The sequence below is a fragment of the Hypanus sabinus genome, chromosome 25 (assembly GCF_030144855.1).
Source record: "Hypanus sabinus isolate sHypSab1 chromosome 25, sHypSab1.hap1, whole genome shotgun sequence".
Lineage (NCBI taxonomy): Eukaryota > Metazoa > Chordata > Chondrichthyes > Myliobatiformes > Dasyatidae > Hypanus > Hypanus sabinus.
The window spans coordinates 12643660-12778817 of NC_082730.1; the positions used below are offsets into that span (position 1 = coordinate 12643660).

The following is a 135158-nucleotide window of genomic DNA, read 5'->3' on the forward strand; positions in this document are numbered from 1 at the left end:
GAGAAGAGGGGTGGTGGGGATCTCCGATGATGGACAGCGTTTCACGTAGACTTGCTCAGTGGATGGGAGGGCTTTACTCATGATGCACTGAGTCGATCCAATACTTTTTGTAGGATTTTCCTTTCAAGGGCCATTGGTGTTTCCATATCAGGCTGTGATGCAACCAGTCATAATACTGTCCACTACACATTTATAGAAGGCTGTCAGTTTAAATATCTGCATATTCCTAAGTTGCTGCAGTGGTTTCTTCACAATCGCTCTTCGATGTTGGGCCCAGGGCAGGTCCTCTGAAATAGTAGCACCTCGGAATTTAAAATTGCCTCCCTTCCCTATCTCTGATCCTCCATGGACTGGCTCATGGACCTCTAGTTTCCCTCTCCTGAACTCTATAATCCGTTCCTTGGTCATGTTGACATTGAGTGAGAGGTTGCTGTTATGACACCACTCACCACTCTCCCTCTTGTATACTGATTCATCACCACCTTTGATTCAGCCCATGACAATGGCGTCAGCAGCAAACTTGAATATGGCATTCGAGCTGTGCTCCCAGATTGCACTATTTAATTTTTTTAATATATTATTGTAATTTATAGTACAGTACTGTGTGAAAGTCCTAGGGGGGTGTGTGTGTGTGTGTGTAGAGTGCCTAAGACTTTTGCACACTACTAAAGTAATTTTATGTAGTGCACTACACTGCTTCTGCAAAAACAACAAACGAATTTCATGACGTATGTGAGTGATGATAAACCTGATTCTGTTATCGGTCTCCATTGCGGACTGAGAGTGGGAAGGGGGCAGGCAGATAGGAATCATGGTTGGGAAAAGGGAAAGGGAGAGGGGAAGGAATGGAAAGCACGAGAAGGATATTCTGTAACGATCAATAAATCAGTTGTTTGAAATCAATTGACCTTGCCTGGAGCGTGTCTGCACCCGCGCTACCACTACTGCCCCTGACTCTCCTTCTCTGCCACCTGTCCCACACCTCGCCCATGGTGCTCCACTTTTGCCATTCCCAGCATCACTCGCTCACACCAGATTTACAAACTCACCCTCTGCTCCATGCTAACATACACAGTACTGTGCAACAGTCTTAAGCACCCTAGCTATAAATATACAGTTGGACCTCCGTATCCGTGGGTTCCGCATCCATGGATTCAACCAACCACGGATTGGGATTTAAAAAAACCCAGAAGTTCTTTCTCCAGCACTCGTTGTTTGAACCTTGTACACCTCGCATCTCGTTCGGTCGCTACTTGTGTTGTGATCGAGAGGAAGGAGTTTAAAGCTAGTAAGGGATGGCTGGCTAGCTATGTAAGGCACTGCAGCCTCAAGAACTTAAAGATCACGGGAGAATCTGCATCGGCTGACGCCAAGGCAGCATCAGCGTTCCCAGAAGAGCTACGATGGTCGCGTCTGTACTGAACATGTACAGAGTTTTTTTTTTCTTGTCGTTATTCCCTGAACAATACAGTGTAACAATTATGGGACTTGAGCACCCACGGATCTTGGGGTCCCGGAACCAAACCCTCGCGGATATGGAGGGCCGACTGTATACCTACGCCTTTTGTACAGTGCTCTATATTTTATGTATTGCTCTATACTGCTGCCGCAAAATAACAAATTTCATGATTTATGTCTGTGATAATAAACTTGATTCTGATTCTGGTATGAGATGAGAGCAGGCAAATGGTAAGTGGCCATGATCGAACAGAACAACTGAGCAGGTTCGCAGGGCTGAGTGGCCTACTGCTGTTCCCATCTCTCAAGTTTCCTTGAAATTCGAGGAATGCTTCCCACAGGAGTTGCCCCTGCTGTTCTACAGGATACGCAGCTCCAAGGTCGCAGATATACAAGTCCCACTTGTTAAGTGCTCTCTGCAAAGCTGAGTGCGATTAAGTTACTGAACGAGCAACCAGAGTTCTGAAGCAATAATCCATCGAGGAATACGAGTTCAAATCCCACCATGGCTGCTGGGGAATCCAAAACCTCAAAAATCAATTTAAAAAAACCTCGAAGTGAAATTTGTCATCAATGTTAAGTAGATGTTACTGTATACTACCTTGAGATTCGTTTTCTTGCAAGTATTTACAGGAAAATACTTGATAGTACTTGATAATACTTGATAGAAATACTTGATAGTGTAGTGAACTATGTGCCTGTCTGGACACGCCCCCTGCTGACTGCTCCTGTGGCTCCTCCCACAGGCCCCTGTATAAAGGCGATCTGAGGCCTGACACTCGGCCTCAGTCTCCAGGACATAGTATGATGGACACTCACTCCTGGTTCCTTCTTCCAGTCAATAAAAGCCGATATCTCGCCTTACGTCTCAGAGTGAGTTATTAATGGTGCATCAGATAGTATTTACAGGAGTTTGTGAAATGTGTGCAGGATAGTTTTTTGCAACAATACATAGAAGTACCGACTAGAGATGGGGCAGTGTTGGATCTCCTGTTAGGGAATGCGATAGGTCAGCTGACAGATGTATGCGTTGGGGAGCACTTCGGGTCCAGTGATCACAATAGCATTAGCTTCAATATAATTATGGAGAAGGACAGGACAGGACCTAGAGTTGAGATTTTTGATTGGAGAAAGGCTAACTTTGAGGAGATGCGAAGGGATTTAGAGAGAGTGGATTGGGTCAAGTTGTTCTATGGGAAGGATGTAATAGAGAAATGGAGGTCATTTAAGGGTGAAATTATGAGGGTACAGAATCTTTATGTTCCTGTTAGGTTGAAAGGAAAGGTTAAAGGTTTGAAAGCACCATGGTTTTCAAGGGATATTAGAAATTTGGTTCGGAAAAAGAGGGATGTCTACAATAGATATAGGCAGCATGGAGTAAAGGAATTGCTCGAGGAATATAAAGAATGTAAAAGGAATCTTAAGAAAGAGATTAGAAAAGCTAAACGAAGATACGAGGTTGGTTTGGCAAATAAGGTGAAAGTAAATCCAAAAAGTTTCTACAGTTATATTAAAAGCAAGAGGATAGTGAGGGATAAAATTGGCCCCTTAGAGAATCAGAGTGGTCAGCTATGTGTGGAGCTGAGGGAGATGGGAGAGATTTTGAACGATTTCTTCTCTTCGGTATTCACTAAGGAGAAGGATATTGAATTGTCTAAGGTGTGGGAAACAAGTAAGGAAGTTATGGAACCTATGACAATTAAAGAGGTGGAAGTACTGGTGCTTTTAAGAAATTTAAAAGTGGATAAATCTCCGGATCCTGACAGGATATTCCCCAGGACCTTGAGGGAAGTTTGTGTAGAAATAGCAGGAGCTCTGACGGAGATCTTTAAGATGTCATTAGAAACGGGGATTGTGCCGGAGGATTGGCGTATTGCTCATGTGGCTCCATTATTTAAAAAGGGTTCTAGAAGTAAGCCTAGCAATTATAGACCTGTCAGTTTGACATCAGTGGTGGGTAAATTAATGGAAAGTATTCTTAGAGATAGTATTAATAATTATCTGGATAGACAGGATCTGATTAGGAGTAGCCAGCATGGATTTGTGCGTGGAAGGTCATGTTTGACAAATTTTTTGAATTTTTTGAAGAAGTTACGAGGAATGTTGACCAGGGTAAAGCAGTGGATGTAGTCTATATGGACTTAAGCAAAGCCTTTGACAAAGTTCCACATGGAAGGTTAGTTAGGAAGGTTAAGTTGTTAGGTATTAATGCTGGAGTAATAAAATGGATTCAACAGTGGCTAGATGGGAGATGCCAGAGAGTAGTGGCGAATAATTGTTTATTGGGATGGAGGCCGGTGACGAGCGGGGTGCCTCAGGGATCTGTTTTGGGCCCAATGTTGTTTGTAATATACATAATGATCTGGATGATGGGGTGGTAAATTGGATTAGTAAGTATGCCGATGATACTAAGGTAGGAGGTGTTGTGGATAATGAGGTGGATTTTCAAAGCTTGCAGGGAGATTTATGCTGTTTAGAAGAATGGGCTGAACGTTGGCAGATGGAGTTTAATGCTGAGAAGTGTGAGGTTCTACATTTTGGCAGGAATAATCCAAATAGAACATACAGGGTAAATGGTAGGGCATTGAGGAATGCAGAGGAACAGAGAGATCTAGGAATAACAGTGCATAGTTCCCTGAAGGTGGAGTCTCATGTAGATAGGGGTGAAGAGGGCTTTTGGAACACTGGCCTTTATAAATCAAAGCATTGAGTACAGAAGTTGGAATGCAATGTTAAAATTGTACAAAGCATTGGTAAGGCCAAATTTAGAATATTGTGTGCAGTTCTGGTCACTGAATTATAGGAAAGATATCAATAAATTAGAGAGAGTGCAGAGACGACTTACTAGGATGTTACCTGGGTTTCAGCACTTAAGTTACAGAGCAAGGTTGAACAAGTTAGGTCTCTCTTCATTGGAGCGTAGAAGGTTGAGGGGGGATTTGATCGAGGTATTTAAAATTTTGAGAGGGATAGATAGAGTTGACGTGAATAGGTTGTTTCCATTGAGAGTAGGGGAGATTCAAACGAGAGGACATGATTTGAGAGTTAGGGGGCAGAAGTTTAAGGGAAACTCGAGGGGGTATTTCTTTACTCAGAGAGTGATAGCTGTGTGGAATGAGCTTCCTGTAGAAGTAGTAGAGGCCAGTTCAGTTGTGTCATTTAAGGTAAAATTGGATAGGTATATGGACAGGAAAGGAGTGGAGGGTTATGGGCTGAGTGCGGGTAGGAGGGACTAGGTGAGATTAAGAGTTCAGCACGGACTAGGAGGGCCGAGATGGCCTGTTTCCGTGCTGTGATTGTTATATGTTATATGGTTAAAATAGAGAAATACAATGGAATTTATGAAAAACTGTGCATAAGCAAAAACTAACAAACAACCAATGTGCAAAGGAAGACAAACTGTGCAAATGAATAAAAATAATACTGAGAACACAAGCATCATACAGTCGTTGAGAGTAAGTCTAGGTCACAGAATCAGTTTGGAGTTGTGGTGAATGAAGTTATCCACGCCATTTCAGGAGTCTAATGGTTGTGGAGTAATAACTGTTGCAGAACCTCATGATATGGGACCTTCTGCCCAATGGCAGTAGTGAGAAGAGAGCACGGCCTGGATGGTGGGAGTCTTAGATGATGTGACATAGAAGTTAGTGAATGGATGTGGAATTGGAGATACGCTCAGTAATGGTAACTATGAAACTTCTGGTTCTTGCAAAACCTGATCTGACTGACTTATGTCCAGCAGGGAAGGGTACTTCTCACCCCAGTCCAGTCGAGTTTATTGTTGTGTGCATGAGCATGGTGAGGTACAGGTACAATGAAATTCTTGCCTGTAGCAGTGTCACAGGCATGTGTGTTCAGACAATTCACAGAGCTCACATTCTACATCAATTACACAAGGCAGTGAAGGAAAACTTCAAAGTTCATAGTTCAAAGTAAATCAAAGTACATATATAGCTCTGAGATTAATTTTCTTGTGGGCATGCTCAATATGTCCAATAACTATAATAGAACCAATGAAAGACCACACCAACAGGGCAGACAACTGATGTGCAAAAGGCAACGAACTGTGTAAATACAAAAGAGAAAATAATAATAAATAATTGTTGAGAACATGAGATCAAGAGTCTTTGAAAGTGAGTCTATGGGTTGTGGGAACAGATCAGCGATGGGCGAGTGAAGATGAGTGAAGTTTTCCCCCCTGCTTCAAGAGCCTCATGGTTGAGGGATATTAACTGTTCCTGTACCTGGTGGTTTGTGTCCTGAGGCTCCTGAACTTTCTTCCTGATGCCAACAGCAAGAAGACAGGATATTACTGCAGAAACAAAAACACAATCAGAAGCGAATCTGTGTTGGTGTAAGAGGTAGCTGTAGAGTTTTGTTGCTGAGGTGGGGTTAGGACCAGAAAAATAGAAAACTTACAGCACAATACAGGCCCATCTTGTGCAGATTGGTTCAAGAACCTGATGGTCGTAGAAAAGTAGCTGTTCCTGAACTTTCAAATTCACTAATGTGCTTGATTCTCAACTTCAGGGTAATTTGGGATTGGTGACAAATGCTGGCAGCAATGTCGACTTACTATGACTGAGTGAAAAAGATACACAAAGGATTCAGGGACCTTATTGATTCCTGTAAGTCTCATTGAACAGCAGGGATTGTCAGGTGATCTCTTTCAGAGATGGTGCAACATTTAAAATTGTTGCATATTTGTTTATAATTATGTACCTCTTGAATTTGGGGGCTGCCCCCCCAGAACATCCTCAGAATGTGGTGGTCGTTGATGCAGAACAATGCATTTCACTGTACGTTTCAATATTTCCATGTGCATGTGACAAATAAAACTATTCTAATCTTTAATCATTAACGTCGCAACCATTGAGCACATCTACATGAAACATTGCCATAGAAAAACAGCATCAATCACCAAAGATCTTCACCACCCAGGCCATTCTCTTTTCTTGCTGCTGCCATCAGGTAGAAGGTACAGGAGCCTCAGGACTCACACCACCAGGTTCAAGAGCAGTTACTACCTGTCAACCATCAGGTTCTTGAACAAGAGGGGATAGCTACTCTCATTTAAGGACTCCATTGTATTGTTAATCCATGCTCGTTATTTAATGCTTGATGCGCCATCAATAGCTCTCTGAGATGTGAGGCGAGATATAGGCTTTTATTGACTGGAAGAAAGAACAAGCAGCAATTGAGAAAAATGCTACATCTTGGAGACTGAGGGCAGGGCTCAGGCCCCAATCGACTTTATACCGGGAGCCACAGGTGCAGTCAGTGGGGGGGGGGGGGGGGCGTGTCCAGACAGGTATATGTAGTTCACCACAACGCTATTTATTTTATCTGTGCTTGCCCAGTTTGTTTACAGCTAACCGTTCCTGATGTTTACAGTTTGCATTTACTATTCTATAGATTTGCTAAGTTCGGCCTGTAGGAAAAGAGTCTCAGAGTTGTATGTGGTGACATGTATGTGAAGAAGAAGAAGAAGAAGAAGAAAGCCCTTAACTCCCAGTGGAGTCACCAGGATGCCGTCGTGACGGCACTTTTTTTTAGCAGGCTTTCTTGTTTTTACAAGGCCGAGTTGCTAGCTCGACGGGCAACCCAGCATGCAAGGGAGCCAGGTGGATTTGAACTTGGCAGCCTTTGCTCCGAAGTCTGGTGCTGATGCCACTACGCCACCAGCCGGCAGGTGACACATATTTACTCTGATAATAAATTTTACTTTGAACTTTGAGCTAGAAGGCCCTTGCACTGATGAAGGAAAGTCTTACAGAGAACTCTTTCACATCAATTTCAGATGCAGCCAACTATGGTGAAGGACAGAATACTTACGTGTATTTTATAAAAAGGAAAACACTACAAGAAGCATCTGCAGGAAATTGTCCTAGTGGAAAACCCTCCTCAGAGATGGAACATTAAGTAATCAAACCTGTTTTAAGTTACAGGGAGGACTGAAGAGGGACTGATCGGACAAAGAGTAAGGAAGGAGTTAAATTTGATGCTAAAACGTGTAGCGCAAAATAGAAGTTTGTAAGACTAAATGGTGTCAGCTGGAATGTGGGAATGGCCTGCTTTCCCCATTACTGACCAATGTTTTGTTTCTATTTTGAATGCATATCGTTAAGATTAGATACTGGTGAAGAATATTTTCCTCTGTACACACCTGCTGTCTCTGTTTCTAAGTTATGTGTGTGTCCAGAACAAAGTAGCAGACAGGAAAAATCATCGCAGATTCTACCCACCCTACAGAATGCCTCTTCCAGAAGTTCTCTTTTAAAAAGCACTTTAGGCCTCCTGAAACAAAAAACTTCACACCACCTTAAAAGTTTTTTCCCTTCAGGCAGTTAATCTGATCAACCATCTACTTAGCCCCTCTATCGATTACCCAGTCACTCCACTGCACTGCAGACACTCTAAACCACATTTTACATTGTTTAAATTGTAAATACATGCATATTTATGCATATTTTATTCCATATTCATACTTATATTTTATATGTTATAATATTAATTATTTATATAATTGTATTTTAATATAATTATTTATTATTTATAATTGCTTAATGTGGGTTTTGCATGTTGTGCCCTGACCGTCACACCACAGCAAATTTCTAGTACTTGTAAGTGTATATGGTGAATAAATCTGATCCTTGATCTTTATCTCCAGATTCCAGCATCAACAGTATTTTACTCTATGTCTCCATGTAATCTCAGTGAGACTTCCTTATATTCAAAAATTCTCTTGCCATTAAGGCTAACATCCTATTGCCAACTAATATCAGTATGTTAAGTTACAGTGCTCTGTGAACACCCAGGACATTTAGAAAACTGACACTTGTCAGAGTCCAGATAACTGTTGCTGGGATTGAACCTGAACTCTGAATAATGCCTGGGGAGAAGATGACAGTGTGGGAACTTTCCAGTACTTTGTAACTGTGCCTTATGTTCTTTTGTGCTAAGCTGCGATGTCCGACAATGAACACTGCATTTTGGAGTTTCGACCTAGAATTCTGCACTGCGCATATCTTTGGAACTGAATCCACGTAACTTGGAGATGGGGCTCTCGCAACTGTTCCATGCAGTCGACCTATGCAACGTACGGGACAACAAGGAGATAACGCAACAGGGGATGGTCTCTCCTAGATTTCTTATCAACTGATACGTTTGTACATTTGTCTGTGATTACTCAAAGTCAAACCGGATTTACTGTCATATGCACAAGAGCACGGAAGGAGGGAAAGGCGATTTGATAGCAGTGAACAAGATGATGGGGATAGATAGATAGAGGGGATATCCAGAAAATTTTCCCCATGGTTGAAATGGCAAAATCAGCGGTATAATTTTAAGGTGATTGGAGGAAAGTATTGAGGGGGGGGGGGGTGCCAGAGTTAAGTCTTTTACTCAGCGAGTGGTGGGTGCGTGGAATGTGCGTCCAGGGGTTGTAGGGGCATTTAAAAAACTTTTAGATAGGCACATGGTTGATAGAAAAATGGAGAGTTATGTGGGAGGGAAGGGTTAGCTGATCTCAGAGCAGGTTAAAAGGATAGCACGGCAATGTGGGCCAAAGGAGCTGCACTGTGCAATGAAAAACGTACTTGCACCAACATCGCAGACACATAACGTCAGATAAGTAGCTGTTCCTGAACCTGGTGATGTGCCTCACCTCCTTCCCTTTCTCTCACGGTCCACTCTCCACTCCTATCAGATTCCTTCCTCTTCAGCCCTTTACATCTTCCACCTACCACCTCCCAGCTTCTCGTCTCCCTTGCCCACCCACCCACCAACCCCCTCACCTGGTTTCACCTGTCACCCGCCAGCTTGTACTCCTTCCCGTCCCTCCACCCCCGACCTTCTTCCTCTGACTCCCCCCACCCCCCCCCCCCACCCTGCTTCCTTGCCAATGCTGATGAAGGCGCTCGGCCCAAAATGCTGACTTCTTTTCCACTCCATAAATGCTGCCTGACCTGCTGAGCTCCTCCAGTACTTTGTGTGTGCTGCTTGGGCCTCTATACCTCCTGCCCGACGGCAACTGCAAAAATCCAGTATGGCCCGGATGGTGGGGCTGGCCGATGACAGGCCTTGCCTTCTTAAGACAGCGCGCCCTGCAAATACTTCCAATGGCAGGGCGGGCTGTGCCCGTGATGTGCGAGGCTGAGTTCGCTCCTCTCTGTAGCTGCTTACGTCCTTGCAAATTTGTGAAGCTTCTGAAGCTGATGGGAATCTAATTCTGGGAAAGCTGAAATGGCATCTTGCAAGTTCTGGGCCAGAGCCCAGGAGTGATCAGCATCCCTTGTAAACTGCCATCATGAACTGCTGCTTTCCCCCCAGCCCTGGAGGTTCAAACACCACTGTGCGCTATTTCCTGGTCTGCGGCACCAATCGGTCACTCTGTTCATTGAATGTTCTGTAACGAACTGCACTCCCCGTCGGTAGTACTCCTCCTGGATATGTACCAAAGCTGTCAGCAGAAATGTGGATTGTGCTGAGGAATGGTGTGCTTATTTAACAGGGTGGGGTTGAATGCAGGGTGGAGGAGTGAGAGAAGGAGGAAACACATTCTAATTACTGAGGGAAGGGGTACTTGCTTGGCTAAGAATGCACGGTGGAAAACATTCCCTCCTAGTGTGTGTCTGTGTTGTTTGAATATTTAAACAAAGTGAAGGGCTGAAGCATGCCTAAAATCTGCAAATATGCTTGTATGAAAAATTAGTATTTATTATAATATATATTTGTAAAATTATGTATGTGTACGTGTGTATATAACCACTGCTTTAAATATACCATATATATATATTTAATGCAGAGATGAATAGATTTTAGATTAGTAAAGACGTGAAAGGCTACAGGAGAAGGCAGGACAATTTGATTGCGAGGGTTAATAAATCAGCAATGATAGAATGGTAGAACAGACTCGATGGGTCAAATGGCCTAATTCAGCTTCTATGTTTTCGGGTCTTAAATCCCTTTGCTGCTATGTAGTATACTTTACTGCAGTCGGGGGTTGGTCCTGTGTAATGATGTGAAATGATTCAATGCATTGCCTGCATTTTGAGCCTCTACATCATCGATTGAAAATAAATAGATGCCAAGTTAACAAACGCTGTATTCTCCCAAAAAATCCCGTTCTATCTTTTTATTTTAACCTCAAGTGTCAGCGCATCAAAAGGCAAAGTGCTTGTGCGCACAGGACGGATTAACAGTGAAATCTATTGGCCACCAAGTTTACACACCAAAAAAATATTGATTGTGTTAAAGGTGTTTTATTTAATATTCTCTTTGGATTTTGTATGTGTCAGCAGTACTTTAGGCAGGCTCCAAAAATAAAGAGAGCCCCGACAGACATTGGACTGAAAATCTAGAAGCTCGGTTATTTTTAGTCCATCAATTCCTTACCCACGTGTCGGTTTAAGTTGATTAGAATGTTCCACCAGGCTCCTCTCCACTGGACCTGGCTGGTTGTTCTGCTCGGCCTTCTCGCTGGGATAGCCTGCCCAGCTCCAATAGCAACGAAAGCAAGAGGGAGCTTGGAAGGGAGATGGGAGACTCTCCTTTCCAGATCCTTGCATCCGATCTCTGGGAGGAAATTAGACCTCGGCTGGGACAGGGACTATTTCACAGGAATCAAGAGAGTGAGGAGGCTTTATTGCAATGTTGGCATCGGGTTTCATCTTCAAATCACGACAGATGGACAAATTAGTGGAGCACACCCTGAAAACCAGTACAGTAGGTTGTCAGCAGCTTTTCTTGGTTTTATTCCAGTTTCTGTTTGTATCTTTCATAGACGGGCACTTACTCAGGCAAGAGATTCACTCTGTGGTGCTTAAATGTACAGGTACCTTATGCAAGATTTAAGGAAGCAATATCTCTCTTTATTGACCTTAGAAAATCAATAGGAATTTATCCTGGCCTCATCCTAAATGAATCCCACAATCTTTCAACAAGAAGTAATTTCTCTAAAAGGCTGCCCAGAATGTTATTAAATGTGTTAAATTCCGTTGAATAGAATAGTCAATTACTGCAGCACAATTGCTTCCTTATTTAAAAACATGACTTGAATGCAACTGGCCTTATGGAATTTGTAATGTTTTGCACTGTGATTGTGAATGTGTTTAAGCTCCTGACTCATCCGCACCAGCATTGAGATCTTATGTGTTTATGTTAAATGGTGTAATATAAACATTTACTTAACAATTACCTGATGTTGCAAAGCGGGCAGGAGAGAGGTCTGTGGGACCAAGATACTGGTTAACTCGTATTTTTTAAAATACAAAAAGATTTCAATTGCCAAACACACCACAAATGGTTAAAAACATGTTGCGGACAAAGCGGATACTGCAAAACTGAGAGTAAAGAATGCCAGTTTGTCTTTGTGTTTCAAGATAGAGGTGTTCTGGCATTCACTATGAATAATTCTGCACCTGTCATTTTTGAATCATTGATAATGATGGTTTAATTAAAGGAGACTGAGTATATTTGGACAGGAGTGGACTTTCAAATAAGGATTACTGCATCTTGGCTGAAGTACAAGATCAGCTGATGCTAGAAGTAATCCGGGGCAGTGGTCAATGCATTTCCCTTGTATTTCAAGCCCTGTTTTATTTTAGACCAGACTCTCCCACCTTCACGTCTCCACCCACCAATGCCAAGCCTCCACCCTTTAAAATGCTTGGTCAAAAATAGACCGCATGTGCTACAGCATGACTGTAAGCAAAGTTACAAGTAGCTTCCTTCACCACCGAATTATGTGTGCATGTATATACTGTCAGCTTTGAGGAGTAGATTGTCTGCAAAAGTCTACTTTAGTTTGCAATGCATGCAGACCCTCTGGAGTTTCATATTTTAGCTACTTTTTACAGCAAAATAATTTTTCGGAATCAGAAGCAAGTTTATTATCGCTGACATGATGTCGTGGAATTTGTTGTTTTGCAACAGCAGTACAGTGCAATAGATGAAAAAAAATTGCTGTATTTTACAATAAGAAATAAGTAACGCAAAAAGAGAGAAAAACGCTTGGTAGCCCCAGGAATGACCCTCTCGCTTCTGTTGTTTGTGTATGCAGTCCTGATCTTGCGGAACAAATATTCCTTCAGTAAACGTGCAGATGGTAAAACATGCAGGAAACAATTTGCGGTGATTACTTAACTTCTAACATCCTTTCCAGTTAAAAGTTGAAACTGAATGCCTGACACGTGTTTATTTACAATCTCAGTTGAGAACATTAAGGGATGCAAATGAAAATTAAAGTCATAGAGTCGCCAACTAACACAGCACGGAAATAGGACCCTCAGCCCAACTCATTCGCGCTCCCATCAAGCAAGGCCAGGAATCCTACAATCAATCTGTGGGGCATGTTGCTCAGGGTCTTGGACTATATAATTTTTTTTTTGCATGACCATTTTCCTTTGCCCGCTATTTTGTACGTGCTGTGTACATTTGGCACCTTGGCCCCAGCGGAATGCTGTTTCAGTCGGCTGTATTCATGTATGTTTGAACAATAATTAAACATGAATTTAATTTAACTACATTTGGCCCATATCCTCCTAATCCCTTCCTATGCATGTACCTACCCAAATGTCTTTAAGAATATCAAGAGGTAAGTATTGGGCTGTGGTTATGTTACTGAAGAATTACAATTCTATAGCGCCTTTCACATCCCTTGCAGAACATCCTGTTTTTATTTATTTATTTTTACTTAGAGATACAAAGCTCTCTCAGTCCTTCGAACCGCACCACCTAGCAACCTCTGACAAATCTGATTTAACCCAAACCTAATCATGGGACAATTTACGGTGACAACCTACCCAGCATATCCTTGGATTGGGGAAGGAAACTGGAGGATCTGGAAAAATCCTACTCATTCCATGGGGAGGACATTGAGAGGACGCCGGGCTGTAGTCGCATCATGCTAACGGCAACGCCACTGTGGCGCCCCTCAGCTTACAGCCAATGAGGAGTGGCCACTGTTGCAACATAGGAAGCAAAAGGAAACACTGTAGCAACACGCACGCATTGGCCACTTTATTAGGTACCTCCTATATGTAATAAAGTGACCGCAATGTACATTCATGGTCTTCTGCTGCTGTAGCCCATCCACTTCAAGGTTCAATGTACTGTGCATTTTTGGATGCTCCTCTCCACTTTTGTAACATGTGGTTATTTGAGTTACTAATACTTTCCTGTCAGCTTGAACCAGTGTGGCCATTCTCCTCTGTCCTCTATCATCAACAAGGCCCTCACTTAGTGTTTACTTTTTAATTTATTGCACCATTCTCGGTAAACTACAAAGACTGAGTTATGTGAAATTCCCAGGAGATCAGCAGTTTCTGAGATACTCAAACCACCCCATCTGGCACCAACAATCATTCCACGGTCACATTCCTTCCTCATTCTGATGTTTAGTCTGAGCAACAACTGAACATCTTGACCATGTCTGCATACTTCTATGCACTGAGTTGCTGCCACATGATTGGCTGATTAGATATTTGCATTAACGAGCAGGTGTATTAGCTGTCCCTAATAAAGTGGCCACTGAATGTAGGAAACTAAAGGAATCACTGTTGCTACATTGGAAACAACAACTGATTAACAAACAGCAAGTTCTCACAAACAACAGAGTGTTGAAGGGCAGGTGGAGTATCTTTGAGTAGTGTTTATTGATAATTGGTCATTGACTTATCATCACATGTCTTAGAGTGAGAAGCTTTGTTTTGTATGTCATATTTGTAGATCATTTCATCACATCAGTACATTGGGGTAAAACAACGGAAAGCAGTAACTGAATGCAGAATAAATTTACAGAAAATGTGCAATGCAGACGTATGCAAGGCCACAAAAAGGCTGCCCAGCATAATCCCCGCTGACTTGATTTGATGCAAAAGGCGTATTTCACTATACGTTTCAATGTGTCTATGATGAATAAAGCCAATCTTATCTTTAAAAACCCGAGGGACAACTTGTTCAACCAGAGTGCGGTCAATATGTGGAATGAGCTGCCTGAGGAACTGCTTGAGGTCAGTACATTAACAACATTCAGGAACAGTTATTACCATTCAACCATCAGGCACCTGAACCAGCGCAGATCACTTCACTCACCTCAACACTGAACAGACTCCACAAATGGTTCCAAAATTTATGGACTCACTTTTAGGGACTCTACAACTCTTGTTCTCAATATTATTTATTTACCATTTATTATTATTAGTCTTTTTGTATTTGTAGTTTGACTTCTTTTGCACATTGGTTGTCAGTATTTGCATATAGCTTTTCATGTATTCTATTGTATTTCTTTGCTCTACTGTAAATGCCTGCAAGTAAATAGTATAAATACTTTGATAATTTATTACTGACTTTGAACTTTCAACATTTAAAAGGCAGCCACATGTATGGACAAGTTTTTGAAGATATGGGCTAAAAGTGAGCAAATGAGATTAATGGATTGGAATCATGGTTGGGCAAATATGATAGGGTTGAATTGCCTGTACTCTGTGCTTCATGTCTCTATGACTTTAAATATTGGTCAGTGCTTTGGAAATATCTCTATTGTCCTGTTTCAAAATAGATTTGTCTTTTATATCCTCTTCAGGGAACAGACTGTGCCTTGCTCTGAGCTCTCACTCATGACTAAAGTTCGCCAAACACGTAGTGCTCCCTCAGAATTAAAATATTAGCCTAGAATATCCTTCGGTGCTGCTCTATCAGGAGGGGTTTCAGTAGCTAAGGAACAGGAGGGCCCCCATGAGACTTAAGAGCAGAATTAGGCCATTCAGCCCACTCCACCATTCTATCATGGCTGATTTATCATCCCTCTCAAACTCCATTCTCCTCCCTTCTCTCCATAACCTTTGATGCCCTTTCTAATCAGGAACCTATGCACTACCACTTTAAATATACCCAATGACTTGGCTTCCACAGATTCAATACTCTCTGGCTAAAGTAATTCCTCCTCACCTCTGTTCCAAAGAGTTGTTATTCAATTCCAAGGCTGTGCCCTTTATCCCTAGACCCTTCCACTATGGGAAACATCCTCTCCACATCAACTCTGTCTGGGCATTTCAATATTCAATAGGTTTAGACAATTAGACTGAAAAACATCTTGTTCCTGAAGCTTGTTGTGCAAATGAATAAAGCTACACCCTGGCTTGCCGATGGTCTTTGAGGGTTATGCATTCTAGACATCATTTATTGCATGTAAATATGGGATTTTTTTTAAATTAAGCTGTTCCACATGCATAGTAAATATCTATTTTGATTGGATTGCAGAGGCACCGTAATCTCATTGTCTTGAGTAATGACAATGAAATTCTCATCTACTCTATTATTTCCAATGAGATCAGCTATCATTCTTCAAAACTCCAGTGAGTACAGGCCCTGGGCCTTCAAATGTTCCTCATACCTTAACCGTTTCATTCCCAGGATCATCTTCGTGAACTTCCTCTGGACCCCTTCCAATGCTAACACATCTTTTCTTAGATAAGAGGCCCAAAACTGCTGACCCAACTCAGCCTTGTTGACCCAGTAATCCGCACCTCTGGGTTGTTGCACCAGAGGACTAGATCAATAAGACAGAGAATATGAGTTCAAATCACTGTAAGCCAGTTTCAGCAGGTGGGGTTCATTAAAACATCAGGAAATAGCGTGTTGGCTTTCATCAACAATGGGATTGTGTTCAAGAGCCATGAGGTAATGTTACAACTATATAAGACCTTAGTTAGACCCCACTTGGCGTACTGTGTTCAGTTCAGGTCATCTCACTACAGGAAGGATATGGATACTATAGAGAGAGTGCAGAGGAGATTTACAAGGATGTTGCCTGGATTGGAGAACATGCCTTAAGAGAATAGGTTGAGTGAACTTGGTCTTTTCTCCTTGGAGTGATGGAGGATAAGAGGTGCCCTGATAGAGGTGTATAAGATGATGAGAGGCATTGATCGTGCGGATAGTCAGAGGCTTTTTCCCAGGGCTGAAATGGCTAATGTGAGGGGGCATAGTCTTAAGGTGCTTAGAAGAAGCTATAAGGGGGAATGTCAGGGGTAAGTTTTCACACAGAGAGTGGTGGGTGCATGGAATGCACTGCCTGCGAAGGTGGTAGAATTGGATACAACAGGGCATTTTAAGCGACTCTTAGATAGGTATATGGAGCTTAGAAAAATAGAGGGTTATGCTGCAGGGAAATTCTAGGCAGTTTCCAAAGTAGGTTACATGTGGGCAATGTGCTGCAGATTTCTGTTTCAGTGTTTCTGTGAAATAAAGAGCTGATATTGGTAAGTACGACCCTGAATAAAATGGGTTCCCCCAAAGCCTTTTAAGGGTGGAAAAGTGCACTGTCTATCCAGACTGGCCTACACGTGACTCCATTCTAAAACCAACATAGGAAACTCTCATCTCTCCTTTGAAGGAGTTCAGCACACTATTCAGATGAACGGGAAAAAGGAGTGGTACTAGCAAAGCTGTTACCTTACATTTCCTTTGACCTAGGCTCAGTCTCAAACCCTGATATATAGGCACATACATACATATATATATAGATTCTAGGGTGCCAAACACTTTTGCACATTACTGTATTTGTCAATGTGGAGCAGAGAGTGAGTTTGTAAATCTGTAAGGAGCAAAGGATGTTGGGGATGACAGAGTGCAGCGCTGTGGGAGGGGTGCAGGACAGGTGGCAGAGAAGTGCCATGGGTTGGGGGTGGCACGAGTGCAGCCAGCCCTGAGACACCAGGCAACGTCATCTGATTCCAAACAATGGTTTACTGATCATTACGGAATGTCTCTCTGGCTCTTCCCGCTCCCCTTTTCCTAACCATGATTCCCCCTTCTTTGCCCCTTCCCAATCTCAGTCCACAATAGAGACCCAGATCAGAATCAGGTTTATCATCACTTACATATGTCATGAAATTTGGGGGGTTTTCTGCAGCAGCAGTACAGTACAATGCATACAATTACTACAGTACTGAGCAAAAGTCTTAGGCACCCTAGCTATATATAAGTGCCTAAGACACTTTGACAGTACTGTATATGTCACCATATACTACCCTGAGATTCATTTTCTTGCAGGCATTCACAGTAGAATAAAGGAATACAATAGTATAGATTTTCTGTTCTCTATAGAACAGAATGGTCAACATGGAGAAGGGTTTCCTCCCATATCCCAAAGGATTGCTCGGAGAATTGGTTACCGTAAATGGCTCTTTAATGTAGCTGAATGGCAAAAGAATTGAAGGGGAGTTGATGGGCTTACGTGAGGGAGAGAATGGATTTGATGATTCTCAGCATGAATGTGGTGGGCTGAATGGCCTCTTTTGCTATTAGAGTAAATAAGGAAGCCAGGGAGTAAACACAGTAAAACTTCTCAGCATAGATAAGGCTGAAAGGCAAACGGTGATGTCCAAGATCCGAGACAGAGTTGTTTCTATGAGGCAGCACAGAGCATTTGACTTTCTCTTGCAGATTTGTACCTGAACTTGTGAAAATTCATTACAGTGAATGAATGAACAATTATTAGTGACCACTACCTGGACTAGAGTTGGCTTTCGTAATCCAGTTCAGGAGCCTAATGGTTGTAAATTAATAATTGTTCCTGAATCCAGTAGTGTGGGACCTAAGGCTCCTGTACTTCTTACTATCACCATTGGGCAGGAGGCACAAGAGCTTTAGGCCCTACACCACCAGGATCAGGAACAGTTATTACCCTACAACCATCGAGATCCTGAACCAGCGTGGATAACTTCACTCACCTCAACGCTGAATGGATTCCTCAACCTACAGACTCATTGTCAAGGATTCTACAAATCATATTCTCAGTGATATTTATTTTTAATATTTGCATATTTTTTCTTCTTTTACACATTGTCAGTCTTTGTTTATATACAGATTTTCAGAAATTCTATTGCCTTTAAATGCCTGCGTGAAAATGTATCTTAAGGTAGTACATGTTAACATATACTTTACATAAATTTACTTTGACTTTGAAGGAAGCTCCTCTAATTGAGCTGAAGAGAAAAGGGAAACTCTGGGTTTATTTCACTGGTGTTGAATATACTTCAGTGGAAATATTCGTGCCCCAACCAGTCACCCTGTTCAAATCTCTCTCTCTCTCTACAGATCCATGTACTGCAGCTGCCACAACTCTCATTGCTACTCTCCATGCGCCTCTCAAATCCGTTCTTCACATCGTAGATTCACAGAGCATTACAGCGCAGAAATAGACACTTTGGCCCATCTGGTCTGTGCTGAAGTATCATTCTGCCTATTTCCATCGACCTGTACCTGGGCCATAGTCATCCATACCCCTTCCATCCATGTAGCTATCCAAACATTTCTTAAATGATATAGAGTCATAGGCACACAATGCCTTTGTAATTGTTAAGGGGCTGTACCACTAATGTATTTGTTGCTTTGATGGTTTAGCATTATATTACAGGCATGATGCCTGGCAGCACCTTCTGTTCTTTGATTCCAGTATGTTTCAGGCTAATTGGAATAATGGATAATTGTACCTTTGCGTAGGTTTTAACTAATGTCTATACTTTATATATCTCATTAAAACACTTGGGACACTGAAGTTGTAGGTTTATTCAAGCCTTGTGACTAAGTATGTGACTCTGTAGATGTGGTCACCTGCCTTGTAGCTAGCGTGTTTTGATAATATGATTAAGGAACCCAAGTTGATTGAATTTGTGGTGGTGAGTTTTATGACGCACTCTTAAGGTCAAGAACTTCAACTGGGGTAATTTCAGAATCAGAATCGGGTTTAGATTAAGTCCTGATGGTGGGTCTCACCCTGAAATGTCAACTCTTTATTCCCCTCCATGGATGCTGCCTGCCTTACTGAGTCCCTCCAGCATTTTGTGTGTGTTGCTTCAGTATCATAATCACTGATATATGTTGTGAAATTAAGTCATTTTGTAGCATCTCATAATTTGATGGAAGGAATTCTGTACCTCCAGTGAATGATAATCTACAACTGCTAGTTGGATAATAGTTTTTGGAGTAGCACACACAAAGTGCTGGAGGAACTCAGCAGGCCAGGCAGAATCTATGGAAACGAATACTGTCAACGTTTCAGGATGAGACCCTTCATCTGGAATGAAGAAAAAATGATGAGGAATCAGAGTAAGAAGGTGGGTGAGGGGAGGAAGAAGCACAAGGTGATGGGTAAAACTGGAAGCGGGGCTGTTGGTGAAGTAAAGTGTTAGGAAGTTTATTGGTGAAAGAGATACAGGGCTGGAGAGGGGGGAAGCTGACAGGAGAGGGCAGAAGGCAATGGAAGAAAGAAAAGGGGGAGGAGAAACAGAGGGTAGTGATGGACAGGGAAGGAGATAAGGTGAGAGAGAGAAATGGGAATGGGGAATGGTGAAGGAGGAGGCATTACCAGAAGTTCGAGGAATTGAACCTGATGGCATGAATTAACCTCCAAGCTGATGAAATGAACATTGATTTCTTGAACTTTTGGTAATGCCCCCCCGACTTATCTCAACACTGAACTACTCCAGAACCAATAGACTCGCTGTCAAGAACTCTACAACTCATGCTCTCAGTAATATTTATTTTTATTACTTGCACAGTTTTCTTTCTTTTACACATTAATTGTTTGTCAGACTTCTTTTATTTATTGACATACAGCGCAGAATAGGCCCTTCCAGTCCTTTGAGCTTCGCCAACCAGCAATCCTCTGATTCAATCCCAGCCGAATCGCGTAACGATTTACAATGACCAATTAACCTACCAATCGGTATGTCTTTGGACTGTGGGAAGAAACCGGAGCACCCAGAAGAAACCCAAGCGGTCACATGAGAACATACAGACTCCTTACAGATATTGGCAGGAACTGAACATGGGTCACCTGACTGTAAAGAGTTGAATTAAACACTATGCAACAGTGCCATGCCAAATTATTTATGTATAATTTTTCATAAATTCTATTGCCTGCAAGAAAAAGAATCTCAATGGTTACATATATGTTCTTTGATTATGACCGTTCTCGGTACCAACGATGGTATTTAGAGTAAGGGTGATAGCTAATCGGATATTCCCTGTTCCAAACTACCATCCAAACACAGAGTTATAAGTAAAGCAGAGATTGGTAGGTTCTTGATATGTCAGGGCATCAAAGGTTATGAGGAAGAGTCAGGCAAATAGAGTTGAAAGGGATTATTACTCTGCATGATGGAATGTTGGAGCAGACTTGATGGGCTGAATGGCCTAATTCTGCTCCCTCGTCTTATGTCCTCTAATGAATAAATGTGGCATTATTGTTTTGGAGACTCTGTGAGTTGCCAAATCCTTACACAGATAATACTTTGCTATAGCAATTTATTCGTTAAAGTACAAATCTTACAGGAATATTGTTTTCATCACTGGTGTTTAATTCAGAGTTTCCTAGGCAAAGTTGTTGAAACAACCAAAGATACAAGGTAAAGACGGCCCTATTAATCCATTCTGACTATTGCCTCAACCATATGTCTATCTTAAGTTCCTGTGGGATAAACAGACTGAATGAATCACCTTCTCATTCAAAGTACATGATTGCAGGAAAGATGAGATTGATTTTAAAATCCACTGGATTAAAAATTGGATAGGTTACTTCAGCAACTCCCGTTACATTATTCTCAAGGTAAGTAACTTTCTTTTTGCTTCTCTCTTTCTCCCCCACAAATTAATTCCATCTCGCACATTTATTTAACTGTATTACTTAATGATTTCCTGCTTGCTTTTTCAATCTGCCTTCATGGTCCCAGTCTGATGGATTAATTTCTGCAATTCTCTGTTTTAAAAAATCATAGACATAGAAACATAGAAATCTACAGCACATTACAGGCCCTTCGGCCCACAATGTTGCGCTGACCATGTAACCTACTCTAGAAACTGCCTAGAATTTCCCTACGGCATAGTCTTCTATTTTTCTAAGCTCCAGGTACCTATCGAAGAGTCATTTAAAAGACCCTATTGTATCCGCCTCTACCACCATCACTGGCAGTGCACTCCACACACCCACCCACCACCACTTAAGTCAGAATATTGGACACAGAACAGCAGAGGAGCAGACTATTCAGTCCATCATGCCTGCACTGACCGTACTAAACTGCCACCTGCCTACACATGGTCTGTATACACCTGCCCCATTCCCTGCCTGTTTATGTGTTTGTCTAAATGTTGCTTCCTCTATCTGATCTAGAAGCACATTCCAGGCACCTTACCACACTGTGTAAAAGCAGCACACATCGTATTTCTCCTTTAATCCTGCCCCTCTCACTTTAAACCTGTTCCCTTTAGTATTTAATCATTTCCACCCTAGGAAACCACTCAGACTATCTAACCTGTCTACAACTCTCATAACTTTATATGCTTTTATACGGTCGCCCCTCAAGCTCCAATGCTCCAAGTTTAATCAACCTCTCCTTCTAGCTAATTCTCTCCACTCCAGACAACATCTCAGTGAACCTCACCTGTATTCTCTCCAAACCCTCCACATCCTTCCTGTAATGCGGCCACCAGAACTGAACGCAATATCGAGGCAGCCTAACCAAAGTTTTATACACCTCATACTCATTGCCCTGACTGATGGAGGCAAGAGTTCCATACACCTTTACCACTTCAAAAGTTGGAAGTGGGTTTATTATTAAAGTACCTATATGTCATATGAACGCACAACAGAACTGCATAAATCTGACTGTCACAGAGTTGGATACGATGGACAAACAGTCACCTATATGTCACATATACTACCTCGAGATTCATTATCTTGTGGGCATTCATAGTAGATACAAAGAAATACAATAAAATCAATGGAAAACTACACATAAAGACCGACAAACTGTGCAAATACAAAAAAATACTAAGCACAAGTTGTAGAGTCCTTGAAAGTGAGTGTTTAGGTTGTGGAACCAGTTCAGAGTTAAGGGAGATGAAATTATCCACGATGATTCAAGAGCCTGATGGATCAGAGGGGTAATAACTGTTCCTGAACCTGGGGTGGTATGGGACCTAAGGCTCCTGTACCTCCAACCCATGGCAGCAAGGAGAAGGGAATATGGCCTGGATGGTGGGGGTCCTTGACGGTGGATGCTGTTCTTTTTTGTGGCAGCTGTCCTTGTAGATGTGCTCAATGGTAGGGAGAACTGTACCGCCTCTTTGAGGGAACTATGCATTCATATCCCAAGATAACCTTTGCATATCAATTCTTCTAGGAGTGCTGCCATTTACTGTATACTTCCTTTTGACCTCCCAAATGCAACACCTCACAGTTGCCCAGATTAAAATGCAATTTCTCGATGCCAGTGTACAACTGATCTAAATCCTACTGAATCTTTGACTATCCAGCTCTGCCCATGTTGGTGCAACAAAGCTGGGTATCTTCTTTGTGGCAGGCTTTGTGGTTAGTAAGCTACTGGGGGCCTTTTACTTTATGAAGGAACTTCATTAGAACGGTCACAGAGTAGTTGTAATTGTTTTTAGACATCCAAAAAGCAAAAGCCAAGAATATGAGATAGGCACAGTAAATCCAATGAGAAATTCAGGAGAAACGTCTTCACTCAGAGATGGTGTGAATGGGAATCTGTTAGAATGTGGAGCAAAACACCAATGTTGTGAAAGGGACAAGTAGATTATGGAGGATGTAGTGTAGTGGTGCACACAATCACTTTACGGTGACAGCTGTAGAGATTGGGGTTCAATTCTCTCTGCTGTCTATCAGGAGCCTGTATGTTCTCCCCATGACCAAGTGGATTTCCTACGAGTACTCCCAATTTCCCCCCACATTCCAAAGACATACAGGTTAGTGTTAGTGAGCTACGGGCATGCTAAGTTTTGCACCAAAAATGTGGTGATGCCTGCGGGCTGCCTAGCCCAACCTGCACTGATTTGATTTGACACAAATGGCACATTTCACTCCATGTCTAGACCTTTACGTGACAAATAAAGCTCACCTTTGTCTTTGAGAGAAGTTGGGGTGATGTGAATCAAAAACATGGAGCTGGCTACATGACCCTGTGAGATTGGTCCATCATTCAATTCACCAGAATCAGGTTCAATATCACCAACGTATGTCGGGGATTTTGTTAACCTCACAGCAGCAATACATAATGATGGAGAAAGAACTGTGAGTTACTTTATATAAAACAGTTAAATTAAATAAGTAGTGCAAAAATAAATATAAAAACAATGATAAAAAAATAAAATAAATCGTCTACCTTATCCACGTTCTTGTCCCTGGCTCAGTCACAGTGCATCGCAAGAAGCCATCTCTCTCTTTCCTTCATTACTCTCGATGATTGGACTTTCACAGCTGCAGGAGAGGATTCAAAAATCCGGCAATGTGCAGGCAAGCAGAATTTCTCCCCATCCCCATATTTCCTTCCAACACGATAAGAGACAGACGTGTCCTATGGAGTCTATCCCATGGGGTGGCATCTGTAAGATTGGGGTTCAATTCCCACTACTGTCTGTAAGGAGTTTGTACATTCTCCCCGTATCTGCATGGCTTTACTCCAGGTGCTCCAGTTTCCTCCCGCATTCCAAAGATGTGCAGGTTATGGGCATGATATGTTGGTGGCGACATTTCAAAGCTGTGCCCAGTACACCCTTAATGCAAAATGATGCACTTCTCTGTTTATTTTTAATATACATGTGACAAATAAAGCTAATCTTTATCTCTGGAGGTTCCCTATCATGCCTTCTCCCATGGCAGTATTAAACGGTTCAATCTGTGCTCTGGTGAGCATAAAGACCATCGAAGTTTCCGTTTGTGTACTCCCGGTGGGGAACGTTTGGAGCAGCAAGACATGGAAGGAAGCAGATCCTGTGGTGAGATAAGGAGTGAATCCGGGCCTGGGAAAAATGGGGGTCTTTTATCCCTGCTCTTGGGGACTGCAGACATCAAGGTTTTATCCCCTTTGAATACCAGCATCAGAATCAGGTTTAGCATCACTCTCGTATGCCATGAGATGTGCTGTTTTGGGGTAGCAGTACACTGTAATACATACAAAATGAAATATAAAAAATAAATTATAAAAACGAGTGAGGTCGTGTTCATGGACATTTCAGAAATCTGATAGCAGTGGAGAAGAAGCCGTTCCTAAAATGTTAAGTGTGCATCTTCAGGTCCTATACCTCTCCCTGATGGAAGTAATGAGAAGAGGGCACGTTCCTGGTGGTCCTTAATGATGGATACTGCCTTCTTGATGCATCATGATTTGAAAGATAAACTTGATGGTGGGCAGGCTAGTGCCCACGATGGAGCTGGCTGAGTCTTCAACCCTCGGCAGATGTTCTCGATGCCTGTTTGATTGAGTTTTAGTTGATGCTTGTTCCAAGTTAGATGGATAGGAGAAACAGTACTGATGTGTGTTCCTGAATCCAACCTGGCTGGATAACCCCTTTAGTTACAGGGAGCCATGGAAACTCTGAAAACGTTGGGATGCTCTGGTAGAAAGTACACAAAATAAGCAAAATTAAATAAAGCTATACTCCTCACGTCAGACCTTTCTGTGGGGCTTCTACAATTCTCTTGGACAGATCCAACTCCTTCCAGCAAGGGTTCCTGACCTGGGGTCCACGGACCCCTCGGTTAATGATAGGGGTCCATGGCATAAAAAAAGATTGGTAACGCCTGCTTTACAGGAAGCAGTCTATGGTGTTGTCAGCCATGCATGAGGGAGGCATGTGATTTATAATGTAAACTGCTGGGACTTTCACTCAAGGAGTTACAGGAAAAAGTTGAATAGGTTAGAACTTTATTCCCTGGAGAGCAGGAGAATGAGGGAAGATTTATAGACAATAGACAATAGGTGCAGAAGTAGACCATTCGGCCCTTTGAGCCTGCACCGCCATTTTGAGATCATGGCTGATCAATTACTATCAATACCCTGTTCCTGCCTTGTCCCCATATCCCTTGATTCTCCTATCCATAAGATACCTATCTAACTCCTTCTTGAAAGCATCCAGAGAATTGGCCTCCACTGCCTTCTGAGGCAGTGCATTCCAGCCCACAACTCTCTGGGAGAAGAAGTTTTTCCTTAACTCTGTCCTAAATGACCTACCCCTTATTCTCAAACCATGCCCTCTGGTACTGGACTCTCCCAGCATCTGGAACATATTTCCTGCCTCTATCTTGTCCAATCCCTTAATAATCTTATATGTTTCAATCAGATCCCCTCTCAATCTCCTTAATTCCAACGTGTACAAGCCCAGTCTCTCTAACCTTTCTGCGTAAGACAGTCCAGACATCCCAGAAATTAACCTCGTGAATCTACGCTGCACTTCCTCTACAGCCAGGATGTCCTTCCTTAACCCTGGAGACCAAAACTGTACACAATACTCCAGGTGTGGTCTCACCAGGACCCTGTACAATTGCAAGAGGATTTCCTTGCTCTTGTACTCAATTCCCTTTGTAATAAAGGCCAACATTCCACTTGATAGGGGTACACAAAATTATGAGGGGTATTGATAGGGTAAATGAAAGCACTGAGATTGGGTGAGACTAGAACTAAAGTTCACGAGTGAAGGGTGAAAGGCGAAATGTTTAAGGGGAACATGACGGGGAACTTCTTCATTCAGACGTTAGCGAGAGTTTGGAATGAACTACCAGCGGAAATGGTGGATGTGGGTTTGATTTCAGTATTTAGGAGAAGTTTGCATCCAACTAGAATATTTCTCTGGGTTCCCCTGTTCACAGTATCAAACAAGTTGCCTGCAGTAACGCACACAAAGTGCTTGAGGAACTCAGTGGGCAGACAGCAACTATGGAGGGAAATGAAATGTCGACGTTCCAGGCCAAGAGCCTTCATCGGCACTCCTGTTTTAAGTCCCATTGAAGGGTCTCTGCCCAAGATGTCAACTATTCATTTCCCTCCATGGAATCTGCCCGACATTCTGAGTTCCTCCAGCATTTTGTGTGTGGTGCTCGAGATTTCCAGTGTCTGCCAGATCTCTTGTGTTTATAATGACCTCCAGTGATGTGATTTAGCCGTAATCAGTTAATGAATGAGGTAAAATTACTTAGTCTAAATGAGCCTGTCTCTTGGCTAATTCCCTGGTCTGGAGGTCATTCCTGATGTCTGTTTTCTGTAGGTGTTTTTAATTTTAATTTTATTTGTAGGATGAAATGCAGTCATAGCGTCATAGAACACCACAGCACAGAAACTGGCCCTTCAGCCCACCTAATCCATGCTGAACCATTATTCTGCCTAGCCCCCGTTGACCTGTATCTGGACCATTGTCTTCTATACCCTTCCAATCCACGTGCTTATGCAAAATTGTCTTAAATGGTGAAATCAGCCATGCATCCGTGACTTCCATTGGCATCTTGTTCCACGCTCGCACCAACCTCTGGGCGAAGAAGTTCCTCCTTGGGTTCCCATTAAGTACACTTAGTGACCACTTCATTAGGTTTTTTTTTGCTCAGGTAATGCAAATATCTAATCAGCCAATCACTTGACAGCAACTCAATACACAAAAGCATGCAGATGTGGTCAACAGGTTCATTTGTTGTTCATACCAAACATTAGAACGGGGACAAAATATGATATAAGTGACTTTGACTGTGGAATGATTGTTGGTGCCAGAAGGGGTGGTTTGAGTATCTCAGAAACTGCTAATCTCCTGGGATTTTCACACAGAAGAGTCTCCAGTTTACAGAGAATGGTGCAATAAACAAAAAAAAAGTCCAGTGAGTGGCAGTTCTAAGGGCAAAAACACCTTGTTAATGAGAGAGGTCGGAGGAGAATGGCCAGACTGGTTCAACCTGACAGGAAGATGATAGTAACTCAAATAACCATGCGTTACAACAGGAGAGCATCTGTGAATGCACAACACATCGAACCTTGAAGTGGATAGTGTTATGTTTTGCATCGTCAAAACCTTAAACTAATTCAAAGGAAGACACGGGAGTCTGGGAGGGCAGGTCCAACTTCATGTTTACTTTAACTAAGGCGGGCATGTATTACGCGGTAGCCTCATGACATATGCTATTCATGTATTTATACATATAACTCGTAATGAATTATTTAAACAAACAAGAATAGTTAATCAGCCAATATATATACAAGATTACTCAAATATTATTTAAACATTAAATACACAACAGATGGGCTACAGCAGTCGAAGATCATAATTGTACACTCATTAAGTAATGTGGCCACTTAGTGTGTTTTACCTTTCACTCTTAACCTATGACCTCTAATCCTATGTTATCTAACTGTTATCTAAATAGCAATGTAATATTTCAGCAATGGTTTATTGATCAGAAAGCATCTTTAAAATAGTAATTTCAAAAACAAAGTATACATCTGTTGCTTCTAAAGAGTCTCAGCCCAAAATGTGGACTCTATTACTTCATTCTTTTTCAATCTTTTTATTATTATTAATAATATGAACAAAATACAATTGATATATTGATAAAGGGATTACAAACATACAAATACCCATTGCACATGAAAGAATACATAAGCAATGATTACAGTATAAATGAGTTTTCCCAAAACATGAACCATACAGTATATGTATGAACAAGGTAAATCTAGGTATTTCATAATATATAATATAAAAAAAAACAGAAAAAAGAAAAAAGAATCTTATGCAAAAATAACTAAACTACTAATCTAATAGCTAATAAAGAAAAAAAAGCAAAAAAAAGGAAAAAAAAGAAGGAAAAACTGGAAAAAGGAAAAAAAGGGCTGTTTATAATATCTCACAAGAATACATAATCATCAGCGTCATCAACTCCGATCCTCACAACATAAATAAGATTAAAGCTGGAAAATCAAATAGGCATGGAACAGGGTCATATTACATCATATGAATAAATGGTCTCCATATCTTTTCAAATTTAATAGAAGTATCAAATGCACGACTCTATTACTTCAGACGCTGCCTGACCAGCTGAGTTCCTTCAGCATATTGTGTGTGTTACTCTGGATTTCCAACATCTGCAGAATCTCTCATGTTTACTCGTATTGCACATGATGTTGCAACAAATTATTACCCAGTCTGGCGATCCTTTCCTCGAACACTGTCTGAGCTACTTCTGCTGATGATCAGTAGAGCTCTGATTAGTGAAAGTTGACAACACTGAAAGACTTGTAACAGAAGCTAGCAGTTTTGCAACATAATATACCAGGGCTCAGGGATTAGTGATTGTGCGGTGTGAATCACCTCAATGTGTGACACAGTGCTTTGATCTTAGTTAAAGTTTTGTCAACTTTCTCTCTGCTTCTATTTGAATAATACTAATTCCACCAAAAGTACAGTAGATCTCTACTTATGTCAGAGTTTGCATTATTTTATAATGTAGTATTTCTAATACCACTCCAAGTGACCATATCAGTTCAAAGTTCAAAAGCTCAAAGTTAATTTATTATCACCATATAGTATAAGATTCATTATCTTGCAGGCATTCATAGTTGAACACCCAAGTTAGGCAGTCTTTCATTGATTCTATTATGGTTATTATTCTATAGATTTATTGAGTATGCCCACAGGAAAATGAATCTCACGGTTGTACGTGGTGACATATATGTACTTTGATAATAAATTTACTTTGAACTTCGAACAAAAACACGATAGAATCAATGAAAAACTATCACAAAGACAGACAAACAACCAATGAGCTAAAGAAGACAAAAGGCATAATAGATAAACAAATAGGTAGATAAATAATACTGAAAATATGAGTCGTAGAGTCTTTGGAAGAGAGTTCATAGGTTGTGAAGCTGAGGAGAAAAGCTTTTGAATATTTTTTGAACGTGCCTTGTTCACCACTCCGTGGGTGGCTTTTGTTTCTGTTTACCGCATTCTGTTTCCATCTGGAAGACTGATGTTTCTGCTGAGCCTTCGTCAACCTTGGAATACAAAATGGCAAACGGATTTCACTAAAATAATGAAGTTTATTTCAGTAAAATAAACAGATCAGTCAGCAGGAAATCTGTGTTATGGGAAAGTTACAATGGGATGTAAATTTTAACTTCTTCTTGAGTAATGATCAATTACAGCCACGCATAACCCTCATGCTGGAGTTACCAGGGTCAGCAACCCTAGCAACTATGGAGCAATTGACCAGCATGAATAAGTGGGAGGTGTGGCAGTAGTTAGTTCTGCAGGTATTGTGAGGGCAATACTTGTCCATATATGGAGACTAAATCCTGACTGATGGAATTGTGCAAGTGAGCATAGGGCACACTCACTAAATCCTGTCTGATGGAATTGTGAGACTGAGCATAGGGCAAACTCACTATTTCAATCTTATGGCTTGAAACCATGTACAACTCAGTGCATCAATAGTTAGTCTTGAATTCAGGGTCCAGAGGAGATTTAGGACTTTTACAGATGAGGAGAATGGGCAAAGAAGCGACAGACGGACCACAGTATAGGGAAGTGTATGGTCATGCACTTTGCAAGATGGAATAAAAGTGTGGACTATTAACTAAATGGGGGCTGAATTCAGAAATCAAAGGTACATAGTTTCCTAAAGGTTAATTTGCAGGATGTGTCCGCGCAATGTTAACATCCAATAGGTCTAGAATATATAAGAGCAAGGATGTCATTCTAAGGTTTTATAAGGCGTAGGTCAGACCTCATTTGGAGTATTGTGAGCAGTTTTGGGCCCCTTATCTAAGAGGAATGTCTGGTATTGGAGAGAGCCCAGTGGATGTTTACTAGAATTATCCTAAGAATGAAAGAGTTAATGTATGAGGAGGGTGTTGTGTGTTTGGGCCTGTACTCGCTGGAGTTCAGAGGAATGGGGGCAGTGAGGGGTCATCTCACTAAAGCCTAACAAATATTGAAAGGCCTAGATAGAGTGGACGTAGAGAGCAGTTGCCAATAATGGGTGAATCTAGGGCCAGAGGGCACAGCCTCAGAACAGAAGGAGAGCCCTCTAGAGTAGAGATGAGTTGGAATTTCTTTGGCTAGATGATGGCAAATCAGTGGAATTCACTGCCACAAATGGCTGTGCAGGCCAAGTCATTGTGCATAGGGGGAGGATGAATACAGGGCCCTGCAGAGGACTTTGTCAAATGGTGCAAGTTGTATCATCTACAGCTCAACATCTGTAAGACAAAGGAGATGGTGATGGACTGCAGAAAGACTAAGCCTGCACAGCTTCATGTTACTGTTGATGGTGAGGACATAGATGTGGTGAGGACCTACAAGTACCAGGAGGTGCATCTAGATGACAGGTTTGAGTGGAGCACCAACACACAGCCTGCATACAGGAAGGGCCAGAGTCACCTCTACTTCCTGAGGAGACTGAGGTCCTTTGGAGTATGCAAGCCTTTCCTTCACACGTTCTACCAGTCTGTTGCTGCCAGTACAATCTTACGTGTGGTGGTGCATCAACACGAGCGATGTCAACAGGCTCAATAAACTGATTAGAAAGACTGGCTCTATTATAGGAGTCAATATGGACACACTGGAGGCTGTGGTAGAACAAAGGACCCTATGGAAAATCCTGGCAATGCTGGACAACATTTCTCAACCTCTGCATGCCACCTTGGCTGAACAGAGGAGCAATTTTAGTAATAGACTAAGACAACCGCACTGCTCCAAAGAGCGCTACATGAGGTCATTCTTACCCTCGCCCGGTGGGCTCTATAATGGTCAACCTACAGCTGGGAAAGTGATGAACCCCTCCTGTCAGACTATTCAAAGTAACTTATTTTTTCAATCTTTCTTATTTCTCTTCTATTATTTGTATATTTGTATATCTGTGCACTTGTAAAGTTACTGTGACACTGCAATTTCCTTTGGGATCAATGAAGTATCTATCTATCTATATTCAAATTGGAAGTTGATAGGTTCTTGATCAGCAAGCATGCTAAGGTTGCAGGGAGAAGGCAGAAGAATGAGGTTGAAAGAGAAAATAAATCAGCCACGATGGAATGGTGGAGCAGACTAGATGGTCCAAATGGCCTCATTCTGGCCCTATATCCCATGGTGCTATGGTCCTGCTGCCTTGATATTCCAGTAATCAGGGTTTGATCCTGACCTCTGATGCTGACTTTGTGGAGTTTGCATGTTCTCCCTGTGACCTCTTGTGTTTGTGAACCACTAGGTTTGCTTTCTTGTGAACTCCAGGTAGAAGGTTCTAGAAGTGATATGCCTCTGAGAGACTAAGGAATTTATCTTCAAAATGACATTTATATTGGCAAGAATAATTATTGAATGTTAAAAGCCCTTGAGGGAGTGGATGTGGAGAGGATGTCTCCTATGGTGGGAGAGTTTAAGACCAGAGGACACAGCCTCAGAATAGAGGGTCATCCTTTTAGAATGGAGATGTGGAGGAATTTCTTTAGCCAGAGAGTGGGGAATCTGTGGAGGGAAGTCTTTATGTATATTTATAGCAGAGGTTGACAGATTCTGGATTGAAGGGTATGAAGGGATACGGGGAGAAGGCTGGAGATTGGGGCTGAGAGGGAAAATGGATCAGCCATGATGAAATGGTGGAGCAGATTCAGTGGGCCAAATGGCTTAATTCTGCTCCTATCTCTTATGGTCTAATGACATTTATGATTCTTATTTCTTTTCCCTTTAGGTCTTTTAATGATTTCTACAGTAGAGTTGGGAGTGGTCAGTTTGTATGGTATAAAGACCCATGCCTTCATTGCAATGAATAACAAAGGTCGACTGTATGCAGCGGTGAGTAAAATCAACTATGTCCATCCTCTTCTCTTTTCTGGTTTTCTAGCACAGTATCGGGCCTTTCCAGCTCAGCAAATTGAGTCCTTAGATCCGAATCCCCAGAACCGCCTGGAGTGGGCCCGAGCCTCGGTCTCAGTTCCTTATATTGGTGAATGGTCAAGCACTCAGTTCACCATTTTACTAGAAGGCTGACAGCAGTGGTGTAATACACCCCCAATATGACACCAAGATGAGTGAGAGGGCGGCGCGGTGGCGTAACGGTTAGCGCAGCGCTTTACAGCACCAGTGACCACCCATCAGCATTCAATTCCCGCCGCTGTACGTTCTCCCCACGACCGCCTGGGTTTCCTGCAGGTGCTTCAGTTTCCTCCCACATTCCAGAAAGAAATGTGCAATTAAGGTCAGTGAGACGTGGGCTATGTTGGCGCCGGAAGTGAGGCGACACTTGCAGGCTGCCCCCAGCGTAACTCCTGGATTGTATTGGTTGTTAACGCAAAAGGAAGCACTTCGCTGTACGTTTCAACGTACAGTACTTGGCAACAGTTTATATAGATACGAACTGCACCATATTGCTGCCGCAAAGTAAAAGCAAATTTCCAAATTTCATGATGTATGTGATGAGGATAAACCTGATTCTGAAATGGGTCTCTATTATAGACTGAGAGTGGGGAAAAGGGGAAGGGAGAGGGGAAGGAACGGGAAGCACCAGAGAGACATTCTGTAATAATCAATAAACCAATCGTTTTGAATCAAATGGCCTTGCCTGGCTTCTCAGGGCTGGGTGTCTCTGCTCCCACGACACACCACTGCACCCCCACTGTTCCTGGCACTCTTTCTCAGCCATCAATCCCACATCCCTCCCGCAGCGCTCCACCCTCGCCATTCCCAACGTCATTTGCTCTCTGCTCCACATTGACAAATACAGTACTGTTTGAAAGTCTTAAGTATCCTAGCTATATATATATATATATATATATATATATATATATGAGTCTAAAACTTTTACACAGTACTGCCCAAGGGACTAATAAAACTAAATTTGATCATTATCATTATGTGTCAGACCTTTAAGGTACATTGCAGTCCTTTCCTTTCTATATTTTTCCTAATTGTATAAATGTGAGCTATCAGAATCAAAATCAGAATCAGGTTTATTATCACTGACATATGTCGTGACATTTCTTGTTTAATGGTGGCAGTACAGTGCAACACAAATAAAAATGCTAGAAGTTACAATAAGAAATATAAAAAAATAAATAAGTAGTGCAAAGAGTGAGGTAGTGTTCATGGGCTGATGGACCATTCAGAAATCTGATGGTGGTGAGGAAAAAGCTGTTCTTAAAACATCGAGAAGTGCTCTTCTGGCTCCTGTACCTCCTCCCTGATGATCATAATGAGAAGAGGCTAAGTCCTTAAAGATGGATGTGACCCTTTTGAAGCATCAGCCTTTGAAGGTATCCTTGATGCTGGAGAGACTAATGCCCACGATGGGGCTGGCTCAGTTTACGGTCCTCTGCTGCTTTTCCCAATCCTGCGGAGTGGCCTCTCCATACCAGATGGAGATGCAACCAGCTAGAAAGGTCTTTGTGCTACATCTGTAGAAAATTTGTTAGAGTCTTCGGTGACACAGCAAAGTTCCTAATGAAATATTGTATAGTCACCAACAAAGTCTGACAGCAGCAGTATAACATTCCCCCGTATCACACTAAAATGTCACGCAGATTTGACAGTATGGGTGAGTCTGATAGCTGGATGTGTGTCAGTACTTTCCTTTGCATGAACTCCTTTTCTTTCTGAACTTTTCATAATTCTTCAAAAGGGTGTCATCCGTCATGAAGGACAAACCCTCTCTCATTGCTACCATCAGGGAGGAGGTATAGGAACCTGAAGCCACACACTCAGTGTTTTAGGAACAGCCTTTTCCCACCGCCATCAGATTTCTGAATAGACAATGCATCCACGAACACTACCTCACTATTTTTGTTTGGCTCTCTTTTTGTGCTTCTTATTTAATTCAAAATTCAAAGTGTCACTCGTTATCTGCAGGCTGCCCTGAAGAAAATTGCACAAAATAGCAATAAAAAAGGTGTGACCAAAAACCAGAAACATAGCACATAAGACATAGAACAGTACAGCACAGTACAGGCCCTTCGGCCCACAATGTTGTGCTGACCCTTAAACCCTGCCCCCCCCCCTTATAACCCCCCACCTTAAATTCCTCCATATACCTGTCTAGTGGTCTCTTAAATTTCACTATCTGCCGCCACCACTGACTCCGGCAGTGCATTCCATGCACCAACCACTCTCTGAGTAAAAAAACCTTCCTCTAATAACTCCCTTGAACTTCCCACCCCTTACCTTAAAGCCATGTCCTCTTGTACTGAGCCGTGGTTCCCTGGGGAAGAGGTGCTGGCCATCCACTCTATTTATTCCTCTTAATATCTTGTACACCTCTATCATGTCTCCTCTCATCCTCCTTCTCTCCAAAGCGTAAAGCCCTAGCTCCCTTAATCTCTGATCATAATACATACTCTCTAAATCAAGCAGCATCTGGTAAATCTCCTCTGTACCCTTTCCAATGCTTCCACTTCCTATGAAACACATCATATCATTTTATATCTGCACACATATATATATATATATATATCTTATTGTAATTCATAGTTTTTAAATGTCTTGCACTGTTTTACTGCCACAAAAATAGCAAATTTCACAACATTTCACTGATTTTAACTGATATTAAACCTGATTCTCATTCTGATTCTTTATAGAACAGAAAGCTCAATAATATGGAGGTATCAATGGAAGTGTACCAATTCACAGGAATGGAGGGAGTTTGGATAGAAAAACTTGATAAGATATTTTATTACACCCTCTCAGAAATCCCATTATGATAGTAACCTCCCTGTTTTCTGGAGAAATTGTGGAAATCAAAATTCAAATCATTATCAGATTTTTTGGGACTGCCCTGTTATCAAAAACTATTGGAGGGGGATACACAATGCCCTACAAGACATCTTTAAATGTGAAATACCCTTAGAGAGTAAGACCATATATTTTGGACATATATCTCAAGAATGGTTGAAAAGAGATAAAAATATTTAATGAATATATTGTTGGTGGCTGGTAAAAAGACTCTTACTAGGAAATGGTTATCACAGGAGAGCCCAACTTTAAATACATGGATGGAAATTACAATGGACATTTACAAAATGGAGAAGATAACAGCATCTGTTAATCATAAACTGGAACAATTTGATTCATACTGGGAAAAATAGTTCAACTACATAATGCCTCATAGGCCTGATTTTATTCCCACAAATCAATGAATATGTTGTTAAAAAAGATCACTCCCTACTTGTACATAGTTCTTTCCTTTTGCTTGTTTTTTCTTTCTGCACTTTTCTATAAGTGTATACCTCAGATAAATACTTTGTGGAGATTTGTGATATATATGATATATATGTACAATGTCTGAAATACATTTTGTGGAAATGTTTGTTTGATGATGAACTTCAATAAAAAATAAATTACAAAAAAAAAAGAACTGGGAGCTAACAGCCACAGTGAGTGATACAATACAGTTAGTGGTGGGAAACTTTGTTCAGCAGTTAGTTCTAAGCTTGTATACAATCGCAACCACATCACTAAGAATGGTTTTGTAAGGAGGAACTGAAGCCTGTGATTAATCACACGAGCACTGCCTGTGAACAGTCATCAACTGACAAGCAACTTCTCTTTCAGGCGGACTTCAATAACGAGTGTGAATTCAAAGAAAGGCTCTTGCCTAATCGCTACAACGTGTATGAATCGAAGGCCTACCCGGGGATGTACATAGCACTGAGTAAGCACGGTAGAGCGAAAAGAGGAAGCAAGGTTTCGCCCACCTTGAGAGTTACACATTTTTTGCCGAGGCTGTAAAGAAACGAATACTTGAAATTTCGCAAGTCCTGAACTCCATGGAAATAGCATTGCAGAAGAGTATATATGTACAGGACATTTCTAGTTTAACATTAACTTATTAACTTATGTGGAAACGGCATTACGTGTAAATATGTTTTACTTTTTATAGTTACTTTGACATTAATGCTGCTTTAAAAAGGAAGTATGACCATGGGCAAGCATGAAGGTCATTTACCATAGAGGTCAGATTGTGCTCCCAGCCTGAGCTTTTACACCTTTATCCAGAAGAGGAGACATCAGTTACTATGTGGGCCTCATCAGACAGTTTCCTGCATTACAATGAGTTATGTAAGGAATGCATTGGTGGTGCATTGGGGAGGTGATTATTGCTGAACACCAAAGTGATACGTGACTTGCAACCAAGTCAGCAATAAATAAAATGGGTAGATTCTAACAGGAATGTCATTGTGGGTCCGTTGAGCCTTTACCCCTTGGGTTTGTTCTTGTTTATGACTCAGGACATCACATGGAACTGATAAAAAAAATTGGTCGGTCTGATTGTCCTTCGCTTCTTAGGAATATTGTGGGAAAAAATTTAGACAGGTAATGGACAGAAAGGTTTGGGGGTGGGGGGGGAAGGGTCAAATGCCAGCAAACGTGACCAGCTTGGATAGATTTCTTGTTTGCATGGATGAGTTGGGCTGAAGAGCTTGTATCTAACTCTGTGACTCCAATGAACAATGTACCCCTTGCTCTCCCTGGAATCCCTGGAGACGAGCAATAGATAGAACAAGCGGTTTTGTTCTGATGGTCTTAGTAGCTGGCGGACCACCAGTGACCATAAGTGAGGCAGAAATGTGAAGTCCTGCTTCAGCATACCGGAAGTAAGCTGGTAGAACCAGACACCAGTGAAGCAAACACAGCCCAAGGAGATAAAAAGAAGAGCAGCAACACACACACAGTGGATAAGAAATAGATGGTTTCCATATTGATGTTGGCTTTTTCCAGGCACAAGCACAAACTGTCCTCGATGGTAAGTGAGCTTATAGATTACTGATACCTTTAGTGGAGATTTAGGACATGGTTGCCCCTGGGATACTTAGTGTCCAAACAATGAACTGCTGCTACTGGTTATATAACAGATTTCCTCCAACGCCAGTCAAACGCCAGCCCTGATCTGAACAGCAGGAGGTGTTTGTGAATTATGGACCTTTTCATCATCTTTCTCCTTTCACTTTGCAGTAAGGGTGTGGAATGTGCCTCTCAGAGCAGACAGGTCTAAGAAACATTCAAAGATGGAAAGGGGAAATTATACTGAAGGCAACACACAAAATGCTGGAGGAACACAGCAGGTCAGGCAGTATCTTCTTTAGGTCTTCTTTAGGCCAAGATCTTCTTTAGGTCTCATTAGGGTCTCTTCAGCTCTAGCCCCTAAATACCATCTGTTTATTCATTTCCATAGAAGCAGCCTGGCCTGCTGAGTTCTGCCAGCATTAAGTGCACGTTGCTCTAGATTTTCAGCATCTGCAGAATCTCTTGTGTTTAAAATATATTGAATGATTAGAACAGGAGATGGTTATAAGACATTCTTGTGATTTAGTAATTCATTTTCAAGGTTTAATGAAGTTAAATATTGAATAATTTTTATACTATTATGCACATATATAAATATTGACTTTGATGTGATAGTGCTGATTGGACAGCTCCAGTGCTGGTTTACTGGGATTGGCTGCCTTGAATTGAAACCAGTAAACTGATATAAATATGTAAAAGGTATCAGCATCTTAAGTAGACAACTGTGCCTGCAATAGGGTGGATTATGGAGGCATGGTCTTGCACCCTGAGTGTACAATCGTGCCTACAATAGAGTGTGCTATAGAGGGGTGGTCTTGCATCCTAAATGGAGAACTGTGCCTGCAATAGGGTGGATTATGGAGGGGAGGTCTCAGATCCTAAACAGACAACTGTGCCAACAATTGGGTGGATTATGGAGGAGAGGTCTTGTATCCTAACTAGATAACCGTGCTTGCAGTTGGGTGGATTATGGAAGGGAAGTCTTACATCTAAATAGACAACTGTGCCTACAACAGGGTGGATTATCAAGGAGAGGTCTTTAAAGATTTATCCGCAAATAGATACATGATTTTAGTATTAAGATATTGTGGGGCATTGAACCAATTGATTATAAACACACCAAATGTATTTGCTTTTGGTGAGTAATTTAAGGGGGCATTTTTACCTGAGGGTTATTGTGATCTAGAAAGACAGTGGAAACAGATTCCATAAAAACTTCTGGTAATATATTGGATATGTGCTTGAAAATGGGGAATTTCCAAGGCAGTGGAGAAATAACAATGTGATTTTTCAAATTAGAAGATTCTTCTAAGGAGTGGGAACAGTTTTAATTAGTCAAATTCCTCAGCAAAACACTGGAGGAACTCAACAGGTCAGGCAGCATTTATTAGAGGAATGCTTCAGGCCAAGACACTTCACCCCGAGGACCTTCCTAATGAAGGGTCTAGACCTGAAACATTGCCTGTTTGTTCCCCTCCGAAGATGCTGCCTGACCCGCAGAGTTCCTCCGGCATTTTCTGTGTGTTGCTCCGGATTTCCAGCATCTGCAGAATCTCTTGTGTTTAGGTCAAGTGCCTCCTTCTAAGTGATTTTAATATTTACTCTGTTGTTTCTGCTGAGGTCATACACAGTGATATAAAAGAATACATGAATGACATTACTCTTCATAGTGGGCAAATAGCTTTCCTAATAAAACATATCTGCTGCAACTTCTTAAAGCAATTTAAAAGCCTTAACCATGCTTTAGCAATGGACCTCTGGAAATGTTCCTTAACTAGTAACTAACTATAACATAAATGTTTGAGAATATGCTTAGATCATTGTTGTATCATGGTGTTTGAAAATGAACCGCTACTCAGCAGTTCAAATTTTATTCCAAATAAAACCGAACTGTTAACGGACTATTTGAAGGCTTGAATCCTGCGATTGTACCGTAAACCTGCTGACTGAACTTTGATAGGAAAAAGACTGGAGCAATCTGTCATGCCTTAAAAAAATGCCAGACCTGCAACTTAGCATTGCTGCAGCATATTTTTGTGTAAATTTGATATCACGTTCTTTTGAGAGTCGCTGTGCGTAAGTTAATAAATAAGGGTTGATATTTATTAGTATGGTATTACTATGTATTACTTAAATACTAATCTTGTTTGAACATCGTATAATAGTTATTCCTTTTATTTTGGGATTTAATGCAGTTTTGCCAAAAAAAAATATACTGAGCAAAACCCATACAAAATTTACTGCTTTGAAATGTAAACATTTCAACAAACGTTCAGTGGCCACTTTATTAGGTACAGGAGTGGAGCCTGGTGTTATCTTCTGCTGCTGAAGTCTGTCCACTTCAATGTTCAAAGTTCTCCTCTGACTTATATCATGAACAAGGCATTAAGGCCCAGAGAACAGCCACTCACTGGATGTTTTTTTTTGTTTTCGCACCATTCTCTGTAAACTCTAGAGACTGTTGTGCGTGAAAATCTCAGGAGATCAGTAGTTTCTGAGATACTCAAACCACCCTGTCTGGCATGGTCAAAGTCACTTAGATCATATTTCTTCCCCATTCTGGTGTCTAGTCTGAACTACAACTGAACCTCTTGACCATGCCTGCATGCTTTTATGCATCAAGTTGCTGCCACATGATTGGCTGAATAGATAGTTGTATTAAGCAGCAGGTGTATAAATGTACCTAATAAAGTGGCCACTGTGTGTTTGTAACCTCTGTACTGTATTCAATATCTATTGCTTGTAAATGTATATCCCTTTGAAATGGTGCTTCTGTTTTTAAGTATAATTCTTTTAAACCTTTCATATGTCTCTGCTGCTTTTACAGCTACCCTTGGAATTTAATGCTGGTGCTGGATTTAATAATTTGGGGAGGTTGCTGAGAGAACAGGGTTTGCGGGCAACAGCGATGTTCCACTTTTCTGGAGTTAAAGGTTTTCATTTCTCATGTACAGTGATCCGACACAATCCAGTATTACGGACAATGGTTGTCACCGGGAATGAGTCCAAGGCAGAAATTGCTGGGATTAATCCGTGGAATCTAAATGTTCCCTGAGATTCCAAGTAAACATGTTCGGAAGAGTTTACTATTAATGGCCAATCCCTTCAATTAGATGACTGCCATGTTCATTCCAATTCAGTTATTAATATGTTATTGATTTATACTGTTTACTTGATAAAGCACTTTTGTTCATTTTGTGTGGACTGTGGTTAAGCTGTCGATGGTTATTGGAACAGACACTCTCTCTGAGAAACAGTCAGCAATTACTTGAAATATTTGAATTTATTTAGTGCCTTTTCATGTCCTACTCCCTCAAGAGTTTTATCGCAAATAAGTACCTCTGGACTTAAAAATACATAGGATGATTCCTATAGTGGGGGAGTCTAGGACCAGAGGGCACAGCCTCAGGTACAAGGACGTCCATTTAGAACGGAAATGAGGAGGAATTTCTTTCAGCCAAAGAATCGTGAATCTGTGGAATTCATTGCCACAGGTGACTATGGAGGCCACGTCTCTACGTGTATTTAAAGCGGAAGTTGGTAGGTACATGATTAGTCAGGGTGTCCAAAGTTATGGGGGAAAGGTAGGAGAATTCAGTTGTGAGGGATAATAACTCAGGCATGATGGAACGGCAAGGCAGGCTCAAAGAGCCAAGTGACCTAATTCTGCTCCTCTGTCTTATAGAGAGCAGAAATTCTGCACCCATACCGTCACACTGTCAGCAAGGAGGCAGCCTTCAGAAGTACATGGTTGAAGGAACAAATATTAGCCAAGATAACTGGAGACTTGTCCCTTTTCTCATGGTAGCACCAAGGGATCTCAGCTGGGATCTCAGTTTAACATGCTTTCTGGAAGATGGCAAAGGCTGAAAATTCTGTAGTTGGACACAGTATATGAAGACTCATGATAACCCATGGTGTCATGGCCAAATATAACCTGCAAAGGTTACAATTTCAGGTGAATGATTGACTTATAAATGAACTGATCTTTTTAGATATGTGATTAATTTGTCCAGGACTATGTACCTTGTAGCTAAAGAATAATATTAGCTGTATTTAACAGACCTTTAGATGGATTTTGTGTTTTTTTGTGTTGTGAAAAGTGATCCATTTTAATTTGGAAACATATCACCATTTCTTCATTGCCACTGGGTCAAAGTCCCTTGTTAGCTGTCCCAGACTGTGGAATATATAGTAGTGGTAATGGAATCACTCAAGTCGAGGATGATGATCTCCTAAGAGGTTGTCTATTTATGGATGGATGTACAGGTCAATCTGGGATCCACATATTTTGATGCAGTTTGGCAGGAGTAAGTGGTATCTGTGGTTAGAGGTTGGGTCCTTTGATTGTTCGGTCTCCTTACACAACTGCCACTTGTTCTCTGTGGCACAGTGGAGGTTGCTGTCATGTAGCACAGCTTCCTGCTGAGCAGATTTCCTGCAGGTGTATCTATTGAGTGTGAAGTCTTCCCAGTCTTTAGGCATAATATTAAATTTCATTAGGCAGATTTTGATGTTATGCCTGAAGTGTTTGCAATATCCACCATCAAGAATGAAGCTCGTCACTTCCATCGCAAAGAGATTGGCAGCCTTGCCAAAGTTGGCGAAGCCTCACTTGGAGTATTGTGAACAATTCTGGGCTCCTTATCTTAGAAAATTGTCCCCCATGGTGGCGCAATAATATCAGCGCCGGCTTCCGGAACGAAGGTTCCTGAGTTTGAATCCAAGTCGGGTTGAGCGCTGAGCTAGCAACTCGGCCTCGTAAAAACAAAAAGAGCTCGCTACGGAAACACCGTCACCCGATAACTCCACTGCCGAGTTAAGGGCTATTCTCCTTCTTCTTCTATCTTAGAAAGGATGCCCTGACATTGGAGAGGGTTCAATGGAGGTTCACAAAAATGATTCCACGGATGAATGGCTTGTCATGTGAAGAGAGGTTGATGGGTCTGGGCCTGGACTCACTAGAATTCAGAAGAATGAGGAGTGACCTAATTGAAACTTATTGAAGAGCCATAGAGTGGATATGGAGAGAATGTTTCCTGTGATGGGAAACAGCTTCAGAATAGAGGGGCATCCTTTTAGAACAGAGGTGAAGAGGAATTTCTTCAGCCAGAGAGTGGTGAACTTTTGAAATGAGTTACCACAGACAGCTGTGAAGGCCAAGCCTTTACGTATGTTTAATACAGAGGTTGATAGATTCTTGATTGGGCAGGGAATGAAGGGATACGGGACGAAAGCAGGAGATTGGGGCTGAGAGGAAAAATGGATCAGCCATGATGAAATGGTGGAACAGACTCGATGGGCCAAATGGCCTAATACTGCTCCTGTATCTTAAGATCTTGTGATCTTATGGTCTTATAATGTTAGGTAAAGCAAACCAGAAAGTGGTAGAAAGTTAAGAAGACCAAAGGCAAGAAAGAGGGCAGATGGTACAAAGAATTTGAGTAATGTCAGTGGGTAGGTAGATGAACAAGAGGGATTATGTAGAAGCAGAATTCCAACAAAATAATGAAGAGTCATAAACTATGACTTAGTCATTATAAAGTTATAAAGCAGCAGAATATTTTAATGCAATTTATTTGAGGGCTTTGTTTCAATGCATGAACATTATTTTGTAGGATGCCATAGTGGTGATTCTGATGTACAAAATTCTAAGGAAGTGTTCTTGTGGAGAATCAGAGCAGGTGGTTTGAAAGATGAATGGTAACAAGAGGAAATTTGGCTCCCATACTGACTTGGTAAGGAAGTTGTCAAAGGACATCCGGGAGAACTTGTCTGTTGGTGAGATGGTGTCAGCTAAGGCAAACAGGGAGTAATGAAGTCGAACTCCAGGTCTCTTGCTTAGTTGGAGTAACGTTAACAAGGTTTTCAGTCCCATCCCTGATTGATTGCAGAATTTGTATTTGTTTACATATCAGACTAAGAATGAGTAATGGTAAAACATAGACAAAAAAAAATCTCTGGTGTTTCATAAAGAAGTGAATGATGTGGAAATAAACCCAACTAAAAAATCAATAGCTTTTTCTGAGGACAGAGAGGGAGAAAGTATTGTAGAGGAGAGAAGAAGACGAATGGAGTGATGATCTCATAAGGTTGGTTTCATCTACAATGATGATGTATTTTAGCGTAATGCATATTTCAGATGTTCAGAAGAATAAGCACCAAGCTATTTTATCTTATTTGCAGCAGCAGACAGGATAGTCTTCAGGGATGAAGGGAACATCATAATCAGAGAGCTGTTGGAGCAATTTAACTTTAATTTACTTTAACTTTTAGTTAACTTTCATTTAATTTGATGGTAGGATGAAGTGGCAAGGATAAATCATCTGCCTCGGTACATTACAAATTGAGTCCCTAGTGGTTATTCCACTGCAGCGAAAGGGTTGGTAATAGGTTTCTGCAGATGCCTCTGTATCTGTATGTCAAAGCAAATGGCCCCCATCCCTACACGCCTAGAAAAGAACATGAGTAAACTTTGTTTTGATATATAAGCATCTCCCTTCAGAATGGAGATGAGGAGGAATTTCTTTAGTCAGAGGGATTTGAATCTGTGAAAGTTGTTACCACATATAGCTATGGAGGCTAAGTAATTGGATATATTAAAGAGGAGGTTAATAGATTCTTGATTAGTAAGGGTATCACAGGTTACAGGGTGAAGGCAGGAGAATGTGGTTGAGAGGGATAATAAATCAGCCATGATGGAATGGTGGATCTGACTCAGTGGGCTGAATGGCCTAATTCTGCTCTTATGTCTATGGTCAAAAATGGGATTTAAAACTGGTGGTATTTCAATCTCCCTAGTGCTGCAGGCAATTCCATCCAGAAATATGTCTAAAAAATGTATGGCTGTAATCAACAAAAGAACACATTTCTTTTAAAGTTGAAATCTACATTGAAATTGGCATTCATAGATCAAAGTTCTGGCATATTTTTCCTTCATAAATTACAGGATATGGGATGTTATGTTGAAGTTGTATAAGACATTGGTGAGGCCTAATTTGGAGTATTGTGTCCAGTTCTGGTCACCTACCTACAGGAAAGATATAAATAAGATTGAAAGAGTTCAGAGAAAATTTAGATGAATGTTGCCAGGACTTGTGGGCCTGAGTTATAGGGAAAGGTTGAATAGATTAGGACTTTATTCCCTGGAATATGGGAGAATGAAGGAAGATTTGATAGAGGAGTACAAAATTATGAGGGCATGGATAGGGTAAATGCAAGCAGGCTTTTTTCCACTGAGGTTGGGCGAGACTGGAACTAGATGTCATGTGCTAAGGGTGAAAGGTCAAATTTTTAAGGGGGAACTTCTTCATTCAAAGGGTGGTGAGAGTCTGGAACAAACTGCCAGCAAAAGTGGTAGATGCTGGTTCGATCTCGACATTTAAGAGAAATTTGGATAGGTACATGGATGGGAGGAGGAATGGAAGGCTATGGTCTGGGTGCAGGTCGATGGGAGTAGGCAGATTAATAGTTTGTCGCCAGACTAAATGGGTTGAGGAATCTGTTTCTGTGCTGTAGTACTCTATGATTCTACACTGGGATCACTTAATCGCTCATCTTTGTTACTTTGCTATAATGAAATGCTTCATTGTGAAGTGTCTGTGCTGATGACTATCTTATATTATCGCATGCAGTTCAAGTACGACGCAGGCAACTTAGAATGAAGAATTTCATTGTTTTGTGAATACCTCTTTAACGAGAAGAACTCCAAGCTGGCTGAGAAGATATTGCTGCTTCTGTCCCATTTCAGATGTGGGCTAAATTTGCAGATTCTCTTATAATGCCAGGTACCTCAGCAACTGCATGAAGGACTGTCAAACTGTTCTGTAAATTGTACTTGATGCAACAGACTATGTAGAAACCTCTAGACTTTATTTTCTATTGCACTTTTGTGTATGTGCCATGCACAAGATCATTTAATCCTATATATGAAGTTATTTATTAAAAATATTTTATCAGAAAGTGAAATATGTTTCACGTGTCTATTTTATTTACTTAGAGGTATAGCACAGAACAGGCCCTTCCAGCCCAGTAAACCGTGACACCCAGCAATCCCCTGACTTAATTCTAGCCTAATCACAGGACAATCTATAATGACCAATTAACCTACCAACTGGTACATCTCTGGACTGTGGGAGGAAACTGGAGCACCAGGAGGAAACCCACGCAGTCATGGGGAGAAAGTACAAACTCTTACAGTGGGAAATGAACTTTGAACTCTGATGCCCTGAACTTGAATAGTGTTGAACTAATGGCTCTGCTACTTCTAGATACGTGGATTATGACCAAAGGAAAGATGGCTGGGGTCACTTCACACTTCAGAGCAAGGGTATTTAATAGGTGCATAAAAAAAAAACTTATAGAAATTAGCAAAAATACTTAAAAGAAAACTGCCAATATTTATAAAATGATATCTACCAGTAAACACAATAATAGCTCCATACTATTTTGTTCAGTATGAACTCCTGGCAGCCCCAATCTACCTTTTCTACTGAGAGCCAAGAGCCCCGTTTTATTAGGTACCAGTGCATACCATCTTTAATTACCCACAAAGTTAATTTAAGACTTCACATGAATTAGATTATGATGCACCCCACAATGTACGTTTGTAGTTACAATCATATTACAAAATAAAAAGTATCTGCCTTAAATACAGTATACAACAACAAATACACATTTGCACATCCCCATTGCTAAAGAAATTGGATACTCTGCCATGTGTGGCGGGTAAGGCAACCATAAACCCATCCCGAGTGCATCAACTTGGTTTCAGAAACATTATGAGAATAAACCGGGGAAGACATTGAGGTGCGTACACTCAGCGTGACAAGCAGAATGACAAGTGTGTGTGCGTGCGTGTGCTTACGCACGCGTGTGCACATTTACTAGGTGCTGTCTGTCCCAGCTACTGTATTACCCACATTTGTTTTTCTGATAGCCTTGCATTGTCTTTCATGTTAGTAGCTACACCCAGTAGGTTTGGTACATGATAAACCTACTAAACCCCTGCGTTGCAGAGGCATACGGATCAGGAAAATCCCAGAGTCAGATCGTCACCCGTACATAACCATTTTGATATTTATTTACAACACTTTAACCACACAGACTGTAGGTTACCATTTATTGCCAATTGTTAATTGGCCTTGTATAGACTGGCTTATACCCTGGGCTATTTTGGACCAAGGATCGACCTTATTTAGAATTTTCTATTGTGTGTTGACATGCAAAAAAACCCAATAATATTCAACAATTCAAAAGAATAAAGAATTATATAAAAATGTTAGAGGTTAAAGGACTAGTATGGAATTAAATTTGCATAAATGCATATATACCAGCATGTACTTACAATGTAAGCAATATTGTAAAAAGTGGTTTAAAGTGTTCGCAGTGCTATGCTGTGATGAGAATAACTGATGGAGGAGGTGGAGTGGCTAACTAGAATAATGGATCAGATTAATTGCCTGGGGTAAAAACTTTTAAGTTGCCGTGGTTTTTTTTTTAAAAAATAGCTCTGTAGCACTTTCCAGAAGAGAGCTTTTGGAAAAGGCAGGGTTCTATAAATACAGTACGGTGCAAAAGTCTTAGGCACTGTGTATATAGCTAGGGTGCCTAAGACTTGTGCACAGTACTGTAGTAACTTTATGTATTGCACTGTACTGTAGTCTCAAAAAAAAAACAAATTTCATGACATATGTGAGTGATGAAAGACTTGATTCTGACATGGGACTCTGTTGTGGACTGAGAGTTGGAAGGGGGCAGGGAGATGGGAATCATTGTTGAGAAAAGGGAAAGGGAGTGGAAAGCACCAGAGAGACGTTCTGCATTGATCAATGAACCAATTGTTTGGAACTAAATGGCATTGCCCTCTGTCTCAGGGACTGGAAAGTCTGCTCCTGCAACTTGCCACGCCCCCCCCTACTATCCCTGGCATTCCTTCTCTACTGTCCATCCCACACCCCTCCCATGGCATCCCACACTTGCCACTCCCAATACCCTTTGCTCCTGGTAGATTTACAAATTTGCTCCCTGCCCCACATGGACAAATTCAGAACTGAGCAAGCTATTTACCCGAAGTGCTGGTTGGCTGTTTAATTAGGTGCGGCAGGTTAATCCAAGTGTCAGTGGGTGTGGCGAGAATCAAGGGGAAGTTGATAGGGGTATGTGAAAGTAAAGGTCACATGGAAATGATGTGATTGATGGGATTGCTCAGAGAACTGGTCTAGACTCAATGGGCTGAATGGTTTCATTCCATGTCAGAAGGAAATAGAAAATTCCAAAGGCCTTGGAAAATCAATCATCAATTGAATTCTCATCCACCACTCGAATACATAATTTTTAAGGAATATTGCAAAGGGCTTGTGCTCGTTAAATTAAAAATAGTGTAAAAACAGAGGAGAAAAATGAAGTAGTGTTCATGGGTTCAAGGTCCATTTAGAAATCGGAGGGGAGAGCGGACAAAGCTGCTCCTGAATCGCTGGGTGTGAGCCTTCGGGCTTCTGTAACTCCTACCCGATGGTACAAATACTGCACATGGATGTTAACAGGACTGGAGCTCAAACTCAAATGACTGAATGGCCAACTCGTTTCAGTTTCTAATCCGTGAATCTTTCATGTGAGCCGAAGAGTCTTCAGTGAACTTGTTTGTTTAAGCAGCAGTCAGAGTTCCATTATAGGATCTATCTGAGCCACACGGACGAGCCAACTTTTCACTTCCCCTGCTTCACACAACAAATACTGCTTCTTAACTGGTGGGGTGGGGGATCTGCAATAGGTACACTGCATGCATGGAATGTGCACGTGTAAAGAGGCACCACCTTTAGAGCAATTGATAGGCGAAGTATCTGTGGTGAACTACATATACCTGTCTGGACACGCCCCCCCTGCTGACTGCTCCTGTGGCTCCTCCCACAGACCCCTGTATAAAGGCGATTGAGGTCTGAGCCCGGCCTCTCAGTCTCCAGGATGTAGTATGGTGGTCAACCACTGCTTGTTTCTTCTTCCAGTCAATAAAAGCCGATATCTCGCCTTTACGTCTCAGAGAGAGTTATTGATGGTGCACCAGTATCCTCCATAAGTCCATAAGACATAGGAGCAGAATTAGGGCCTTCAGTCTGTTGCTCCTGCTCCACCATTCCACCATGGTTGATTTATTTTCCCTCTCAGTCCCATTCTCCTCTCATTAATCTTTGACGCTCCCAATAATCAAGAACCTATCAACCTCCACTTTAAATATACCCAATGTCTTGGCCTCCACAGCCGTCTGTGGCAATGAACTCCACAGATTTACCACACTCTGGATAAGGGTATTACTCCCCATCTCTGCCCTAAAGGGATGTCCTTCTATTCTGAACAAAACCATCAGATCCTAGACTCTCCTACTTTTGGAAACATCCTCCCCACATCCACTCCATCCGGGGCTTTCAATATTCAGTGGGTTTCAATGAAATCCACCCCCCCCCCCGGATTCTTCAAGACTCCAGTGAGTACAAGCCCTGAGCCTTCAAACACTCATCATAAGTAAAGTCTTTTATTCCTGAAAACATTTGTCGTGAACTCCTCTGGACCCTTGGGCTATGAACACACCTCCCCACTGCTGATTAGCTCTATCCAAACTTAAAGAACCAGCCTGTTTAGAAAAGTGACAAGAGATTTGATGATATTTGCTAATTTCTTCCACCTACTAATTCCACTTTAAAGGTCCTATCATTATGTGTCCTACTAAAATGCTCCTTAGAAACTTGAAAGGTAAAATAAAACTCTTATTACAAACTATTTTTTTACAAGGATACACAACAATAAAAGATTCCTCTCCAGGTGACTCTAGTATCTTAATTGACGATTTTGTAATTTTCTGTTAGAGCTTTCAATATTTCAAATTTTACTGATTTTACTGTTTTCGATGGTTGACACCCCCCACCCCCAGCTCCCTAGATAATTTTAACATTCTTAGTAATAGAGATTTATCATTCTCTGAGAGCATCACAGAATGTTAAACTGAAACATTGTGCCTCAGGGTCATTCATTGGAATTGGAATTGAAACAGTACGTTATTGTTGCATGTACTGAGATACTGTGAGTTGCTCACCAACTACACCAGTGGTTCCCAAAGTGGGCAATATCGCCCCCTTGGGGGCAGTAGGAGTTTCGAAGGGGGTGATAAAGATAAAGGGGGCAGGGGTGTGCTCGACAGCAAGGAGGGCACTTGAGTGATTACAGGCTTAATTTAAGAAATTTATTACTTATTTTAAGCATTTGAACTTCAGTGCCTCATAATTGATGACATTGATCTCTTGCTAACCCACCCTTCTCCTAGACTTTGCTCGAAGCAACATTATAGTTGCTGAAAAGCAATGTGACTCTTCTGTAGTTGTCATATCATGAGAAATCTGAAATGAAGACATCGTGTTATTTCCAGGCCCGTGCATTATTGCCATTCACTACGGTAGTGAATTATACTCAAATCACACAGAGGCACAATTGCTGTCAATTAGAATCTAGAATTGAATGGAGTAAAGTTCAGAGCCTGTCCTTTCGAATAGTCTGGACTGCATTCATCCAGCCTATGGCCCAACTGAGATAATGTCCCCTCACTTTATGTACCTTCAGGCAGAATGTCAGGTTTTGCCTGAGATATGATAACGTTCCCCGTTATTGATCACAGCATTTAAGATTGGACTTAAACAATAGGTGATTGATTGTGGTCATTAATCCATAATGAAAACTGCAGAAGCATGCCAAATGAATAAAAGTGTAGACAGTATAGAGTGCAGAATCTGAAATATGGATTTATATGAGCACCAAGCAACCAACAGCAGCCAATATGACTTAGGTGAGATTTGTTTTACATCTGAGGCAATTAAACCATTCAGGCTGCTAAAACATTTGAAGGGAATACACCCTGATAAAGCAAATAAAAAACTTGGCTTATTTTCAGTCACTTTCAGCAATGGAGAACACTTCAAAACATGCTTGCCAGCACTTCGCAAAAAAACACTGATGGTTTATGTGCTTTGCTCAGTGTTAAACCTGGGAAGGCCTGTGCAACTGGAGAATAATTGATTCTGCTAGCAATAAGGGAGGTTCTGAGGACAGTTTTGCATAAGTCACCAGATCAACTAATTAAGGTGATACAGCTCAGCCTCAACTCTATTCAAAGACGAATAGATGTCTGAGAATGTGGAGGACATACTTGGGTGAGCAGTTGGATGAGTCAACTTTGCCAAGCAATGAATCTTTGCCTCTTGGTTATGTTCACTTCATAAAAGCGGAATGCATGGATTAAGAGTTGTTATTTGCAAGGGGGCTGGAAACAGAAATGAAGGTGGGGGGGGGTCAATATTTCAGGTTGTTGATCAATTTTTCAAAACGGAGGGCCTCCTACTCACCAACATTCTTGTTTGTGCAACAGATGAGGTCCTGTCAATGATAGGTCCATGGGGTTACCACTTTCTGGAAAAATGCTGTACTTAATATACACCATTCATTGCATAATTCACGGACAACCTTGTGTTCAAAACAACCTTAGTTATCGGCTGCAATAATCATTAAATACTGTTATCACAGCGGTAAATAAAATCAAGCCCCAAGCTCTCAATTCTTGACTATTTCGAGAGCGTTGTACTGAGAATGATGAATAGTTTGAATGCTTCCACGAGGAAATCTGTGGATGCTGGAAATTCAGGCAACACACACAAAATGCGGGTGGAAAGCAGCAGGCCAGGCAGCATAAACGTTGACTGTACCTCTCCCTGTAGATGCTGCCTGGCCTGCTGCGTTCCACCAGCATTTTGTGTGTGTAGTTTGAATGCTTGCTGTTGCTCTCAAAAGGAAATCACCCGAGGTATGTTTAGGTGCTTTTTGAAATTGATAGAATTATACAACATTGAAATTTGTCTGCTTACAGACAGCCACACAGAAAAAAACCTGAAAGAACCCAATAAAAAAAAGACCAAAACCCAACGTGCACAGAAAGAGAAAAATACACAAATTATGCAAACAACAGAAGTGAGTAACAGCATTTGCAACCAAATTGAGTCCTGTTATTAATAATGCTTTTAGTTGAATTTCGTGCCTTTCGAACTACCAGTAAGCCATCACTCATCTTCAGTAGTGCCATCTTAAACCAAAAGTTGAACAGTCTGTGTTCAAAGCCATTTGATTTTTGGGTCAGGTAGACAATGGATTCAGATGTTTCCAAGTCAAGAACCATGAGCAAGCACTAATTTACAACCTGAAACATCGATTGTTTATTCCCTTCCATAGATGCTGCCTGACCTGCTGAGTTCCTCCAGCACTTTGCGTTGTGTATGCTTCCTTTACAGGACATCAGAGATTTCATCCTCCTTCAAAGAGTGGGATATTCCTCCCTCCACCTTTGGTGCTGCCCTCATCCACATCTACTCCATTTCCTGAGCATCTGTGCACACCCCACCTTCCCACCTCCGTAACAGGGATAGAGTTCCTCTTGCCTTTACGTACCATCCCATGAGCCTCCACATCCAACCCATCATGCTCTGCTACATCCACCATCTCCAAAGGGATCCTACCACCAAACGCACATGTGTGTTGCTCAAGATTTCCAGCACCTGCTGAGTCTCTGCATCTCTAATTCACAACCGCATAGTGAGAACAAAATTATCAAATGGACCCCATTATATAAGACCATAAGATATAGGAGCAGAATGAAACCATTTGACCCATCGAGCTTGCTCTGCCATTTCATCACGGCTGATCCATTATTCCTCTCAGCCTTAATCTCCTGCCTTTCCCCCAGATCTCTTCATGCCCTGGTCAATCAAGAATATATCAATCTCTGCCTTAAATATACCTACAGACTTGGCTTCCACAGCTGCCTGTAGTAATGAGTTCCACTGATTTACTTCTCTTTGGCTAAAGAAATTTCTCTTCACCATTAGAAAAAGACACCCCTCTATTATGAGCCTATGTCCTCTGGTCTTAAAGACCCATCATAGGAAAAATCTTCTCTACATCCACTCTATCAAGGCCTTTCACCATCTGACAGGTTTCAATTAGGTCAGCCCCCAATCATTTGAATTCCAGCGAATACAGGCCCAGAGCCATCAAACGCTCTTCATATGACAAGCCATTTAATTCTGGAATCATTTTTGTGAGCCTCCTTTGAACCTTCTCCAGTTTCAGCACATGCTTTCTATGATGAGGGGCCCAAAACTGCTCACAATACTCCAAGTGAGGCCTCACCAGTGCTTTATAAAATCACATTACATCCTTGTGTTTACACTCTAGTCCTCTTGAAAAGAATGCTAACATTGCATTTGCCTTCCTCACCACAGACTCAACCTGCAAATTAAATATATTTGATATGGATCTTTAATGATTGATCAACAGAAATATTCAACCTTAATGTTTCTCCCACCACAATAATTAATGATGCCCTTTTCCTTTTAAATATAAGTTCGTACATTACCCAATGACTACACTTCACATAACATGTTATTGACTGTAAAGTATTTCTGGGTACAGTTCCTCCTAACCTTAGGAACAACTGACTTATGTGTATCTCGTACATATGATGGAGAATTTGTGACACCAATGGGCAGGACGTGTTAGCTGCAGTGGGTCCGCAGGGACCTTCTGCCTTGTGAGAGCTCAGTTCATGGGCACATTTCCAACTTGCAAACTCTTTGGGTTACAAACAGCTCTCGGGAACGGAACGCTGCCATAACCTGTGGAGGACTTGTATTATACAATTGGTAACAGTTGGCAAAAAGGTGTAAGTCGTCCTCTTAAAGTAGTTCAGCACAGGATAGTCAGAGTCACAGAGCTCTACAACAGAGAAACAGGCCCTTTGGCCCATCTAGACCATGACGAACCATTAATCTGCCTAGACATCAACCTGCACCTGGATCATAGCCTTCCATCCATTGCTTTCACTGGCAGCTCATTCCACCCTCTCACCAGCCTCTGAGAGAAGAAGTTCCCTTAATCTATGTCCTCTAGTTCTAGTCTCACCCAGCTTCAATGGAAAAAGCCTGGTTACATTTATCCTCTCTATATCTCACATAATGTTGTACAGCTCTATCAAATCTCACCTTATATGCTCCAGGGAATAGCCTTTTCACCCTTTCCCAAGAGAGTAGAGCCCTCAGCTCTACTGCACATGTGTGGCTGAGCACAGCCTCAAAGCCAGATGCAATTGTATCAACAGCACAGCTGTCGCTAGACGTGTCGCAGGTGCCCTCGAGTCAGCTTACCGTAGTGCGATGTGTTACCTGGGTGAGTGGTGCCGCAGCAACAACCACTCACTCAACATCAGTAAATCTGAAGAGCTGCTTGTTGACTCGAGGAAGGGGAGGAGGGTGAACATAGACCAGTCCACACTGGAGAGTTGGTGGTGGACCCTATACCTCAAGTCACCAAGACCTGGTAAAATCCTTGTTATTTTTCTCCATGCTCTTTTAATCTTATTGACATCTTTCCTATAGGTAGGTGACCTGTTATGGACGTGGGAATGTTTTATTAAATTTCAGAAGTTCATTGTGTAGGCGAGGTCCAGCCCCACTGTTATGTAGTGCGAATCTGCTTAAACTGTGCCTTTACAACATGTTAAAGTCCAGACTGAAGAAGGCAGCCACTTCATCAACGCCAGCCTCTCTTTGTACACACAAACCACCCCCGTGACCTTTCTGAATGAATTTCCAAATGCTCTATGAGTAAGCGAACGAGACAACTTCAGCTAAATGGTGAATAACTTTCATCTTAGAAAAATTGGGTTGGACTGAAACTCAAAGTTGGGTTTGCATCACCATAGAACCATAAGGCAAAGGAGCAGAATTAGGCCATTCAGCCCTTCAAGTCTGCTCCACCATTCCTTCATGGCTGATTTATTATCCTCTCTTAATCCCACTCTCCTGCCTTCTCCCCATAACCTTTGATGCCCTTACTAATTAAGAACATACCAACCTCCACTTCAAATATACCCAAAGACTTGGCCTCCACAACCATCTGTGGCAATGAATTCCACAGATTCACTACCCTCTGGCTAAAGAAATTCCTCTTCATATCTGTTCTAAAGAGACTTTCTGCTATTCTGAGGCTATGCCCTCTGGTCTTAGACTCCCCCACTATAGGAAACATCCTCTCCATGTCCACTACACCCCACTGTCCCTGGTTAAACTGCGTTAATGATTGAAAGAATGTCTGGAACTCTGTGAGATATTCTGTTTATTCTATTAGTAGAAGCAAAAGCGTTTCTTTAAATGGATTCTGGAAGAACACATGGTGTTGCTGTTAAATATTATTTTACATATGCAAGTTATCTGATTTAATTTTCATATGTAAGCAAGACACTTTTCAAAGGGCAAGAAGAACCGGTAATTTTAATCTCAGTTTTAAATTTAAACGTTTTGCATTTCAGCTTTCATGAATCTCGTGGTGAATAAACAGAGGCCACCTTTGTGTAGACGTGTGAGTGTGAGTGTGTGTGAGTGCGTGTGTGTGAGTGTGTGTGCGCACGCGTACTTGTGAGTGTGTGTGTGTGTGTGTGTGTGTGTGTGTGTGTATGTGTGTGTGTGTGTGTGTGTGTGTGTGTGTATGTGTGTGTGTATGTGTGTGTGTGTGTGTGTGTGAGAGTGTGTGTGTGTGTGTGTGTGTGTGTGTGTGTGTGTGTATGTGTGTGTGTGTGTGTGTGTGTGTGTGAGAGTGTGTGTGTGTGAGTGTGTGTGTGTGTGTGTGTGTGAGTGTGTGTGTGTGTGTGTGTGTGTGTGTGTGTGTGTGTGTGTGTGTGTGTGTGTGTGTGTGTGTGTGAGTGAGAGTGTGTGTGTGTGTGTATTTATATATATGCATAACATTCCAAGCTTGTGGACACTCATAGCCAATAATATAACATGGGGACATTACTTGCAAAATTCCAGGACAACTACATAATTCACTTATTCTAGAAGCATTACGCTATTTTATTCGTCGACCTTTAGCTAACAAATAGGCACGGCACTGAGATTCTAATCACAGGGGCCTAGTGACAGATATTTTCAAAACGAGAGTTTAGTCAGTAAAATATCGATAGAGCTCGCAATTTCACTTGGAGGTCAGTGAGCGTGTGGAACGAGCTGCCAGCATAAATAGTGGATGTGGATTCGATTTCAACATTTAAGAGATTTTTGGATAAGTAAATGGATGGGAGTGATATGCTTCAGGTGCAGGTTAACGACACTAGGCAAAATAATAGTTCAGCATGGACTAGATGGGCCAAAAGGCCTCTTTCTCTGCTATAGTGCTTTGTGACTATGAGTCTATGAACTTACTGAAAGTAGGTTTGATATGAAATAATGACGGGGCTCTACAACAACACTTAGGGGTCTTTTTAAATTTGCTGTCTACATTTGCCTGTGTTTACTACCCCTGGTGAGGAGCCGGGGGAGAGTTTTCTTTCTGCAACTATTACTTTTCTGCACGGTGTTCTAGAGGACTCCCAGACCTTAACTAGCAGAAGACCTAGTCAGCATGGTGTCTGGCTGGTAAGGTAAATTGTACATGGCGACATACCAGCAGATCGCAGAACCCTCAGGGACCCTCCCATCCATCCCACAATCTCTTTGACCTCCTACCATCAGGCAGAAGGTACCACAGTACCTGAACAAGGACTGTTAGGCTGGGTAACAGCTTTTTCTGCCAGACTGTGATACTTCTGAACACCCTGCCACCACCCAGTACACGGTATTTATGACAGCGCCAGTAGCATTATACTGGTGTATATTTAACTATATGTTGTATCTGCACTTTATGTCAACTTGTACATCTATAGAATATGTGTTACCTGCTAATATTGTTGTATAAATGTTATTTTATGTGCTGTATGTGATATATATATATATATATATAGAATGTTTGCACCTTGGACCCAGAGGAACATTGTTTCCTTTAGATGTATACACGTGTCTAGTTGAATGACAAGAGATATGACCTTGAACTTGAAGTAGTCATGATCACAAAGCACTGTGTCAACACACTTGCCAAGTTACTGCAACCCATCCTACAGATAAAGCATATGGCCTAGACATTGAGCCCAAATGCTGGGACATCGGTCTTCAATAATGATCACAATTCTCATAAAACGAGGAAATAAACTCGGGTGGTGTTGAGTACATTGTGAAACAGAAGAATCAAACCTTGCATGTCGGAGAATGAGAGGAGACCTTGTTGAGGTGTAAAAAATCGTGAGGGACACAGACGGAATCAATGGGCACAGTCTTTTTCTCAGAATTAGGCATCAGGAACCGTAGTGAGAGGTTTAGTAGTTACCTCAGAGGCTTTGTTCTACACCCAGAGGATGGTCTATGGAACAGTATATGGAACAAACCACGAGAGAGGGTGAGGTATAGCCAGAGTGTCTAAGGCTTTTGCACAGTACTGTATTTGTCAACATGGAGTGGAGAGCGAGTTTGTAAATCTGGTGGGAGCAAAGGATGTTGGGAATGGTGAGGGTGGAGTGCTGTGGGAGGGGTGTGGGTCAGGTGGTAGAGAAGGAGTGCAGGGACGGCACGAGTACAGACACAGTCAGCCCTGAGACACCAGGCAAGGTCACCTGATTCCAAACTATTGATCATTACAGAATGTCTCTCAGGTGCTTCCCACTCCCTCCCCCCCTCCCCTTTCCCCAACAATGATTCCCCTCTCCCTGCCCCCTTCCCACTCTCAGTCCACAACAGAGACCCATTTCAGAATCAGGTTTATCATCACTCACATATGTCATGGTTTCTTTTTTTTTTGTGGCAGCAGTACAGTCCAATACACAAAATTATTACAGAACTGTGCAAAAGTCTTAGACACCCTAGCGATATATATATATGTGCCCAAAGCTTTTGCGGAGTACTCCACGTTAACAACATGTACTTGTACAGGAAGATAGATAGGAAAGGTTTAGAGGGATATGGGTCAAACATAGGTAAATGGGGCTTGCTTAGATGGGAACCTTGGTTGAATTAGACCAAGAGGCCTGTTTCAAGGCTGTATGACTCCATCACAGTCTCAGTTAGATCCACTTAAGATATGACGACTTTGTTCCTGATTTTTTTTTAAGATGATATTTGATCAGTAATGTTAGGACTATTAACTCAAGTTTGTGATGTACAATGAGGGATTTTCAACCCATTAATTATAGGCTTATAGGAAACAGCATAATGTATGCTCCTAATAGGAGAAATTCTCAGCTGGAACTTCAGCTCAAAATACAATGATTGTGTTGTTCACTTTGGGGCTGCAGATTTAATTTCACCCTAAGAATTTTAAGTGGATCAACACAATAGCTCAGTTTATAATGCACTTATAATGTGTTGTAGGTATTATTTACAATATAATTATGGAACAACATTTGTCACAGGGTAAATATCAGGGAAAGTGACCATAAACTCAAAGAGTTGGACTTTAAGGGATAAGTTAAGGAAGGAGAGGGAGGCAGCGGTGCTTGTGGAAAACATTCCAGAGCGTAGGATCTTGGCAGCTGAAAACACAGCTGTCAACAGAACTGGGATCCTAGACCAGAGATATGGGAGTGGAGATATCTTGGAGATACGGTAGGTTACAGAGAAAGAAGGACATGGCTATGGAAGGGTTTTAAAGGAATGATAATTTTAATGTACTTCAGAGAATGCTATAATAACTCCAGTTTCCTCCCACAGGCTGAGGACGTGCCGGTTGGTAGGTTAATTGATCATTATAGATTGCCCTGTGATTAGGTTGGGGTGAAACAGGTCTGTTGCTGGGAAGTTGGGCTGGAAGGGCCTGTTTCACACCATGTAAATGATGCACCATCAATAACTCTCCAAGACGGGAGGCGAACGATAGGCTTTTATTAGCTGCAAGAGACCACCACACAACATCCTGAAGACTGAGGGAGGAGCAGTGCCTCCAATCGCCTTTATACCGGGGTCTGTGGAAGGAGCCACAGGAGCAGTCAGCAGAGGGGCGTGTCCAGATAGGTATATGTAGTTCACCACAGTAAATAAATAAATAAATCTAAGATGATTGGAGAAAAAGATAGGAGTTTGTCGGAAGTAAGTTTTTTCCACAGAGAGTGGTGGGTGGGTGTGTGGTAAAGGCAGTGTTGGCCAGAAAGAATGACAATCTTCAAATCAGTGAATTCAAATGAATCAAGGACAGTGGAAGCAGTCTTTGCTCTTGCCATGTGCTTGAGGGATGGAGGCTGCCATTTTGTGAAGACACTCGATTCTCCATTTTGTGAGCTTGACATGCTGGACTTGATTAGTGTTTTAAAGAAGGCACAAAGACCTTCAGGTAATCTGCTGGACTGGAGGTAATTCCCAAATAAGGAGTTATTTATGAGGTGTTCTTTGGTTGGCTATAACGTGCAGGATTGGGAATGCCTGAGGCGATTCGAGCTCATTGCCAACTGAGAACAAAGAGCCATAAGTCAGCAACTGTCCCTTGATGGGAAGAGGACAATAGATGGATGCTGCTTTGGAGTCACAAATCACAATGAGTTTAACATCACTGATATGTCATGAAAACTCAAGTTCAAGTTTATTGTCATCTGACTGTGCATATATGCAACCAAATGAAACAATGTTCCTTCAGGCCATGGTGTACCCAAATCATATGGCACACTGAGCACATAAAACTAAATATTGGTACAAGTTATTAAAATATAATTCCAAGTGCATGTAGTGCACAACACAGGGAAACAGTAAACAGCTTGCTGTTCTAGTGACCAGAGCTCAGTGGTGGCAGGGTATTTATTAGTCTCACAGCTTGAGGGAAGAAGCTGTTACCCACTCTGGGAGCCCTAGTTCTGATGCTTCTCTACCTCCTTCCGGATGGTAGTGGGTCAAAGAGATTATGGGATGGGTGGTAGGGCCTACACAATGTTCCCGGTAAATGTCACAGATAAGGGGGGATATAAGGGGGGACAGAGACAACGGTGATCCTCTTGGTGGCTTTTACTGTCCTCCAGGGTCTTGGCAGTCCGATGCCTTGTAGTTTTCGTACCACACAGTGATGCACCCAGACAGCACACTCGCAATGGTGCTCCTGTAGAAAACTGGTGTTTTGTGACTGAAGTACAGAGCAATACATTAAAAAAAATCTATAATTTACTAGAAGAAATATATGTTTTAAAAACTAAATCAAATATTTAAAATAACCTCAATGCTAAAGCTCTCATAGTATCAGTATCTGTCAGGGGAAAAGAAAACCTGTTCAAGGATTTGGATTAAATTAGTTCCATCTAATGTTTCACCTTTGTTAAAAACAAATGCATAAAATATAGATTTTTCTCACATCCCTTCCTTCTATTCAATGGAGTCTCTGTGTAGTAGAAGCCATTCTACTGGGAATTTCATTAATTTATTAATCATCCTCAATTTCATGGGACTCAGTTAGGAGTTTGAGGAGATTTGATATGTCACCAAAGGCTGTGGCAAGTTTTTGCAGATGGACCCTGGAGAGCATTCTGACTGGCTGCATCACCGTCTGGTATTGGAGCACCAATGCACAGGATCAGAAATAGCTGCAGAAGGGTCGTAGCCTCAGCCAGCTCAACCTTAGGCACAACAGTCTCCACCATCGAGGAATCTTCAAAAGGCGATGATACAATCAGACAGCGTCCATCATTGAAGACCCTCACCAGCCAGGACATGCCCTCTTCTCAGTACCACAGTCATGGAAGAGATACGGGAGCCTGATGACCCATACCCAACAATTTAGGCACAGTTTCTTCTCCTCCATGATCAGATTTCTAAATGGTCCATCTACACAACCTCAATATCTTGCTCTCTTTCTGCACTACTTATTCTTTATATTCCTTATTGTCACTCATTGGGTGGCAGCGTGGAGATACATCTCTACCAAAGGAGGAGTAAGACGCTGCTCCTCTCCACTAGCCTGCAGCTCACCCTTGGGCAAGGTGTAGCACCTGCTTAGCACCCCCCTTCCCCAGATCAGGGTCACGTGAAACCATGAGACCAGGTGGTGGATGGTCATGTGAGCACATGACCATGAGCACTTGGATGGCTCAGGGACAGGAATGGTTACAGAAAGGACAGGGAGGGAGGCAAAAGAGGTGGGGGCATGGCACAATTGATCAGAGATAGTGTCACGGCTGCAGAAAAGGTGGATGCCATGGAGGGATTGTCTACAAAGTCTCTGTGGGTGGAGGTTAGGAACAGGATGGGGTCAACAACTTTATTGGGTGTTTTTTATAGGCCTCCCAATAGTAACAGGGATATCGAGGAGCAGACAGGGAAACAGATCCTGGAAAGGTGCAATAATGACAGAGTTGTGATGGGAGATTTTAATTTCCCAAATATAGATTGGCATCTCCCTAGAGCAAGGGCTTTAGATGGGGTGGAGTTTGTTAGGAGTGTTCAGAAAGGTTTCTTGACACAATATGTAGGTAAGCCTTCAAGAGGAGAGGTTGTACTTGATTTGGTATTGGGAAATGAACCTGGTCAGGTGTCAGATCTCTCAGTGGGAGAGCATTTTGGAGATAGTGATCATAATTCTGTCTCCTTTACAATAGCATTGGAGAGAGATAGGAACAGACAAGTTAGAAAAGCGTTTCATTGGAGTAAGGGGAATTATGAGGCTGTCAGACAGGAAATTGGAGGCTTAAATTGGGAGCAGATTTTCTCAGGAAAAAGTACGGAAGAAACATGGCAAATGTCCAGGGGATATTTGTGTGGAGTTCTGCATAGGTACGTTCCATTGAGACAGGGAGGTTATGCTAGTGTACAGGAACTGTGGTGTACAAAGGCTGCAATAAATGTAGTCACGAAGAAAATAAAAGCATACAAAAGGTTCAGAGAGCTAGGTACTGTTAGAGATCTAGAAGATTATAAAGCTAACAAGAAGGAGCTTAAGAATGAAATTAGGAGAGCCAGAAGGGGCCATGAGAAGGCCTTGGCGGGCAAGATTAAGGAAAACCCCAAGGCATTCTACAAGTATGTGAAGAGCAAGGGGATAAGATGTGAAAGAATAGAACCTATCAAGTGTGACAGTGGGAAAGTGTGTATGGAACTGGAGGAAATAGCAGAGGTACTTAATGAATACTTTACTTAGTATTCACTATGGAAAAGGATCTTGGAAATTGTAATGATGACTTGCAATGGACTGAAAAACTTGAGCATGTAGATATTAAGAAAGAGGATGTGCTGGAGCTTTTGGAAAGCATCTTTGGATAAGTCACCAAGACCAGATGAGATGTACCCCAGGCTACTGTGGGAAGTGAAGGAGGAGATCTGGGGATGATGTTTGCATCATCAATGGGGACGGGAGAGGTTCCAGAGGATTGGAGGGTTGCGGATGTTGTTCTTGTATTCAAGAAAGGGAGTAGAGATAGATAGTCCTACAAAATCTTACCTTGGGGCCTCACCATGGCATAGAAGTGACACTGGCCGAACATCAGCTAAGTATGGCAGAGATTCGTTATCTGGCAGGTCTAACCTAGCCGTGAAGGTGATGTTCCATTGGTATACTACTAGGCTAGATCTAGTTGTAGGATCATGGCTAGCTAAGTCAAGGAGGTAAGCATGCCTTCGCTACTTTGTAGGTTATGTCTCTTCAGGCAAAGGCTGCACCCAACAAGGATGCTGGTAGCAGGGCATCTGATGGTGTCTGTGGCAGATGAATCCAAAAGGGTCAACGGTACAGCCACCTTGGTGGCATGCAGAGGAACCAGGGTGCTGGTCAACGGATGGCATCACTAGACTGGTTAGTTGTCACTGCGGGGCAGCTTCCTTATCCACTAAGTCTGTTACACTCCTGTGTACCACTTCGCATCTGACTTGGAAGCCCAGAGAGACTGTATGGTGGGGGCTTGACACCGTCTGTCTTACTACTGTGCAAGGCATGTTGGAGTAGAGTTTCCTGCAGAGACTAAACTCTCAACACAGTCAACATCGAAATCAATGGACAGCCGAAGGAGAAGAAGAGATAGCCCAGGAAATTATAGACCAATGCGTCTTACTTCAATGGCTGGTAAGTTGATGGAGAAGATGCTGAGAGGCGGGATTTATGAACATTTGGAGAGGTATAATATGATTGGGAGTAGTCAGCATGGCTTTGTCAAAGGCAGGTCGTGCCTTTGAGCCTGATTGAATTTTTTGAGGATGTGGCAAAACACATTGATGAAGGAACAGCAGTAAATGTAGTGTAAATGGATTTCAGCAAGGCATTTGATAAGGTACCCCATGTAAGCCTTATTGAGAAAGTAAGGAGGCATGGGATCCAAGGGTATTGCTTTGTGGATCTAGAACTGGCTTGCCCACAGAAGGCAAAGAGTGGTTGTAGATGGGTCATATTCTGCATGGAGGTCAGTCACCAGTGGAGTGTCTCAGGGATCTGTTCTGGGACCCCTACCCTTCATGATGTTTATAAATGACCTGGATGAGGAAGTGGAGGGATGGGTTAGTAAGTTTGCCGATGACACAAAGCTCGGAGGTGTTGTGGATTGTGTGGAGGGCTGTCAGAGGTTACAGCGGGATATTGATACAATGCAAAACTGGGCTGAGAAGTGGCAGATGGAGTTCAACCCAGATAAGTGTGAGGTGGTTCATTTTGGTAGGTCAAATATGATGGCAGGATATAATATTAATGGTAAGACTCTTGGCAGTGTGGAGGATCAGAGGGATCTTGGGGTCCGAGTCCATAGGACGCTCAAAGCAGCTGTGCAGGTTGACCCTGTGGTTAAGAAGGCATATGGTGCATTGGCCTTCATCAATCGTGGGATCGAGTTTAAGAGCCGAGAGGTAATGTTGCAGTTATATAGGACCCTGGTCAGACCCCACTCGGAGTACTGTGCTCAGTTCTGGTCACCTCACTACAGGAAGGATGTGGAAACCATAGAAAGGGTGCAGAGGAGATTTACAAGGATGTTGCCTGGATTAGGGAGCATGCCTTATGAAAACTGCTTGAGTGAACTTGGCCTTTTCTCCTTGGAGCGACGGAGGATGACAGGTGACCTAATAGATGTGTATACGATGAGAGGCATTGATCGTGTGGATAGTCAGAGGCTTTTTCCCAGGGCTGAAATGGTTGCCACAAGAGGACACAGGTTTAAGGTGCTGCGGAGTAGGTACAGAGATGTCAGGGGTAAGTTTTTTATCCAGAGTGGTGAGTGCGTGGAATGGGCTGCCGGCAATAATACTGAAGGCGGATACGATAGGTTCTTTTAAGAGACTTTTGGATAGGTACATGGAGCTTAGAAAAATAGAGGGCTATGTGGGTAAGCCTAGTAATTTCTAAGGTAGGGACATGTTTGGCACAACTTTGTGGGCTGAAGAGCTGGTATTGTGCTGTAGGTTTTCTCTGTTTCTATGCTTCTTCCTCACATTCTGATGTTTGGTCTGAACAACAACTGAACCTCTTGAACATGTCTGCATGCTTTTATGCATCGAGTTGCTGCCACATGGATAGCTTTTTAGATATTTGCATTAATGAACAGGTGTACAGGTGTGTTAATATGATTGCAAAGAAGCTCTGTTAACTAGAAGTCATTGAAGTTGATACATAATTGTTACACCTAATCAGCTCTTGTGGACTACATGTGCATATCATTATAGTTAAATCCAGTTATATGTGAATTGTTTACATCAATACCTAATGAATTTTATAAACAATTACCAAGCAATTATTTTGTTGTATCTATCATTCTATGGTGGAGGGCACCGTGACTGATTACATCATACGTTGGCACAAAGGCGCCAATGCACAGGATCGAAAGAAGCTGCAGCGTGTTCTAGAGCCAGCCAGCTCCCTCAAAGGCACAACCTTCCCCACCATCGAGAACAGCTTCCAAAGGCAATGATGCCTCAAGGAAGGCAGCACCTTCTATTAAGGAAAACTCACCCCCCAGAATGTGCCGTCTTCTCATCAGGGAGGAGGAACACGGGCCTGAAAACTCAAGCACACTATATTTTAGGAACAGCAACTTTCTCTCCAGCATCAGAATTCTGAATAGTCCATAAACCCACCAGAATCAGGATCAGGTTTACTATCACCAGCATGTGATGTGAAATTTGTTAATTTAGCAGCAGCACAATGCCATACATAATCTAGCAGAGAGAGAAAAAACTAATAAATAAACAAGTAAATCAATTATGTATATTGAATAGATGTTTTAATATGCAAAAACAAAAATGCTGTGTATTACAAAAGTGAGGTAGTGGCCAAAATTTCAATGTCCATTTAGGAATCAGATGGCAGAGGGGAAGAAGCTGTTCCTGAATCGCTGAGTGTGTGCCTTCAGGCTTCTGTACCACCTACCTGATGGTAACAGTGAGAAAAGTACATGCCCGGGGTGCTGGAGGTGCTTAATAATGGATGCTGCCTTTCTGAGACACAGCTCCCTAAAGATGTCCTGGGTACTTTGTAGGCTAGTGCCCAAGATGGAGCTGACTAGATTTACAACCTTCTGCAGCTTCTTTTGGTCCTGTGCAGTAGCCCCTCCATACCAGACAGTGATGCAGCCTGTCAGAATGCTCTCCATGGTACAACTAGACAACCCATGAACATTACCTCACTATTCCTCTTTAGCAATATCTATCCATCTACCTATCTATCTATCTAACCACTTATTCATCTAACCATCTGTCCATCTATCCAGCTTTCTATTTATGTATGCATGTATGTCTGTATCTATTTATTTATTTATTTATTTATTTATTGTTAGCCTGTTTACTTATCTGCCCATTTATTTATTAATCTATTCATTAATTCAGTCATTGCAACTTGAAGTAACTTTTTTTGGCTCTGAGCTTTGCCTGGGGTTTTTTTGCAGTAATTTATACGTTTTCCCAACAGAGGGCGCTGAGAGATTGGACTGGAGCTGGAAATGGTTTACTTCCCTTCTTCCTGAAGAGGTCATTCCAATATGCCTCACATCAATGATGGGAACTGTATTGATCCCTCAGTCTTCAGGGAAGCAGTAATTAGTACAGAATGGGACTAAAGGGATGGAAATGAGCTAGAGATTTGAGATCAGAGCAGACTACAGCGTAAATAGTCAAAGTCAAAGTAAAATTTATTATCAAATATATATATATATGAAAATATATAAAAATATATATATGAGATTCATTTTCTTGCAAGCATTTACAGGAAAATAAAGAAATACAACAGAATTTTATGTATAGAGTTTTTTGAGGAAGTTATTATCGAAGTCGAAGATGACAAGGCATGAACTTTAGCAAGGCCTTTAACGAATTTCCACATAGGGGGTTAGTCAAAACTGTTCAGTCGCTTGGCGTTCTAGATGACTTATCAAATTGGATTAGACTTGGCTTCATGGAAGAAGCCAGTGAGTGGTAGTAGATGATTTCCGTTACTTGTGGTGTGCATTATAAATTGTCATTCCAAAACATAAAACTAATTGAAAGAAAAACATGGACCCACGAGACACGTGACTTAGTGTTGCTTTTACTTTTAGAGAGGTGCACACGTATGACACAGTGGTGTACTTTTACATATAACCCGCAATGAATTATTTAAACAAAGTATGCTCAATCAAACAATACTGCACATTTATAATATCACTCAATATCACTGAAATATTAAATACACACTTCTCCCAGCATAGCTATAAACCAACTCAATATAGAATGCATCTCTACTTATATACACAAACCATATACACAGTATACTATATAATACAACTACTATATACTGACATCCACAACATAGTCCATTTTAAATGGTCCCATTCAGGCCTAAAGATTTAACCCCTGTGGAGGATTTCATACTCTTGTGGGGTACAGTAACATCTTTCCTGATGGGGGTTCACTCTGCTTGTCAGGTGAGACTTGTGGCTATGAAACTGCCTCAGGTTCTGCGGCTTCCTCCGCGGTGGTTGTAGGAGTTGACTCTGGGACTGCAGGAAGTGGTTCTGAACACCTTTCTTCTGGAGGTGCTGGCATCCTCGACAGTGCATGGCAAGCTGCTTGATCTGTTGATCAATCCCAGACCACCAGACAAAGCTTCAAGCCAGTGCTTTCATTTTGACTACGTCTAGATGGAGCTCCTCTGACACTTTAGTTCTTAACTTGAGCGTGACAACAATTCTCAAGTAGAGAGAAACCATAAAACTAATGGAAAACGGGGGGAGACTGGGACAAACGTGTACTCTTTGTTTTTACCTTCAGCAAGGTGTGCATGTATGACATGATGGTGTAGCAATATATACCATTTATTTACTCTTATATACAACTCACAATGCATTATGTAAAGAAGAAAGAATGCTTAATCAAACAATATATTTACAATATTACTGAATTATTAATTACACAACAGAGTGACACAGGGATTGGTGCTGGGTCTGTTGTCACTTGTCAACTAGAACAACAGTCTGGATGATAATGCGGTAAACTGGATCAGCAAGTTTGCAAATGATTCCAAGACTGGGGGTGTAGTGGACAGCAAGGAAGACTATCAAAGCTTGCAGCAGGATCTGGAACAGCTGGAAAAATTAGCTGAAAAGTAGCAGATGGAGTTTAATGCAGACAAGTATGAGGAGTTAGACTTTGGGAGGACCAACCAGTGTAGCTCTTGCACAGTGAACAGTAGGGCGCTAAGGAGCAAGGTAGAACTGAAGAACCTGGGATTACAGGTCCATAATTCCTTGGCAATGGTACCACAGGTAGATAAGGTCATTAAGAAAGCTTTTGGCACATTGACCTCTGTAAATCAAAGTATCGTGTACAGGAGTTGTGATGTTGTGTTGAAATTGTAAAAGATATTTGTGAGGCCTAATTGGAGTATTATGTGCAGTTTTAGAAACATAGAAAGCCTACAGCACAATAAAGGCCCTTTGGCCCACAAAGCTGTGCCGAACGTGTCCTTTCCTTAGAAATTACCTAGGCTTACCCATAGCCCTCTATTTTTCTAAGCTCCATGTACCTATCCCACAGGATAGGAGGGATATGGATAGGTAAATGGATCAGAGGGATATGGATAGGTAAATAGGTCAGAGGGATATGGATAGGTAAATGATGGGAGGGATATGGATAGGTAAATGTTTGGGAGGGATACGGATAACTAAATGGATGGGAGGGATATGGATAGGTAAATGGATCAGAGGGATATGGATAGGTAAATGGATCAGAGGGATATGGATAGGTAAATGGATCGGAGGGATATGGATAGGTAAATGGATGGGAGGGATATGGATAGGTAAATGGATCAGAGGGATATGGATAGGTAAATAGATCAGAGGGATATGGATAGGTAAATGGTTGGAAGGGATACGGATAACTAAATGGATGGGAGGGATATGGATAGGTAAATGGATCAGAGGGATATGGATAGGTAAATAGATCAGAGGGATATGGATAGGTAAATGGTTGGAAGGGATACGGATAACTAAATGGATGGGAGGGATATGGATAGGTAAATGGATCAGAGGGATATGGATAGGTAAATGGATCAGAGGGATATGGATAGGTAAATGGATCGGAGGGATATGGATAGGTAAATGGATGGGAGGGATATGGATAGGTAAATGGATCAGAGGGATATGGATAGGTAAATGGTTGGAAGGGATACGGATAACTAAATGGATGGGAGGGATATGGATAGGTAAATGGATCAGAGGGATACGGATAGGTAAATGGATCAGAGGGATATGGATAGGTAAATGGATCAGAGGGATATGGATAGGTAAATGGATCGGAGGGATATGGATAGGTAAATGGATGGGAGGGATATGGATAGGTAAATGGATCAGAGGGATATGGATAGATAAATGGATGGGAGGGATATGGATAGGTAAATGGATCAGAGGGATATGGATAGGTAAATGGATCGGAGGGATATGGATAGGTAAATGGATGGGAGGGATATGGATAGGTAAATGGATCAGAGGGATATGGATAGGTAAATGGTTGGAAGGGATACGGATAACTAAATGGATGGGAGGGATATGGATAGGTAAATGGATCAGAGGGATACGGATAACTAAATAGATGGGAGGGATATGGATAGGTAAATAGATCAGAGGGATATGGATAGGTAAATGGTTGGAAGGGATACGGATAACTAAATGGATGGGAGGGATATGGATAGGTTAATAGATGGAAGGAGTATGGAGGGCTATAGCCTGGATGTAAGTTGATGGGAGTAAGCAGAATAATAGCTTGACATGCACCAGGTGGGCCGAAGGGCCTGTTTCTGTTCTGCAGAGCTCTATGGCTCTACGACTCTAATTTCTGAAAAAATAGACATCAAGGCTGACAAACAAATGAACACGATAGTGCCTGTGTACATCAGCGACTCTCTGCGGGCCGCAGGAAACTGAACCAGTTTTCCTCTTAAACATACTCCCTCTGAGCTACTTACACTGCAATCTGCAGCATGTAGATTTCCTCTTAACAATGGTCTACGAAATTACATCAATGATCTTCAGATCTCACGTTCGACGGTTAAACGCTGAGCCGTGAAGCGCAGTGCCCTTTGGGGTCAAAACCAAAACCGAAAACACGGCAGGAGAGGCGTTATCCCAACCAGGCTGAAGCACAGGAGGCTGAGACCTCCTCTGCCTTCCATCGTGTTAGCGAATGTACAGTCACTTGAAAATAAGATTGATGATCTCAGGGCACTTGTGTCTGAGGCAGATGAGGCAAATCTCGATTGTTTGCTGCATTGAGACTTGGCTGACAGCAAACATGTCAGAATCAGCTACCCGACCAGGTTGTGCGATTTTCCAAATGGCTCGAACTTCAAATTCTGCTAAGGAAAGAGGCAGCAGAGTGTGCTCTTGAGTCAATTCCTATTGGTGCATGTGCATTGGTGTTATGTCACCCTTCTGGTCCCCTGACTTAGAACAACCAATGATTAATGCACACCATTCTACTTACCTCGGGAGTTCTCATCCGTGATCCTGGCCGTAGTTTACATACCCCCAGCAGCTGAGCATAAGCAATCGTACACAATGCTGTCTGCAAACAGGAAACAGCCCATCCTGACACATTTCAAATTACAGTTGCCAACTTTAACCAGGCCTGTCTGAAGAAAACCCTGTCCAATTATCACAGCAGGTAACCTGTAGCACCAGAGGTCCCAACACACTAGGCCCACTGCTACACTATGATAAGGGATCCTATCGCTCCTTCCTGAAGCTGCATTTTGGCAAGTCAGATCATTTGACTGTACTCCCGCTACCTGAATACAGACACAGCCTAAAGAGCAAGGCTTCAGAGATCAAGACAACTAAGAGGTGATTGCAGGAGGCTGAGGAACAGTTACAGGATAATGTCAATAGAACCATGGAACTGATTGCCAGGAGAGGGAAACCAGAGGTCCATAAACCAGTAATCATCAGATGATAAAAGGTGGAGAGGGCCAGTGACTTTAAATTCCTGAGTGTCACTATCTCAGAGGAGATGTCCTGGACCCATCATATAAATATAATTGTGAAGAAAGCACGGCATTCCCTTACTTCCTCAGGAATCTGCAGAAATTCGGCACGTCATTGAAAACCTTGGCAAACCTCTACAGACGTGTGGTGGAAAGTGTGCTGACTGACTGCATTGCGGCCTGGTATGGGAACACCGATGCCTTTGAGCGGAAAATCCTACAAAAGGTAGTGGATTCAGCCCAGTACATCATGGGGAAACCATTGAGCACATCTACATGAAACATTGCTGTGGAAAAGCAGCTCCACCATCAAAGATCCACACCACCCAGGCCATGCTCTTTTCTCGCCGCTACCATCAGGTAGAAGAAACAGGAGCCTCAGGACTCACACCACCGGGTTCCGGAACAGTTACTACTCCTAAACCATCAGGCTCTTGAACAAAAGGGGATAACCACACTCATTTAAGGACTCATATTGGTATACTGATGGATGTTATACTGTGATTCCATGCTCGTTATTTATTGCTATTTATTTATTTCTGCACTTGCACAGTTTGTTCACAGTTCACAGTTGCTGTTCCATAGGTTTGTTAAAAAAAAAGTATGCCTGCAGAAAAAGAAAAAAATCTCAGGGTTGTATGTGGTGACATGTATAATTCTTACTTTGAACAAATAAAAAATAAATAAACAATGCTTAAAAACCAATTGTAAAGAGTCCTTGAAAGTGAGACTGTAGGTTGTAGAACCAGTTCAGAGTAGCAGTGAATGAAGTTTGAAAGCATGATGGTTGCAGGATAATAACTGTCCCTGAATCTGGTGGTGTGAAACCTGTGGCTTCAGTATCTCCTGCCCGATGGTAGGAGCAAGGAGAGAGCATGGCCTGGAGGGTGGGGGCCCTTGATGATAGAGGCTACTTTAGACAATAGACAATAGGTGCAGAAGTAGACCATTCGGCCCTTCGAGCCTCCACCGCCATTCTGAGATCATGGCTGATCATCTACTATCAATACCCGGTTTCTGCCTTGTCCCCATATCACTTGATTCCCCTATCCATCATATATCTATCTAGCTCCTTCTTAAAAGCATCCAGAGAATTGACCTCCACTGCCTTCTGAGGCAGTGCATTCCAGACCCCCACAACTCTCTGGGAGAAGAAGTTTTCCCTTAACTCTGTCCTAAATGACCTACCCCTTATTCTCAAACCATGCCCTCTGGTACTGGACTCTTCCAGCATCTGGAACATATTTCCTGCCTCTATCTTGTCCAATCCCTTAATAATCTTATATGCTGCAATCAGATCCCCTCTCAATCTCCTTAATTCCAGCGTGTCCAAGCCCAGTCTCTCTAACCTCTCGGCGTAAGACAGTCCGGTCATCCCAGGAATTAACCTCATGAATCTACTTGTGGCAGTGCTCCCTGTAAATGTGCTCAATTGTGGGGAGCAGTTTACCTGTGATGGACTGGGCTGTATCCATCAGGTAAGAAAGTTAACAGGTCGGAAACCAAGAAAGGATGGCCAGGAGGGACGGGGACAGTGTGGGCACAAACGTGGAGAGTAGCAGCTGTTGAAGGACAGGCATTAGGTGTATCAAAGTTTGAAGTACATTATCACAGTATGTGTACTATATACAACTGTGAAATTCCTCTCCTTACAGGCAGCCTCAAAAGCAAAGAAACCCAATAGAACCCAATAAAAAGACCATCAAACAACTAATGTGCAAAGAAAAAATGTGCAAACAATAAAAAGTAAACAAATAACACTCAGGACTCAGGTTCAGGAAAGTGAGTCGTCGGCTTCGAAACCGGTTCATTCTTGCAGCCGGTCCAAGAGCCTGTTCGTTGCAGGCTTCAGCCTTATTTCAGTGCGGGGATGAGTACACCTCGCTGTCCAGCAGCCCATCCCTCACCTCCAGCCCTGACTCCCTGACCTTTTCAATTTGGTCCTGTGCTTAGATCGTCCAAACAGCGGCTCATTCCTCGCTCTCAGACCCAGGCCCTGCTGCTTCCATTCAGCCCCAAGTCCACTCTGGCAATATCCATGGATCAATGCATGGACAGTAGGTTGCATCGACGTCTGCTCCCGAACATTTTAATTGAAAACCCCTCTCGTTCGCACTCAGCAGGTCATTTTTCCCTCTCCTGCCCATCAAACGTTAACACGTGATGATGTCACAGGCCACACAGTGGAGCCCCCATGGTCATTCTGCCGCCTGAGATTACTACTCGGGGCTTTGGATTCAGATGTATTTATTTAACGCAGTGAAATGCGTTAACAACCAACACACACAAAGAGGTGCCGGAGGCAGCCCACAAGTACTGACACACATTCTGGCGCCAACTTCAACAGAACAACACAAGCAATGACAACAACAACAAAAACAACAGTAAAACAAGCTGTGCGTGAAAAGTATCCCCGGACTGCGTGCAATATACTAAACTCTGGAGGCTATCATAGAAAACAAGTGCTTCCAGGTAAACTATTTTGTAGGTAAACTTGCAGCCAAAGAGTTAATTATTTTTAAGGATTAGCTTTATTTGTCACACATACATCGAAACATACAGTGAAATGTTGTTTGATGTGCTGGGTGTCAGCCTGCAAGTGTCGACATACTTTAGGCATCAACATAGTGTGTCAGTAACTAATACTTCTCTGGAATGAGGGAGAAAAGCGGGGCACCTGCAGTAAACCCCCGCCATCACGGGAGAATGTACAAACTCCCTACAGACTGCGGCCGGAATTGAACCGATTGCTGATTGGTGGCACTGTAATACATTACGCTAACCATTCCGCTTCTGTGCAGCCCTTGCAATTATAATTCAAAACTGGTGCACATTGTGATCTATTCAACAGGCAGAAGCACACTAGGGTGGCAGGGTGGAGATATGTCTCTACCAAAGGAGGTGGAAGGTGCTCCTTCCCTCTGTTACCCAGCAGGTCATCATTGGGCAAGATGTAGCACCTGCTTAACTCCCCCCACCCCCAAACCCCTGATCAGGGTGATGTGAATCCATGAGACCAGCTGGTGGATGGTCGTATGAGCAATTGGTGCATATCACAAGTCCTGGTTATGCAACCACTGACCCCAGGCAGACAATCTCTGAAGTGTATTGATAATGGCTGGGGTCACCCATCTTGTAAAGACACTGTCCAGAAGAAGGCAATGGCAACCATCTTGGTAGAAAAATTTACCAAGAACAATCATGGTCACAGAAAGAGCATGATCACCCATGTCATACGACACACCACATAACGAACAAACAAAGGTAAATGAGACAGAAATCCTGTTGGGGAGGGGCAGAGCTTAAAGTCACAGAGAGAAACAGAACAGAAACAGGTTCTTCAGCCCATTTAGTCTGTGCTGACTGTCAGTCTCCAGTTTAAAATAAATCTACATCAACGCTCTATTTTATTCTCTTCACACTCGCAACAGCTCCCCCTAGGGGAGGGAGGCTGACGTGAGAAGCTGAGAGGTAATAGGTGGAAAAGGTAAAGGGCTGGAGAAGAGGGAATCTGATTGGAAAGGTGAGTGGACTAAGAAGGGGGAGGTGGTAAGCAGGTGAGGAAAAGAAAAGAGGTAAGAGGGGAGGCAGAGTGAGGAATTGAAGAAGTGAGAAGGGGGGGTGGGGGAAAATGTACTGCTGGTTAGAAAAGTCAATGTTCATGGACCAGTCCTTTACCTTATCCACCATTACCTCCAAACTTCTTACTTCACTCCTCCCCCCCCCCCCCCCCACCTACCTGGCTTCACCTATCACTTGGCTTGTACTCCTTTACCTCCAGTCTTCTTGTTCTGGCATCTTCCCTCTTCCCGATGACTCGATGATGGGTCTTCACCCGAAACGTTAACTGTTCATTCATTTCCATATGTGCTGCCTGACCTGCTGAGCTCCTCCAGCTTCTTGTGTGTGTTGCTTTGCATTTCCAGCACCTGCAGAATCTCTTGTCTTTATGTCTCTCCTCAGCCTTCTTCCCACAAGGGAAAAAGTCCCAGCCTATCCAGTGCCCCATGACGTCAAATCTCCAGCTCCGGTAACATCCTCGTTAAAATTTTCTACACCCTTTCCAGGTTAATGACAACTGTTAGGGTGTAATCTGGAGTTAGAGTATAGAGTAAATATTAATTTCAGGGGCAACCAGTCTTCAGATTTGAATGTGGGTTGTAGACTAAATTTAAAATGCAGTTCTGAGCAAAAGTTTCACTGGAGCTGCAGATTGGGGCTGATTACAAACCAGGAAATACCCACTCACATGATGTCTGCATTTTCACGAATCCAGAGAAACTGTCAGTGGGGATTAGCATTCACTTTGGGTGTCTGAGGTGTGGGCTTGAAGAAGGATGTGTTTGAAAACTATACGCAATTCAAAGGAAGCATTGTAGACACATTGTATCATGTAATATTGGGACAAGCAAGCCTCCTGTGCCAAGAGTGTCTCAACATGATGCCTGCTGCTCATTTTGTTGAATAAAACCCATCTATATCCATGAGCTTCAGTGCCCCTCCAGTAATTTGTTCATGTCACAACATCCTTGTTTGGTAACTACACCTGTACAGAATACTCCAAGTGTAATCTCACCAACGCATTGTGACTTCCAACTCCTGGACTTAATGCCTTCGTCAATGAAGGCAAACGGAACACACACATTCTTTGCCACCATCTACCACTGATCCCCGATATCCTGAGAAACAGTTATAACAGACACTAACATATCAACGTACTTTGTTCTTAACAGACAGGTATCCGAATTACTGGAGCAGCCATTCAGCCTATCCAGTCCATGCTTGCCCCTTGTTGGAAAATCTCAATTCTATTTCCTTCCTCCACAAAATGACTCAATCAGCAGAACTGATCTAATTCCCTTTCAAAGGCCCCAATTCTTTCTGTTCTCATCACCCCTAGAAATGGTAAGTTCTGGTTTCTCACCCTCCCTATGAAGAGAAAATATCTACTCACAAATGCAATAGTCTAGGTGCAGCCTAACCAGTGTTTTATAAAGCTGCAATATCACTTCCTGACTCCTGAGCTCTGTGCTTTGACAAAAAAAGTAAGCATGCCATTTGCCTTCTTTACTACCCTCTCGAATGATGTGGCCACCTTCAAGGAGCTATGAACTTGTAACCAAAATCACTCTGTACATCAATACTGTTAATGATCCCATCAATGCTCTTAATTATCCAATGCAGTTAACTGTGTACTTCCACTTTACACTTTATCTCCCACTTGCCACACAGAGTGGTGGGTGTTGGGAATGTGCTGCTGAAGTGGAGCTGGATGCAGATGCCATCTCAGTGTTTGAGGGGATCTTAGAGCCTACAATAGATAGTGAGGTGAGCTGAGAGGATCACTGGGATCTCTCCCCCCTCCCCCCACTCAGGATGTACACCAGAAGTCTGCATTCGCAGAGCCCTCTGCATTGTTAAGTACCCCTTCCATCTGTCTCACGATCTCTTGGACCTCCTACCATCAGGGAGAAGGTACCAGAGTATAAAAACTGGCAGGTGGCTAACAGCTTCTTCTCCCAGGCTGTGGGTCTTCTGAACACCCTGCTATAACCCAGTGCGCATTTCTTATGACAGCGCCAGTAGCATTATACTGTTGTATATTTAATTTTATGTATTATATGCTCTTCACTGTATGTCAGCTTGTCCATCTACAGAATATCTTTTATATCCATTAATATTACTGTGTGATGTATATGGTAAGTGTTTTGCACCTTGTTCCCGAGGAACATTGTTTCACTTTGATGAATACGTGTGTATAGTTGAATGCAGATAGCATACGACATCGCACTAGATTGAACAGAACTGAACTGAATACGTCTGGACCCATTCGATTTTGTGTTTTATATTGTACATTTTTTGATCATTTTTCTTTTTCTGCACATTTTTTTTGTGTGCTGGCTGGGGTTTGACGTTTGCCCCTGAAAGGGTTCCATGCTTTTCTTCGTTTTGTGGCTGTCTATGAGAAGAATCTCAGGGTTGTACACTGCATACATACTTTGACAAGAAATGTACTTTGAATCTTTGAACATCCCTATATCTGCCCAACTGAATGTTTGTGATTCTCCATCGATATTCCAGTTTGCACTAATCTATGTCTGCGCTCTAACCTTGTACCTGACATCCCACAAACCTCAAATTAGTTCTATAAATCTTTTCTTCACCCTTGGTTTGAGACTCACATTCTTCCTGAAGTATTGAAACCGGTGTATAGTTTATATAACTCCATTATATCTCCAGTTACTGCTAAATCTTTTATGTAGCTTCAACAAAAGAGTAATTCTATCCTCCCATTACAGGAGCTCGTACGTCAGGCTGATGTTAAATGTTAAATGATATTAAATGTTAAATGTGTTCAACACAATCATCCCATCCAAACTAATCATTGAGCTTCCAGACCTGAGCCTCTGTGCCTCCTTCTGCTACCGGATGCTTGTTTTCCTCATTGGCAGTCCTCAATTGGTGAGGATTGGTAACAACATCTCCTCCTCACTGACCGTCAGCACAGATGCACCCCAAGACTGCGTGATTAGCCATAACTCAGCACTGATACAAGCCCTTTGGCCCATTTAGTCCATGCCATCTTGTTATTCTGCCTATTCCCATTCAGATGAGGAGTGATTTGAAATACTGGAACTTGAAGGAAGGTAACCAGCATGTAGGGCTTAGTTTGGGGAATTCTAGCCATAAGCAGTATGGAGCAGGTAAATCAAAAATCTACTCTTTGGGAGAGTCTAGGGCCAGAGGGCACAGCCTCAGAACACAAGGACGTCCCTTTAGAATAGAGATGAGGAGGAATTTCTTTAGCCAGAGGGTGGTGAATCTGTGGGATGGCAGTGGAGACAAAGTCATTGAGTATATTTAAAGCGGAGTTTGATAGGTTCTTGAATAGAAAGGTTATGGGGAGAAAGCAGAAGAATGGGATAGAGAGGGATTATAAATCAGCCTTGATTGAATGGCGGAGTGGCCTACTGGGACAAGTGGCCAATTTTGCTTCTATGTCTTATGGACCTGCAACTGGACAATAGCCCTCCTTACTCCTCCTATCCGTATATCTATCGCAATTCTCTTAAATGTTGCAATCAAGCTGACATTCACCACTTCCACTGGCTGTTCATTCTGTGCTCTCACTACTCTCTGAGTAATAAATTTATTTATTTTATTTGGAGATACATGTGGAACAGCCCACAGATTTAACGCTAGCCTAATCACAGAACAATTTACAACGACCAATTAACTTGCTAACTGGTTTAAGATGGCGCAACTGAAGACGGATGACAGCTTCTTGGCGGTTCATAAAGCAAGAAATACAACTTTAAATACTTCATTAATAACACTTTTTCTTTGGAAAGTGATCACCGCAAACTATGAAGGGGCGAGGTCAGGCTGACTCGAGAGTCAAGGTGTGCAGATGCGACACAAAGTCAGAGCGAGGCCGAGGCATGGTTCAGCCGGAGTCTCAAGTGAAGTGGAGAAAAGTCGGAGCAGAACATCTTTGGAGTTGCTCCACCTAAACCAACAGCGAGGTCTGATTGATCTGAGCACCAGGCCGGCCGGTTTGGAAAGGTTGGGTACGGGCCCAGAGCGTGTTGATGCAGCAAGGCCTGAGTCCTACTGCGAGGGACGAACCATTGTTTGGGCAATTTAAACGCTGGGCTGGATGGACTGAAAAGGCCGGTTGTTGGGACCAGAGGTGAGGATCGAGCCAGTTCTGCTCACTGCTCCATGACGATTACTCTGCTCTCCACGGCACTGAGGCTGAGGCTGTGGGCCTGCTCCAGGCCTCATGTCTGTGGACTCACTTTCACTCTGAATGCTGTTGCTTGCTTTTATTGTTTTTTCTTTCTTTCTTTCTCTCTCTCTCTCTCTCTCTCTCCCTCTCTCTCGTGTTTGTTAGTCTTTTTTTAATGGTTTCTTTTGGGATTCTTGCTTTGTGGCTGCCTGCAAGGAGGTGAGTCTCAAGTTTTTAAAATTTATACATACTTTGACAATAAATGTTCGAAGTGGAAGAAACCAGAGCACCTGGAGGAAACCCACATGCACACGGGAAGGAACGTACAAACTTGTTTACAGAGGACATCGGAACTGAACTCCTTAAGTTGTAATAGCATTGTGTTATCCACTATGCTACCGTGGTGCCCTAACCCATCAGCTCCCCCTCAGATTCCCCATAAATATTTAACCTTTCACCCTTAACTTATGACCGTTAGGTCTAGTCCCACCCAAGCTCAGTGTAAAAGCCTGGTTGCATTTACCCCAGATGTACCCGTCATAATTTTTGTGTACTGTATCATATCTGCCCTCATTCTCCTACAGTCCAAGGAATAGAAAGTCGTAAACTATTCAAGCTTTCCTTGAAGAGTACAGCCCTCGGCTCTGCTCCCAATGCACACGTGACTGTGTGGCTAAGCACAACTTCAATGCCCTGTACAAACGCACTGACAGCACTGCTGTTGTTCGATGAATCACAGGTGCCCACGAGTCAGCTTATGTTACCTAGCTGAGTGGTGCCACAGCAACAACCTCTCACTCAACGTCAGCAAAACTAAAGAGTTGGTTGTTGACTTCAGGAAGGGGAGGGAACACATGACAACCTACACTGGGGAATTGGCAGTGAAAATAATCGCAGCTTTACATTCTTGGGCGTTAACATAGTGGATGACCTGTCCTGGGCCCAATACATAAATCTCAGGGAAATGGTGCCAGTATCTTTACTTTCGGAATACTTACTTTAAGGAGTTTCGGCTTGTCACCGAACACTCTGACAAACTTCTACGGATGTACTGTTGAGAGTATCCTGCTGGTTGTATCAAGTCAAGTCAACTTTTATTATCATTTCAACCATAACTGCTGGTACAGTGCATAGTAAAAATGAGACAATGTTTTTCAGGACCATGGTGTTACATGACACAGTACAAAAACTAGACTGAACTACGTAATTAAAAAAATCACAGAGAAAGCTACACTAGACTACAGACCTACACTGGACTGCATAAAGCGCACAAAAACAGTGCAGGCATAACAATAAATAATAAACAGGGCAGTAGGGCAAGGTGTTGGTCCAGGCTTCGGGTATTGAGGAGTCTGATAGCTACGACAGTATGATATCGTGGTCGGGTACAGCAATTCAAATGTGCAGGGACACAAGAAACAGCAGGGAGTAGTGTGCTCTGTCCAATATATCACAGGTGCATCCATCCCCACTATCGATGTTACCTACATGAGGATTGCCTCAAGAAGGCAACATCAAACATCAACGATCACCTCCATCTGGGCCATTCCCTCTTCTCGCAGCTACAATCAGGAAGGAGGAGGAGAACCCTGAAGCCCCACGTCAACAGGTTCAATAACAGAATCAGGTTTATTATCACTGACATATGTCACAAAATTTGTTATTTTGTGGCTGCAGTACAGAGCAAGACGTAAGCAAAAGCCAGAGTGGAATTTATTGCCACAGACAGCTGCAGAGGCCAAGTCATTGTGTACATTTAAAGCTGAGTTGATGGGCCAAATGGCTTAATTCTGCTCCTTTGTGGTCTAGCATATTGTTAAAAAAGTTGCAGGGGAACAAAAAAAAATGCAAAATAGGAATAGTGAGGTAGTTCACAGACTGTTCAGAAATCTGATGGCAGACAGGAAGGTGCTTCTAAAATGTTTGAATGTGAGTCTTCAGGATCCTAGATCTCTTTCTTGTTGGTAGTAGGGAGAAGAGGGCACACCAGGAACGGTAAGGGTCCTTAATAATGAATGGCACCTTGTTGAGACATCACCTTCGAATGATATCCTTGACGGTGGGGAGGCTTGCAACCTGTCAGAATATTCTCCACAGTAGACCTGCAGAAATTTGCCAGTGTCTTTGGTGATGCATCAAATGCCAGGACAGAGCAGCTAATGTACCTCCCTTCAGCCATTCAGTTCTTGAACCAACCCACACAACACTGAACACAACTGTGTAGTAACACCATGATCACACTTTGCTCTGAAGTGGGCTTTGTGTTTTTTTGTTTATTTAATTATGTTATAACTTGTAGAAATCGTGTTTATGTTTGTGAATGTTGTGTGCTTTGGTTACCTACCTGCAGGGAAGATCTAAATAGGGTTGAAAGAGTGCAGAGAAAATTTACAAGGATGTTGCCAGGACTTGAGAACCAGAGCTATAAAGAAAGATTGAGTGGGCTATGACTTTATTCCTTGGAATGCAGAAAAACTGAGGGGAGATTAGAAAGAGGAATACAAAATTATGATGGGTATAGACAGGGTTTATTCTATTGAGGTTGGGTGAGATTAAAACTAGAGGTCATGGGTTAAGGGTGAGAGGTGAAAAGCTTAAGGGTTACATGGGAGAAACTTCATTCAGAGGGGCATGAGAGCATGGAACGAGCACAAGAGTTGTACAAGCCCTAAATGTTCTTTTTCTCTTTTTAAATCTTTTTATTAATTTTTAAGCAAACATAAATGAAACATGATACAGAGAGTTTGAGAGTACAAACAATCAAAAAATAGACAATCAAATAGATGATAATCAATATATAATAACCTCCCAAACTCATGATAATTGCAAACAAAAGATGTAAAAAAAAAACCAAAAAAAGAGGGGAAAAAAACTAAACAACATGGGCCATTGCATTATGTCAAATATATACAGTAGTGCCAATAACTCCGAACCTCCATCCAAATAATTAAGGAAAATGAAAGTGAGGTTTAGGAAAAGACAATTTAACTCATATGAAAATGTTGAATAAATGGTCTCCAAGTTTCTTCAAATTTAACTGAAGGATCAAAAACAACACTTCTAATTTTTTCTAAGCTCAAACAAGAGATAGTTTGAGAAAACCACTGAAGTATAGTTGGAGGATTAATTTCTTTCCAATTCAATAAAATAGATCTTCTAGACATTAATGTAACAAATGCAATCATCCATCGAGATGAGGGGGATAAAGGACTATTATCCGCCATTGGTAAACCGAAAATTGCAGTAATAGGATGCGATTGGAAATTGATATTCAGAACTGTTGAAATAATACCGAAAATATCTTTCCAGTAATTTTGCAAACAAGGGCAAGACCAAAATATGTGGGTCAATGAAGCAACCTCAGAATGAAATCTATCACAGGTTGGATTAACATAAGAATAAAATTGAGCAAGTTTATCCTTAGACATATGAGCTCTATGTACAACCTTAAATTGTATTAGGGCATGTTTAGCACAAATAGAAGAAGAATTGACTAATTGTAAATTTTTCTCCCACTGCTCAGTGGGTATAAGACAATGAAGTTCTTTTCAGGTACTTCTTAATCTTTTCAGATACTTCTGGCTGTATTTTCATGATCATATTATAAATGATAGCTACTAAACCCTTCTGACAAGGATTCAGAGCTAAAAATTTTTCCGTAATGTCCGATGGACACAGTTTCGGAATAGACTGTAAATCATTATTCAAAAAATTTCTAACTTGCAAATATCTAAAAAAATGAGTTTTAGGTAAATTATATTTATTAGATATCTGTTCAAAGAACATAAAGCTATCACCTAAAAATAGACCACGAAAACATGTTATACCTTTTGTTTTCCATAAAACAAAGGCTTGATCCATAAAAGAGGGCCGAAAAAGAAAGTTAGATATTATAGGGCTTGATAAGATGAACTTATTCAAGCCAAAAAATTTATGAAATTGAAACCAAATTCACAATGTATGCTTAACTATAGGATTAGTTATTTGTTTATTCAATTTAGATAAAGAAAAAGGAAGTGGAAATCCTAAAATTGAAAACAATGAAAAGTCTTGTACAGATTTACATTCCAAATTTACCCATTGTGGGCAAGCTGCTATAGTCGATTCTTGCGTCCAAAATATTGAATATCATATATTATCTGCCCAATAGTAAAATCTCAAGTTTGGCAAAGCCAAACCACCCTCCTTCTTAGGCTTCTGTAAATATTTTTTCGTTAGTCTAGGATTTTTATTTTGCCACAGATAGGAAGATATTTTGGAATCAATAATATCAAAAAAAGATTTAGGAATAAAAATTGGTAATGCTTGAAATAAATATAAGAATTTGGGTAATACCATCATCTTAATAGCATTAACTCAACCAACCAATGACAAAGATAATGGAGACCACCTGGTAGTAAATTGCTTAATTTGGTCAATTAAAGGCAAACCCTAAATGTTGAAGAGAAGTTTGGATAGGTACATGGACGGTCAGGGTATGGAGGGCAGGTCAGTGGGAATAGGTTGCTTAAATGGTTCAGCACAGACTAGATGGGCCAAATGGCTGTTTCTGCGCTATGCTTTTCTAAGACTATGATGCTATGTGCCAGTGATGTTTCTGCAAGTAAGTTTTTCACTCCTGATAGTGACATCCATCATCAAGGACTCCCACTATCCACTCCATCTCACTACTACCAGCAGGCAGGAGGCAGTGTGACCCTTAGGTCACACATCAGCAGTTTCAGGAATACTTATTACCCCTCAAACGTCAGGGTCTTGGACCAGCGTGGATAACTACACTCACCTCAACTCTGAACTGACCCCACAACCTACAGACTCTCTTTCAAGGACACCACACTCATGTTCTCAGTAGTATTTATTTACTGTTTTTATTTGTTTGTTTATGTAGTCACAGAAAAGTACAGCATAAAAACAGGCCCTTCAACCCATCTAGTCCATGCTGAGCCATTTAAACTGGCTACTCCTGTCGACCATAGCTCTCCATACCCTTACCATCCATGTACCTATCCAAACTTCTCTTAAACATTGAAATCAAGCTCGCATGTGCTACTTGCGCTGGCAGCTCGCTTCACTCTCTCACAACCCTCTGAGTGAAGAAGTTTTCCCTCATGTTCCCCTTAAACTATACACCTTTCACCCTTAACCCGTGACCTCTAGTTGTAGTCTCACCCGACCTTAAAAAGCCTGCTGCATTTACCCTATCAAAACCCCTCATTATTGTGTATACCACTATCAAATGCACAGTTTGTCTTCTTTTTCACACTGGTTGTTTGCAATTTTACATTGATTCTATTGTACTTCTCTGTTCTATTGTGAATGCCTGCAAGAAAATGATCATTAAGGGAGTATATGGTGACACATACAGTACATTCTTTGCTGATAACTTTAATATACAGGCGAACATAAGTGGGTAGTTTGAGTACAGGACTTGTAAGGAAAGCCAGCATAGATACAATGGGCCAACTGGTTTCTGATGTCATGTGAGAATACTTGACATATATATGAAGAACACCAAGAATACTTGGTGGGAGTTGTGTACAGGTCACCTAACAGCAGTAGTGAGGTTGGGGGTGGCATTAAACAGGAAATTAGAAATGCGTGCAATAAAGGAACAGTAGTTATAATGGGTGCCTTCAATTTACATATAGATTGGGTGAACCAAATTGGTAAGGGTGCTGAGGAAGAGGATTTCTTGGAATGTATGTGGGATGGTTTTCTGAACCAACATGTCGAGGAACCAACTACAGAGCAGGCCATTCTAGATTGGGTATTGAGCAATGAAGAAGGGTTAGTTAGCAATCTCGTCGTGCGAGGCCCCTTGGGTAAGAGTGACCATAATATGGTGGACTTCTTCATTAAGATGGAGAGTGACATAGTTAATTCAGAAACAAAGGTTCTGAACTTAAAGAAGGGTAACTTTGAAGGTATGAGACATGAATTAGCTAAGATAGACTGGCAAATGATACTTAAAGGGTTGACGGTGGATATGCAATGGCAAGCATTTAAAGATCGCATGGATGAACTACAACAATTGTTCATCCCAGTTTGGCAAAAAAATAAACCAGGAAAAGTAGTGCACCCGTGGCTGACAAGGGAAAGTGGGGATAGTATCAAGTCCAAAGAAGAAACATATAAATTAGCAAAAAAAAGCAGCACACCTGAGGACTGGGAGAAATTCAGAGACCAGCAGAGGAGGACAAAGGGCTTAATTAGGAAAGGGAAAAAAGATTATGAGAGAAAGCTGGCAGGGAACATAAAACTGACTGTAAAAGCTTTTATAGATATGTGAAAAGAAAAAGATTGGTCAAGACAAATGTAGGTCCCTTACAGTCAGAAACAGGTGAATTGATCATAGGGAACAAGGACATGGCAGATCAATTGAATAACTACTTTGGTTCTGTCTTCACATAAATAATCTTCCGGAAATAATAGGGGACCGAGGGTCTAGTGAGATGGAGGAACTGAGGGAAATACATGTTAGTAGGGAAGTGGTGTTAGGTAAATTGAAGGGATTAAAGGCAGATAAATCCCCAGGGCCAGATGGTCTGCATCCCAGAGTGCTTAAGGAAGTAGCCCAAGAAATAATGGATGCATTAGTGATAATTTTTCAAAACTCCTTAGATTCTGGACTAGTTCCTGAGGATTGGAGGGTAGCTAATGTAATCCCACTTTTTAAAAAAGGAGGGAGAGAAAAACCAGGGTATTATAGACCAGTTAGTCTGACATCTGGTGGGGAAAATGCTAGAGTCAATTATCAAAGATGTGATAACAGCACATTTGGAAAGAGGTGAAATTATCGGACAAAATCAGCATGGATTTGTGAAAAGAAAATCATGTCTGACGAATCTTATAGAATTTTTTGAAGATGTAACTAGTAGAGTGGATAGGGGAGAGCCAGTGGATGTGGTATATTGAGATTTTCAAAAGACTTTTGACAAGGTCCCACACAGGAGATTAGTGTGCAAACTTAAAGCACACAGTATTGGGGGTATGGTATTGATGTGGATAGAGAATTCGTTGGCAAACAAAAAGCAAAGAGTGGGAGTAAACTGGACCTTTTCAGAATGGCAGGCAGTGACTAGTGGGGTACCACAAGGCTCAGTGCTGGGACCCCAGTTGTTTACAATATATATTAATGATTTAGACGAGGGAATTAAATGCAGCATCTCCAAGTTTGTGGATGGCACAAAGCTGGGCGGCGGTGTTAACTGTGAGCAGGATGCTAAGAGGATGCAGGGTGACTTGGATAGGTTAGGTGAGTGGGCAAATTCATGGCAGATGCAATTTAATGTGGATAAATGTGAGGTTATCCACTTTGGTTGCAAGAACAGAAAAACAAATTATTATCTGAACAGTGGCCGATCAGGAAAAAGGGAGGTGCAACGAGACCTGGGTGTCATTGTACACCAGTCATTGAAGGTGGGCATGCAGGTACAGCAGGCGGTGAAAAAGGCAAATGGTATGTTGGCATTCATAGCAAAAGGATTTGAGTCCAGGAGCAGGGAGGTTCTACTGCAGTTATACAAGGCCTTGGTGAGACCGCACCTAGGGTATTGTGTGCAGTTTTGGTCCCCTAATCTGAGGAAAGATATTCTTGCATAGAGGGAGTACAAAGAAGGTTCACCAGATTGATTCCTGGGATGGCAGGACTTTCATATGAAGAAAGACTGGATTGACTAGGCTTATACTCGCTGGAATTTAGAAGATTGAGGGGGGATCTTATTGAAACGTATAAAATTCTAAAGGGATTGGACAGGCTAGATGCAGGAAGATTGTTTCTGATGTTGGGGAAGTCCAGAACGAGAGGTCACTGTTTAAGGATAAAGGGGAAGCCTTTTAGGATAAGGAAAAACTTCTTCACACAAAAAGTGGTGAATCTATGGAATTCTCTGCTACAGGAAACAGTTGAGGCCGGTTCATTGGCTATATTTAAGAGGAAGTTAGATATGGCCCTTGTGGCTAAAGGGATCAGGGGGAATGGAGAGAAAGCAGGTACAGGGTTCTGAGTTGGATGATCAGCCATGATCATTCTGAATGGCGGTGCAGGCTCGAAGGGCCAAATGGCCTACTCCTGCACCTATTTTCTATATTTCTATGTTTCTATATACTTTGGGGTGGCACGGTAGTGTAGTGGTTAGCACAACGCTTTACAGTACCAGTGACACAAGTTCAAATCCCGCCCGTAAGGAGTTTGTATGTTCTCCCCGTGACTGCGTGGGTTTCCTCTGGGTGCTCTGGTTTCCTCCCACAGTCCAAAGACCTACCGGCTGATAAGTTAACTGGTCATTGTAAATTGCCCCATAATTAGGTTAAATCAGGGATAGCTGGAGAGTGCAGTTCGAAGGGCCAAAGGACCTACTATGTGCTATCTCTCAATCAATCAATCAATTAATAAATAATACAAGTCCTGTTCTGGTCACTGATTCCAGGATATCATGTTGCAGCTGGCCAACATTCTGATTGGTCCACATTTGGAGTAATGTGATTGGTTCTGGTCACTGTATTACAGGAAAGACGTGGACACTTTAAAGGCATGCAGAAGAGGCTCACCTGTATGTTGCCTTGACTGGAGAGTATACGCTGTAAGGAGAAGTTGGTCGAACTTGGATGTTTTCCTGGAGAGTCAGAGGCCAACGGAAGCCTTGAAAGAATCTTTTAAATTATTGGGGCTTTGGAGCTCTTCTGTTGCTTCCATTGAGGGGTGGGGGTTCTGTCAGTGTTCGTTCAAAGGGAGGGGGAGGGGTGACTTATCGATGTTTCTATGATTCATTCTATGGTGTTTCTTGTTTCGTGGATGTCTGCGAAGAGTACAAATTTCAGGTTGTATACTGCATACCTACTAAAATCAACCTGTGAAACTTTGAAAATCATGAGAAACATAGATGGGGTAGACAGCCAGTTTTTATCACGGGAGAAATACTGGAGGTCATGGCTTTAAAATGAGAGGAGGAAAGTTTAAAGGAGATTTACAAGACGAACATTTTTACACAAAGAACGGCAGATGCCTGGTGCCAGGAAGAGGTGGAAGATGATACGATAGACACATTTCAGAGGCTTTTAGGCAAGCCTTTAAAATAGTGGAGGGATTTAGACCGTGTGAAGCCTCTGATCAAGATGGCACTGAGCTGTGATGTCCATCAATGTCATGACTCAGATTTAATTGTTTTTTTTGGTTTATAAGGTTGGGGCAGTAATTGAGGAATCAGACACAGGCTGAGGCGATCTACGGTCAAAGGCCAGCATCTCTGGAGGTCAGGTTGGCAGGCGCTGAAGAGACCAGTGATCCAGTGGAGGTTCGTATGGGCTGGAGCCATGAGGGCCAGTGAACCTCCCCAGGTCATCGGGATCGGAGTTCCTTGCCAATCCAGAAGTTGAGGCCTGAAGGTCAAACCCGTGATTGGCCAGTCACGGAGTGGAGGCCTAAAGGTCAAACCCGTGATTGGTCAGTCATGGGGTCAAGGCCTGAAGGTCAAACCCGTGATTGGTCAGTCACGGAGTGGAGGCCTAAAGGTCAAACCCGTGATTGGTCAGTCATGGGGTCAAGGCCTGAAGGTCAAACCCGTGATTGGTCAGTCACGGAGTGGAGGCCTAAAGGTCAAACCCGTGATTGGTCAGTCATGGGGTCAAGGCCTGAAGGTCAAACCCGTGATTGGCGAGTCATGGGGTCGATACCCAGTCGGCATAGGGTGAAGTCTAGAGCTCAGCGAGTTTGCAGGTGGATGCCCGAAGGTTGAAGACTGAGATCAGCAAGTCCAGAAGTAGAGGCCTGAAGGTCAAAGCCTTGCGATCCCAATGTCTCCGGGTCCGAGCCTGGAGGTAGGAGGTTGGATTGAAGTCTGACAGTCCGGGGCCAATGAGCCCTTGGTAAGTGGGTTTGATTGCCTCCGCTGTCTCTCAGTACGTTTACCTCCTCCCTGTGATGGCTTGGGTTTTCCTCTGGGTACTCCCATATTCCAAAGACAAACCTTGGTTAGGGTTAACAGGATGCTGTTCTGGCTCTGGAAGTGGGCTGCCCCCAGCACAGTCCTTGGATTATGTTCACCGTTTGTTCCGCCGCTCCGATGTACATTGGGCGAACAAAGCTGAAAGCCAAAGCATATCTGGTTCCTGTACCCATTCGCCTGGCATTGCATGCGCCGATAACGGTGCGATATAATCCCGAACCTGCCCACCAGCGGGGTATCCGCGACGCCGCAGGGCCGGCCGAGGGACTCGGCGGATGATTGACAGGAGACCGGGAGCGCGTGCCGTCGCGCCCCACCTTTCCCCGGACGAGCCTCCTTCCCACCGGCCAATCAGCGGCGGGGGATGCGGACGAGCCTCTGCCACGTGACGCGGGTGCTGCCAGCATGGAAGGAGCGAGCGCGTGACAGCGGCGCAGGCTGAGCCGAGCGAAACCCGCCTGCAGTGGTAATCCTTGCAAAGAGTGTGGACCAGAGAGTAAATGATCAGCAAGTACTAGCACAGACCCGTGCGTTGCAACGACAGCGGGGGCGCCAGATGTTTCCGACGGCCGCATTGCATTTTCTGTGCAAAACCAGGTTAGAGAATATATTTCAGTATAATATGCCGCACGACAGATAGTCTTATTGGTTCTAACTGCAGAAGCTCCATTCCTTACCCCAAAGTTCATCCGAGCAAGTTTAAAATTGTTTTCAATCTGCAATGTTTCCTTAAATCACGTCACGGGAGCGGTGTGTTTCGGAAAATATGAAAAGCTGCTTGGTGTTCATTATAATGAAACTTTTCTTTAACGTATAACGTTAGAATAAAATAATAAATTAAGGAGAGTGTTGAGATTTGCTTTCGCTGCCAGACGGAAGAATGAATTTTTTTGCAACTTTTTTCCTCAATGTAATTTGATACTGTCGATGCCAGCTGTCCTTGATCTGACTGACAGCCGCGTTGACCTATCATCAGAAGAGGCTGTGCAGAGCTCTTTCTCAATTGGAACAGGGATGCAACAGGAGACCAATAGCAATGGAGCGAGGGCAGGCCCTGTGGCTGAGTGGCTGATGCAATGTAAACCTCTAGCTGTCACGAGGCACTACAACATTAATTAACCTTTCGGCAGACAAGGGACGCTAGTGTTGACAGTCCTGCCTTCAACAAAACATGCACTTTCCTTTAAACTCCAGCATTTAAATGGCCAGGCTGATCCGAGTTCACGTTTTTAACTAAGACATTGTGGTGACTTTCTCAGAGAAGATTGCAGAAGCCAGCAGCATTAAGATCTTGGTCGCGAAAAGTTGGCGAGATTTTTTTTCCAATGGAAGTTCTTTGAAACCGTAAACGATTAACTGCGGAAATCCATTTTGGGCTAATTTCTCCTCCAGGGTTGAGGGAGACGTGGTTTCTTCAGGTCCTGAGCTGGCTGATGAGGCCAATGTAATGATCGGCAGACAGATGCGACAGAATGCGCCTGATTGAGTTGTTTGTGAAGTTGTCTTCTCCCTTTAAAAATTCATAAGTTTAAAGTTATTATCAAAGTACGCTTATGTTACCATATTCTACCTTGAGATTTCATTTTCTAGCTGGAATTTACAGGGGGAAATGCTACAGAATTTATTTTAGAAACTACACAAAAAGACAAAGATAAATCTGCCACATACTCAAGGCCTCTGTGCAAATTGGAAAATTGGTTCATTATGATGTACAGTGAAAAATTTAGTGTCACACGCCATCAATACAGATCATTTCATTACACCAGTACATTGAGGTAGTCCAAAGAAGAAGCTTTAACAGAATGCAAAATAAAGTGTAGCAGAGAAGGGACAACGCAAGCGAGACATTAAGCTGACAGGCTTTGACAAGGTAGATTATGAAGTTTGCAAATTGCTGGAGGAACTCAGCAGGCCAAGCAGTTACTATGGGGGAAAAAAAGTACAGTTGATGTTTCGGGTCAAAACCCTCAGTAGGACTGGAAGATTTATACTTCTTCAGGGTAGGCGTCTCTGGAAGAGACTTTGCAGAGTAGCAATCCTGCCGAATCTTGAGTAATTGTGAGTTCTGCCTAAGGGTTTCAGCCCAAAACGTCGACTCTACATGCTGGCCTGCTGAGTTCCTCCAGCATTTTGTGTGCATTACTCAGATTTCCAACATTTGCAGATTTTCTCTTTGTTTATGAAGTCAACAGGCCATTGAATCATACAAGGTTGTGTGCTCCCGCTGACCTGCCTCAAGGCTTTTAATACAAGCCTGAATGCTTCTTCTTCACTTTGGACGTAGTCAGGGATTTCTAAGTGTTTTCAAAGCAGCTTTGAACACACAGTCATAAAGTTATACAGCCCAGAAGTGGGATCTTCAGCCCTTCTCTTTCATGCCAACCTTTTTGCCCATCTACTCTCAGCCTGTTTTCCTGTATTAGATCCCCATCTTGTATTTTTAAGGCCTGTCTAAATGCGCCCTATACTCAGTAATTGTATTTGACTCCACCAGGTCTTCGGGCAGCATGTTCAAGATATCAACAACTCAGAGCACAAAAGCACTTACCCCTCAGATCGCCTTTTAAAATTCCCACCCCCACCCCCCCATTTTAAATCTATGCCCTCTTGCTTTTTGACACTCTTGCCATTGGAGAAAGACTTTGGCCCTCTGCTCCTTCAATTCCCCCTTACCAGAATTTTTGCGATGCTCTTGAGGAAAGCCCCTACTTGCCAGATGTCATTTTACCTGCAAGGTTCTGCTCCCTACCTGCTTTCACCAGCTGCTCTTTGGCAATCGTGGTCAAAAATTAGCCTTACCCCAAACAGGGACCTTAACTTGAGCACCAGTCCTATCTTTATCCATAACTATGTTGTAACAAATACATACTGATGGGTCATTGTAAATTTTCTTGAGAATAGACTAGTGTTAAGTTGGTGCTGGGTAGTGCAGCTTGTTGCACCAGAGGGGTCAGTTCCATGTTGTATCTCTTTAAAAAAACATAAAAGTAAACTAAAACTTAAATAATTATGGATATTGTTGTAAAGTGTTCCCTAATTGACACTTCTACCACCTTCTATCTGGTTTCATTTCTGAAGGTACCTTCTGTAGTGAAACCATCTACATATTATCTCAAAAGGCTATCTTACAGATAATTAACATTCCAACCCTTCTTAGTCAGGCAAATCCTGTCAATAATGGGAAAGCTACAGCCAACAAACATTATCACCTTCTCCAGTAGAACTATCTATGTGCTGTTTCAAAAGACTATCTTACAGACTTTTAACATTCTAACCCATCCAAGCTCTTTGCACTAAGGCGAATCCTGTCAATAGTAGGAAAGGTAAAGTCTCCGGCCAAAATCACCCTCTAGAGAAAATCTGTAGATGCTGGAAATCCAAGCAACACACACAAAATGCTGGAGGAACTCAGCAGGCCAGGCAGCATCTGTGGAAAAGAGTACAGTCAATGTTTTGGGCTGAAACCCTTCATCAGGACTATCACCCTAATGCTTTTATACATCTCCGCAATTTGCTTACACTAACTTGTATTAAGTGTAACCCAAACAAATTGCTCATCCATCACCTAATCCTCAGTTCTATCTGCATGGCTTAGATGATTCCTCAGGGATATCTTCCCTATGTTCTACTGCGATATCCCTGTAATCAATAGTGTGACTCCTCCTCTTAGTAACCTTGACCGTGGAATGACTGTTGGTGCCAGATGGGGTGGTTTGAGTATCTCAGAAACTGCTGATCTCCTGGGATTTTCACACAACTGTCTCCAGAGTTTGTAGAGAATGGTGTGAAAAATGGGGGGGGGGGGGGAATAGTGAGCAGCAGTTCTGTGTCAATGAGAGAGGTCAGAGGAGAACGGCCAGACTGGTTCAAGCTGACAGGAAGGTGACTGTAACTCAAATAACCACGCGTTACAGGAGTGGTGTGTGCAGAGGAACATCTCTGAATGTATGATATGTTAAACTTTGAAGTGGATGCGGTGCAGCAGCAGCAGACCACAAGCATACACCGAGTGGCCATTTTATTACGTGCAGGGGTAACTAATATAGTGTCCACCGAGTGAACGTTGTGGTGTCGCAAACTAAATAATTTTGTCCTGCGTCAATGTTCGTATCCATATAAAATAATTTCATAGACACTGCAGGAACCAGTACACTTGGCCAAAATATTTTCTGTCACCTTGCTCTCTTTTTAAAACTGTAAACAATGCAAAGGTGTCTTGTGTCGCAGTGGGTAGTGTAATGTTATTACAGTGCCAAAGACCCGGGTTCAATTCCATGCTGACTGTAAAGAGTTTGTGCGTTTTCCACTTGACCTTGCGGGTTTCTCCGAGAGCCCGGGTTTCCTCCCACAGCCCAAAGACATACAGGTTAATTGGTCACATCAGTACTGTTGGGCCGGAAGGGCCTGTTTTCATGCTAAACAAGTAAATAAACTGTTTACATTTTTTACGTGTGTGACGCTGTGAAAGGGAGAGACTGTATTAAGTGTTCTCATGAAACCAGTGTGGGAACTAAACCAGTTTGCTAACCTATGACCTGAGCCAGATGTGAAATCAAATCTGTAAAAGCGATTTATTTTCTTCCTTTTAGAATTCAAGTTTGTGTCAGTGAGTGGTGGTGGGGTGGCGGGGGAGAGAGGTATTGGTGGGATCTGTATCCAATTATTGAATACTTCCACAGAGGAGTTTGCAATGGTTTTAGGGGCACGTGTATCATTTATTTCCAGGAGTGAAAAGGTTAACGTATGAGAAGCATTTGGTGACTCACTGGAGTTTAGAGCAACCAGGAGGGATCTCATTCAAAGCTTTGGAATATTAAAAGGCCTGGTGAACATAGAATGTTTCCTGTAGTGGGGGAGTCTACAATCAAAGAGCACAACCTCAGGATAAAAGGAAATCCCTTTACAGCGGAGATGAGGAGGAATTTCTTTAGCCGGAGAGTAGTGAATCTGTGGAAATCATTGTCACAGACAGCTGTGGTTGTCAAGTCACTGAGTATATTTAAAGCAGAGGTTGATATTTTCTTTATTAGTAAGGGTGTCAAAGGCTACGGGGAGAAGGCAGGAGAATGGGGTGGAGAGGGGTAATAAATCAGCCATGTTGGAATCATGGGGCAGACTCGATGTGCTGAATGGTCTAAATCTGCTCCTGCATCTTATTGGTCATTTAGCTGGCAGAATTTCATCTTCATGTTTAAATATGTCACTAAATTTCTCCAACTTGAGTTCCCCATTCGAGGGTGCTCCTTGAAAGGTCCCTCATGAGGGTGTCTGTGCTGTGCCTCATGAGGGCTCCACTGGGGTGTAAAACTAGAACGCACCAGTGGCTGATCAGAACTCTTGCCTGAGCCTGGGGACTCTTTAACATTTTCACACCTGACCTCTCCGTAGCTGTGAGATTTGTACCACCGTGTCAGTGAGAGGGGGAGTTGGTGTGCGTCAGAACGCAGGTGGATTGCTTTCAGCACTGACGACGTGAGTCAAACTTTGTCATTGGAAACCAGATATCAGACGTCCACATGTGCCCTGGTATCACAATTGAGATTGTATCAGATGTTGGTGAGACCACGCAGGGAGCAGTGCAGTTCCAGTTATTCAGCCACAGCAGGGGCTTCCGACCTTTTTCATGCGTTGGACCCCTACCGTTAACCGAGAGGTCCGCGAACCCCAGGTTGGGAACTCCAAGCTACAGGAGGCGTCAGTCATTAAGCTGGTGAGAATGCAGGGAAGATTCAGAAGAATGTTGCTGGGACTGGAGGACTTGAGATACAAGGAGAGATTGGACAGGCCGCTCTGCTTTGCCTGGGGCGTAGGAGGCTGTGGGGTGATCTCAAGGAGGTTTATAAAATCACGAGATGCATCAGTAAGGTGAATGGTCACAGATTTCCTCCCCCCCCAGGATAGGCCAGTTCTGAAACTAGAGGGCATAGGTTTACAAGGAAAAGATTTCAAGGGGTCCTGACAGGCAACCATTTTACACGAGGGTCGTGGATAGATGGAGCTGCCAGATGAAATGGTAAAGGTGGGTCCAATTGCAATATACTTATGACTTACTCAGAGGATAGCACAGTCAGTGTAGCAGTCAGTACAATGCTTTGTAACCAGATGCAAGATTGTGGTTCGATTCCCGCTGTTGCCTGTATGTTCTCCCCAAAGGCATCAGGGTTAAGGTTAATGAGTTGTGGACATACCATGTTGGCACCAGGAACGTTGTAATACTCGCGGGCTGCCCAACACAAGCCTCTATGATTTGATATGATGTAAGATGTCGCCTCTCACTGCCTGTTTCGGCGTACACATGAAAGATAATGCTAATCTAATGAAGGATGGGAAAGGCTTGGAGGTATAGGGAACAAGTCCAGACAAAGGGGACTAGCTCAGGCAGCCATCTTGGTTGGCATGGACGAGTTGGGCCAAAGGGCCTGTTTCTACTCTGCGACTGTAGATGGGAGCAGCCCGTTGTAATTGCAGTGTCACTGCACCTCGATCCAGCTCCTGGCCAGTGCAGCTGTCTCCTGCACAGATATAACATCAGCCGGTGAGACACAAAAAACACCACTGTACACATTGGGGATTGACCTAATTGCATTACTTGGTATGAATGGGTCCCTGTAGAATTGCTGACCTAGCTGGAGAGAGGAGTTCTCCCATTAACATCCCTACGTTTTTTCGTGGAAATTTCTGCTTCACGATGCCGGAGATCCCTCAGGCGGGATGCCACTGTGGCTTGGTGGTCAGAACAACACTACTGCTATTACAGTTCGGGGCGCCAGAGTTCAATGTTCAGTTCCACTGCCATCTGTAAGGAGTTTGTATGTTCTCCCTGTGACTCTGTGAGTTTCCGGTTTCCTCTCACAGTCCAAAGATGTACCAGTTAGTAGGTTAACTGGTCATTGAAAATTCTCCTGTAATTGGGCTAAGGTTCAATAGATGGATTACTGGGTGGTGCAGCCTGTTCAAATAAAATAAACAAAGTAAAAATATTGCCTCTGCTCACCCACCACACTGGAATTTTAAACTATTTTATTTGGTGATGGAATGGGGCCTCTAGGGTACATAAAAATGGCGTACAACCATCCCATGAATCTCATTGCCCCTAGAGCTCTGCACAGTTTTCCCCTGCAGTTACATAAACAATCCCTTTTAGAATGTTGCTCTTGTTATCTTTTGGACCGTGCATCACAGATCATCGATATTTGCTCCTTTTTTTTCCCTAATCATCCTGATTTATATCTGTTCCAACCCCTTTTGCAATGTGTCACATTAAAGCCAGAACCATTAAGTTTACAACCAAAGGGAGTTAATTTCTCTCTGCCTGACCGACTGAGTTCAAATCAGTAGCTTGTTCTTTGATCATGCTGTCTGCTGGTTTCATTGGTTCTTTTCTTCAGAAGTCTGGAGGCTTCTCAGTCACTCACATCAGTGAGGAGGTACAGAACTCTGAAGACTCTCACTCAACAATTCGAAACCACCTCCTTCCCCTCTGCCGTCAGATTTCTGTGCAGTCGGTGAATCTCTCTATTTTGTACTTTGTTCGCCTTTGTAATTTACAATAATTTAATGTTTGTGAAGAGGGTCTGACTTGGGTGTTGGGAGATCCATGATGATAGATGGTGCCTTCTTCAGGCAACATGTCCTGTAGATGCTGTCAGTGGTGAGAAGATGGGCCGGGCGCAGGGATCATCCTTTCAGCGTCTGCCCTGTTCATTCCTCGCAGGATCCGTAAGACAAATCCCAACTCTGTGACAACGTCACTGCTCCCTCTGGTCATTTCTTCCGGCACGTACACTGGGAACGCAGGGATGCTGGCATCAACGTAGGACGTTCATTTCATAAGCATCATTTCTTCCGGTACATAGGAAGGATGGTAGAAACACAGGCATGCTGGCATGCACACTCCATAGGAAGGGGAGCAGTGGAAGGCCATTGAGCCCTTCGAGCCTGCTTGCTATCCATGCTCGCTGTAATTAAGTGATAGGTTTTTCAGTCACGGAACTAATGACTAACCGAGTCAGTCTGAGTTCAATGCGTTAACTAGAAGCAGAGTGTCACTTGGTAATGAGTCATTAAAAATTTGGCAACAAAATGACTATTTTTAAGAAGTGTTAATTGATCTGGATCTGGATGCATCATTGACTCCTTTGGGAGATGCCATCAAACAGGATAAATCACCCAGCAAGCTAGTCAGTGTGCAACCAGGGCAGATTTTAAAGATTAGCTTTATTTGTCAATGTACAGTGAAATGCGTCATCAAATCAGCGAGGATTGTGTGGGGAAGTGTCAGAAACGTAGCAGGTCCGCTCCTCACCAACTCTTGGCTGTACGTCTGTGGACAGTGGCAGGAAGGCAGAGCGCCCGGAGGATGGTCACAGGGAGGAATCACAAACAGGCAGCGGGAGAAATCGAACCTCGACCCCACGGCCAGCGGCGTGAAGCATCAGGCTGGCTGAACGCTACCGTACCGCCCAGGCGACTGTCAAATGGACGGGACCTCTTTGCCCGTGTTCAAAGTTGAAGCTAAATTTCCTTCCTGTCAAGTGGAACTTCAGTTCATTTGGTATCTGCCAAATGATAAAGGGTCCCGGACCCAAACGGGGGTGGTTTACTCCCCTCTCTAGATGCTGTCTGACTTGCAGCATTCGGTGTGTGTTGCTCTGGGCTGGTCAAATCCTGTCAAGGAACTAGGACAAATAGCGCTTCAGTGAGCGCTCAGTTAAATCCACCCGAGGGGTCCAAAGAAGCAAAACTGTGGACGGTAACTTGGCACTTTTCTTTGTTTCTATGGAAACAATAAATGTACAGCATGGGCCACAACATGGGAATTGGAGCAGGTCTGGCAAGGACATCTATGAAGCACTGTCAGGAGAAATACTCACGTTAAATGCTGAGGCCATGCCCTCTTCTCGCTAGTACCATCAGGCAGGAGGTACAGGAGCATCAGGTCCCACAACGCCAGGTTCAGAATCCGATTTAATATCACCGGCGTACTCTGAGATTTGTTGATTTTGTGGCAGCAGTACAATAAAACACTTAATAATAATGAATTGTGGAATTACAGGAACTGTGTATATAATTAATTAATTAAGTAAGTAGTGTGAAAATAGTAGTGAGGTAGTGTTCGTGGGCTCAGTGCCTTGGGTGACGAGGGTCCTTAATGACGAGGCATCGCTCCTTGAAGATGTCCTGGATGCTGGGGAGGTTACTGCCCGTGATGGAGGGAATGAGTTCCCAACTTTCTGCAGCTTCTTTCAATCCTGTGAGTAACCCCCCAGCACTCCCCCCCCCCCCCCCCAAACCAGACGGCGGTACAGCCAGGTAGACTGCTCTCCGCGGTACGTCAGTAGAAATTTGCGGCGTTCAGGAGCAGAACGGTTAATTATCAGTTTTAATATCATTGGAGTGTATTGTTTTGTGGCAGTGGTACAGTGCAAGACAGACCCCACTTGAAGGACTGTGCTCAGTTCCGGTCGCCTCAGTACAAGAAGGATGTGGAAGCCATAGAAAGGGTGCAGAGGAGATTTACAAGGATGTTGCCTGGATTGGGGAGCATGCCTTATGAGAATCGGTTGAGTGAACTCGGCCTTTTCTCCTTGGAGCGACGGAGGATAAGAGGTGACCTGATAGAGGTGTATAAGATGATGAGAGGCATTGATCGTGTGGATAGATAGAGGCTTTTTCCCAGGGCTGAAGTGGTTGCCACAAGAAGACACGGGTTTAAGGTGCTGGGGAGTAGGTACAGAGCAGATGTGGGGGGTAAGTTTTTTACTCAAGAGAGTGGTGAGTGCGTGGAATGGGCTGCCGGCAACGGTGGTGGAGGCGGATACGGTAGGGTCTTTTAAGAGACTTCTAGGTACATGGAACTTAGAAAAATAGAGGGCTATGGGTAACCCTAGTAATTTCTAAGGTAAGGACATTTTCAGCACAACTTTGTGGGCCGAAGGGCCTGTATTGTGCTGTAGGTTTTCTATGTTTCTAAAAATGACTATAAGTTGCGTTAAGTAAATAGATGGATAGTCAATGCAAAACAGGATTAGTGAGGTCATGTTCATGGACTGTATAAATCCATTAAATCTGACTGCAGAGGCGACAAAGCTGTTCCCAAAACACTTGAGTGTGGGTCTTCAGGCTCTTGTACCTCCTCCCCTATGATAGTAATGAGAAGGGAGCATGGCGAGGACTTTATGATGGATGAAGTCTTCCTGAGGTACTGACTTTTAAAGATATGGTGGGAAGGTGCGTGTCTATGTTAAGTCTACAACGCTCTGCTCCCTCCTTCAATCCTGCACATCGGCGCCTCCACACCGGACAGTGATGTGACCAGTCAAAATGCTTTCATCTATGGAAATAAAAAATCGGGAAAGTCTTTGGTGACATATCAAATCTCCTCGGAGTACTAGTGAAGTAGAGCCTCTGGTTTGCTGCCTTGGTGATTACATCAACCTGTTGGCTTTTACAGGAGAGTCATGCACGGCAGGCCCAGGAGAAATATCTGCGTTGCGTGCCTCAGGAGGAATTTGTGTTCAGAGTGACTCAGCAGAAATGCGTGCACCACGCTCAGGAGGAACTTGGGTATAGAGCATACGCTCAGGAGAAGAGAGAGAGAGTGAGTGTGTGTGTATGGTGCTCAGGAGGAACTTGAATTTAATATGCTTGAGAAATCTGAGAAGGCAGAAGGAAGGCTGATTTATTTATTCTAAGGATCTATTAAATTAATTCATTCACTGATGCAGCGCAGTAGCAGGTCTTTCCAGCCCAGTGAGCCTGCACCCGCCCGGTTACACCCACATGACCAATTAACTTGCTAGCCCATACGTCTTTGGAATGTAGGTAGAAACCAAGAACCAGAAAACTGCAGTCGTGGGGAGAACATACAAACTTATTCCAGACAGTGGCAGGAATTGAACCCGGGATAAGTGGTGCTGTAATAGTGTTACGCTAATCACTGCACTGCTGTGCTACCTCTAAATTCATAAAATCTTGAGAGGCGCGGGCAAGGGATCCTTTTCTGGAGGTAGGAATGTCAAAAGCTAGAGAACAGCATTTGAGGTGGTGGGGGGGGTGGAGTTTGAGGGAGAGGTGTGGGGCAATGCTTTTTTCACACAGGGACTGGTGGGTGCCTGGAACTGGCTGTCATCATTACTTGTGAAGCAAATACGACAGTCGTGTTTAAGGGGCTTTTAGACAGGCACATGAATATAGGCACAGAGAACGGAGGGATGTGGATCTTGTGCAGTCAGAAGAGATTTGTTTATCTTGGCGTGGTGTTTGGCACAGACGTTGTAGGCCAAATGGTCTGTTCCTGGGCTGTACTTCCACACCTGCATTGGCCTCCGTCAGAGCGGAGATATAGAAACATAGAAAGTAGGTGCAGGAGTAGGCCATTCAGCCCTTTGAGCCTGCACCGCCATTCAGTATGATCATGGCTGATCCTCCAACTCAGAACCCTGTACTGGCTTTCTCTCCATACCCCCCCCCCCCCCCCCCGATCCCTTTAGCCACCAGGGCCATATCTAACTTCCTCTTAAATATAGCCAATGAACCGGCCTCAACTGTTTCCTGTGGCAGAGAATTCCACAGATTCACCACTCTCTGTGTGAAGAAGTTTTTCCTCATCTCGATCCTAAAAGGCTTCTCTTTTATCCTTAAACAGTGACCCCTCGTTCTGCACTCCCCCATAGGAGCCTAAAGGCACGCACTCATTTTAGCAACAGCTTCTTCCGCTGCATCAGGGTCCTGAACAAACCCATAAAAACTCCCTCACTATTTTTTGCTCTCTTTTTGAACCACTTAATATAATTTTAAAATATTTGTTTCTTCTTATGTTACTGTTCCTCTCGTGTTCTCAATATTTATTGCTGATTTATTATAATTTTCTTTTTGTATTTGCACACTGCTCGTATGCCCAGTTCTGCAGTCTTTGGATTACAGCTATTGGATTTATTGAATGTGCCTGCAGGAAAATAAATCTCAGGGTTGTATATGGTGTCATACAGTACTTTGACAATAAATTTACTTCGAACTTTGCTTCCACAAAACAACAAATTTCATGACATACGGCAGTGATATTAAATCTGATTCTGATAACAAATCTATAGCCTTTTCAAACTGGCATCAGAGATGTTAATGTCTCAGCCAAGTGCAGAAATGTGTGTGCACCTGTCATCAGTCTAATGGGATGCCCATTGTGCGTGGGTAGTTGGTGTAACCTAAATTCCTGTGCATAAGGAATGACTGACTTCGTCCATTGATAACACGCAAAATCATTAGTCTGTACGGCTGCTCCAAATTTACTTACTGCTTTCAAGGAGTTAAATGTTCATATATGGAAGTGGAATGTTTTCGTTTAAAGTGTCATACAGAGTCAAATACACATTTACACTAATCCTACTCTAATCCCATTTTATTCTCCCTACGTTCCCTTTGACTACCCTGCATACTCTGTCTGGATGAAGGGTCTTGAACTGGCATGTCGGCTGTCCGTTTCCCTCCACTGATCAACACACAAAGAATGCCGGAGTGCCGGAAAGCAGGCCAGGCAGCATCGGTGGAAAAGAATAAAGAGTCGCCGTTTTGGGCCGGGGCTCTCCACAGATGCCGCTCGGCCCGTTGAGTTCCTCCAGCATTCCGTGTGCTGCTCTGGATTCAAGCGTCTGCCGCCCCTTGTGCCTCCACGCTCGAAGACTCCCCTACACACGAGGAGCACCTTACAGCGTCCTACTGACTTACAACGTACCTTCACTCCATCTGCCTCGAAAGACGAAATGTCCGCGTATTTCACAAGTTCCCATTCTGGAAGTCTGGCTCATGGTGTCCTACAGTGCCACATTGAGGCCACACTCAGGTTGGAGAGCATCACCTCAGAGTCGCCTCCAACTGATGGCATGAACAGTGATTTCTCTAGCTTCCAGCAACTTCTCCCTCCTCTCTTTTTCCATTCCCCGGTCGCACCTTCTGACCTGGTCCATCACCTCGTTCGGGTGCCCCTCCTCCTCCCTTTTCTCCCATGACCCACTCTCCTCTCCAATCAGATTGCTGCTTCTTCAGTCCTTTACCTTCTCCACCTATCACCTCACAGCTTCTTACTTTAGTCCCCCTCCCCCTTCACCTATTACCTCCCAGCTTGTACTTCCCCTCCCACTCCCCCAACCTTCATATTCTGGCCTTTTTATCCCCCCCCCCTTCTGTTCCGGTCCTGGTGAAGGGGTCTCAGCCCAAATCGTCGACGGTTTACTCCCCCTCCATAAATGCTGTCCGACCTGCTGAACTGATCAAGCCACCTACGTGCACGTGGGAGGAAATGGAAGCCCACTTGGTCACAGGGAGAACGTGTAGACTCCACACAGTCAGCAGCCATGGTTGGGATTGAACCCAGGGCTCTTGGTGCTATGGGGAAGCGGCTGATCCAGCTGTGTCACTGTACTACCCTGTCTCAAACATTAGGAAGTGTAATCAAACTGCACTGAAGTAGCATTTCCTTTAGGAGAAAGGGGCCGTGGTGCATCTGGAAACATTGAGGGAACTGTTTGGCGGTTACTCCAACATTCCTGGCCCAAGCGTGTGAGTGTAATGCGCTCACTCTGCTAGAGACCTAGGTTTAGTTCCTCCTGCTGTTTGTAAGTAGTCTCCGAGATCGTGTAGGTTTCCTCTCGGTTCTCTGGTTTCCTCCCACAATGCAGAGGCATACAGGTTAGAGGGTTAATGGGCATAATTGGGTGGCGTAGCCTCCTGGGCAGAAAGGCTTATTACCTGGCTGTATCTCGCAACAGTAAAAATAAATAAATAAAGACCCGTGTCACACTGCTAGAATCACAGAGCATCATTGTGGTGTGTTCCTCCTCAGACATGCATATATTTTCAGCAATGAAGTACTTCAGAACAGGAATGCCTTTGAAGAGAACATTTTCAGTCAGGGCAGCACAGTAGAGTAGTGGTTACTTTACAGCACAGCTGCCCTGGGTACAATCTCCCCCTGCCTGTAAGGAATTTGTATGTTCTTCAAATCCCGAGACCAGGCCCCAATTTGTCACGTACCCCATGACTGGGTTACTAAACCAGCAGAAATGGAATGATACGTTGGAGTCAGGTGGTACTGTAACTGAAGGTGTTTATTAGTAAACTAATACAGTATCAAAAATGCAAATACACATTAAACAGGTTAGCAGTGATAAATACAGAAGTGTAGGGATAAGAATCAAAACCAAGCTCTATCGTAGTCTAGGAGTAAATGAATAGTCTTAAGATAATGCAGAGTTCAGTTTAGTTTGGGTTGAGGTAGTTGCTGTTGTGATGATGGAGAGAGAGAGAGAGAGAGAGAGTGAGTGAGAGATGAGCAGCTGCAGCAGGCAAACCTTTTGTTGTCTCCTTGTTCCGTTGTGGTCACTGATTATGACCCCTGCATTCCAAGTCAGACCGTTCTTCAGTGGTGGGCTCGTCACCCAGGCATGGGTGGACACCCACACAAGCCCCCACCAGCCTGGTTTCACACACGGTGAGCCTCTGACCGACCGATTCCCCTGAATCGATCCTCAAAGCCCCCACCTTCCTGTGGGTGCACAACACTCTTTCAGTGTCCAGTGGCGTGTCTGCCTGTGTCTCAGCAGACTCGTCTTTTATCTCCCTGTGGTGAACTATGTGCCTGTCTGGACACGCCCCCTGCTGACTGCTCCTGTGGCTCCTCCCACAGGCCCCTGTATAAAGGCGATCTGAGGCCTGACGCTCGGCCTCAGTCTCCAGGTCATAGTATGATGGACACTCACTCCTGGTTCCTTCTTCCAGTCAATAAAAGCCGATATTTCGCCTTACGTCTCAGTGTGAGTTATTGATGGTGCATCACTCCCCTGCCGGGGTACCAGCCGCTCATCAAACTGGCCACTCCCTGCTGTCTCAGCAGGCATCTGACATCACTCTGCCGTGTCAGCAAGGATTCACACAAGCAGGCAAAGTCCTTGGAAGTAAAGTCAGCGAAGAAGCCATAATTTTAAATCCTTGTGTCTCTCTCATTATCAGCATGTGTAGCATGGTGCCTCTTCCCCTCTTTATCTCTCTCTCTCGTTAGCAGCATAGTTCAGGGTGGGTCAACTCTGGACCCCATCTCCCCATGGTTTTCTCATCACACGTAACAGGTTAGATCAGGGGATTGCTGGGTGGCCTGGCTCAAGAGCTGGAAAGGCCTATTCTGCATTGTATCTCAATGAATGAATAAATAAATAAAATAACTGTTAGAGCATAAGACAAAGGAGCAGAATAGGCCATTCAGTCCTTCAAATTTACTGTTCCATTCCATCATGGCTGATTGATTTTCCCTCTCAACCTCATTCTCCTGGCTTCTCTCTGTAACCTTTGACTAATCACGAACCCATCAACCTCCAGTTTAAATATACCCAATGTCTTAGCCTCCACAGCCGTCTGTAGCTATGAATTCCACAGAATGACCATCCTCATTGTGAACTTCCTCCTCATTTCTGTTCTAAAGGGATGTCCTTCCTATTCTTACGCTGTGCCCTCTGGTTCTAAACACTCCCACTACTGGAAGCATCCTCTCCATGCCCACTATATCTACATCTTTGACTATATCCTGAAATAGTCCTTGTCTTTGTCCTTGCATATCAGCTGACTGCTTCAGGCAAACTGTGGGCGGGAGAGGGCAGCATTTACTGGCCCAACCCATTTCTGCATACCGTGACTCCGGAACTGATGCTAGCCCTACCTGTTGCACTCAGGCAGCAGAGCAGAAAGCAGTTTGCACTGGAATTTCTGGGTGTGTGTGACTCACCTGTGTGTTCCACATAACCAGGTAATTCAGCCTTCCCGTCTATTGTCATCCTGAAGGCTCAATCACGCATGCCGGCTGCTGACCTGCTGAGAAACTCAGGTCGCCTGACACCCAAGTGCTTGAACTGAGTGCCCGCCCTTTTTGAAAATGTTAAGTGGGATCTAGGGAGGCAGAATCAGTGTATCATGGTGCCATGATCAGAGCTGACACTCAGCTTCAGCGAGCTGGACTCACTGCTGAGCTCTTGGCACTGTCTGTGTGGAGTTTGCATGCTCCCTCTGTGAAGTGGGGTGTTCCCTCCCCCCCAACAACCCCAGAACATACGAGTTGGTAGGGTAATAGACCACACTGAATTGGGCCGAGTGTGTAGGTGAAAGGTTAAATTTGAGGATGATTGACAGGAATGTGGGCGAATAACCAGGCAAACCTGATTCGTGTAGATGGTCAGTATGGAGGTGGTGGGGAGAAGGAGCTGTTTTTGTGCTGTACAGCTCCGGGATTAGTTAGTGTCGTGGAAATCAGAAAGGCAGATGCTGGAAATCTGAAATAAAAACGGGAGCTGCTGGAAACCCTCAGGTTGTAACAGCGGTGGTTGCCATGCTGGGTTTGAACCGGGGTTGTTAATGTGAAGTTTTGTATCTTTGAGCAGTCAACTACCAGGAAAGTCTTGGACCAGGTGAACCCCAAGTGCAGAGGAGGCCAGAGGCAAGGATGGAATTGAATAAAGCATCTCCACTTGTGGATTGTTTAGTAGCGAGCACAGGCTAGTACTCAAGAATCACGACACACAGAAACTTAAATGGACAAACAAAACAAGGCTCAGCTGCACCGATAACTAAAATAAATCACGGGTGAAAATAAGAAACAATCACGGGAAGAGGAGCGTCAGAGTCTGGAGAGCCCTGACGCCCCCAGGTGGTCAGACTGAGGTATGACACGGGCTGTCCTGATGAAGGATAACTATTTCTCTTTCTGCAGATGCTGTCTGGCCCGCTGAGTGTTTCTGCCATATCTTGTATTTACTTTAGTGTGTGATTATTTTAAAATGGGTGCTTGATGCTCAGCAGGGACTTAGTGGGTTGAAGGGTCTGTTCCTGAAATGGATGATTTTATGATTCCCACTCTGTCTTGCCCAGGGACCAAGTGAAATCTCCACCCATTCTTCCCTTCCCACCTCCTTCCATCTAGGACAATTAAGTTTTAACAGCAATGACATTAAGGCACAGTCTGGACCTTAAATTAAAGCACTAAATGTAGGAAATACTCACCAAGTGGCCAGCTTCTGTAAGAGGGGGAAATATCAATGGTTATTGCAACTGCTAATAAGCAGACATGGTAGTGATCAAAGGAGACACAAGAGACTTCAGGCGGTGGAGTCTAAAGTGAGAAAAAACTGCTGGAGGATCACAGCAGGTTGAGCAGCATCTGTGGAGGCAAAAGGCCAGTCAGTGTTTCAGATCAAGAACCCTGCAACAGAATTGAGAGGTTGAGGGAAGATAGCCAGTATACCATTGTGAGAGGGAATGGTGAGATAGAGGCAGGTAGGCATCAGGTACAACCAGGTCATGCGCGAGATGATGGAGGGCAGGAGAGGACAAGGGTAGAAATGGTGACTGGTAGGTGGAAGCAGATAGGGGAGGAGTGATGGGCAGGTGCAGCCAGGGAGGGGCTGGAGAGGCGATAGGAAAGGTGCACGAAGGGAGAAGAACCCCAGGTGGATTGGGTTGTGGGAGATGGTCTGGTTGAACCAGGTAGGGGAGGGCTCCAAGTCTTGGTAACATTCCATCCCTCCCCCACCCCTCAGTTGTTACCCATCCGCCCCCATCTCACCCATCACACGCTCAACACTTTAAGAACAGCTTCTTTCCGTCTGCCATCAGATTCCTGAATTGCACTGGGAATCACTGCTCTCTCTCTTTGTTCTACTTACAGTATTATGGTAACATATAGTAATCTTTATACCTGTTGCACTGTAGTAGTAGTGTGATCGCTGAACCGGAGTATGATGATCTGTTAAGGGGTTGTTTGTTGATTTCTATAATGGAGATGTGCGTGACTGTTTAACATAGGGAGGCTGATGCACAGGCAGCCATCACACAGTCTTCATCAGACTGGGGGCAGGGTCCATTGGTAAGGAATTACAAGATGATTGGGGTGTCTTCGCTGATGCAGCCTTCCTCTGCCTTCACTGCCGTTGTGATGCATCATCATCACCTTCTGTTGAGGCCTTGGTTGGATTGCTGTTTGTCTGGAATCTTCCCCTTGACCTTACCGCCGGGGGTGACCTACTCGAAGCTAAGGCACTCGATCTCGGCTCTCCACCCCCCCAAGGTGACCATCCTCAGAGGAGGTTGCGGTGCAAAGCTGCAGCAAAACCACAAACTTCACGACGTGCGTCGGTGACGACAGACCCGACTCTTCCCCCCACCCCACCCACACTCTCTCAGTCCTGCTGCAGAGTCCTCGCCCGAAACGCCGGCCACCCCTTTGCCTCCACAGTTGCTGTTTGACCTGCTGAGGTCGTCCAGCAGCATTGGTATCTGATACTGATGAACTCAGCCTGCCAAGTGTCTCTGTGCTCTGTACATTCCTCCAGCTAGTCTGTCAGTAGTTCCATTACAAAAGTCCTTCCATTTGCCAGTGTGAGGTCACAACATCACTGTCATTAATTGGCCGTAGTCGTGGATTACCACACAAGGTTCTCTTGTCTGTTCCCCTGATAGCTCCTTTAGAGCATATGTCCAATAAACTATCAGAGTGTTAGAATCTGTGTTACATTGAAATTTGGTTTGGTGAATTTGTATTGGTTTAATTTAACAATATCTGTAATCTTGTTGCACAGTACAGGCCTTACAGCCCGGGATGTTAACATACTCCATAATCAATCTAATCCTTCCCTCCTACACAGCCCATAACTCTCCAGTTTTTCTTGTGCCCCTGTGCCTATCTTAGAGTGTTTAAAATGTACGTGTTGTATTAGTTTCTACTGCCACCCCTGGCAGAGCATTCCAGACATCAGTCACTCTCCTTGTAAAATGCGGACGCCTTCTGTCTTTCAATGGCGATTGGCAGTCCAGCTTAAAGGTGCATGACCACCACCAACTGGACTGTGCGTTCCTAATATCATCTTCCTAGCGCAAGTGACATTAAATGCTCCAAGAGCTTGTCACCCTTTAAAGTTGCGCTGCAGCAAGAGGATGTCCTGAAAACGGCAGCAATGACCAGCGTGCTCCCTCCTCTCCAGCCTATTGAGCTCTCAGACTGTGTTCCAGTATGCAGCCTGCACTTGCTTCCGGGATCATGGGGCACGCCCGAGCGTTGCTCTCTAAAGCTAGTACCTGGACTCCAAATCCTTTTTGTGATTAAGAAAATGGGGGTGGGAAGGATGGGATTTGTAGGGCCAACAATATTCCAGCATTGATTGATCAGGGCAAAATGACTGTCACTGAAATAGAGAAGGCCGAGTCACTGGCTAGGTCACGTGTTGCGATTCATAATCAAGATAATCCAAGTGAAGAGGTTAAACAATGTAGGGATAAGGCTGCAACTGAATATCCTGATGTGTTGGAAGCCAGCTGTAGCCAAAAACCTGTGTCATTCACTCTTTCTCTGCCGCTCACTTTAAACAATGCTTCACTCCCATTTCAAACCAGTCCTTGGGGAATCTTTCAGTTGATGTATCTCTCTCTTCCTCATAACCTTAAATCTACCTCTCTAACACTGCATTCTCCTCCAACCATGTTAAATACCTTCCTCTGACATCTCTCCTGAAGTTTTGTCCGCTCACCTTAAACTGATGTCCACTGGTGTTGACCACTGCTGCCCTGGGAATGAGGCGCTGGCTGTTCACTATCGTATGCCTCTCATAATCTTGTACACCTCCATCATGTTGCCTCTCATTCCCCTTCACTCCAAAGAGAAAAACCCTGCCTTGCTGAACCATTCCTCACAAGACATCCAGGCAAGTCTCCTCTGCACCCTCTCAAATGCTTCCATATCCTTCCCCGAAGGAGGTGTTTCACCTTTCAACATGTCTCGATTCACAGGCATGTCACCTGTTTGACACAATTGCTTGAGATTCAAGTAAACATTTACAGTCAGTGCATGGCAAATCAGGACAGGAATCTGTAAAAGTGCTGAGATTCCCTTAACTCCGCAATGCCAACGATCCTCATGAAAGGTCTTGGCCTGAAACGTCGACGGGAACCCACCTCCATCAATGCTGCTGAGTTCCTCCAGCATTTTGTGTGTATTGTATCAGTGTTCCCTAAAACCAAACTAAACGAATTAGAGTGGGTACAAAACCAGAACACTGCGGATGCCAGAAAGCTGAAATTAGAACAGAAAATACTTGAAAAACTTTGAATGTCAAGAGAGCCCGCTTTAGATTGTTACGAGGCAACAGGTTTCGTTCACTGAGGACTGACATTTTAAGAGACGCTTGGATGAGGTGGGACTATGATGTCAGTGTAACCAGCTGCGGCCAACTGCTGCTGTTCAGTAAGGAGAGAGCGAGAGAGACAGGCTGTTGGAACTTCAGCTTGCCATTGCCACGGTTTGGAACTCTTCCATGCCCAAAAGATTGGGTTGATCATATGCACACAGTGCACAACGAATGTGTGTCTGTCACTTGATTGAGCTTGATAGTTCAGGAAACTCACTCACTCACTCACTGTCTCTCTCTCACACACACACACACACACACACACACACACACACCTGTTAACTTTTGTTTATTCAGTTTAATCTTTTACATATTGAGTAGATACTAATAAAGATAATGGTTTTAACATCAAAACCTGACTCAGTTTGTGATCTATTGCTGCTGGTATGTAACAAGATCAATTACAATACCTCAGCATTCTGAGAGACTGTAGATCATCATAACAAGCCATGAAAAAGTGGGCTTCCACTTATGTAGCCAAAGTCTTTTTCCCAGGGTAGGGGAGTACAAACAAGAGGTCGTAGGTTCAGAATCAGAATCAGTTTTAACATCACTGGCAGATGTCATGTAATTTCTATGCAGTGGCAGTACATTGCAATATATAATAATAAAAACTGTGAATCATTTTATGTGTGTGTGTTTAAGTTAAATAAGTAGTGCAAAAAGAGAAAAAAAAGTAGGGAGGTAGTGTTCACGGGTTCAATGTCCATTCAGAAATTTGAATGAGACTGCCAGAGGAAGTGGTTGAGGCTGGGACAACTGGACATTTAGAAGACATTTGGGCAGATTCATGGATAGGAGGGATATGGGCCAAACTTAGGCAAACAGATTTGACTCTGTCAGGCTTTTGGTTGGTACAGATCTGTTAGCTGAAGGGCTTGGTTCCATGCTGTATAGCCAAACATAAGAAATGGGAGCAGAAGTAGGCCATCAGCATTAAATCTTTTCCTCCATTCAATAAGATCATGAGTGAACTGGCCATTTAACTTCAATGTTAGAAAAGGTTCAGCTTTGCACTTCTAAGTTTCGTATTCTAATTGCTTCCTCTTTGTTTTCTTTGCAGCTCTGTGATGGCGAGTTCCCAACATTAGCCACTGAGGCACGCGGTTGTGTTCCTTGGACTCGTGGTTTCGCCTCTCTTCCTGTCCTGAGCCCTGGAACCGGCCGGGAGCTGCGGAAGGCAATGGTCTCATTAAACCACTGTGAGTCGCTGCGCTTCAGTGACCTGCTGCCAGCATCGGGGGGCAGTGGTGGACTGGCCCCCGGTCAGCTAGGGGCTAGCCCGGCCCGGCCCGTGGAGGACGGCGGCAGTGAGGGGTGCAGCCCCCGGTCTTGCTCGAGCCCAGACTCACAGGACAGTAGCGCCAACGCCAGCCTGCTGGAGCGGTGTGGCGTGGTGGGGATGCTGATGTCGAACCTGGAGGGCCGGCAGAGCCAGAGGGTGGACGCCCACCAATCCTCGGTGTTTGAGGCCGCAGTGACGGTGCCTGACTTCGTTCCGAACTCCTCGGACAACTTCATCCCCACACTGGAGGAGATTGAGGAGTTCCTGAAGGAGAAGATGGGGATGGTGAAGGAGGAACTCTCAGAGAGCGGGACACCGACTTCGGAGGCGGAGATCAAAGTGGCGGTGAAGTCGGAGGCATCTGTGGAATCCGGTGGACCTCCGGCGGGCGGGGGAGGTGGGTCAGGCCCGGGGGCAAGCAGCACGGCCACGGTGGGCGGCGTTCCTGTCCTGCTGCAGCTCCAGCCGTCCCAGGCTCTGGCCGCGCAGTCCCCAACGAACACCCCCAGGCTGGCGCAGCTGATCGTCAACGTGCAGGGCCAGACCTTCGCCCTGGTGCCCCAGCTGGTGCCAGCCCCCGCCAGCAGCAGCGGTGGCCGCCAGTTCGTAAAGATCGCGCCGCTGCCCATCGCGGCAAGGTCCGTCGCCGTCGGCGGGCTGGTCAGTGTGGTGGACGCCGGCCAGAAGCTGCAGAAGCCGCCGCCCTCGGCTGACGTCATCAGAGTCCACAAGTGCTCGTTCCCCGGCTGTAACAAGATGTACACTAAGAGCAGCCACTTAAAGGCACACTACCGGCGGCACACCGGCGAGAAACCCTATTCCTGCACGTGGCCAGATTGTGACTGGCGGTAAGTCAACTAAACGCACCCTTGCCCATCACCCGCCTGCTCCTGTCCCTCCAGCCCCCTTATTCCGCTGTCTGCTCTTTCCCCTCCCGTCCTACATTCATAGAGTAGGATCATGCAGTATAGAAGCAGGCCCTTCACCCCATCCCATCCATGCTGACCTCCCTTCTAGCCCCAGTTGTGGGACTAGCTAGTCCCAGTTGAGCGTTGTAAGCATGCTATGTTGAGGTCAGAATCTGTGGCAACACATGCAATGTATAAAATTCTAAAGGGATTGGACAGGCTAGATGCAGGAAGGTTGTTTCCGATGTTGGGGAAGTCCAGAACGAGGGGTCACAGTTTAAGGATAAAGGGGAAGCCTCTTAGGACCGAGATGAGGAAAAACTTCTTCACACAGAGAGTGGTGAATCTGTGGAATTCTCTGCCACAGGAAACAGTTGAGGCCGGTTCATTGGCTATATTTAAGAGGAAGTTAGATATGGCCCTTGTGGCTAAAGGGATCAGGGGGTATGGAGAGAAAGCAGGTACAGGGTTCTGAGTTGGATGATCAGCCATGATCATTCTGAATGGCAGCACAGGCTCAAAGGGCTGAATGGCCTACTCCTGCACCTATTTTCTACGTATCTATGTTTCTATGCGGGCTCCCCCCAGCGCCCACTCGGGGTTTCAATGTAAACAATGTATTTCACTGTATGTTTCGATGCAAACATGATAAATGATTTGAATTTTGAATCTTGAGTTGCCCGCATTTGGCCCATTACCCTCCAGTCTCCTCTCCTCCATGCACTTGTCCAAAAGTCTCCTAAATGTTCTGATCATACCCACCTCGCCAGCTCTGTCCAGGTGCTCACTACCCTCTGTGTGAAGAAGTTACCTTTTTTGGCACCTGGGGGTTGTCTGATGTTTTTCTCTCAAGGTTGTACACTGCCTGTGTACTTTGGTGATAAATGTACTTTGAACTTCGAGGTGATTCACAAAATGAACGCGGAGTATAGTGTTCCAGTTACAGAGGAGAGGAAATACAGCTTAAAGTGGGCAATAAGACGCAAGGGCTTCAACAAGGCAGATTCTGTATAAGAGGTGTGGGGCAGAAGTTGGTCTTGAGCCTGGCTGGTACAGTACGTGTTCTCAAGATTTTCTGTCTTCTGCCCTAGGAAGGGGAGAGGAGAAAATGACCAGGGTGGAAGGGGTCGTTGAGTATTTTGGCTGTTTTCACAAGGCAGCAAGACGTATAGACAGAGGCAATGAACGGGAGGCCGGTTTTCGTAACCACGACTCTCTGTATTGTGGTCTCGAGCAGAGTAGTTGCCGTAGCAAGCTGTGATGCTTTGTATACATAGAACATACAGCCTAGTACAGTCCCTTCGGCCCACAATGTTGTGCCGACCTTAATACCTACTCTTAAGATCAATGTAACCCTTCCCTCCCACAGAGGTCTCCGTTTATCATCCATCCATGTGTCTATTTAAGAGTCTCTTAAATACTCTAATGCATCTGCCTCTATTACCACCTCTGAAAGTGTGTAACAAGCACTTACCACTTTAACAAAAATACTTCTGACATCACCCCTATACTTCCCTCCAATTACCTTACAGTTATGGCCTTGGTATAAGCTACCATCTGGATCCATGTGTCACGTATGGTTGGATAAGTCTGTTTCATATGTGAGTAGATCTCTTTTTCCCTTAGGCAGATATTGCTAATGTGTGAGGAGCACCTGATGGCTCTAGGCCTGTACTGACCAGTGCTCAGAATGAAGAGGGAACCTCACTGAAACCTGTCGAATATTGAACGGCCTAGATAGAGTGGACTTGGAGAGGATGTTTCCTATAATGGGAGAATCTAGGGTACAGAGGGCACAGCGTCAGAAAAGAAGAGCGTCGCTTTAGAACAGATATGAGAGAGGGATTTCTTCAGCCCAGGAGTGGTGAATCTGTGGAATTCATTACCACAGACGGCTGTGGAGGCCAAGTCAGGTATATCTGAAGTGGAGGTTGATGGGTTCTTGATTAGGGTGTCGAAGGTTATGGGGAGAGGGTGGGAGAATGGGGTTGAGAAGGAAAATAGATTAGTCATTATGGAATGATGGACAAAATTCGGTGGGTCAAATGGCCTAATTCTGCTCTTAGGTCTTATGGTCTTGCATGTGAGCTGCCGTTGATTTTTGTTTTGTTATGGTGTACCCTGACGGCGCCTGTGTTCATTTATACCTTTGTGCAATTTTCCAGATTTTCCCGATCAGACGAGTTATCCAGGCACCTCCGCTCCCACTCGGGAGTGAAGCCGTACCAGTGTATCATCTGTGATAAGAAATTCGCACGCAGTGACCACTTATCCAAGCATGTGAAAGTACATCGAGGACTGAGAAACAGCAGAATAACCCGGACAGCCAGTTAACGTTTGGCTCTCCTCCCACTTTGTCGGGATACACACAAGGGCCATTTCACTTGTGTATGCAATGTACAGAGGACGTGGAAATGCATTCATGTGCGTGTGTAACTTAGGATCTCGGTGAGAGAGGGCTTTAGAGGTTCTTCCTTTACAAAGTTATTTCTATAGAAGTGGAACTCATGTATCACTTAACATCTCCTTTACTCTGCTGCTCATTGTATATTTGCAGGAACATAGGTCAATCCAATGTAGACTCCAGCAGATTTTTGTGCTTCTGACGATATCAGTCAAGAGGAAATAATATCAGGAGCTCCCTGGAAAAACGGAACACAATGCAGCTTTAAAAAAAAGAATCATTCTTACATAGTGAATTTTCCAATCTGGAATTCGCTCTCAAAAAGATGCATGCTCAATATTGACTTTCCGAGAGAACCAAGGTAAAGGGTAGGCACGGTGATGAAAGAGCGGGGAATGGAAACGGGTTTACAGTGCTTTCAGGACTCGGGTGCAGGTACAATGATCAAATGGCAGCTTTGTGTCGTACAGTGGTCGTGGTGGATTACTACAGATATTGGCAGGAGCGCTCAGGTTTTCAGGCAGTTTCTGTACATGGAAAGAGGGAGAAACAGAGTCAATGTTTTATTTCAGTGGCCCTTGATCAGAACCAAGAAAGACTGAACATTTGTAAGCTGCAGAAGAGGGTGGGGAGAAGGAAGGGCATGTGTGTGATAGGACAGGGACAGAGGGAGACTAAATAGCTCAAGTGGCGGTACCAAAGGGGGGAAGGTAGTGCAGGTTTCTTATCTGTGCGGAGAAGGAGTAAGCAAAGGACAAAGATGAGAGAGAAGTGTGAGAGCGTTGTTTAAACTCTAAATCACAAACACTGCAGATGCTGAAAGTTTTGTGCTTTTCAGTGAAAGGTTATTTGTTTTACCTCCAAACAAGCATCCCATCAGCCTGGAATTTAAATCCCAGCAAATAAGTCATTTTGTAAAGAAATCAAGTTGGCTATGATATTCTTATAAACTACAACATGATCAGCTTGTTATTCAAACTTCAGTTAACATAGTTAACTCCGTGCTCTTTAATGTACCATTCTGTAACTATTATTTATAAAAATGTCAATCTCAGGGCAGTTAGGTGTAAGCTTGCCGATATCATGAATGCTTGCCAACCCATATCCAGAGAACGTTTTAATGAAAACCTCTGCAGGGTATGATTTCATCTGCAAAAGAAGTCATGAGGTTCCAACTCCGATAAATGCCCATGCTGCAGGTATGTAGCAGGTATCCCACCCATTGTTCTAGAACCCTGAGGTTCTAGATTAGGAAATGTGGGGAAAAATTGTGCATTCCCTTTGCTGAGAGATGTCTGTCAGCCCAACACTAGTGACCACAAATCCATGGTGCAGTCCAGTCCTGCACAATACATCCTGGCTCCAGTGTTTTAATTCTTCAAATTCCTTCCTTGCAGCACTTTAAATGTCTCCCAGTCTGGGTCTGGGCACTTGGTTACATTTTAAGTAACTTATAGAATAATTACAGCCCTGTATGTAAAATTATTCCAAACACCTAGTATTCTTGAGTAGAAATAAAAATCCTAATGTAATTTTACACTCGCTTTTCATTAATATTATCTGACAACTTGGCCATATTGTGGGGTGGCACGGTATTGTGGTTTGCACAGCCCTTTACAATTCCCGTTGCTGACTGTAAGGAGTTTGTACGCTCTCCCTGTGACTGTCTGGGTTTCCTCTGGGTGCTACAGTTTCCTCCCACAGTCCAAAGACGTACAGGTTGGTAGGGTTATTGGTTATTGTAAGTTGTCCCATGATTAGGCTCAGATTAAATCAGGGAATTGCTGGGTGACGTGGCTAGAAGGGTTGTGCTATTCTGTGCTATACTTCAATAAAAATGAAAAAAAAACCTTTAAAAAGCAGAAATCTGGATCTCCATTAATAGGTAAAACTTTTGCAGTCAAAATGTCAAAAAGCATTTAATTTACTCTCATTCCCAAGTATGTCGCTTTAATGTACATCCTTACTTGGAAAAGTTTCTCAAAGTTTCTACCTGAAAAGTAATTATGTGTTCATTGGCAGTGCTTACATACTGAATTCACAGGCTGGGAATTCAACTTTCTTTTACATTACACTTTTCTTTTGGAATTCTAATTACCCAGAATCTTAAAATTTTGCCTCACAGTATTCCCTGCCTTGTGCAGTTTCTGAGGATATACAGACAGAAGAAGGTAGATCCACACTGAAACCTAGATTTACTCTTCTCTTTATTTCAGCATCTTCATTCCCTTGCCTAGCAATCATTATCACCCTCACTCTTGTTTGGTCTTTTAAAGGACGGTTCTCAAGATGTATGTGAGAAAAATGGTTCTACAACCTTTTGTGTTAAATTTTCCCTAATCCCAGTCCTGAACATCTTAGTCCTAACTTTGAGATGATGGTGCTTTAGGCCTAATTTCTGCAATAGAAGTCAGGGTTAAAGCATCATTACATTGGACAACAATTCTTTCCAAAAATGTGCTTCCTCAGAAATTATATTTTGTTTATGATAGACTGCTTGAAGCTGAACACAAACATAATTTCTGATTATTTGTATCACATAGGAATTTGGAGAAACAAGAAATTTGCTTGTATTGAATAAAATGGGTATAATTTCATAATGGTGCTGATGCTTTGCAATAGTTCAACAACATTAAAAATGGTTTATTCATGATTTTAATTTGTAATCAACATCTGAGGCTTCTCACTTAAGTATTCAACAATAATCAGCCAGCATTGATGGATTTCAGTTCACCTGATACCATTTCTCCATGACCACTATGTCCTGGTGAAATCTTCACCGTGCTCATCACTGACAGTGCCAAGATTTGCAGAGAAGTTTAAATGGGAATGCAGAAAATGAATCTTTAATGACATTTTGCACTTCTTGGTTTTGTATGTTGAAGCACGTTGTCAACCAGCTGCAGGTTGCTCCCGAAACGTTGACTACACTTTTCCGACATGCTTTCTGGCCTGCTGAGTTCCTCCGGTATTTTGTGTTTGTTGCACATAGTTTGGTGCTCTGTAGTTGCCAAGAAGTTTCTCAACAGCATCCTTGAAGGCCTTCCATGTGATTGTTTTTTTCCGGTCCCACTAGAAGTTCTTTGAAATGCCTGTCATTGATGACCTGTTTGATTGTGTATCAACTAAAATGCCTTCCTTAATATTGGCATCAATTATTCCAACTTGAGTTACAAATCGAAATAACAAGTATAGATGATTACAAATAAAAATGGTGCATGATAGGGAAATCTCATGGTGATTTTCATGATCAGCACCCCAAAATTCACAAGATACACGCAAAGGTATTCAGAAGCAAAATCTTTATTATCCGGAGTTATGTGAAACCATTCAAATTGATGGTTCAAATAGTACTTGGAACACTTAAGTATTGTGTTGGTGCGTGGCCAAGTGGTTAAGGTGTTCATCTAGTGATCTGAAGGTCGCTAGTTCGAACCTTGGCTGAGGCTGCATGTGTGTCCTTGAGCAAGGCACGTAACCACATATTGCTCTGTGATGACACCAGTGCCAAGCTGTATGAGTCCTCATGTCCTTCCCTTGGACAACATCGGTGGCGTGGAGAGGGGAGCTGCCGGTTGGGTAACAGTTGCTTGGGCAACTGCCGGTCTTCCACAAACAAAAACCCTGCCCAGGCTTGCGCCCTGGAAACTTTCCAAGGCGCAAATCCATGGTCTATCGAGACTAATGGAGGCCTACCTACCTAACTACTTGGAACACTACAAACATGTAAAAACACAGGAATTTATGGTTTTATGACGTTCTGTTTCTTGATAGCTGCAAGTCTGGTGTTGTCCCAAGTCACTCCTTTGCTTAAATTTTTTATATTACAGGCATTCCTCAGAGAAAGCATTTACAGAGCTGATTTATGATAGAACATAGAACAGTACACCACAGGAACAGGACATTTGGCCACAATGTTGTGCCAAACTAATTGAACTGGTGATTAAAATGCTTGACTAAACCAATCCCTTCTGTCTATATCCCATCATTCTCTGCACATTCACATGCCTACATTAGAGCCTCCTAAACACTTCTAGTGTATTTGCCTCCACTACTACCCCTGGCAGTGCATTCCAGGCACTCTCTCCAGTCTCTGTGTAAAATAATAACCACAAGAAATTCTGCAGATGCTGGAAATCTAAAACAACATGCACAAGATGCTGGAGCAACTCACTAGAAATTCCTGCATTCCTCCAGCAATATCTTGCCCTTCTCACCTTAAATGCATGCCCTCTGGCATTATATAGGTTTTCTAGTTTGTCCTATAGAAATGCAAAGGGAATTGAATATGAAGAAAACAGTATAATGTCTATGAATTGAAATTGCAGCTCATGCCAAGTAAGATAGTATCATGGAAAGAGAGAATTACACTTTGAAGTTCAGATTTACTTTGCTGAAGGATTTCTTATTTGGAGGCCAGGTATTGGAAGGGAGAAACCTGACTGTTTGCTGCTGATATCTATACAAGAGAGGCCAAGTTGTAAAGAATGAGTTAACAAGGTAACCAAAGTCTTTGGTTTGTCACTTTCAGCTGATCTTCAGTGTCTACACAAGAAGTACATAGAACGAGAGGTTGGCTAGTGTCCGCAGTGACCTGTTGTCTTTCAGTGACAAACCTAGAAAAATGAAGAATTTGGTTTAAAATTTATCAGGCCTCTCTTAGGCCAAAGTAAACCCATTGTGGGCTAAGCTGTGATCGGTATTCAACAAAAAAGCAACACTTTTAGAAGCTACCATGAATCACCCCCCATCCCCCACCTCAAATTTTAACATGGACCCCACTGGTTTCAAATCCATTTTCCAGTAGTTGGAAATTCAGAGCTATCGATGAGGTCTGAATTGAAAGTGTGTCGTAGAGATGAGCCTGTCCATTGTTCATAATGAAGGTACAAATGTACAGTCACACTACAGATCTTCCAAATGAAGGAATGTTTCTCCAGTGTTCTGCTTCCAATTCATGGCTATTATTACACATCGAGTGTAAGCTGGTCCTGAGGCCAAAGACTTCAAGATAAAGGTTGAAATTGCAAAGAGCCAGTGCAGACAGATACTTAGATTGGTGTTGAGGAAACTGGCTTTGTAGTGTTGCAAAAGTATACTAAACTTAAAATTTACTTTTACATTTTACACCACATCAAACCACTGGTCATCTGAGTTCCGTTTTTGGTCATCGATTGTGGAACAGAAGTATTGAATATATGGATATTCCCTCGATACATGAATTCAATCTAAACTTTAATCGTTAAAGACATCATAAGGAGAACGAGCATGTTTTTAACTTTGTAACATTAAAGGAAATAATGTTATACAGAAGACATGTCTGTTAAATCATATGAAGGGGGATGGTGTAGTTCCTTGTTTAAAATTTTCACCTGCATTGATAATGACTGCCAGAAGTTACTTTGATAAGCTCTCTGTAATGAGATTGCCACAAGGATTTTTTTTCTGAGTTTTACCTCTTCTGAAAGGGCCATGGACTTGGTTCCTAAACGCTTGGCCTTGTGTACAGCACTCAACGCAAACTTCTTTCCATTAACCACTCCGGCATCACGATTTTGGGAATGAGAACTAATACTGTTACATTGTGTTCCTGTGTGGTTTTTACTTTGAAAGAGTTGCTACCCTTTTCAAACTGAGTCCTAGATTGATGAGACACCTATTTAGTGATAGCACTTAGCACTCATTTGAATGTTGGAACTTCTGAATTTATATTCGGCAAGCAATGTGCATTTTACTTCAGTGACAGTAATTCCCCTAAGCCAAACTCTGTATCAGATCAAAATAAGCGTGCATTTAAAAACTATGAGTACAAATCTCACCCAATGTGACCATATATGTCATTGCGTTTCTAATAGGAAAAGGTTTGTGTGGATGAGTGGTATTTATTCCTTGTATCTAATTGTCAAACAATTCAGTTTACAGTTCACAACAGAGTGAGACTGGAGGTGCATTTACCCAAGGACCATGTGAGCGTATGAGGTTGCTTTCACCAACCAGCCTAACGTTTGCACATTAAAGTGGTGCTGTACGAGGGGCCCCCTGTCAGTTTAACCTCTGGCGAGGCATGGTAATTCCAGTATGCATAATGATTTACATATCATGTCCTTCAGAAGCACAGGTCGCACAGGCACATGTGAGGACCGTGTTACGCCTGCCAGTGTAACTTTATGTTCAATTGTAGGAGTTCAGGGCAATTAAGCAGTCTTGTACAATCGTTTCCCTGTTTAAGCTGGAGTTGGGCTACATTCTTGCTTTGTCTGTGAAGTTGCTGGATTCCGGTTCCCATTGGATCTAACTCTGGCAAAGAGAATACCAAAAACTGCATTAATAAGTGGTGAGCTGCCAAGTCACATATAGATGGGAGATCTCAGGCCTCCACTGGTTAAAGAGCTGCAAGTATATCTAGCATCTTTGACAAACGTGTGTAAAAAAAAAAAAATTATCTTTTTTGTTATACTTTACAATTTACCATTGCTATAAGCTCCTTGATCTTTTCAGCACTACAAGATCCACTGAATAGATTTCATATTTTTTTATTTAATTAAGTCACTTCAGCACCCATCGAATCCTCAGGTCAGAAACTTGAAGTAGAGTTTTATTAGCTTCCAGTACTCAGGTCTGTGATTTATTTACTGGAGAACCATTCTGTCATCTGGTGCAAAAGGATATCTTTTTTGTGAGCGGAGTGGGAATTATGGACACCTTGAAGTGAAGCTCCAAGATTACCTCAAAGTTGAAGATTTTGATGACAGATATAAGCTCAAAGCAGGGAAGGTCAACTGAAAGAAAACGTATAATCATCTGACATAGTATTCTTCAGTCTTAAAATGTTACCTGTTGCATTTAAAGCAAGTTACAGAACTTGGATATCTTAGTTGAGTTATTCTATTCAGAGACCCAAATAATGATTAAATATGTTGCCAATGACTTTAACACAACAGCAGATTCATAAATTTATTGTATATTGGTGAATATATGATTTGTATTTGGGATCTGGGCGTTAATGCGAAGGCTACCATTTGCCACCCATCAATTGGCACTTGAAAATGGTGGTGAGCAAGAGACTTGCCTGGCTGTTAAAAGTTAACCACATCAGGATGGTTTTTAATGACAATCTGGTAGTTTTGTAGCCATCGTTGCCAATGGTATTTGTTATTGTCACAAACACAGTGGTGGGATTTGAACTCTGGTCACTGGAGTATAGGTCCAGGTCTCTGATCATTAGGCAATAATCTAAATGTTAGACCAATCCTGTTCTACTTAATTCTGATATGTACAGTACTGTGCAAAGGTCTTCTGCATGTATATATATGGCTAGGGTACCTAAGACTTTTGCACAGTACTCTAGTAATTTTATGTATTTCACTGTACACATGTCATTGATGACAAACCTGATTCTGATATGGGTCTCTGTTGTGGACTGAGAGTGGGTAGAGGGCCAGGAGAGGGGAATCATGGTTGGGAAAAGGGGAAGAGAGTGGGAAGCACCAGAGAGACATTCTGTAATGATCAATAAACCAGATGTTTGGAATCAAATGACCTTGCCTGTTGTCTCCGGGCTGGGTGTGTTTGCACCTGCACCAATCCCCCCCCCCCCCACTGGCACTCCTTCTTTGCCACCTGTCCCACACCCTTCCTACAGAACTGCACCTTCACCATTCCCAACATCCTTTGCTCCAGCCAGATTTACAAACTTGCTCTCTGCTCCACGTTGACAAATACAGTAATGTGCGCAGGTCTTAGTACCCTAGCTATAAACATATATAGTGTATGTGACTAAGACTTTTGCACAGAACTGTAAATGTCACTGGTTGGTTGTGGCCAACCATAGAAATGCTAGCCTACAATAAATCAAGGAGTAGCAATGCAAGTGGCTGTTTTGGCTTTCCAGCTCATCAGACGAAAACCCTGTTTGTGAAGTGTCAACATTTCCCGACACGGATAATACATAGGCACAGGTAAAGGTGAGAATTCACTCTCTCCTGCGTAGGCTGGACAGTTTTGCAAACTCTAGACCTTATTTAGACTTTTGCAAGAAGATGCATGAAACATGCTCGAGAAATATTCATGTAATGCACTCATAAGGAGTATCGGTGTCGTATTCTTGAGTGGAATATAGATGTACCTTTTGAGCAGGACCATGCATGCACCAAACTCGGAGGAAATAATTTGCTGTGTGCTCTGTAGGTATGTGTATGTTTGCATGCTCAAGAGGAACATGTGGAGCATGCCTAAGAGAAATGTACGTGGAGATACTAGCATTTTACAAGCTCAGGAGGAACTTACTCAGCAGAAACCTGTACTGTGCTTAAGAGGAACTTGCGTGCAGTATACAAGGGGTGATTGATAAGTTTGTGGCCTAGGGTAGAAGGAGTCAATTTTAGAAAACCTAGCACTTTTATTTTTCAACACAGTCCCCTCCTACATTTACACACTTCGTCCAGCGGCCGTGGAGCATACGGATCTTGGACTTCCAGAAAGTGTCCACAGCATGGGTGATTGATATGTTTGTGGCCTAAGGTAGAAGGAGATGAGTTATACAGCTTTTGTTACATGCACGTGCAGTTCAACTCGGTGATCATGCAGAAACTTTGAAGTTAATAAACTCATCGGGTGATTGATAAGTTCGTAGACTAAAGTAGAAGGAGATGAGTTATTAACTTCAAATTTTCTGCATGATCACTCAAAAGAGCTGAACTGCAGGTGCATGTAACGAGAGCTGTATAACTCATCTCCCACCTTAGGCCACAAATATGTCAATCACCCATGCTGTGGATACTTTCTGGAGGTCCAAGATCCGTATGCTCCACGACTGCTGGGCTAAGTGTATAAATGTAAGAGGGGACTATGTTGAAAAATAAATGTGCTAGGTTTACTAAAATTGACTCCTACCTTAGGCCATGAACTTATCAATCACCCCTCGTACATAGAAGTCTGTGTGTAGTGTGCTCAGGAGGAACATGCCTTTAACAATACTTCAGAGAAATCAGGGAAGGCTGGAGGGAGGTCAGGTAAAATTATGAGAGGCATAAATATGGTAAAAGAGTCAGGTTCTTGATTAGGGCATCAAAGGTCAGAGAGAATGAGATTGAGAAGGTTCATAAATCAATCATTATCTTTCGAAATGACATAATTCTCCTGTTTAATGGTCTTACGATCACTTTCCCAAGGTTGAGGACACGCACTTAAGGTGAGGGGAGAAAGTCAAACAGAGGTGTGCGGGAAATGTTTTACACAGAATAGTAAGTATGGTGCTGTCAGAGGAGGTGGTGGAAGCAAACACAACAGAGTCATTTAGGTGGCTTTTAAACACATGAATATGGAGGGATGGGGATCGTGTGCAGGCAGGAGTGATTTAGCTTGACACCGTTCGGCACGCTCCCCTTCCGCAGCCCTCTGCCCCGGGAGGCAGTAGAGGCTATTTCGTTGAATTTATTTAAGATACTGATTTTTCTGAACCGAGGGCTATGGGGAAAAGAGGCAAATGGAGCTGAGTCCATGGTCATAAATCACAAAGCAAGTGCGATCGGCCGGATAGCCTACTGCTGCTCCTGTTTCTCATGTTGGAGATATTGTGGGCTGAATGGCTTGTTCCTGTGCCACGCTGTTCTATGTTTTGCATCCTTTCCGGGCAAAAAACCTTCAATTTTGACACAAATTCTTCAGTGTTTTAAAGTATCTCCAAAAATGTAACTCTTTCCTGCCAATTCACTTAACCTCTTGAGCCAACCAGAAATCTAACTTTATATGTGCAAATTATCATTTCCTGAAACTAGTTCAAAATGAATGGATTTTTAACATAATATTATGACTGATCTCATCTTTCTTTACATTCTGAAAGCTCGTTAGAAATGTACGGTTTACTACTTAAGAATTTCTCACATTCTTTACCTAGGTGAAAGTGGTTGTGTTGCTGGATGTAAAGAGCTAGAATTTACATGCATTGTCAAATTAATGAAGTAATAATTGGGCAACAGTTAAATTGTGACTTGTACCAAGACACAGATGAAAAACTTGTCTTGCTCCATCCATACAATTCATATTATTAAAGTTCAAAGTAAATTTTATTATCAAAGTATGTGTATGTCACCATATACAACCCTGTGATTCACTTTCCTGTGGGCATACCCAGCAATAGAATAGTAACTATAACATGATCGTTGAACGATCAATCAGAGTGCAGATGACAACAAACTGTGCCAATGCAAAGAAAAATAAGCAAAAATAAACAATGAGAAAATGAGCTAAAGAGACCTTAATGTGAGGTCATTGGTGGTAGGAACATTTCAATGATGGGGCAAGGGAGCGTAGTTGTCCCCCTTTCATTCAAGAGCCTGATGGTTGAGGGGTAGTAACTGTTCTTGAACCCAGTGGTGTGAGTCCTGAGGCCCTTGTACTGCCACCTGATGGCAGCAGCGAGAAAAGAGCATGGAATGGGTGGTGGAGATCTTTGATAACGGATGCTGCTTTTCTACCACATTTTATACAGATGTACTCAGGGGTTTTGGTGTTTCCGCACCAGGCCGTGATGCAGCCAGTCAACTGCCTCCTGCTAGTTTGTCAAAGTCTTAGATGTCATAACAAATCTCCGCGGACTCCCAAGGAAGCAAAGGCTCTGCCGTACTTCGCAATTGCACTTACGTGCTGGGTCCAGGATAGGACCTCTGAAATAGGAATTTAAAGTTGCTAACCCACTCCACCTCTGATACTCCAATTACAAAGGTGCCTTGAAGTAATACAAGGTAAAACTGTAATAGATTCAGAATAAAGTGTAGAGAAAATGCAGTGCGGATAGACAAGAAGGTGCAAGGCTATAACAAGATTAATTGGGAAGTCAATAGTCCATCTTATGGAAGTGCTGTAACAGGGATAGAAGCTGACTGTGAGCCTGGTGGTACATGCTTTCAGGCTTCTGTATCAGAGGAGAGAAGAAAGAATGTCCAGCATGTACGAGGTCTTTGATTATGTTCACGGCTTTACTATAGGAGTGGGAAATATAGACAGAGTCCACGGAAAAAAGGCTGTGCTGAGCTGTGTCTGTAGCCCTCTGCAGTTTCTTCTGGTCAAAGGCAAAGCAGTTGCCGTACCATGCTATGATGCATCCAGACAGGACGCTTTCTGTAGTGCGTCACTAAAACTTAGTTAATGTCAGTGAGGAAATGACAAATTTCTTGAGCCCCCTGAGGCTTACAGGCCTGGGTAAGCTTTCTTGACCATTGCATCAATGTGGTTGGACCAGGACAGGCTATTGGTGACGTTCACTCCTAGGAATGTGAAAATCTCAACCCTTGCCGCCATTGATGCAAGCAGGAGGGTGTACACCACCACACATTCTGCAGAAAATGATACTGGTGACACAAATTCCCAGCAATAAAAACACCCTGGAACAACATCTTACACAGTTGTTTAGGATTCAAGTGTTGGAGAGAGTTCACTGGATTGATCTGAGCCATTTTCTTCAACATCAATGCCAAATCTCCTCAATTATCAGAATCAGAATCAAGTTTAATATTACTGGCATATGTCGTGATATTTGTTAACTTTGCAGAGGCAGAACAGTGCAATACATGACAAATATATTAAAAATCTGAATTATAGTAAATATATATGTACGCTAAATAGTTAATTTAAAATAAGTAGTGCAAAACAAAATAAAACAAGTAGTGAGGTAGCGTTCATAGGTTCAATGTCCATTTAGAAATCAGAAGAAGCTGTTCTTAATCATTGAGTGTGTGCCTTCAGGATCTATACCTTCATCCTGATGGTAACAATGGGAAGAGGGCATGTCCTGCATGACGGTGATCCTTAATGATGGACGCCTCCTTTCTGAGGCACCACTCCCTGAAGATTTATTGGATAGCACAGAGACGAGTATCCATGATGGAGCTGACCAGGTTTACCACTCCGGAGCTTACTTCAATCCTGTGCAGTAGCTCCCCCTCCGCCCCCCCATACCAGACAGTGCTGCAGCCAGTCAGAATGCGCTCTTTGGTACTTCTGTAGAAGTGTGTATCAGCAGAGTAACCAAAGTAACAACACTTTGGAATTACAGCTCCACAGTAGTAGCTGAGTTCATTTCAATGTAGTACATTGATCTGTTCCAGAATTAGGAACAGTAGCTGCTGCTTGTATATACATAGCACCTGCTTTACAGATAGCTTTTATCTAGAGGAATAATTGCTCAAGGATAGGTCTGTAGCTAAGCAACCAGCAGTTATCCTACATTGTCGCTTCCTCAATCCAGAAATGATTTGCACCACAGGGTTGAAATTAGATGTTGTCCAAAACTGATCTAGCTTTAGCACTTGGCACTCTGCCAAAGCCACCATGTTAGTAACTGGTTTCTGTTTGGAAATAAAATGATGTAATCTTTGCAGCATGGCACACTTCCTCAATACAGTAGGATAGACCTTGAATATGTTCTCTGAGAACTGCCTCTCTGTTTCCCTTTTAGAAATTTGGGGTCTGTCCACTCCCAAAGACATAGGAGCAGAACTTGGCCATTCTGGTCATTGAGGATGCTCCGTCATCTGATCCTGGCTGATCTATTTTCCCTCTCAACCCCTCTTCTCTTGCCTTCTTCTCATGACTATTGATGGCATTAATCAAAAACCTATCAACCTCTGCTTTAAATATACCCAATCATTTGGCTTCCACTTCCATCTATGGCAATGAATTCCACAAAATCATCACTTTTTGACTAAAAGAATTCCTCCTCATCTCTCAAAGAGAAGTATTTCTATTCTGAGGCTGTGCCCTCTGGTCCTAGTATTGGAAACATCCTCTCCACATTCACTCTTTCTGGACCTTTCAATATTCAAAAGGCTTTAATGAGATCCCCCCATGTTTTTTGAAACTCAAGTGAGTACAGGCCCAAAGAATCAAACGCTCCTCATACGTTAACTTTTGCATTCCTAGGATTATCCTTGTAAGCGACTTACTACCACGTCCCTTTGCATAAGAAATTTCTGAATTTGCTTCTTGTTTAGAAACCTCTAATTTTGTTGTGGTTTGGAGGCTTGCGTGCCTCAATGACCCAGAAAGCAATGTTGGCTGAAGTCAGGGCTTTACCCTTTAACTCTTGGTAGGGTCACCCACGCTAGACAGGTCAAAGGGTAAAGGACAGACCTAGAGTGATCCACCAGTCCTCCAGGTTTAGGGGTTCAGCTCAGGGCCAACAACTCTAACTAGTAAAACAAAATTGTTATGAAACAACAATGAAGAATCATTCTACATCTGAGTATGATGGTATTCCTAAGTCCCCAACTGGGACTTGCATGACTGACAGTAGTAAAAACCAAGAGGAAGCAACTGAAGATGATGAATAAAGCCCAGAACACCGCCGAAGACGGAAGACCTTCATTGCTGTCCTAAATGCCAGTTGTGTAACAGACAGTAAGTAACTTTTCATTAAGAAAATAACACACATTTATTCCTTCTACCAAGGTGCATGGCCATATACTTCCTTACACTGTACTAGATCTTCCATTTCTTCCAGATCTTGCCCATTCTCCCAATCCATCCAAATCCTTCTCAGACTCTGTGATTCCTCAACCCTATTTGCCCCTCCACCTATCTTTGTAACACCCACAGATTTAGCAACAAAGCCATCAACTCTGTCATCCAACTCATTCGCATATCATGTGAAAAGTAACGGACCCAACACAGACTCTTGCTTAACACCACTAGTCACCGGCAGCTAACCAGAAAAGGTCCCCCTTATTCCCACTCTTTGCCTTCTCCCAGTCAACCAATCTTCCATCCATGCTAGTATCTTTCCTGTAATCCCAACGGCCTACCTTGTTAAGCTGCCTTGTGCACCATCTTAAGACCGTAAAATATAGGAGCTGAAGTAGGCTATTTGGCCCAATGAGTCTGCTCCGCCATTCAATCATGGGCTGATCCAATTCTTCCAGTCATCCCTACTCCCCTACCTTCTCCCCCATACCCTTTGATGCTCTGGCTGATCAAGAACTTATCTATCTCTGCCTTAAATGCGACCAATGACTTGGCCTCCACAAATGCTCGTGGCAACAAATTCCACAGATTTACCATGCTCTGACTAGAGTAATTTCTCTGCATTTCTGTTCTAAATGGACGTCCTTTAATCCTGAAATCATGCCGTTTTGTCCTAGACTCCCCTACCATAGGAAATAACTTTGCCATATCTAATCTGTTCAGGCCTTTTAACATTCAGAATGATTCCATGAGATCCCCCCCTCATTCTCCTGAACACCAGGGAATACAGCCCAAGAGGTGCCAGACATTCCTCATGCGGTAACCCTTTCACTCCTGGAGTCATTCTCATGAATCTTCTCTGAACCCTCTCCAATGTCTGTATATCCTTTCTAAAATAAGGAGCCCAAAACTGCACACAGTACTCCAAGTGTGGTCTCACGAGTGCCTTATAGAGCCTCAACATCACATCTCTGTTCTTATATTCTATACATTTAGAAATGAATGCCAACATTGCATTCGTCGCCTTCATCACCGACTCAACCTGGAGGTTAACCTTAGGGTATCCTGCACAAGGACTCCCAAGTCCCTTTGCATCTCTGTATTTTGAATTCTCTTCCCATCTAAATAATAGTCTGCCTGTTTATTTCTTCCACCAAAGTGCATGACCATACACTTTCCAACATTGTATCTCATTTGCCACTTCTTTGCCCATTCCCCTCAACTATCTAAGTCTCTCTGCAGGCTCTCTGTTTCCTCAACACTACCCACTCCTCCACCTATCTTTGTATCATCAGCAAATTTAGCCATAAATTCATTAATCCTATAGTCCAAATCATTGACATACATCACAAAAATCTTGCCAAAGGCATTTTGAAAATCCAAATAAACAACGTCCACTGACTCTCTTTTGTCTATCCTGTCTGTCTTGATCTGAATTGTCAACTGTTTATTCCCCTCCACTAACTTGTTGCCTGAGTTGATGAGTTCAACCAGCATTTTGTGAATGTTACTTCCGATTTCTAGCATGTGCAGAACCTCTTCTCACTTTGTATAAAAACAAACTTTACCTGCTCTTAACCTGCTATTCATCAGTTGCCTCCTTGCCAAAGCAACTCAAGTCTAAGCCTCAGACCTCAGACACTTACATTGGCCCACTCACACAAATGCCACTCCAAAATGACCTCTGGGACCTGGCTTTGCCCTTTGAACCAAAGCAGTAGTTCCCCCACTTTGTGCACTCCAACAATAGCTGCTTTGCTTAAACCTAGCTTCTGTTTAATGACACTCGCCGATTGTCGAATTGCCCAATCAATCTCGAACTCAGCAGAAAATCCAACAGGCCCCCCCTTGCTTTTTAAATCTGGTGCTACTTATGATTATCCAGCAACACTTGGATTAGCGTGTACTCTTTTAAGAGAGGTCCATAAGACCGTAAGATATAGGAGCAGAATTGGGCTATTTGGCCCATCGAGTACTTACTTGTTTATTGATTCTTCTATATTATGTATTGCATTGAACTGCTGCTGCTAAGTTAACAAATTTCACGACACATGCAGGTGATAATAAACCTGATTCTTATTCTGAGTCTGCTTCGCCATTTCACCTTTGCTGATCCAAATTTCCTCTCAGCCCCAATCTCCTGCCTTCTGCCTGTATCCCTTTATGCCCTGACCAATCAAGAATCTTATCAACCTCTGCCTTAGTAATACAAAAACTTGGCCTCCATAGCTGGCTGTGGCAAAGAATTCCACAGATTCACCACACTCTGGCTAAAGAACTTCCTCCATTCTTCATTCAGAAAGGATACCCCTCTATTCTGAGGCTGCGCCCTCTGGTCTTAGACTCTTCAATCAAAGGAAACATCCTCTCCACTCTATCAAGGCTTTAACCATTCAATAGGTTTCAATTAGGTTACCCCTCCTTCTTCTGTATTCTAGTGAATACAGGCCCAGAGCCATCAAATCCTCTTCATATGGCAAGCTATTGAATCCTGGAAACATTTTCGTGAACCCTTTGACTCCTATCAATTGTTATCAATGCACCAAGAAAGCATTCTGTCAGATGCTATAAACCGCCGCTTCAAATATGCCCAATGACTTGGCTTCCACAGCCTTCTATGGCAATGAACTACACAGGTTCACCATCTTCTGGCAAAAGAAGGTCATCCTCATCTCTGTTCTAGAGGGGCGTCTTTGCATTCTGAGACGGTGCATAAAATGTTGAACTGCCCAAATTCCTAAACAGCCAATGGACATTTCTTCCAGACAGTGAATCCATGTTCAATTGGCACCAATAAGAATGAGGACCATGTACTACAGTACCGGAATGGTCACATTTTTGCTCTAGTAACACAGCAGACACGTTTGATCAATTGCCAACAGTCGGTAGTATTAATTAGCACGTTAATTGGTCACATGGATGTAATTGGGCGGCACAGGCTGGCTTTAGTTGGAGATAAAATAAAAATAAATAATTCAATACTTTCGTGGTAAAAGATTGTTGTGGATCAGGGACCCCAAGTACAGAGGATGTAGCCAAAGCATGTTTTAATGACCTGGGTATGTTCTGTCCTCCAAAGCCAAGGAGCATTTGTTTTTGAGTAATGCAAAGAGTGATACAGCCTTGTAGGAATCAATCAATGTGGTTTCAATATTAGCTAGCCAGCCAGTGGTGTAGTGGTATAAGCACTGGACTTTGAGTGGTTCACAGGTTCGAATCCAGCTGGCTCCTTGCACGCTTTCCATCTGCGCTAGATTGAGCATTGAGCTAGCAACTTGGCCTCATAAAAAACAGATGAATGCTAACAAAAGAACGAGGTTGCCACCCAATGCGCCACAAGGCGACAAGGCATGGAGGGGAATAACAATAACATTAACTAACTAATCCCAAAAATGAGCGCAGTAAAGAAACATCAGTAGGGAAAGGAGTAGTAATTTGTTAGTAACGTTCCTACATTGCTGTTCGCTAATTTCCAGGTATGAAACCTGTGCCCCACATATTGACACAGTCATGAAGAAAGCAGGCCAGCGGCTCCACTTTGTTAGGAGATTCATGCCACCAAAGACTCGCAAGCTTCTACAGATGTACTGCGGAGAGCATTCTGATTGGTTGTATCACCAGTTGGTATGGAGGCTCCAATGCAAAACATCAAAAGAGGCTGCATATCTAGTCTTGGCCCAAACTATTGACTGATTCTTCTCCTCAGTAGATGCTCCCTCTACCTATTAAATGATCCCAATGGCGTGTGCCACAAATAGCCTCTGACAACCATGTCCAGCTCCTGGCCTTCACATGTGGCTTTGCTACTAAGCCCGGTGGAACCTTTTCTACTGACAGGAGAAGGGGCAGAGGCGGGTTACTAGAGCCTTAAAGCCAGTTACTTCGGGCAGATGGGGCTCATCAGCTGTGGTTGGCAGCTCATCTAGGAGAACGAAAACTCTGATCTCTAACCTCCACTGACTTGTAGTTATACCCACTCACGGGGCAAGCTTTAGGAGCAAATCCCAAGGAAAATATCCGGAGCCAGTCCTACCTTGAGTTCGCTGCTGACTGGCACTTCTGGTGTCAAACTGTATCGGCCTCTCCCATTACTTTGGGTTCATCAGATGCATGGAGGGGGGAAGCTTGCCACATGGGCAACAGCCTCCGCTCCATATCGTACTGCTCAGGCTTGCATATCTAGACAGCCAGGACGCAATATCCATGGTCAACTCTGACCGGTGGAGGCCTTTGGATGCTACCTGACCTGCTGTGATCCCCCAAAATTTTGTGTGTATTCCTGATTACCACTTACGTTATGGGTTGGTTGCATTTATGTCAGGGGTAAGTTTTTCACAGAGAGTGTTGGGGTCATGGAACGCACTGCCAGTGAAGGTGGTAGAGTTGGATACAATAGGGTCTTCTAAGAGACTCTTAGATAGGTACATGGAGCTCAGAAAAATAGAGGGCTATATGGTAGGGAAATTCTAGGCATCTTCTCGGGTGGGTTACATAGTTGGCACAACATTGTGTGCCAGAGGGCCTGAAATATGATGTAGATTTTCTATGTTTCTAAACTTTAATTTAAAACATGAGGCTGCTTAACGAGTTAAGTGCCCATAGTATTACAGGAAAGGTACTGGCATGAATCAAAGAGAGGCTGATTGTCAGCAGGCAAAGAGTGAGAATAAAGGGAGACTTTTCTGTTTGGCTGCTGGTGACTAGTGGTATTCCACAGGGGTCTGTGTTGGGACTGCTTCTCTTTACATTTGTAACCCTCTCATCATGACTCATAATGAACTAGGCTGGCTATCAGCCACGTGACTCAGCATTGCATGGGTAATGCCAAGAAGGCCACCTTCCATATGGAACATACATCCAGGGTTGGTGTGATTCAGGCTCAAACAAACAGGAAAGTTGTAATGATCTATTGAGGGAATGGAAATTACAGTGAATGCTGTATAAATAATGCCCCAAGCAAAGTTATTATTTGCCAGGAAATAATAGAACTTGCACTGGCATAGACTTAAAGTGGAAGGATGTATATTTACAGATATTTCAACTTTAACAATAGGAAAAAGGGCCCTTAATGTTTAAATCAATCTAAATGTGCACATAAACATTGGAGCTTATTGCTGGATATTCAATGCTTTAATTACTCATGGCTTTGAACCCATGTTCTGCTTGAAAGACACCAGCCACATTTTGAGCAAATGACTCCTTATCTTAGCAGAAGCCAAAATACTAAACTGTGAAGCCTAATTAACAGAACATAAGGTGTTTTACAGAAAAGCTGCAGAAATAAAACACTTAACAGCACAACAGTAGTGAGACAATAAACCATGCTTTTAGTCAGGGCATTGCGCATTATATGTCAATGACTTGGATAACTGAATTGATGATTTTGTGGCAAAGTTTGCAGATAATATGAAGACAGGTAGGGGGCAGGTATTTTGAAGATGTAGAGAGTCTACAGAAGGATTTAGACATATTAGGAGAATGGGCAGAAAAGTGGCAGATGGCATACAATGTCGGGAAGGGTATGGTTATGCACTTTGGTAAAAGAAATAAAAACATAGACTGTTTTTAAATGGAGAGAAATTCAAAAAACTGCGGTGCAAAGGGTCTTGGGAGTCCTTGAGTAGGATTCCTGAAAGGTTCATTTGCAGGTTGAGTTGGTGATGAAGAAGGCAAATGGGATGTTTGCATTAATTTCAAGAGCACTAGAATATAAAAGCAAGAATGTAAAGTTGAGTATTTATAAAGCACTGGTGAGGCCTAACTTGGAGTATTGTGAGCAATTTTGGGTCCCTTATCTAAGAAAGGATGTGCTGACATTGGAAGAGGATTCAAAGGAGGCTCACAGAAGTGATTCCGGGATTGAAAGGCTTTTCATATGAAGAGCATTTCAATGCTCTTATCGAAAGCTATCAAAAGTTGAAAGGCCTTGATAGGGCAGATATGGAGAGGGTTTTTTCTTTGATGGGGGAGTCTAAGACCAGAGGACACAGCCTCAGAATAGAGGGGAATCCTTTTAGAATGGAGATGAGGAGGAATTTCTTCAGCCAGAGAGTGGTGAATCTGAAGAATTTGTTGCCACAGGTGGCATTGAGGCCAAATTTTTGGATATATTTAAAGCAGAGGTTGTTAGATCTTTGATTGGTCAGGGCATGAAGAGATATGGGGAGAAGGCAGGAGATTGGGTCTGCGAATTTAAATAGATCAGCCATGATGGAATGCCAGAGCAGACTCGATGGCCAAATGACCTAATTCTACTGTTATGTCTTATGGTCCTATGGTCTTAAAATATCTTTTCTAAGCAACACACAGAAATTGCTGGAGGAGCTCAGTAAGTGAAGCAGTATTTATGGAGTAAAATAAGCACAAATGAAATAAAATAGTCAATGTTTCAGGTCAAGACCCTTCATTAGGGTCTCTGCCCAAAACATCAACTATTTAAAAATTAGCTTTATTTGTCACGTGCATCAAAACGCCAAACGTGCAGTGAAATCCATTGTTTTGTGCCAACGGCCAACGCAGTCTGAAGTGTGCTGGCAGCAAGCTGCAGGTGTCACTATGCTTTGATATGTGGGAGGAAATCAGAGCACCCAGAGGAAACTCGCATGGTCACAGGGAGAATGTACAAACTCCTTACAGACAGTGCTGGGTATTGAACCCCAATCTTACATTTGGTGCTGTCTTCCCATTCATAAATGCTGCCTGACTTGATGAGTTCCTCCAGCATTTTCTGTGCGTTGCTCAAGACTTCCAGCATGTGCTGAATCTCCTGTTTTAAATATTTTCTCTGTGTGCTCTATCTACTGACCCCAAACTAACAGCAGCCTTTGAAATGCACCACACAACTCCCGTGTACTGACAAGGACCCCGTGAAACAGAGCAACAAAAATCACAATGTAACCTGTGGCTCTTGTAGATAAGTTATGACTAGTGATGTGACTGAGATTAAACTCTGAACAAGCAGCTAGTATTTTACTGACCTTCCCTTTCCCAAAGACATAGGAGCAGAATTCGGCCATTCAGCCCACCACATCTGCACCACCATTCCATCATGACTGATTTTTAGGACCATAAGATAGGAATAGAATTGGGCCATTTGGCCCATCAAATCAACTCCACCTTTCATCATGGCAGATCCATTTCCCTCTCAACCCACCCTCCTATTTTCTCCCTCTTTCCTTCAGGTCCCGACCAATCAAGAATCTGTCAACGTCTGCCTTAAATATACATTCAGATGGCCTCCCCAGCTGCCTGTGGCAATGAATTCCACAGATTCACCACCCTATGACTAAAGAAGTTCTCCTTCGTCTCCATTCTAAAAGGAGGGCTCTCTATTCTGAAGCTGTGTCCTCTGGTCTCAGACTTTCCCACAATAGAAAATATCCTCTCTACATCCACTCTTTCACCATTCACAAGCAAGAGAAAATCTGCAGATAGTAGAAATCCAAGCAACACACATAAAATGCTGGAGGAACTCAACACATCAGGCAGCATCTGTGGAAAAGAGTACAATCGACGTTCCAGACAGAGACCTTTCAGCAGGACCACTTGATAGGTTTTAATGAAGTCACCCCTCGTTCTTATGAATTCCAGAGAATACAGGCCCAGAGCCATCAAACACTCTTCATATGACAAGCTGTTCAACTTGGTTTCATTTTTGTGAACCTCCTTTGAACCCTCTCCAGTTGTAGCACATCCTTTCTAAGACAAGGTGCACAAAACTGCTCACAGTACTCCAAACAACACACACAAAATGCCGTAACGTCGACAGCACTTCTCCCTATAGATGCTGCCTGGCCTGCTGTGTTCCAGCAGCATTTTGTGTGTGTTGTTGTTTGAATTTCCAGCATCTGCCGATTTCCTCATGTTTGCACAATACTCCAAGTGAGGCCTCACTAGTGCTTTATAAAGTCTCAACATTACGTCCTTGTTTTTATGTTCTAGTCCTTTTGAAATGAGTGCTAACATCGTATTTGTCTTCTTCACTACAGATTCAACCTGCAAATTAACCTTTAGGGAATCCTGCACAAGGACTCCCAAGTCCCTTTGTGCTTCTGTTTTATTTTTGTTCTTGCTCTCCATTTAGAAAACAGTCAAGCCTTTCATTTCTTCTACCCAAAGTGCATGACCACACACGGTGTTCCATCTGCCACTTTTTTGCCCATTCTCCTAATCTAAGTCTTTGTAGCATCTCTACTTCCTCAAAACTACCTGCCCCTCCGCCTATTTTCATAACGTCTGCAAACTTTGCAACAAAGCCATTAATTCCATCTAAATCATTAAAATATAATGTAAAAAGAATCAGTCACAACACAGAGCCCTATGGAAATCTACTAGACACCGACAGCCAACAAGAAAAGGCTCCCTTTATTCCTACTCTTTACTTCCTGCCAGTCAGCCACTGCTTTATCCATGCTAGAAAATTGTTAAACACCTTTATTATCCTTTTCAACCTCATTCACCACCCTTACTAATCAAGAGCCAATCGACTTCTACCTTAAATATACCCATTGACTTGGCTTCCACAGCCAATTGTAACAATGAATTCCACAGATTCTCTGCCCTCTAGCTAAAGAAATTCCTCCTCACCTCTGTTCTTTAGGGACATCCTTCTATTTAGTGGTTATGCCCTCTGGTCCCAGACTCTCTCACTATTGTAAATGTTCTCTTCAAAATGCTGAATAAATTAAAGCTTCCACCACCATCAGCGGTGGTGGAAGCAGATACAATAGAGGATTTTAAAAGCCTCTTAGATAGGTACATGGAGCTTAGAAAAATAGAGGGCTATGCGCTAGGGAAATTCTAGGCAGTCTCTAGAGTAGGTTACATGGTCAGCACAACATTGTGGGCCGAAGGGCCTGTAATGTGCTGTAAATTTCTATGTTCTATGTTCTCTTGTGCTGTGAGCACTTGCAGAGATCTACAAACACTGAAGAAACACAACAGTTTCAGGGTGATAGTCCCAGTGAAGCTACATACTCTTAATTAATAGATATCATGGAACATAGAACATTACAACAGCCCTTTGGCCAATGAAGTGCCAATGTTTTAACCTATTCTAAGGTCAGTCTAATCCTTCCCTCCCCCATTACTCTCCATTCTCTATCATACATGCACCTATCAAAGGGTTTCTTAAATGCCAGTAATGTATCTGCCACTACCATCTCCACTAGTTTCATGCATTCAGTATTCTCTGTGTAAAATATTTACCTCTGACATCCCCCCTATACATTCCGCCAATCACTTTAAAATGAGGCCCCCTGCTATTAGCCATTCCTGTCCTGGGAAAAAGATCATTGTTAAACCTTTTTGATCTTGGCTCGATTTCTATCAAGGTAAACTACATTTTCAACCTTCCTCTTCAGGCATAGTTGACGACCTGTCTGTGTGCTTATAAAGCAACATACAGAGAATAATGGAAATTTTTTGAGATACTCTATGGTAACCGGCCCAATGAGTTCACACTGCCCAATGACACCCATGTGACTAATTAACCTACTGACCTATATGTCTTTGGAATGAGGGAGGAAGCTGAAGCACCCAGAGGAAACTCGTGGTAACGGGGAGAACGTACACACGTCCAACCTGGTGGAGCAGGACCACTAAAGGAGCGTATGCATCAGAAATCAGACGCACCGCAGAGGCTCAGAGGAAACGCGCCGCGCGCAAGGCTCGAGCTGCCTCCACTTCCACTGCAGCACCTACCCTCATGTGTCCCTCATGTGGGCGAGCTTTCAGGGCCCGGATTGGCCTCACCAGTCACCTCCAGACCCACAGTCACAAACCCTCCACCTGACAGAAGTCACGGTCGT

The 135158-nt window shown here is 43.0% G+C and overlaps 2 protein-coding genes across 8 annotated transcripts in view; both read left to right on the plus strand.

Annotated features, from left to right (window-relative positions):
* The window catches only part of LOC132380882 (fibroblast growth factor 4B-like), a 60782-nt gene extending 24770 nt beyond the window's left edge, over window positions 1-36012 (plus strand). Inside the window, exons 3-5 of the mRNA XM_059949800.1 lie at window positions 10872-11184; window positions 31985-32088; window positions 35836-36012. Of these exons, the coding sequence (XP_059805783.1) occupies window positions 10872-11184; window positions 31985-32088; window positions 35836-36012 (594 nt within the window). The remainder of the gene's footprint in view (window positions 1-10871; window positions 11185-31984; window positions 32089-35835) is intronic.
* Window positions 36013-79955: 43943 nt separating this feature from the next.
* Window positions 79956-119816, plus strand: LOC132381022 (Krueppel-like factor 15). 7 transcript variants are annotated; one of them, XM_059950111.1, is made up of 6 exons: window positions 79956-87678; window positions 99531-99919; window positions 103500-103779; window positions 108358-109427; window positions 111020-111088; window positions 111653-119816. In XM_059950111.1, exons 4-6 carry the CDS (start codon window positions 108478-108480, stop codon window positions 111819-111821), a joined length of 1188 nt encoding a protein of 395 aa, XP_059806094.1. In that variant the 5' UTR covers window positions 79956-87678; window positions 99531-99919; window positions 103500-103779; window positions 108358-108477; the 3' UTR covers window positions 111822-119816. The 7 variants fall into 7 exon arrangements, with proteins under 7 accessions (XP_059806094.1, XP_059806096.1, XP_059806092.1 ...); XM_059950110.1 differs by lacking the exon at window positions 79956-87678 and adding an exon at window positions 97946-98089; XM_059950113.1 differs by lacking the exon at window positions 99531-99919.
* The last annotated feature ends 15342 nt before the right edge of the window (window positions 119817-135158 follow it).

Excerpts from the sequence above, each read along its gene's own strand:
- LOC132381022 (XM_059950111.1), top strand. The coding sequence starts at position 108,478 with ATGGTCTCATTAAACCACTGTGAGTCGCTGCGCTTCAGTGACCTGCTG. Across the intron at positions 109,428-111,019 it reads TGGCCAGATTGTGACTGGCG|TTATGGCCTTGGTATAAGCT; the intron begins GTAAGTCAACTA and ends ATTACCTTACAG. Across the intron at positions 111,089-111,652 it reads TGGATAAGTCTGTTTCATAT|ATTTTCCCGATCAGACGAGT; the intron begins GTGAGTAGATCT and ends GCAATTTTCCAG.